The 144179-nt window shown below is 39.4% G+C and overlaps 1 protein-coding gene across 2 annotated transcripts; it reads right to left on the bottom strand.

The window, feature by feature from the left end:
• Positions 1–54933: 54933 nt before the first annotated feature.
• Positions 54934–141017, bottom strand: TMEM245 (transmembrane protein 245; the record flags this gene model as incomplete). Of its 2 annotated transcripts, XM_082330234.1 has the most annotated exons (18): positions 54934–55151; positions 56170–56364; positions 59178–59352; positions 61198–61298; positions 79405–79550; positions 86136–86258; positions 95159–95290; positions 98610–98708; positions 99544–99634; positions 101731–101813; positions 103108–103212; positions 109771–109794; positions 114811–114980; positions 119257–119469; positions 125166–125273; positions 126223–126324; positions 127554–127671; positions 140388–141017. In XM_082330234.1, 18 exons carry the CDS (start codon positions 141015–141017, stop codon positions 55106–55108), a joined length of 2661 nt encoding a protein of 886 aa, XP_082186360.1. In that variant the 3' UTR covers positions 54934–55105. The 2 variants fall into 2 exon arrangements, with proteins under 2 accessions (XP_082186360.1, XP_082186359.1); XM_082330233.1 differs by lacking the exon at positions 109771–109794.
• Positions 141018–144179: the final 3162 nt, after the last annotated feature.

The raw sequence follows: 144179 nt of genomic DNA, 5'->3' as shown, positions 1-144179 counted from the left end.
CTAAAGTCATACCACAAATCTGTGCACAGTCCCCATGGCACCTAGCCGGTGCTCTGTCTAGTGGCTCTCCTGATGTTCTCTAAAAGGAAAGTCACTCTGGGAACTCAATCTGACTAGTAGTGAGAGCTTGAAATCCCAGTCAAAGGATCAACAGAAAAAATAGACTCTAAATTGGATGTGTTTTAGGAGGAACACCTTGAAAAACTTACAATAGCTCTGTTTTTTTTTCCCCCATCACCTACAGGCCTTGTTACCAACTTATAACACTGCCTTTTCAAGGTGCTATACCACACACTGAAGTAGTTTTACAACACGATGAAGAGCACGCACAACAGTTTTGCTTACAGGCACCTAGATCAATTTATAATTGCTACGTCAAAGAACATACATCAGGACACCACAACTATTGCGGCTATATCCATGCAAAACAAAAAAATTGAAAAAGCTAAAGCAAATTAAGCATACTGTTGTGAAGTTGTCACACTAATAGCGAATGCTCACACTTACAAGAATCTATGAGAACTGACTGACTGCTTTTCCTCAACAGTTCCCCTCTCCTCTCTGTTTTCTTTCTCCATTGCCTGCAATAAGAACTTTTAAAAAAATCAACCAACAGACCGACGGTATTCTCCAACAACTGACTATTAACTATGCATTTCTACAGTGATGCAAAAGCACTTTGTCCTGAGAGTGCTATGTTTAAATAGCTAAACGTAGAAATATGAAAACAGATCTTCGTACTCCCAGGTCTTCCTTTTACTTCCATTGCAATAGTGACCAGCAAGCACTGCCTATATAAAATGCCTCTGAGAGCCACTACCTTTTGAGAGGCAGAGTGAAGGCCCATGAAAGCTGGAAAGAGGCACAAAGATCTAAAGATGAGACTGTGTTTTGAGCAGTATGTCCCAGCATTAGTAAGAGATGTTCTTCACAGCTGTAAGCAGCCAAGCTCATTCAGTGTAAGAATTTTAAAATTCTGCAACTCACTGGAATTGTAGTTGCCACCGGTTACATGGTCACTTAAGCAGCATTTTGCAGTTGTGGTGCCATAAAAATCCCCAGTGACCCCCTGCTCTGGCAACAGAGAAAATTGCATTTCCCGTGTCTTTATTTGATCTCTGAATCCTTTTTTTTTTTTTTTTTTTAGTGAAGTGAAAGGACAGGCCATACAACACATCTACAAGAGATGACAGCCTACCTGTTATGAAGTAGGAACAAAAGCTTAGAAATGCCAACCATTCATGGTGCAATTTTGCATAGACTGCCACTGCACAAAACCCTGTCTGCCAAAACAGCAGTTTATGTACAAGAGAGTAGGAATCAACCTCTCCCTTCAAGCAAGGATTATTGCTACTGGCCGATACTCACTGACAGCAGAAGAGAGCTTCATTAGGTCCTGGCATTCCAAAGCAATTGTATAATAAAAACATAAGGTAGACCCTTTCAAATATTCAGGTTCCATAAAACATATATAGAGATCGTGTTTTTTAAAACTAACTTGCTAAATTCTGCAGATCTCTCTGTAATGCAGTAAAGTTCCTGGAATACTTAACTGGCCCAGAAGCCCTAGAGCTTTAAAACATGCGTGTAGCAGATTTAGGTTGAAAATGGCTATTTGTTGTAATGACTTTGACAATAACTGTACTGTCAAAACAGCTACTGAAACCAGGCAACATTAGTCCCCAACACACAACATCAGTATTATCCTTTCATAAACTCAAAAAAGCTAGGGGTTTAGGGACTAGGAAATGAAATTCAGTCTCCTACCATCACTTTATTAAATGGCTTCTGAAGTGGTCAATGGAACAAGGCAAATAAAAACAATTAACCACACCACTATTTCTGAAAAAGCAACTGATAGAACTGGAGATAGTGCTCTCAGCACTTAGAAATTTTCCCTCAACACAAGGACTGGCATCAAATAAGGTTGTCGAGGGCAACGTCCTCCATGTTACTGCACACAACAATAAAGCATTTCCAGAAATTATGCAGTGTATTTGAGTGAAAATGTCAGAGGTATCAAGCTGCTAAAAAAAGTCACTCAAAACATGGCTCCTTCTAAAACATCATGAATATTTTGGCTTTGAAATCAATCCACATTGAGTGAAGCCCCTTTAAATACCCTGGTTGAACCTACATAAACTCTAAACAGCCAAACTGATCCAAGACGACTGCAGCCCCAGAAGCAGCAGCCCTGTCCTACGCCAGATCGATGCACATGCCCCCAACAGTCTAGCACCAGCGCTTCAGTTTTCAGGGTCTGTGGCCAGAGGCTGACCTGACTGAAAATTAGCATTTTTTTGTTTGTTTATTTTCAGTAGGGCTATTTTTTCAGCAGCATCACTTTGTATCTATGAGAGAAACAACTCTCTTTAGCAGGCACTATTGCTGCCGGCTAATTTTCACTGACAGCCAGACAGGAAACTCCGTCGGGTTCCAGAGCAACCACATAAGAAGGATGTTACCCATACCTGTTAAAAACTTCACGACTGCTAAGGAAGAGGGTGGGAATACGCACATACCTTCGACTGAGATGAATTTCACCCTAGAAATTGCCTTTTATTTCCATTTGCTATTAGAAGAGGTGAAAGCCAGCAGCTTAAACATACATGTTTAACTTTGAAAACCCGCTTTCCCTAGGTTGGCAAACGAACAGACAATGGGGTGGTATGTCTCCTTTCTCAGAGTATTCTGCTTTGTTCTGCTTCCCAGTTACACTTCAAATACTTTTGTGTTGGATCTATCTGTCCCCATCTTTTTTAGGTGCCCACACTGAGCAGAAGTTAAACATGTGACCAATTAAAATTTAGATGTGCAAGTTTAAGCTGTTCACTCTCACTTCCTTTTACAGCAAATGGAAAGTCTTCACAAAGAGAAAAAAAACTCAAAATGTATTCAAGCAACAGCATGTTTCTTAAATCAAAGGTTGCCATAATGCAAAAATGCCCAAGAAACAAAGAAAGATCAAAGTGCCAGGTGCTACTTGGTTCTGATACATAGGAACCAAAAGCCCTATCTAGAGAGGCTGGGAAGGAAACTGCGGATGTGAATTGTGGTGCAGGCAATTTTTTTTTTTTTGGTGGGATAGATATAAAAGAGAAAACATTTAATAGACTGAGTGACACATTAACATTAAAATAATGAATGTTTGCAGCAGAAATACTCCCCCTAGCTATGGAAAGTAAAATAAAACTGAATCTGGTAGCCAAACAATGACTGAGCAAGGTCAGATAAAAACAAGCCAGGTTGAACGGAGTGGTGGATTTGCACAGCCTAAACACAGGTCAGGCACCTAGAACAGCTGGAAATTATCAGTAAAAATTTCAAAAGCACTTTTGCAGCAGATGCAGGTGCTTCAGTCATTTGCATGCTCTCATGGCCTGAATACGAAGCAGCAACTTTAGCTAGAGACAGGAGAAGCACAAACCAAAGATTTTGCCACATCAGGTATAATAAAGGCAATACATAAGCCAGTCTACTTTTTCTTTAGAGTAGGCAGATTTTTGAGATGTGCTTGAGGAATTGCTGTAGGACCTGAATTAACCTGGTACTAGAGAGTTTTCAATCAATGTACCCTCTCTGAGTCTTCCAAAGCAAACCGCAGGGACTCTTTTTAATGTGTTCTTCAGATGTGCCAAAAGGAAAGAAAAGTCCCAGAGAACTTAAACTGAGCAAATGTGAGGCTGCACAAGCCAGGGAAATAAATCAGAAAATCTCCTCCTAAAACTTGGAAAATCTCTGCAAAACCAAATTGCTGATGACTAGAAATGAGACCAAGACAGTAATTGTGAGTCTGTGAGCAAAGACACAGAAACATTGCAAGACAAAGGGATTCCCAGGGGCCTGAGCAACACCGCGGCATTTACAGTGCTCGAGCAGCACAGCACACCTTTGGAGACTCAGAGGCACAGTAACATCTCTGATCAAATTTACCCTCAGCTGACCATGATTAGATTCTCCATCAGAGTGCTGGCTGAGGCAGATATTGACAAGGAGAAAAACATTTTGGAACCTAAGACAGAAAAGCTATACACATCAATAGTCCGAGGGCTGGATCTGATAAAGGGTTCGGGTGTGCATGGACTAGAGGTTGCAATCTCTAACTTCTAGTGCCTGGCTCCCAAAGTGGGAATGAGAGCAGGATGCAGTTCGACAATGGACTTACAGCAATCTAAGATCACAGTGCTGCAAAATGGGCTGCCCCTCTACCACCCATCCAGAGCATCTCCTCTACACAGTCATGCGTCCACTCTTCCCACCCTGTCTCACAAAAGAATTAATAACCCTGTGACCACAGTCACACAAAAATGCATACCCACCACCATCTCTCATTTGATTTCCAGTGCTGCTCCCCACACATCAATATCTCTAACTACACTGATAGAAGAGAGGAAGCAAAAACTTACCAAAACAGAAGTGTCGGGGAGCAGCAAGGGCTGACTGCTCTCTGATCCAAGAGCGACCCCAGCGCAGGCAGCATCCTCACCAAGCAGGGCCACAGTCAGACAGCATCTGAACGCAGCAGGCAGAGCCAGGTTCTGGTAACAGGCTCCACTGACAGCCCCAGACACAGCGAGGGAGCAAACCAGGTACAAGGTCTATCTACAGGTCCAGCCAAAAACAAAAGACAAGGCAGAGACAGGTCTGCAGCCAGGTACACCTATGACATAGCTCAGGACAAGAGTGAAAGCCCAGGCCTGAGCTTAAACAGAGCTCTTGGGTAGAGGTCCCAGGTGAGGCTGGTCAGGGTAATTAATGCCTAGTGGTGCCCTGAAGGCCCTGACTAGGACTTCTACATAATCCGAACACCTGTGTGGTATATAGGTGGCAAGATTTTGGCAGATGGGGGGCTGCAGGGGTGGTGGCCTCTATATGGCTGAACACCGCCAGCTCTGCCATGGCCTCGACGCTGGCTAAAGCTGAGCCCATCAGCCACATCTGTGGTGGTTCCACCTATGTGGAAAACATATTTAAGGAAAGGCAGAAAACACCAGAGAGACAGGCAGGACAGGAAAAAAATAAGAGTGAGAAACAACAGGGGGAACACCAAGGTCAGAGAAGGAGGGGGAAGAGGTGCTCCATGGTGCTGGAGCAGATACCACGGTGGTCTGTGGAGGAGACCCCACCAGAGCAGATGTCCACACTGCAGCCTGCAGAGGACCCCATGTTGGAGCAGTTGGATACTTCCTGAAGGAACTAACACCTGTGGAGAGCCCACGCTGAGGCAGATTTTTCCTGAAGGGGACTGCAGCCCATGGAAAGACGAATGCTGGAGCCAGGGACCAGCGTGAGGAGGAAGGAGCAGCAGAGACAGTGTTATGCATTGAATGTAACCCCCCCCCCCCGCCCTCATCCCCCCCTGCGCTGCTCAGGGTGGACAGTCGAGGAGTCAGAAATGAATGACTGAAGTTAAGCCCATGAAAAGGGGGAGAAGGTGTTATTTTAATGTTTGGGTTTTGTTTTTCACTCCCCAAATCTGTTTTAATTGGAATAAAGTAATTTATTAGCTTTCTCATCCTATTTTCTCTTCCAATCTGCTGAGAAGGGGCAATGAGTGAGCAGCTGGGTGGGCATTTGGCTGCCAGCGAACGCTAACCCACCACAACACCAAAAATCAATTGCCTCCTCACCCCCAAATGCTTTCCAAATTTACTAGCCCTCTTCCCCAAATCCTACAGTTTGTGCAAAGAGCTAAAGAGAGCTAGTTTACACTCAATGATGAGCAATGACTCCCTTGGGAAATGGAAATTAAATAAAATAAAATGTATTAATTGAATGTAATTAATTGAAAGCATTAGTTAATATAATTTAATGTATTAATTAGAATAAAATTAAGCAACAGGATTAAGTGCTGTGAGGAAGCATCTCTCTCCTCAATCTAAAGTCCCAAATCCTCTCCTGCAAATAAGATATAGAATCATAGTTGAGGAAAAAAAAAAAAAGAACACTGAGCAAGGCTCGCTGTGTTCCTTGGAGAAACAAGAGAGAAAGGTGTCACAGTGGGCTACCTTTAATCACCTCCTTCTTAAAACAGTAAGCCAGCAAATAGGAGACCTGAGGTCAATGCTTAACTGAGCCTGACAGGATTCAAATATATTTTCTGCCTCCTCAAGGCATACCTTACCCACTTGCTAAGTATGGCTAAATGGGGGAAACTTTCTGGGCACTCTAGGCCACAGTGCAGAGGAGAATGCCATCATCAGCCCTTTAAGTCTTGCTGGTGATCTGCTTCCTCCTCCTGTAAAGTCACTGAAGCAAACAGAAGCATAGTCCAAAACACAGAGTTTAGGATTTTTCTCCCAGCTGAATGCCCCTGTCACTACTGTAACACTCCCCTTGTGCTCTCTTTTGATCAGACTCTTGCATTCTCAGTCGTATACTAGCCCTGTTTAAGGGAAGGCAGCCTGATGCAGGCTGGGAAAACAACTTCCACTCAGCTCTTCCTCTACTCTGGTAGGAGTAACAAAAGTTAAAACTCCTTCAGACTGAGGGAGGAATTTATCCTGGTCGCACATTCTCTCAGTATGTGTTCTAGCCAATTAGGCTGTAATACAAAAGATGTGTAGGTGGACTGTCACACCACTCTCCCAGCTTTGGAAAGGATGTGGCCAAATCTGCTTCTTGTGAAAGATTCTCTGTAAGCAGGCATTAACTGAAATCTATTTGATCTGATTAAGCTCCTGAAAGTTGGAAGAATGACTGTCCATTTTCTGAACCTTTATTACACTCAGGGGACCTTGGTGCTAACAGATGCAACTTGGGGAAAGCAAAGTTCAAAAGCAACTCTAGGTCCCTGAAACTGCCACAACAATGGGGAGCTACCCGTAGGGAAAGATGCTTAAACTCCTACCTCTGATGGGCTGGGCTTTTGAAAAGGAATTGACCCTTATGATCCATGCTTCTGCAGCACTGAACTGGATGATCCTGTTCGGTTTTCAAGTTGAAAAAACACAGTTTAACTTCTTTGACTCGTTTATCAAACAACTTGCTTGCAGCTTTATCCAAGTATAGTGATTGTTTATCAGCTTTCTTGTCTGTCATGTACAAACTTTTCTGCCAGGCAGTTTGACTTCCAAAGTTGTTTAAAAAATGCATAGTCATCTTCAGAAATTAAATTACACCATGTGGGCATTCATGATAAGCAGTATGTCCACTTGCATGCAAAAAATCCCAGGGTTAAACAAACAGCTCTTTTATTCAAAGGAAAGAGCGAACAACGAAAACTTGGAACGTCCAAATAATGAATCAGATACTTCAGCAGCAGGCCTGACCCTAGCCTTTCCCTCAAAATCTGCAAGTTGCTGCTAGGCCAGCATTAGCAGTTCATTAAAAGACCTCTCTCCTAATTATACCCCATTGACCAGGCCTGAAAGAGTCTAATTGCAGGCAGGCCTGGCCCTTGACACATAGGAAGCCCACACTTTTTAAGTATTCTACTACGTATCCCAGCAGAAGCAATCACAGCTCTGACACTGAGCAAGAAGGCCTTTGTCTGCAGGATGTTCTTAATGATGCCAGCATAGGCAGCAGGCTCAAGGTCTTCACAGTAATACCAGTCTCCCCATGCCACCCTCCACCTTAATCAAAGCCCTTTCACTTTAATTTATCAATCAACCATAAAAACACCTTCTTTAGAGACTCAGGTTTTTAGGCATGCAGAATTGCCAGTGACTTTTAAATGATTGTCCCTAAATTGTGGGAAAGGTGCATTCCTTTTGTATTTCCAGCAAATTTTGCCTTCCACAGCTGCATTCTCTGCCCATATCCACATAGCACATCAGGATGGGACCAGGATGCGCATCCTTCCTTCCTGCTCCCTGGTATCCCTTGAAGAAACTCAGTAGCATAAGCAAGGAAGGAGCCACGTGCACTCCAGGATCTCTCCCCTGATCCCGCACAGGGTGTTTAGGGATCGGTGTTCAACCATACTCACACTGCAGAAGACAGTCCAGGACAGTACGTCTAACACTCCTACTGGCTTTCAAAGCAACTTCATCCCACCACTTCAGCCTGTGGCAGAAGGGGAGAGCTCTCCACTTAGGTATGTAAGGAAATCCCAGACTTGTACCAACCTCAACTTCTAAATCAAATAAAGTTTTAACAAGAGTATCCCAACTATTTAGATCTACCAGAATCCTAAAGGGCACCTGGCACACTCCCTCTGCTCCCCAAGCTGCTCCTTCATCTATGTTCATCTGGAAATCTCACTTATTCTTGTCCATACTCACCATCAAATCTCAACATTGAGTTCCCCATATTTTTTCCACCTATGTTTTAAAGGAATGTCACAGCCAAGTCAAAGTTTGCTGAGGCTCTGTTGTCTATGTATTTGTCACGATTTTACTTGGAATGGCTGCTGTTCTCTGCATAAGAATTTTGTTTAAACTACCCAGTAGGGTCACATGTGTCCATGGTCTAACATATGAAGGCCAAGTTGCTTGTGAACTAAACTGCCAATTCACAATCAGAACTGGGATGAATGTTTCTAGTTTTGCCTCACTTCAATTAAGGTTATCTTTTCATGCAACTGCAGTCTACCATGCATCAATTCAGGAACCGGTATATGGATATCAAAGATAGCAAAAATACCTGGAGAGCCTGGGTACTGTAAAACATGCTGCAGGCACTACAGTGGCTGTACAAAAGGCCAGCTTGGGTTCAGCAGAGTTTGGCGGTTTGAGCTCTGCACTGACCCTCTCAGACCTGGACTATCTCCACAAACCACAGTGTTGTCTCTACCCCAGGCTACTTAGCTTCTCTACTTTCTATCAAGACCCATTATCTTATACATGGTGCTGGATGAGGCCTTTAGCTAACATGCAAACCAGACAACCCATGCAGAAAGAATGAAGAGCTCCCTTTTAAGCTAGTAGGCAAGCAATTATGGTAACTAAACAGTTAACCTGGACAGTAACTCACTAAAATTTTAGGTTGCTTCCAGACAGCTAAAGAGGAATATCTCAGCTTTTTGCTTTTTTCCTGGGCTTTCTCTTTTTAATAAATAACTCACTGCTGGACAGTATTCAGCAGAAATTAATCTTTAATTAAAATTTAACAAAATATATTCCTTATGCTGGCTAGCTGGACTTCCCTAAACAGTGTCATTATCCTTCCTTGACGGAGTAAACAGCACAGCTACAATTTTCAGGAGCAATTTAATATTTTTGCTTTTACTACTAAAGGCACCTTCGCGTTCATTTCCTACCTTGGAATCGATGCCTGCACCACGAAGACAATGCAACTTTCCTGTAATAAGGTTAGTTGTGCCTGTGATGAATTACTTTGGGGTCTTAACGACTCTCAGCATGGCATTTCTTTTCCTCCTGCTTCACTGCTTGGAACATTTGATTTTTTTTTTTTTTCCTTTTCAACTGATGTCAAATATCACTGCTTTGGATCTTAATTAAAGCACTTAATTGTTGAGCTGATTTTGTTCCTTGCTAAGGTGGGACAAGATACTTTTATCCTGTTATTATTTCTTGCTTTTTCTTTTTTTTTCTATATCTTGTGCCTTTTAAGAAAGAACTTTCTCACTGCAGACATTTTACTAGGGCTTTTTCCTACTAGGGGTGGGTTTCTCTTTTTATCACATGTTCTTTTCAGTCATTTCAAATATATTGTCTCTAATCTACTATCTGGCATGCCTCAATCCTCTGTTCAAATCACTTCAAAAAGGATTCCAAGCAGAATATTCAATTAGAATGACATGACTGAAAAATAAAAATGAAAGTTTAATGATCTAGTTATAGCCCATGGCTACCTCAGCTAGGTTATCTTCAGTTCTGCTTTCATGAGCCCAACTGTATTCAATCATTTGGGCCACAAACTGTTCTTTCTGTCATCTCTTCATTAGTTTAAAAAAAAAAAATAAACTAAAAAGAAAGAAGAGGAGGGAAAATAAAAAGCAAGATGTCTGATCATTGATCTAGAAGAAGCCGTCCTATAGAAGCTGCACATCCAGTCATAAGAAATGACAATGACGTGGGGAAGGGGACTTCACATTGATCAGTGTTTATGAGACAAATGAGAGTTAATTCCTCACTTTTCACTATCCTGGCTCTTTTAAATTATCACAAGTGAATCGCTCAATAGTCCCTATCCTAGCACACGGCACGAGTCACTGCATGGATTCTAGCTACACTTAAGAATACAGAGAACTGAAACACTGCTCGCCAAAACTGAAACAGATGGGCCCCATCTCACAAATCATTTCCTTTTTGTAACCAGCAGCCTCAGAAGACATAGCACACAGGCACCCTGACCTGCTTATCGTACAGACAGTTGACTTTCATCTTGCAAGGTGGTTATGATTATCTGCCAGATTATACTCTGGCAAGAAATTGGAATGCAGAGCTGTACACCTACAGGGCTTCTGGCAACAGTTTGCAATGGGATCACCAAGGAGAATAAAAGCACACAGAAATGGAAAAAGAGGACTTTCTCCCATGACTAACTACACATCTTACAAATATCCAGCTATCATTAGAAGCTATAAATATGACTACTCAAAACAAAAGTAGAAAAGTTCAAGGCAAACAAGAAAAACCTTTGTTCAATGTGTTGGTAGTTAGAGGACAGACCAAATCACAAAAATTAAATATGGGGGTAAGGAAGAATTCATTAAATGCCTGAGACAGGCGAGTCATCAAGTCTGTGCTATGCTTCTGAGGTTTTGTGAACAAGGTGGAAAAAATCTCAGCTGAAATAAAGTACCACTGGGGCCTCCCGCCAAATATAACAAACAGTGAAGGCAACAGCGGGAAAATCACTCCTCAACAACAGGATACGTGCAAAATGTCCAGGGCATGATACCAAAAAAGCTGTGTGTGACCAGGAAAACCACAGGAAGTAAAACAATCTACCTTGCTAGGAGATGTTAAAATGTCGGCCTTGACAGAAACTGAAGGAGAACAATTATCATTACGGACACAAAAAATTGCCTGACACCACCTTTTCCACAGTACAAGGAAATCACCTAGCCTAGCTTGTTTCTGCATTTTATTCACACTGGTTATTCACAGCAAACTGGTTAAAACGTTATTTAAGGCATTGCAAGGATAAGGGTTAAAAAGATACAACATGGGTACATATGCCAAGTCCAAAAAAGTATGTCCAAAAGTCCAAAATGGTATCGCCAGAAGGGGCGTGGGACCACAGTGAGGAGCACTGTGTGTAGGTAGTGAGAAAGTACAAGGGTATGCCATATCTATTACCAGCTCTCACTACATGTAGGCTCACATGGGGTCCCAAAGAGTTTACATCAAGGAGACAAAATTCAGCACTGAAGGAGGAATTAGGCAATCAGGCTATGGTAAGCAAGGGCTTCCTGGAAGTCTTTGATTTTAGCACTACAATGGCAGAACGTATTATACATGGCAGAATCAGTTCATAAGCTTAGGAACTTAATGGGATGAAAGTAAGAAGAACCTGCAACAAAATAAACTCCAAAACATTATTTTGCCGAGGTGGTAGTGGTGCGATGGACTTTTTTTAAAAACAAACAAACAAGCAAACAAACAAAACCTTATTTAAATGTTGTATGATTTTTCCAGAAGTTTGTGTACATGGACATAGGACAGCTACATCACTGAAGTGGAAGAGAGGAAATAAGAAAGAATTTGAAGGCTCTGGCACTCATGAAAGAAGTCATTTGGGATCAACTACATGTTTCTGCCGGAATACTACCCATGTTGCAGACAATATAGAAATTTATACCATCAGATTCAACAACCAGACACTGACTGGGGCAATTCACCGGCAGTTTCAGGCTGCAGCATGTAACAGTGTTTAGTAGGTATTTGTCTTCTTTTGCTCTACAGATTTTGTCCATTTGGGTTTTTTAACCCAAAAAGTGCTATTTAGAAGAGGAGGGCAAAATAGTTTTAGAGAGCTCCTGCTGAATATGGGAAATAGTTTTGGCAGGGAGAGCGGAAGAAGTACATTCTGAGCTCAGTTTCCGTAGCAACTTTGAGAAATCACAGCACAGACAAAAACTTGTTCAGAATGGTTCTAGTTTTGCCTCCCAGCAAGGTTTTGTGCTTTCCACATTACTGACACTCTGAAATCAGTCATGCCTTCAGAGATGAGCCTGTAACATGTTAAGATCTAAGCTACTTCTGTTTCTGCTAACATATAGGATTTGAAATATACATTTTACTTTCCTGGCCATAAATTCTGTTCTTGGCATCTTTTTCCATATTGCTGCAGAGCATGGAAAGCTCTCAGACAGCCTGAGTGGCTAAATACCTCTGATTTCTCTAATCCTTGCATTCAGAGGGGAGAGGTCACACTGTAATGATAAAAACGTGCTGACACGTAGGAAGCCAGCTATGCTAGAATTAAATTAGAACTCATGCTCATCCTCTCTGGAACAACCTGATGGCTTCTCTTCTCCTTTATTAGCAGAAAGAGGCTGAGAAGGGAATGTAAAAGTATGCAATGGTATAATTTAAACAGCAAATTTGAAGAGGAAGGAATGTGATAAACACAAGTAACCATTATAAAAGGTGACTATACAGAAAATGCCAGCATACAGTCATTTCACTTTCATACATTTCCCTTAAGGAAAACAATATAAAATTTAGATGTTCAAAGAATTTGCGGTTACAGAAAAAAAATGCCTCTTGGAGTAGTCACTCTGAACATGTACCACACAACAGCAAAAGTATTCCGGCATTAGCTTTTAAATTTTACACTGTCTGCACCTAAGGGAAACCTGGAAAAATAACAGTAGACTTCTTCCTGTCTAAATCACCTACTTAGAAACGAAGACATACAGCAAGGGATGTCTAGGGAACACAACCACACACAATATTTATGCCATCTACCTAATGAGAACCTATCCATAAGGAAAAGGGCATATTTCTAGATTATATTTTACTGTGAACTTTGGGCATCTCTGATCCCTTTCAGCGTATGACAGGTTGTTTGCTGGGAATACAGAAGATATTGCTTTCAAATGGAGAAAAATGAGTTTGCACACAGATCTGAACATAAAATGGTGAAGCCCAACAAGGAACATATACCCTGAAGAAATTCTTGGGAGTCCATTAAGAAGAAAACGCGCCTGGCCTCTTCAAAACCTTCTCCTTCTCCTTGATCTCTATAGGGAACTCAGATGTCTGCTGGCAAATACCTCTGAAGGCCATACTGCCAAGTCTCACAGTTGGCAGCTGTGGGGTACCTCCAGGGCCATTAGAATTTGACTCCAAGCTTGCTAAGTGCTGCACAAAAGGCCATAAGCTGTCTGACCAGCATATGGGTCACGGCGGCTTCTCATTTTGGGAAGAGAAGAATAAAATTAAATTTGAAAATGTGATCTGCCACAAGGTTTTCAAGGAAACAGCTTCCCTGATGTGCAAATCAGAACTAAAGGTCCTTCTCCTGTTGCATTTGTTCACTGAGAGGACGGATGTGTATCCAGTCAAAGGAACAGGGAGAGCTTTGTAAAGTAATATCAGTATATTCCCATCTGTCACTAGTTTTCAACACCAGTGGTCCAGACTAACCAAGGGGATGAGCTACTTAATAATAAGGGAGATTTACATACACTTTTAGGTATGAGTATGCATCATTTCCACTGGAAGGATGGCTGCTTCCTTCAGAAATGTCATGGATGCAGTGAATTGAAACCTCTCAAGTAAGAGTTGAATAGCCCTGCTGCTCTGTCTCTCTCTATATACACACATACATATATATATATGCACTATATACATGCTATATATGTTTTTATAACATATATATATATATGTTGCTTTGTTGTTGAATAGCTACCATTGCTTTAGCTCCATAGTACTTCTTGGACAACAGACAGGATCATTATCTGTATTTCACAGGCAAGGAGATATAGATAAGCATCTGCCCAAGATCATGCACAAAGTCTGTGGCAGGGCTGAGAACTGAACTCTGGGCATAAAAATTATTTTTTGTCTGTTGAGGAAAAACCCAGAACGTTCATTTTTCTCTTAGTGAAGAACAGGTGTTTCTCTGAGGTAGGTTTGATAGACCAATCTATACCAGGAATTACAATAAGATTCAGATCCAGGCCAGGACAAATCATGTCCTGTCTACAGTTGTCAAGGTAACGGCAGCCATAGGCATCTAGCTACAGAGGAGCTTTGGTAACTCCAAATTCTTCCCGTCAGGAAGTACTTCTTGGCTGGTTTATGGTCACACTGTGATATACTCACTGATTCTGCTCTGAAGACCCTAAGTATGTTCAAAGAACGGCAGCAGTGTTGGAAAATAGTTCGCAGAACCTATAACATAGCTCAAATATCCTACACACTGAAGCCAAGAGTTACGTGTGTATTTGAGCAGCAATATGAGGGAGTGCATTTCTTGATAGGAAAGCCTCTAGTTCCTTCCTATCTATGCAACGCCAAGGAAGGATCATGAAGCTGACAGAAAAGTTACAAGGCTAGTCCCCTCCGTAGTCAAGGAACAGAGACAGCTTTCTTTAGAGTATCATTTGGAGATGGACACAGACACTGATGAAATGGAGAAATGAAACAAAGTGTAGCAGCACCAAGATACCAAGAGCAGCAATCCCTTGCAGTAACAGATCTAGTACCATTACCAAATCTCTCAGCTCTTTGAAACAGAAAACCACAGCCTTGAGGTCTTTCAAAGCTTTATTCACCTAACAGACATGGGACAATTTGCTAGGGGAAGAGACCCTCAAGTAAGTGTGAGGTCGCAAGATGGTAGAAGGTGGTGGTGGTGACTAAGGCACATAATGTAACCTCAGAGGATTTCCTTGAGCCTGGATCTTGGAGTGGAGAGACCTCTCCCTAGTCCTAGTGCTGCCCTGTGGTCGATTCCTCATCCCGTGACCAGGCACAGCTGCTCAGCAGAACATAGATCAAACAGCAACTAGCACAGAGCTGGGCTACAGCACCACTGTTGGCCTTGCAGCAGGATAAAACAAGCCAGGACTGACTGTGGGATGATGATGCTCATGCACAGCATCTGGCTCATGCAAACCACGTGCAGTATGGGAGAGGTCTACACCACTGATTGATAAGACAGTTCATAGGAAACAGGTTTTTATTCATAAGCCGCTGTATCCCACATTCCCTGACACCCATAGAGTGAGACAGGACTGTGATACTACTGCTGAGTAGCAGTGGTGTTCAAGGCTTGTTACTCTCCAAAAGGGAATATTTTATTATTCTTTTTTTTTTTTTCTTAAACTAACTGCATTTCTTTTAGCACAGACACAGAAAATTAATTTCAGTTCTGTTTATACTTACTGTCAACATCGGGTCAAGTCCTTTGTGCTTTGAGATTTGGGTTTTCACACAGTCCAGGGAAATGCCTGCATGTTTTGTTTATTTTAAAATGAGAAGATTTTTTTTTTTTTTTCCCCCTATCAGGCTTAGTATTTTTACAGCTTATTTATACAAGATGTTAATGATGGGTGAGATTTAAGCTGACAATGTCTCCTTAAGTTAAGGCTAGTTAATTCTACAGTCTAATAAACTTCAACATTCCTATAAATATATGAACTTCTCCATCATGCCAGGACTAGCTTGACTTTGGCAGTCTTTGAGAGACGGTCACCGAGTCCCTTTACAAAGCTGATACAGGAATGGAGAGCCATCCAAAAGCTGGACCACACTTTGAAGGGTATCTCGCTAATACGATGAAAAGGAGCTGCTTTCCAGCTAGCATCAGTATGAATGTCTCCTCCTCTCTTGCCAATACAATGGCGGTAATACTAGTAATATCATTCTTTAAATGGAGATAGTTCAGCAGGTCAACAGGGCAACAATGCTAAAAAGAAAAAAAAAAGTGGCTTAAGAGCTAGAGAGAATATGACTGATTAGGCAGAGCAAGTTACTAAGATACAGCTGCTGTTTAAATATGCCTGAATAGCAACTTTCTGGAGGGTACCTTTATGCTGCTTTAATGTTAACAGACTCTTTTAGTCTACTGCCATCATCACTAGCAACGGTATTGTTGCATTCATCCTTCATCCATGGATCTTTCACAGAGGAAGAAACTGAGACAGATGGGTCATGCAAGGTCAGCATCAGCAATGTAAACAACCTAAGCACCTTGTGTCCTCACTCTGTTCTCCATCTGGCTGGTACACTCCATGCCTCAGGTAAGAACAAAGAGGGGCCTGAACTGGTTACAGCGGGTATCGCCTTTCTTTGCATCCAGTCACACAGAGCAGAAAGGCTACCATTGCCTGTTACTTCTTGTCAGGTAAATATTGAGATGCTATCCTCAGTTATTTGGGCATAAAGTGTTCAGGTGATGGGACCCTTTGGCCGAGTCCTAATGTTTTTGCACTCAAACCTGTCATTCCAATCTAAATCTTATGTACAGCTGCCTACAGAATGAGCGGTCTATTTTAACTTTCCAAAAATAAGTATTCACATCCTTTAAAAACATCCAAGCTGTTTGCACTGCCAAGGTCTTTCCCTGTCTCCTTGACATCTCTTCCTGCACTGGGATGCAGGATGAAATCCTCTGCTCCTTAGAAGGGACTGGAAAGAGCTAAAATGCAAGGAGAGGAAGGGGAGTTGTGTCTTGCTGCTTTAAAAGAGCGTCCCGCAAGTGTCTGTAATTTGTCCTCGGATCTGTCCTTGCTCTTTGCTTCCAGTCCCCTCTGGCTTTAGCAGAGCTCTGCTGGAGAGCTTCCAGTCATTTACAGGAATGAAAAGTTTAAAAATAAACCAGGAGCTTTGATCAAGAAAGAAGTTCAGCTAGGAAGGAAAAGGGGAAACACAAGCACTGACAACTCAGGCGGAAAGCAAGGCAAAAAGCAGGTTCATTATGAGCTGACAGGCATTTCTATGCCTGCTTGCAAAGCCAAAACCCTCCCTGCTGCTCATTCTTCTTCAAAATGTTCTGCATCAACAGTGAAAATTATGTTTTGTTTTCACCTCTGGCTTTCCTCCGTGTGCCAGCATTCTTTGCTTTTTCAATTGCGAAACGTTATTATGCAGGAGCTTTCCACTGTACTAAACTCTGTGTGTGCGTGTATACACACATGCACATACAAGAATCAGTTCTTCAATTTGTGTTTATTCATAGCCAATTCTCCCTCCCTCTGCTCCGTGTTTTTATGTCTTAGTTTGTGATACCCATGCCAGCTGCTGCTAATGGAGAGATCTCTTCACTATTTTTCTATTATAAAGGAGCTAACAAAGCCAACGTGAAAAGTTAGACTACCAGCCTCCTCCCAGATTTTTCATGATACACACAACCTAGCACATTTTGGATGACATATAATCACAAAATCCTCCCTCAAATTCTAAACATCCAAAGCAACCTCCGCGCAAGCACCTTTTTTGTGTTTGTGAAAAAGACTGAAAAAGCCTACTCCATACATGCAGTCTGCGTCATTCAGGACCCCCAAAAATATCCATGCACAGGGCACGCGCTAAAACGCAGACAGGGTGAAGAACAGAGCAGCTCTGGAGCGTGCACTTCCAGTAGTGGGGGTATTGATGCCGGATTCACTATGTGGGGGACAGGACAGCTGGCTGTTGGCGGGAAGGTGGCGAATGTCTGCAGAACAGGTCTGACAGAGAAACCTTTGGGAAACAGGTAAAGGCACTCCGATGAGTTTATATTATTAACAACAAAAATAGAACCAAGGTTATTGTCATTCTAATCTTCATATTTTCTTAGCTTAAACCATAAATCTGCAAATGAACTCTGACCGTCCCATCTTGAGCCCTTAAATTTTTAAAAAAGACCAACACAATAAAATCGATGCCACATCAATTAAAAGCACAAGTGAATCAGAGGAAGATTTCCCTCAAAGTCATAAAACTACTGGGCTCATGTGACTAATTCTTTTGTTTATTACACTTTCAGATTGTGTATTGAAAGGAAAAAAACACACATAATCCAGAATGAACACACTGCCCTTCAGAGTCCCAGTCTTGAGACACTGGAAGGGTCCCTGGAAGGATGCCCTTTCTTCAAATTCAAATACATTATTTGACCTGTGATTTTTTTTTTTTGCTTGTTTTTTGTTTTTTTACATTATCACGAGAAGCCTAAGTTACAAGAAAGCAAAATTACTGCAAAAATATCAATGAATGCAACTACAGATGCTGGATACACAGGTGTTTTTGAGAAATACCACGCTTTCATTTTGACAATTACCTTTTTACCCCAAAGTGAATATTTTTTACTCCATATGTAAATTAAATCAATAAAAATTGCATGTGTCAGCTCTGTACTATGTATTTTGGAAAAACGTTAATTCTTGTGGAAGTATAATCTACTCACATGGCCCAATATTTACTATTTTAAAATTACTGCATGCATACATATGGATAAAGGGACCTGCTATGTGCATAGAGCTCTGTGTTTTAAAACCAGAAATGACTACTAGATCATTTACTTCAATCTGCTATACAATAAAAGCCTGTCAAGCTTGCTTCAACATGACAACTTATATTTTGCTATGGTACATCTTGCAGCAAGGCATCGCATTCTTTCTTGAAAACTTCAAGAGCCTGTCAGTTTATCCTAGTAGTTAATCACTCTCCCTGTTAAAAGCACATGCACTGTTTCTGAAACTCAACTGCTTCTCTCAGAGTTTGTCTAGCTTTGACTTCCAGCCTTCAGCCTTTGCTTCTTGTTATGCTTCTCTCTGCAAGATTAAAGGGCCTTTTAAGAAGCCGGCATTTTCTTCTTATAAAAGTACTTGTGAAATTCACTCATCTAGTCACCTCTCCATTCAATAAAGCTAAACAAATGGAGTTCTGGAAGTCCTTCGCTGGAAGATGTATCTTACAGTTTTCCAGTCATGTTTTGCAACCCTTTCTCCACTTTTTCAATGTCATTCTTGAAGTGTACGCAGAGGAACCAAGCATGCCATTACAATCATCTGAGTATGAAGCCATTATAATCTTCCAAATGTCAGTAAACTCCCACCTATTTTAAAAGTGACAAAACCGAGGCACTGAACAGGATTGGCCCAGCTCTTCAAAGAGCAAGTATTAGAATCAGGATACAAATACAAGAATAATCTGCTCACAAACCTAATTCTCATGCCTTATATATACCTAAAACTCATGCCCCTACTACAGCAGCTACCAGGTAATCTGGTACAGTGATTCTTTCCAGCATTTGATAGGTCTGTGTTATGGACAGCAGCAAAGAAATCATGGAACTAGAGAGTGAGTGACTTTCCCTCCTCCTTGCTACGCTGCCCAACAGCAAAGTGCCTGCTATTACTGACAGACCAGGTGCCTTAGGCTGGAGTTCAGGAGCGGTTAAGACAGGTGGTTAGAAATAAGAGCAGCTCGTTCCAACACCTCCAGCAGGTCCTACTCCCCAGCCTTCCCCCTCTTGTGCACTGCAGTTCCCATCTCCTCAGCACCTCCACCTTCCTGCCCTACAAAGCAGCATGACGCACACCACCCTGTCACATTCATCTTCATGCCTAGATCCCACCAGTTTCAGTCATCTATATCTAATCAAGAGACAACCTCAAAATACAATGAGAGCAGACCATTTTCAAGTAGATTTAAATGGCAATCATTCAAACGTCACCCTTATCTGGATTTACACACAGTACAGAGGAAGTTTTCCTAATAAAAGCAACCAGCTAAACGACTTCAGATTCAAATACCAGAAAAATACCAAGTAGGAGGGAGGAAATTGTGAATGGGAAACTCCAGCCTAACTAATTATCCATTATAAATAAAAGCGAGGTAGTCATAAAACGCCTCATCAACTCTCATTAGACACAACTTGAGATGAAGGTAACAAGGAAGTTGCACATGGGTAGACGGTCGTATGCAATCCTGTTTCCTGCCTGTATGGGACCATCCAAGGCCTGGTTACATTCACGTACCATTTCTGTTTGGATCAGGTGGCCGCCACAGGAGGCTGGAGAGCTGCTAGAGGAAGGTCTCACAGCTGAGGGACACCACCCAGCTCCTGCACAGAGTTACAGAGGGTCACAAATGCAGCACTTCAGATTTCTCAGGCAATCAGTTTTGATTTTTCATGTCTTCCCTTCAGCAGAAAATGATACTGGAACGTAACAGTGCCCTGGTACAGGTATAGCCAGTACATCTACCCACAGCACTGTTGCTCTCCAGTTTTCCAACAGAAATTCTCACACTGAACAGAAATTAGTTAGCAGCTAAGTATGCGCATGCCAGATATAATGTGTTAATTCCTCAAGGTGAGCAGCTCTAATACCAGGGGTTTTGTTCGGTGTTTGTTTTTAAACAAAACAAAACAAAAACTTGGTCAAGTTCTCATCCCATAACCAGCAAAGCAAGAATGTACATAATATTCTCACTACCTTTTTGCTACAGGCGCTCACAGCTTGCATTGGTATTTGTGGCTGTAGTCCAGAAATTGCTCCTACTGCTTAACAACCATCCAACTCCACAGAGGGCTGATATTCAATTTTCTTTCAGCCCACCCTGTTGGATTCTTTACTCATAGCTATGGTAATTGCTGTGCAAAATCTAGAACGGGTCATTGCTTCCCTAGACATCTACTCTACTCTACCCTCCCCCATCTCTCTGGCACACAGAGAACATGGTTGAATCCTGCAATTTAGAAAAGGTTTGATGTGTTGCAGGGATTTCTTTGTGGAAGTGCATCTAAGTGGTGGAAAGACATTTAGAAAATCATTAGCTTTCTCTTCCTTTTAGAAGTCACAGGGTCATAGCAAACAATCTTGGGAGTTCACTACTTGCAAACCAGAGATGGGACCAGCACTCCAGGACAATGATACAAGTCTTCATAAGGCAGGATGAGCCACGGGAATTCAGCCTTCTGCCAAACAATACATGAGAAATATTTTCTTACGGGGGTTCAGAGAGGAAAATAAAGCACAGAGAAGAACGTGTCACTGCAATATGCTATTCAGCCTCTGAGAAGCAAAAGACAACCAGTTAAAAGATAATGTCATGACAATAATGACACGCTGAAGGGCCTCCCTTTCAGTTCAAAGGTCCCCATTAAGACCTCACCCTGGATATTCTGACCGCGTTTCTACTTGTTTACAGGGTTCAGTAGTCATAAAGCGTGATGGAAGAAAACAACACTTTTCAGGTTTATGTTTGAAATTATCATCTCCCCAAATAACTTCCTCCAGCTTAGGGAGGAAGCCATGTATTCTTACTCAGTGTACACTACGGACTTGTATAAAGGCCTCTGCACAGCTCATTGCACTTACACCAATGAGGGCTTGTATCTCCCTCTCCAACGGTGTCTCACTGATTTTCCCACTCAGACAAGTGAGGTGTTGCCTAAAGGCACTCCAGGCATACTGGAAACAGAAATAAGACTCAAATCTAATTACTTTTGCCATATTACTTTCAGAACAAACAGGCCAAGCCTACAGACCTGCATACATTGCAAGTCTGTGTGTAAGCACTGCTCCGGCCACCACACTACACCTTGCCAGAAAGTGAAGCTACTATTTATGATACAGTGTTCAAAAACATGCTGGCTACCAGAATCCCTAAACTTAGAGCTAAAGTTTAGAGATACATCCTCTACAGGCACCCCACACATGAGAGAGAAACCCTGATCTGCTACCATAGTTATGTTAGCTCAAGTGATAGAAGCCTAGTACAGCTATGTGGAAAACACGGTATGTTCTCCTAAAACTAAGGGCTGTGACTGTGCAAGCTGATCCGTGTTTGAATAAGGGTAACACAAGTAACCTGTCCTCTTGCATTCACAGTGTTCAACCACACAATCTCAGTGTTCTCTGAAAAGTTACTGGTAGTGTCACAAGGGCACAGATAATCACCTTAGAGCCAGCTGTCTGTGCTTTACCTGTGGGTCAGGACTAAATTCTATTTCCATTTAGGCCGGGTGTTGGCATATGGATGCAATACATTTTCTCTCCCTCAAAACTAGCTCATTGTTGCATTTTCCAGTAATGAGCAGACTGAGCAGAAGAGACCAGACCTATACAGACCATGGAGATTAAACTAATTCCTACTCCTAAGAAAATTCCTTAAACTTCCCCCTCCAAAAAGGCATGCTTGCACATTTATGTATGAGTGTCACTTTTTCTTGTTAATATTCTTCCACAGCCCTGCCAAGAGGATATCTCTTACCAGCATTACATCCACACTGTTAAATAAAAAGGGATGGGTGGTAGTGTGTGTGAAAATTATCATTAGTGGAAGAAGGGTATGATCTTCCAATTGTTATACTGTTTCACATACAGATCTGCACAGTAGCTGGCAGCCAAATTACTCCAGGAGTATTTTTCTGGAACCTGCAATTAAATAAAGAGGTCCCAAAGAGTTCTGGAGGTCTCCCCAAGCAGCTTCAGAGAAGTTCTGATGAGATCTGATCAGCCGGAACCAAAAGAGAGAGGCCACAAGAGGATACAACAGTCAGAAAATACGTCACCTACTGAAGATATATGCTGGTGCTGCAGGTTCACCTTACCTGTAAAATCACTGCAGACAGCTTTTTAAAGAATAAAGTTTAGCCACAAAAAAAGCCTGGCCCATGTCAGGCTTTGTTTCTTCCATAAGATCAACAAAAGACAGGTCACAGCATTGTAAATATATTAACCTTTCTCTTCAGAAATTTATATGTAATTAAAAAAAAAAAAAAAAAAAGAAACTGTAGATTGTAAAGAAAATTTCTAAGAACTGCCACATTTTAACCTAATTTATTCCTATGGTCCCTAACCATAAGTTAGACTATCTATCTGCCATCCCACCAGTGATCTTTATTCAGCCTGAAATACTCCAAAGCCTCCAGGAATATATGTTTGTTGTTTTGCATTTAGTTTTTAATCTATCATTTAAACTGTAAGGTGGCTGTGAAAACAGAGAAGTTAGTTACATTTCTACTTACAGGTACAAATTGCTTAAAGATGTCGCAACACTTCCAGTACATTCATAACTGCTCTCAGGTAGACATGATTTAGAAGTTATAGGAAGTTCATTCTCTCACTTCCCTTCAAATAAAAGTAAGTGTGTGAGAAAAATTAGTGTGTCTCAATGGATGACTGGTGAGTGGTTCGCTAAGGGTTGCTGTAGTTGCAAAAGCTCAGACTTTACTCAAATTTACACATGATAATTGAGAAAGTAAACAATATTGATTTTAGCTCAGTATCTTCTTTCCATCAAGGACAGAGAGAAGTGAGACTTGAAACATTCTGACCAAATCAATTTAATGTAATTAGCCTTGAAACATCTCTTTGTCATCGTGATTGTATCACCACAGTGGGAAAAGAAGACTGCAAACCCAGAGCATATTATAGAAAAAGATGGTCATGCAATACAGGTATTTCCATCACAACTAGACACAGCACTCATGTACACGCTTTTTAACTGCCACATAGTTGATCTCATCAGCCTGTCAGTCCTCTCCAGAAGTGTCACAAATACCTTTAGAAATAGTACAAAAATATCTATAGAGAGCGTTTCTGAAAATTGATGCCTCACCTGTCAAATTTGCCAAGTCTCAGAAATAAATACTTTTGCACACCTCTTTAAATATATATAAGACAATAATCCATGTCCCTCATTCTGACCCTGGGAGGAAGCCAGTAGTTTCATAGAGCATTATTTTTATGGCAGTTAAGCCTTACATAAATGTGTGTAAGCAACTTTCTTGTTGAGCAAGTTTTTTCTTTTTTTAAAAGGAAAAAAACAGAACACTTAAGTTGAACTTCTCAGAGAAAGTCAAAACAAAATCTTCCCTGATCATGCCAAAATTTTTGTCTAAATAAAATACTTTCCTAATTCAAATAAAGTGTGAAAAACTGAATAAACAGCTTCTGAGTTATCCGACACGTAACAAAATACACAAGAGTGATGTTTCTGAAGGTGACATCGAGAAGAATTTATTTGGAGTTTCTGAAAGCTTTTGATAATGATCCTCACAGAAGCTTTATTTAGAAAAGTTAGTCAAGTCAAGCCTCCTCTCTTTAGCTCACAGTACGGGACAAAAGCAGGACAGTAACAGAAACCAACCAGATAAACAGCCAACTTCGTGAACTTGAGCAAAGTCAACAGCAAGGCACACCAGAATGGTTGCAGAGACAAGAGGTAGTTCATATACTTATTAGTGAATCACAACGAACATCAAATTAAGTTTTCGGATGACATCAATGTTTCCTAGTTGTTAAACACTGTAAGAAGCTTTGGAAAAAAACACATTGTATTAAAGAACTGAGCGGCAAAGTGGCAGAAAAATTGCTTTTTTATACATTTATAGTAATTAGAGCACTAGTAAAGAACAAGCACTCTTCTCACATGTCTTAATGCACTTGGAATTTTCCGACAATCTTCGGGACACGATTGTGATAGCAGTGGTAGGTCAATAAGAACATTTCAGTGAGAACTGTGGACAGCTTTGCAGCAGCAGACGAGCACAACTTTAGCCTGAAAGCAACTGGGATGCTAAAGTTGGATAACTGCACAATCAACACAGTGCCAGAAACAGTGACAAGAGAAATGAAAGGGACGTCACAAAACATGTTCATAGAGTTTGTAATAGTGAGCTAACCCTCACTAGAAGAGTGAGATAAAACATATGGGTAAATAGCAAAGGTGAACAAGTACTGTTTTTAACACTTCTAGACTTAGGGGATTAGAACACGTTCATACCTAGACGGTACGCACAGTGGAGTGGCAATGAATAAACGCATAAAGGAAAGAAGTCTGAGGAGATCTGTGATCAGAAAAAGCAGCCTCTGACTGAGCACAGTGCAGGTCTGAACAGCAGGACTGATGCTTGCATTGGGAGCTGCTGGCATTTTGTTCAACAGGAAATAAGAACGCCTGTGTTGCGAGACACACGTTAGGGCTCTACAAATATTTAAGACAAAAGAGACAAGCAAGAGAAAAGCAAGTCACTATAATTTGGACTCCCATGAGCTGCCACCAAGTCAGGTAAGTAATACTGAGCACAACTTGCAGAGGAAACAGCAGATATAAAAACAAGCCAAACAACTAGAATACCCTGTAAGGTTGTCATCAGAAAGGGACATGTCTGGAGAATCAGGTGACAACCCAAGATGAAAGATAAAGGGCCCTAAGACTCAAAAAGGTCTCAAATAAGCAACAGCCAGATCTTGTGAACTTGTAAACAAAGACAAGAAATGTTGCTGTTGCAGGAAAGCCTAACTGATCTGTGGAAAAGCATATGAGCTATATACAGATTGAAATATGCTGATTAATTTAAGGACTCTTAATTATAATTCCTGTATTTTATTAATTGTAATGTTGCTTGTAAATTCTCATTAATATCACTGTTTTCCTGGGAAAGGAAGACACACAGAACTGTGCTTGAAGATACTCTTTGTAGTCAACTGGAAGCAGCCATTATGTTATAATATTCCCCCTTGATATAGATCAAAAATGAAGGCAAAGGTAGATTTCATGGCATATTTACAAAGATACAGAGAGGAAACTCATCACCTAACACAGGTGCCTGAATTATCCAAATCCCTTTAATCACTGTTACAAATGTAAAGGGCGTTTACAATATGTTTTACCAAAAGCAGAGGGAGTTTTCGATACCAACAGGGATACAAGTCAGGCTACTTCTACACTTGTGGAAAAATTACAATCAATACTCATTCCATTTTCCCACTCACACCTACACTCCTTTTCATCAGTAGGTCATTAAGCACTCTAAAGCAAGATAAGTATTGTTATTCCCATTTTGCACATGGAAAAAAAAAAAAAAAAACCAAACAAAAAAACAAACCCTGCACATGAAATTGTTTCACCAGCATCACCTAGGAAGGCAATGGCAGATATGGAAATTAAATTCAAGTTGGAGGAATCTTAGTGAACCAACACAGTGGACACAAAGATGCATGCCACACTGCCAGCTTCAAGTGCTTTAAACATCATTAAGCTAATGTAGAATGGTTTTCCATTCCTTACCCCACAAAGCTGGATTCAGTCTACAACTAACTGCCACTATCTAGGTTCACTAGATGACTTTCAAGCATACTGTCAAACCATATTTTTTTTTCCTTTGAAAAGCAGTATCAAATGTCATCTCATAGCATTCCTTGAGGCATCCAAATCTTCCTCTTGTGCAGAAGTGGAAGAACGAGGCACTGATCATTCTCTGTTGCCAATACAATCCTGCAGGCAACGACTAACCTGAACTCACACCTCCTCTCCTTCTCCCTCTCCCATCAGCACCTCTTATGTATTCTGAGTCATAGGATACAGTAGTTCTTACATGGATTTACAACACCTTCCCTCCCCTCCTGTTTCCAGCAGCAACATAGCTGCACCCAGCCCTCTGTACTTACTGAAATACACTTAAATATTCTATTTGGTACTATAACACAAAGAGAGATCATGATTTATGACAATTTTTGCTTGGGGCTCAATATTGGTTCCAGAAAACTCAACATAGCCAAACATTCCTGATGGTCCTAACTCCTCTAGCCTGTAACAGAGAAAAATTATGTTCAGTGTATGCTGTTGCCAGAGATATGAGGCAGCTGCTCTCCTAATAAGATTGGCATATATGTCTATCCTAGATGCATCCTGTAAACTATTGATGTTTAACTCTTATTTGAAGTTTGTTGACATTTCTTCTTTCTCTCCCTCTTTAAAACATATCAAAGTATTTAACTGATTCTAAATATAGGGTCAATCTTCCCCTTTCCTCTTCCCTCACCCTGAAAAATTCAGAAACCTGGAAGTTTAGAGATTCACCACACTAAAACTTGCTGTATACAAAACCCGGATTTCGCTTTACTCAAAAAACACCTGCATGTCACATATATCTTAAAAAATTAAACATCTTATTCTGAAGGATATAAAATATCCCGCAAACTTTGCCTCTGTTCTTCAATTCTAAGGATAACACAAAAATGGTCTGGTATTACAAATCCACCCCTTTTCCATTTTTTCCACCTCTAAATTCTTTATTTGTCTTGTGCTCTGTATCTGCCTCCTCCTTTCCAATCTCCACACCTGGTCTGCTAGTCTCTCATCTGGCTGACATGCTGAAAATAATCACATACTCTTCCCTGCCACTGCTGCCACATAACTTTATCCCTTGAACTCCCTTATCAAAATGCCTTTGCAACATGCCCAGCCTTAACTACTCATTCAAGGCTCTCCAGTTACACCACAAGTGTACCAAAACTCATCTTCCAGAAATCTTCTTAACACTCCATTGCATTCACATTTTACTCACCCCTTTCAGTCACAACTCCATGAGGTCTCCTCTGCTGCTCCCTGGGGCAGTGCTCCCACCAAGCTTCAGTTCACCTTCCCTCAGATCTCACATACTCAGACTCTTTTAAGTCATCTTGATCTGAATAGGGGCCATCACAACACCTGGCAGATCAATAAGGCTGGAATGTAAAGCAAAGAGCGAGGAAAAGAAAAAAAATCAAACAAAAAAGCCCATGTTCAGACCACTGAGTAACAGTCAATGAGCAACACTGAAAGGGGGTGAAGCAAAGGAATGCTTCCTCCTGAGTTTACCTCTATCTCTAGTTTCAGTGACACCATCCTTACCCTCTGCAAATACATTATTGCCTTGTTCCAACAGCGCAAATCAGGCTGAAGAGGCCTCAGGGGCAGTGCTCATCTTGCATCTGAAAAATGTCAAGCAGATCTAGACTGCAATAGAAGGTGAGAAGTGACAGAAAAGGATGTATTTTTATGTAGCTGTAATTTAAGCATCTTAAAACCAAATTAACACACAAGTCCAAACACACATGCATGATAAACTAAGTCACTCTTCTCCATAAGAAAACCTGTCACTGATCACTTGTCTTCCCCTCCACTTGCTAATATCTCTCTCCTCAGCACACATTTCAAACATACTTGTCATCCCAGTATCCCAGCATAAATGCAGCATGCAAAGAACCTAATCCCGATGGCTGATGTGGCAGAAGCTAGGCTGCCGAAACAGGCAGTTGAAACTTGAGGCAAGGTCTGTCCACAATGATTCATATTTTTTGCCACACGCCTTCAGAACAGCAGCAGACCGGGTCTTCAGACTTGAAGGTCTGCGGGTGCTTGGAAGAACCTGGCACACAGCTCCTGCATTGGGCGTATTACTCTCTTGCTCGGTGCCCTCGCAGTCCCCACTCAGAGAGGCAGAGCCTTTCTGAAAAGCAGACATTACAGCCTTTGTGTTTATACATTGTGTTTATACACGGGCTAACATGTCCGGCCCATTTCTCCCAGCTGAGCTCATGAAGCTGAATTTGCAATCACACATGAACAGCAGCAGCCTTTCTCCTGTCAAGGGCAGAATCACCCTGATGACAGCAGTGCTTGCAGACTCCAAGGCAGGTACTCAAGCACTTCAGAGGCTGCAGCATAAAAAAAATTAGAAACACAGCTGATTAGAGATTGATGTTTGTTAAAGACCCTCTTTCTTCACATTCACGGCAGTGCAAAATCACTTCCCCTTGCCTTAAGCTCTTTTATCAAGTGTTTCCCTAAGGAAATATTTCTTATTACCCAAATCAATATCCACTGAAGTGGATTTAAGAATTTTAAAGGCCTCGGTGTTTGCTATTAACATCAACTTGGATAGCTACTCTGTTAAACATACATGCTTTCAGTGGTGATTCATTTGCAAGAGTCTGTGTGCCCTGGCTAGTGAATTTGTTTTCCATCAGAATGTTCTATACCAGCTTCTAGAAGGTGTCACTGGATTGCCACTGTTGTGGCAGAGAATTGTTTTATTAGTAACTAGGGTGCTTGAAAGCATCAGGCTTCTTCCACCTATCCTATACCGTCACCTGAGACTCCTATCTACTTTTGAGATGTTGGCATGAGCAAATCATCCCCACTGCCTGTTGGATCATCATGAAGCATTCAGAATAGAGAAGAAAGTCACAAACACTTTACATAAGGTAAACATCACATTTTCCACATTTCAAATGAAGAAATACCTCAGAGATTTATGAAAATCTACACTTATTTTCTTTGTAAGCTTCTGTTTACCTAACAAACTGGGTTTGTGCCTACATTTTCTCAAAAACTAAACAAAGTTTTATAAGAAGTTACAGTGCCTCTGCTCCCAAAATTAGGATGTATACTAACTATGCATACTTATGCTAATAATACACAATATGACTAGTACCTAACGCTTAAACGGTTTCACATTATATGCATGCTGTGTTCACACATTCGTGCGTCTGTCTTCATCAGTGAAAAGACCTAGCCACGGAGGGCTTGACCTCCTGAGTGCTAAACACTCCTGGCTGCTACTGAACTCCCACAGTTGCAGATGCTCAACATTTCACAGCACCGAGATCTACAGCTGTATAAAGGGTTTTAACAAAACAAATGCATGTGCAACAAGCCATCAAAGACTAGCTACGTACAGGCAAGCACACACTGAGGCCACTCTATAGCTAGGAAAACTGTATTAAACTATACACGTGAATACATACTTACTACTAAAACTAAAAGTATACATTAAGAGTTTCTCCATTTCTTGTGGCTCTGCTGCACCCTTTCTCCTACAAAGTCAAAAAAGCAGGCTGGGTGACAGGGCAGCCTGTTCGTTACAAAAGGGCCACCACACTGCATTTAGCTCACAGCCGTCTGCGTCACGTATCCTGGGCAAAGACGTTTCTGCAGGAAGCGGCTCACGACTGAACCAAGGGCAACCCAGCCTAACTCAAGAATGTACAAACAGATGGTCACCGGAGTTAGGTTCTTCTGAAGACTTTTAAAAATTTTGGTTCTTGAGGCTCACTTGACCAGGGAGAGACCACGTCTCAGCTGTTATATACATAAGTCTGAGGAAAAAAAAGTGGCTAACTTCGCAAAAAATACAATCAGTTAGGCCCAGAGTGTCAAAATACGCATGAAGGACTTAATTTACCCTTACAGACTCTCAGAAGTGTAGAAGGCTTGGGGTGTTTCTCTCTATATTTCTTAAATCTATGAGCTTTAATTGATTCCAAAGAAAATCTTTTCAAAATCAAATCTTATTTCTACCCTCATATATACCTCCTCCTTCACGATGTATAGAAAAATCAAGGCTTAAAGACAGTATAAATGCAACTAACCTATCTATTCAGGGACACTGAAGTTGTCTATCAAGCTCAACATATTTAAACTGATGGACTCCTATCTGGTTTTAATCTTTTAAAATTTGCTAAGTTGTTCTTAAACGGTAGATGAATTATTTACTTCAATCTTTATACAAATTTCTGTGTGACAAGTACTCGTGTAGAAAAAACTGAAGTTTTAAAATTAAGGAGTCTGATAATCCATTCCATATGAAAAATTCCAGCTGTGGAATGTGATCACCGTGTATCCCGGATGCTGCCACAACAGAGTTTCTAACTCAGCTAAAATTTGCAGAATTTCACATCCTTATGTTTTACGGTGGGGGTTTTGGTGGTTTTTGTTTGTTTGGGTTTTTTGGATTTTATTACATTATCACTTAAGTCACTTAAATCTCTCAAATTCTTCTAGCATATTTCCTTATTTAAATTTTACTGAAAGTTTTAAAAATGAAATCGTAATTGCATTGATTCTAATTAGGCAAAATGCACCAACATTTTTTACACTAAGAGAAAAAAATTCTTTAAATAATAAAATAGATCTAGTGTGTTTATTTACATAGCCTTAACTATACTTTGCACTTCTGTAAGAAACAATCTATAAAGAAAGTTTAACTCTTCATGACAAACATACTGAACAGTGATTTGGTTTTCTTCCACAGCACCTCATAAAAAATCCATTCAATCCATTCACAAAGGTGTAGCATGAAATGTTTTGGGATACTTTTTTTTTTTTGCTACAGTACTGCTTTTGCACAATTTTTCAGACAGAGCAAGAGGGAAGCCAAGATAAGTCCATTTGTGTGCCTCATGATTTACTGCACTTCATGGACTCAGAACCACAGTTTGCTAGCTTTATTTCCCTCATGAGCAAGGTTCATCTTAAGAAATGCATACCAGCTTCATCTCCCATGCTCCACAAGGCTTTGACTGGAGCATACTGCAGACAGCGTTTACACAGCAGCTAACCAGCACTGAATCTCTTTGCATTATGCAGTGATTACTCTTTGCATCACTAACCAAAAACTCCCTTAATTCATTGATTGCACCTTGGATTCCTCCCTCTCCTTAAAATTGAGACGCTGCTGACCCTCATTTTAGAAGGAAAGGAGTTTTTAAGTTCTGTTCTGACACAATGCTGGTAAATTACTGTGAAAGGATCACTTATATCACAGCTAGATGACAGGCAGCTTTGGACCCAACAGCTCATACTAATGGAAATTAAATCAGCTGGGGCAAGAGGAAAGACATTTAAGAGGTATACATGTAATAAAGTTTTGAAAATTTACAGCAGAGTGGAGAGGAAAAAAAAAAACCAAACACAAAAAAGTATAAATCAGGGGAATTTCTACCATTTTTCCTTTTTTATCAGTTCCATTATATAATCTCTAATGAAAAGATATTTGTAACTTACCCATAAAAATTTCTCAAAGCTAAAATCTTTACATAGAAAATCTCAACACAAATTTCATTATCTAGATGCAACTTCAGTAACTTAAAATCAGGAACAAATCATTCTTCTTCAAACGCATCGATCTACTACTTCATTTCAAATCCTGTTCTAAATGAAGAGTCAGGCTATCCAGTAAATAGGTTAATAACAAAGACCCTGACTGCAAAAACACAATTTCTTATACCAAAAGGGAAGGTCCCAAGGAAAGAGAAAAAAATTCTGAGGTGATTGTGGGATGATTCGCCCCCTCCCAGAGAAACAGCAGGACTGAAGTACCTTTTAGTTGACATTTCATCAGGCAGTGTGTAACTCGGTTAGTTCCACAACAGCAAATTGCATTCTTACAGTCTAAAAATCTAAGCTCTTCACTACACTGATTCAGAGGGATGATTACAAATAACCAGTTGTATGCACTAGCTGCATTCACCGAAATGGAAAAATTTGCAGATGTTTGATAAACACACAGATGTAATTATCACTTCAGATTTTTCAGCTAAAGCCGAAGAAATTCTTTACTCTGTCTGCAATGCAGGCACAAATACACAATAGCCGTGATATTCCTTGGACACTGCCCTCAAGCTGTTTGCTCATCCAGTACAAAAAATTACTTTAATTATTATTTTGGATAAACATACTTGATATTTTAAAAAATGTTTTCTTATTTATTTCACTGCAAAGAATGCAAAAAATCATCTGATCCCTGTTGTCCTTAGATCTCTTGCAGTAGCATAACAAGGCAAGAGGAAACCAAGACAAATCAACATATAATTCAATTGGTTTCCCCTTTCTTATGCACCTCAGAACACCCCTTTGCTGAAGTACAGGCTGAATTCTGTCTTTTCTGAAAGCATTACTGGGACCTCAAGATTATCATACACAAAGGATATGTTTTAGCAGCCACAAGTCAACTCTCACAGGGCATACCACACAATTTCTAAATAACAGCATTTACGCTTCAGGGGGAATATTGCAAACAGTATTTAGAAAAGTCAGAATTTTTGAACTTTTAAAATCTAACTATTACAAAGTAAATCCAGTGGTTTCTTAACTTTTCCCCTTTATTCCTGTTAAAACAGAAATTATAATGCAAAGTTATAGCATAAAACATTTATATTTCTGTGCTGCACAACACAGGCAAAATATATTTGTCCCCTATCTTTTCCAGAGGTGACACCTTAGGTCTCAGACATGCAACCAATTTACCATGGGTCCTATGAGCACTAAAAATAGCTGATGGGCATGCTCTAATACCAGGGAAAATGCAAGGTAAGGCAACTCTGCCGAAACACCCTTTATTAAAGCAACTTCCCTTGCATTTCCCCTGGGCTAAGAGCACACAGGGAGACGTGCAGAAATGTCTTAACTCAGTCCCATGTCTGAATGCTTGGCCCTGACAATGCGACTATCAGACAACTCCATGTTAACTAGAGTCAGAGACTGAGGAAAAAGGCAAGTATCTCTATCCTTGGCCTCCACTTAAAACCCAGTCATCAAACAGGCTGGGGTCTCTGTAGCTACAGCATTTCTCTGCTGCTTATATTAATTGTTAGAGACAAAAGCAGAAATCTGTAGCCAGTGTCTAAAGCAGAGAAGGACCACACTACCTACCTGCACAAGAACCTCTCCCCTACTGCTAGGCTCAAGCATAGGCTAGGACTCTGCTCAGGGTTAGGAAAACTAACGGTTGAAGACCACTCTTCCTTGTCTCAAGTGGATCTTGCTTCAAGGATACACATAAACACGCAGACAATGTTGTCTTTTATATCTCCCTGTTATAAATCCAACTAAGTCACATTTAGACATGTACAACCTTGCTCTGACTTATTTTCTGCACAGGGTCATCTATAGCCTCTGGATTCCTAACTTGCCTTCCTCGGGACACAGCTAAGATCTCCAAAGGTAACTGGATAGTAGATAACTCAAAATGAAACTTTCCTGTACCATTTCAAAACCACCTACCAAGCAGTTCGTGTCTTCTCTCCTTTGCATCTCTTCCTTTCTTTTGGCCAAAGACAAGACAGACAGTATAAAACAGAGCAGTAAGAAGGTACAGCAACACCTGAAAATCCAATGAAAATTTTAACACAGTTAAGTACCCTTTCTTTGACAGCCTTAAGAATGAAACTGGCAGCAGTGTCACATTTTCTATGCAAAATGTACAACTTGGGGTAGAAATGTTCAGCTGCCAAGGGAATATATGGGTCTATATGAAAAGTTGTATAAGAGGAGAGTGAACAGCTGCCAGCTCCATTATGTACATGAAAGCCAAAGTTTAGATTTTAAAAATATTTTTATTAAGACAGGAAATAAAAAAATGACTCAAATGCATTCCAGCATTATCTATTAAATGCTAAAGCTTTCAAGTGACCTTTACTTTCAGGCGTTAATTATGCATCAGAGAGCACAGCCTTCCAAGTTCCCGCTAAGACAAAGCAAATCAATATAGGTACTTTCTCCAAGAAATAACAGCCTCACTTTACAACAGCGTAAGTCTGTTGCCAGCACTGCATACTAAATTCTGAAATAATCCGCTGGAAGTAGCAGTTTCTCCAATACTGTTGGCTTAAGAGTTAGCCAGTAATTGCACCTGATGAGTACAGGATGCTCAGCTGTTCCCAGGATGAAACTATTGGCTGACACTGAAGATCATGAGATTATTATTATTTATCAAGTGTCAATGAGATAAAACTGTAATATATGCAAATACAACACATCTCTCCCAAGGTATTTACAGTACACATTAGAAAGATAATACAGTTTATCACACCTCAGTGAGTAATTAGATAAACTCACTTCAAATCAGGATCTTTTCCTTGGGAGTCACTATTTGTTCTAACGATGTAGAGAAACTTGTTTTGCAAACCAAATTTCTCCTGAACCAAAGGAACTACCTTTATTTTCTAAGGTCGCTGCTGAGTTGCCATTTTAAAAAAAGCTTTCAGATTAAAGAATTATAATAAAATATAGTAGACTTCAAAATTCCTAGCTTGGTAAACTACAAAAACAAACAGCGTATTCGCATCCATTTTTTCAAATCATCTATTTGTAAGCTAAGGATAGGATTGGTAGCAATGCCTTTATGCAAAAATACTTCTGTTTACAAAGTTCAAAGCCTGTTTCTTGATTTGCTGATCTAGTACCTTTTTGTTTCCAATGTGATGTTGGTTTCCCCAGCAGCACTGTTCTGTGAAGGAGAAAAATATACTGCAACTGCAAACTAAGGTAACCTTTGATTAATATTACCAGAAAGTGAGAATATTGACTGGCAGTAAGGACTGTGCATGTTAAACACAAGCCTTAAGTGAATTCTTACAACATCGCTTGTATCTGTTTTTATTCACTGAAGTCTGTGCATATTTCTCAAATACTCATTTCTATAACCAATCATATTACACTATTTTATATCAACCATTGCACTAATTATATTCTGTGCCTACAACTTTTGCTTACAAGTAACTCCACATAACACTCATAACTGTTCATATTTAATTTCTAGTTATTTTTTTTTAACAGTTTGCCTAAATACTTATTTTAGCTACTGTTCCAGACTGGTCTGAAAAGGAAGGTAGTCTTGAATTAATTTGTTAGTTCATAATAGGTAGGTATTCCTCCTTACCACTCACCACATGCCTGACTAGAATATTTTAACTCTTTCTTTACTTGACCACACAGTATTAGTCTAGGTCAAAATTATCAAGGTGGATTAAAGCAAGCGTAGAGTCTTGAAACTTCCTTCTTTCTTCAGTCTGCTTTAGACCATCATTTAAGCATGAAGATGTATGCAAAGCGTCTCTCCCATGGTCAACAGCCACTATAGCAATACACAGTAAAACTGCCTGGGACTGGCATTGCTACTGTTCCCTGGGCTTACAGGAACATTCCTCTAAGGGAGTCATCAAAGACACACAGAGTAGCCTGAAGATCAATAGACCCAGAATAATCCCTAGGATCTTCCTTATCAGAAAGGACTTTTCAGAGCAGAATCAATGAGGGTTTTGACTTTCTGCTTCATGAAACAAGCAGCCTACTAAGAAACATTCTTCCACGTCTTTTGTCTGTTGTTGAAGATGAGATGAAATTTATATTTTAATCTGGTGTGTCCCACAACATGCCAGCAATACATTTTTCTCTGCTGGACTTCTTTGGTAACTCTCCCATATCTTCTGAACCAATTCTATCTTCCTAAAAGGGACAGTGAAAAATTTTGTGTAGGTAATCCTTCTCTCAGAAGCTTCTTAACTGCATTTTTCCCACAGGAATGTGGCAATTCCAGCAAACATTTCAGATAACTGGTGAGGAATATTGAAGTGATAATTATGGGTTCAACACAAGTATTGCTTCAATATTCCGCTTGGAAAAAGTCATTCTGAGACTTGGTCAATGACAGGTGAAAGCAACTCTAAATTCAGTATTCAGGAAAAACCCCTTTTTAGTTTGCCATTCCTGGTGGGAAATTTTTTGCATTTTCATTTTGCGCCATTTTCTTAATGGTTTCACTTCCTGCTTTAATTAAAACCTCATTTTGAAATATCAAAATTCTTTGCAAGATTATTGTCTTTTCTAAAGAACTGCAGCTCCTAGAAAAAACATGGTCATCAGCACAGCTGCCAACAGCAATGTCAGAACCTGCTAAACATGAAGGTCTTGACAAGTTTCTGTTACGTAAGCTGCCAAGTAGATCTTCATTAGGAATTTAATTTTTAACTGTGCAGTCTCGCCACACTGTGAGATGGTTTATTCTTCCGTGAAAACAGATCTCGTGCTGAAAAGGGGGTATACCACACAACCAATGCTATAATGTTGTTGCTTTTCAGAGAAATGGATATTATTTGAAGAGCAGCATCTGCTTTTCATGATGTTCTAACCTGTTCAGAAACCTACTGAGTGGATGTTCTAAAAATGGCAAGTTAAATGGGCAGCCCCTACAGAATTCAGTCACACCCTCATACTTTTTTTCTTACATTCTCCTCCAACACAGACAGACATACTCTGAGATCTATCTACTTGACATTTATGCCAAGGTTATGTTCTACATCCATTTTCCCTGCTACTTAAGCAACCTTGCTTGACACCATTGGGGGAACACTCTTTGGCTTAGGACTAAAAGCTTGAGACCTTCTCCCAAAAGCACACTTCTGATGGAGACAAGCAGGTCTCTTTTCTTCTAAAGCAGCCCAAACAAAGAGAGTTGCATCCAGCCCCTTCTTACCCAACTGTTAAGTGTTTGAACACCTGCCTCAGAGGGTTCAATATTCTACCTAAACAGACTAAAAAATTACTCTTTCCTCCTCAATGCTTCTTCCACCTAGAGCTGGGAAGGCAGTTTCCTTTCTCAGCTGATGCTCTTCTGTTGCACACTGAATATTTAAATAGCAATTAAATCAGAGTGAGCAGCAGTCTCTAGCCTAGGTATAAAAATAAGTTCACTTACTTTATATGACATTGCCACCAGAGCAGCAGCATGGTATTAGGATCCTCTTCCACACAGGCTGCTCTCAGGAAGAAGAGTAAACTGAACTTGCATCCCTGATGAACACTTAAGCCACCAGGCTCATTTACAAGGGGAAAAAAACCCCATATATAATGCTGATATTGGCTGTGCTTTACAATACAATGGCAGTTACTTCTCTGTTGGGCCAAGAGCCCAAATTCAGACATACAGACAGGTCTACTGAGAGTATGTGCACTTGACAGAGGCAGAGGAACAACACCGAGTTACAGGTTTGGAAGAGCTCAGGTGCACATCTGTTACTGAGCTGCTCAGATCTGCCAAGATGATGGGCTTCTAAGCTCATCCAAGAACAGATTCTGAGGAACGTGGTAACAAAAACCAGTAATCCTACAAACTTTTAGCTGCCTTGAGGATTAAAATTAACTCAATAGTTTGTCCTAGCAATTGTGATATTGGGCATATACATCCGAGTTCCCTTTCCGGATCTGACCTTTAGCCTGTGCCTCTATTCTGTGTCTGTGCATGAACGTATACCAACACACAAGTAACAGCTTCCCTTGCTTGTCAGTATCTTATTACTTGTTGGCAAACAAAAGCAAAGGGTTGCCTGGAAAGAAAAAGAGGAATGAAACACAAAAGATAATTAACACCATCAGCAGTCAGAATGAGAGCCTGAACTTGCAAGCATCTGACAGAGCCTGAGGAAACCCTGATGCAGCAACACTGCCAGAACCATCAGCAGAGCCATGATTACTTTTTAGCCTTTCAGTGGGAAAAGGCAGCTGTAAATGCAATCATCTGCAGCAGGCAACATAGGACGTTCAGTAGTTTACAACTGCCGTGAACATTAAGCAAGCTCACAGAAGTTATGAGGGTGCCCCTTGTGCCAAAAAACAAATCCAGAACAGATCCAGAAGGGGGATGTCCACTTCCCGCAGGCTGCCCCCATTTCGCACAGCACCACACCACACCACACCACACCACACCACACCACACCACACCACACCACACCACACCACACCACACCACACCACACCACACCACACCACACCACACCACACCACACCTCAACAGGGAAGCAGCCAGCCAGGGAACACGAGGCATCTAATGGCCCCACGGAGGAGCCAGCTGCCAAAGCACTTGGGCTTGCTTCCACTGATTTTTTTAAAAAAGGAGGGGGGGGGGGCATTACACAAACCTGAAAAGGCTTTAATCAAAATAATCTAACTGAGAGCTAATTAGAAAATTAACTAGCCAATTAGTTCAGGCAGTGCAAGCAGCTGGGAAGGCAGTGAGTGCTCTGAGGTCTCACGCCCCTCTCGGAGCAGGAGGGCCTGGCTGGCGCGGGCCCGCCATGGGAAGGTGAGCCGGCCCTGTGCCACCTCTGGCCCCAGGGCCCGGAGAGGGGAGGAGAAGTGTGTCTCCTACCGCACGTCTCAGGGAGCCAGCAAACACCGTTTAGTGACTTGGGGGTGGCTGGGTGTGAGAAGGGATTGTTTCGGGAGGCTTTATCCAGTTACACTGGGAGCCTTCACCCCCTGTAACCTGTCTACCCACGTCACTCAGCTTCATCTTTACGCAAACCCACATTATCTGCTGGAGAGGCAACATCCCAGGGAAGGCTGTTTCAGATAAAGCAGCTTGGGTGGTAGAATGTACACACAGAGGTAGCAGACACACGATGTATCCTGTATACAGGTAGAGCACATAGGAAACCAAAATCCCTGATCCCTTCCACCACTGCGCCACTGGCTTCCTCCATCTTCAAAGCAAACCACGCAGGGTGGGGTTTTTCAAAATCGCTCAGTACGTTGGTTGGACTCTGATGCCACCGATTAAACTCCCGCTGTTTGTAGTGAAAGCACAGTTCTGTCATCAACACTGTTTATCCCACCCAGAATTTCCCACTACCTCATTTTATCTGTGAATAATAAACAATTATGAACAGTCTCCCACTTCTTAGTAGGCTGAGGTGTGCAGTTAACAAGTTACCCAAACATCCTCATCTGGAAAGAAGTAAAAGAAAAAGAACTGCCTGGCAGTAGGAATATCCATCTTTTTCCATGAAGGACTCCATGCATCAGCAAAAATGTTCTAATATTTTTTTTTTAGTAAAATACTTGGATTATAAGGGGAAAAAGGTTTTAAAGATACGAATTGAAGTCATGAGTCTTGCTCAAAACATATGCAAACAGTACATAAAGGGAGTCAGTCTCTTCACAAAAATAGCACCAATGCCTCAGTATCACTTAACCGTGATAAAGAGGCTGCAGCCAGCACCAGTTTACCCAGTTCCTCTTCTGAACTGGATTTCACAGGGAGGAAAAAACAAAGCCAGCAAAAAAACAGTTGGCGCCAGTAGGGCTTTCCTATACTTTTATCGACTTGGCAAAGCTACAGGGTCATTCTTGTGCACCCTAGAGCATTATGGATTAGATTGCTACTTCACTAAAGAGCAATTAATACTTAGAGGATAGGTGGACACTACATGTCACTCCAGAAAATGTACTGACTCTGGAAGAAAATGAAGCATCTAAGCAAGCCAGAAAACTTGACAGCATTTTCCAGCACCATGAGCAACAAATGTCACTGTTAAGAGAGATCAAGGGAAGGCATCATTTTTCTAAAAACAAGACAAAAAAAAGCAGAATGTTTTCTCACTCAACATCACAGAAACTTATTTGGAAAACATAAAAGTCAACAAGCTAACATCAAAGTAAAGCCACACAGAGCTGAAAAATTTATCTGGCTTCAGCATGACTCATGAACCTGTTTCCACTTCTAAATACCCAGTAAAATGCCTTTTTGCAACCACCATTTTTGTGTTACAATAAAAAGATACATTAAAGGACAAAGATCAGTAGAATGCAAGAAGCTATCATGAAATTTCAGGTGCTGATCTCGCAGCTGCCAAGACAGCAGGCCTTGCTTATCTTTGCAGACAACTACAAATGCTTTAAGTACATGAGGGGGTTTGACTGAATGAAACATTCCCTATTTTAAGCATTCACAGAATTTTGTGACAAAGGGATTGTTCTAGCCCCTGTTTTACATCATTTACAACAGAGGCCATAGGATTTTTTCATTCAGAAACTCAGTTGTCCTAGACAGTGTAATGAATGATTTTAAATCCTCAAGGATGATTAATACTTTCATCAGTGAGATTTTTCCACTGGTTAATTAGTGTTAAAATGTGTGCCTTAGCTCTAGTCCAAATTTGTTTAGAATCAACTTCCAGCCATCTAATATTGACATTTTTTCCTCCCTGAAAGGAGGACCCTTTGATTTTTAAATTTGTTTTTCCTTAGAGTTTGATCAATCCACCATCCATAACCCCTTTCTTGGCTAAACTCCAAAGATGGAGTTTCTTTAATCTCTCATTAGAAAGAATATTTGTCAGGCCTGAATCACCCTTTTCTCTTGTTTCAGAACTTTTTCTACAACCCAACATCCTTTTCAATACGTGAGCCTCAGGACTAGCCCAATTATTTTCTCAGTTCTCCTGTTAATGTCATAGACCTCTGCCTGGTGCTATCTTTTTTACACATCCAAAGATCATATTTGTTTTAACCATCATCCAACACGAGGAATTTTCATTGTCAGATACCTAAGCTGAACCATAAACACTTTAAGGAGGCATTGGCTTCCAAAATATAATCCTCATAACAGATGTATAATTCTGAATGCATCACCTCGCATTTGGCTCTATTAACATATACGTTGTTAAAATGAGACCAGTTTGACAAGTAACCAAGATTTCTCAGAAGGAATTTCTACCTGTCATTGCAAATGCTGAGAGTTATTACATTTAACCTTCAAATAATTACAATTTTTCTTTCTATCTTGATATACATCAACAATATTGTGATAGACCAAGAACAGTTTTTCACAGGAACCTACTGCAATGCTTTCTAGAACAAGTATTCTCATTTATGCTTTTTACAGTCACTTGACTAGTGTATAATACATCTAGTTTTCATGTGTGTTACCAATTTTTTAATCTTGATGTTATTTTGACATGGTGTTTGTCAACTCTCACAGGAATCTGCTAGGTCAACAAAATTCTTCATGGTCAATCAAAATGAAAGTATTTCCTTAGGCAAGACCTGCCATGTGCATGACTGCCCAGAAGACAGGAATCCCCTTTATCAAAGCATCATTTCAGTTTAGCCAAATAATTATTTTTCATATTTTATTTAATTAATATGAACACTCAGAGCACTTCTGCTTTGAACGATAGGACATAACTGTAGAAATAAGCTGCTGTACCTAGCAAGTCTTTGCTCCGTGACCATGGGTATGGTGGATTTTTCCCAGCTGGGAGAACTTAACCTCAGAATCATTTTCTGCACATATTTATTCCTGAGAGACAAAGAGTATTAACATTTGAAAGTGCACAGGAAATTCTGATGTTCTTGAACAGGTACTGTGAAATTTTCATTTAGCTACTTAGTAACTACCAGTGCAAGGTAGTTCATTCTGACAAGAAAATTAAAAATATTAGAAGTTTTTGTCACCACAGGCCATTCATTTACTCTCATAAGAGAGCAGCAGTGCTTTGAAGGCAAGCTTTTTAATGCTTGTAAAGCAGTGGTGATGGCAAGCAGAGAGTTCAAATGAATCGCCATCTCCATAGTTTTATTAGGAACACATAGGCATAAGGTTGACATTTTCTCAGATAAATATGGCTAGGAAAACATATAGGACTTCATCAGTTTGCAATAATTGGCAACACTCCAAAAGGAAAATGAAATTTATTTCATCCTTGAGACAAAAAAATCTTTAGTTTAAATCTCCACAAAGAAATTGGCTTTACAGTGTACAGGCAGCTTACGGTTTGTCAGGATGTACCGACAAATGGGAGCAGACTAACTACTGCTAGAATGATTGCAATAGTACAGCAGTGACAGTCTAGCTACAGCTATCTGCTAACTGTATTTCATAAAGCAAAGAAATAACTCATTACATGTCAGTTACAGACCACTGAGAATCATACAAGAAAATGTTTGACATTCCCAGTATATAAGCTTCTGAACTCCCTTGCCACTGTCTCAGTTCTTGAAAGTCTACAGCAAAAACAGCATTTGATGAAAGCCAGCTGCCTTGCTCTTGTAGATTATTAAAGAAAAAAAAAAATCTATCTAAAGATAATCTGACATTGCTGCCTCCTGATGGGGAGATATACTGGTTATAGGCTTTTACTCAGACATCTGAACAATCTGAGCTGTGATGTTTGCCTGGTTGAATTGAAATGAGTAGAACTGAACTGTCTTGACCAACAAAAAGTTTCAGAACATCTCAGGGGAAGATGATTTTTTTAGGACCTTTCTTTGACGGGGATCTAAGCAACTGTTTTCTTTGACAAAAATCAGATCTAGATTCCCTTTCTGAATTGCACAGACTGTTTTTTTGAAATGCATCACATTTAAGTAAAATCTTCTAACAGAAGCCCATGCCACATAGTCCTCTTGGAGCATCATACTGTTCTCACTGCAAGACCAATATCCCTGTTGTCACAAAATACTGCAGCAAACATAAAATAATGAAGTTACCCTGTAATTATCAATATCAATATTATTCAACTGTCTTGTCCTATTTTTGGAGATCTACAGACTTGTAACTTGTATGTGGACACTGTTCGGGAACTGCTATGCCTCAACACCCATGGGACACGTGACATTTAGCCTATAAAGCCTTCCTGTCATCAGTCCAATGCCAAAATCCCTGGGATGGTTCTGGCTGGCAGGGCTGCCATCTCCTAACTTTGCCGTCATTAATTTGAGTTCTAATGCTACTGAAGGTAGGTCTTTTCTTGAAAATCTCCCTAGTTCAATAAGCCTACCTGGATAAAGCCTCCTTTAGGTAGTACTTATAAGCATACACATCATTACAACTCATCGACTGTGGCATCTTAGAAAAGATGAATTATTTAAACTGCAGCGGGTAGTTGCCTCTGTTGGTAAAACACAGGAAGAGAATTATATGGAAATACTTCTTTGCTGCAATGCTTCTTGTTAATCTGGTGATCATTAGCCTGTTTGTTTAATTAACCATTAGTTACTCTTAATTTCCAAATCTCCATATCAAATGCTCTTAGCCTTCCAATCTGTAATCCCAGACTGGGGGCAGCAAGTTTAACTCTCCAGCGTAAGGGTGAATGCCCCAAGAAACTGCTACAGTTCAAACAAGCCAAAATTACCAAAGTATGCCTTTTCTAAACAAGCCCAATTACATTCGCAGCCCTGACAATGAAGAGAATTTTGTTTATTCGGAAACCTGAGAAACAAAGACTAAGATGCAAAACTTGCAGCCTAACCTCTCTCCAGTTCTTAGAGCAATCACAGCGTGGAGTCAGCACCAGCAGCGCTGTAAAAAGGATGGGCTCAGTAGGGTCACGCAAAGGTTTTCAATTAAACTTTTTTTTCTCCCATTAAAAAAACAAGAAGGCCTTAAGTCAGGCCAGCCAAGATTATGTGTGTTTCCCTAAAACTTGTCAGACAACTTCAGCTGAAAGATACTTACCAACAAATTATGAAAGCACCAAGGTTTCTTACCAGTTTTATCACAGTGGTCTTTTCTCTGCTGTTCGTCTTCTTAAGTAAACAAAAGCAGGTGTTTGCTCGAGATAATTTTGTTTTTATTTGTTATTAATAAAAAAGATCAGATTCTGGTAAGAAAGGCAAAATCGAAGCAAAGAGCCTGTTTTGGTTATCTAAGGCATAAGGATTTGATTCCACCTGTGAACGAAGCATGCAAGTGTGTGCACTGGTCTAGGTCTACAAGAAAAAAAACCAAACCAAACCCACCCCACACAGCTGTTGGTACATACTTGGACCCCAGCTTTCACCTGCATGCATTGCAAATGCCTTCAGTGTTTAAAACCGAGTTACACTGAAGGGAGAAAGATCTAGCTGAGGGAACGGATGGAGTTTTTTATAGTTATTACTACAACACAAAAAATCGTGTAGAAACAGTGGATGCATCTAGCGTGCTTCATTTTGGTTGTGCATTGCAGAGGGGACTGATGCAGTATTCCTGCCAGGCGGACCATCAGCTCTATTGCATGTGGTCATGAACAGAGTTTTGGACGGGGTGACAGTGAGGGCAATGTCTCCACAAACAGCTTTCCGTAACTGTTGCTGCTTCCAGGCTTTTCCAGATACACAGCCTGGTCTCAGTGCTACTCATGCGTATTCTTAGCTTCCCACTACACTTTGGTGCTGTGCTCCTATCCTACACACCTATGCTCAAGCTTATTCTAGTCTTAGCATTGGGGAATATGGCACAAATTAAGAAGATAAAATAAGGAGCCTGAGAGACCAGTAAGGGAATTTGGGAAACAAATAAATAAAAATTATATTCTTCCTTTGCTTCATGGCTCCCATCCTATCTCTTTCTCTACTTTTCTCTGCTCCAAGGCAGCAGAAACCTATGCAACACATTACAAGACAGAGCTCTGGAGGACCTAGAACAGTGCGGGGGTTGTTTGCTTAAGACAGACGGTTTCAGCCCTACATGAGGCTATGCACTCCGCTGCAGCCGCCAAATCAGTAACCCTTGTGGCAGGTTGTAAATTTCAGAAATACACCTCTCTTTAGTTGAGCAGAGCCATGAATTAGCTGTTTCCTAGCATTGCGCACCTGCTAAATGCATTTCTTGTCTCTTCCTTAAATCATCTTCCATCCACCAACTTGACCAAAATGCTTGCAAGTGTGCATGCTCAGAACTTCAGGGAAGTGGAACTGGATCCTCAAAGAAGTCATCAGGGCCCATCACAGTACAAATAATGGCAGCATTACTATCATTTCAAAGATTACCACATGTAAAGAAAAAAAAAAAAAAAGGAACTACTTGCTGTGATGTGAAACATGAACATCCTTATGAAAAGTAATTAGCACGGAGTAGTTTCTGATTTGGGATGGCAGAAGAAAGCTATTAATTGTTTGATACAAAGCTATATCAAAGGATTTAAACAGCCTTCAGTCAAAGGTAAGAATAAACAATGTTTCATATGGAAGCTAAATTCTTTTCACATTTGATATGTTAGGATTACATTATATATTTCAGTTGCAGCATGAAATTTTACACGGTAGCATGAGATACCATCTCAGTGTTTTCCTGAACTGCTTTCATTCTTCATGCTATCTTGTTATCATTCATTGTGTGTTTGGATTTATGTCACCCAGATGTACTTGAATGTCTAGGCATTTTTTTCTCAAAATGCCAATTGCTATTTTTATTAGTAGTAAAACCAAAAGACTGCAATTACCTTGTGAACAAGGGACTTCAATGTTCACAAGATTAAAAAAAAAAAAAAAAATCCTACCAACTATTACTTTTCAGTGCTGTTTAATTAAAAAGCAAAACTTAAGTGTATTACTACAGTCTTCTGAAGCAGTAAGAATAAAAGCAGTTGAAAGGAATCTTTGGAAAATTTACCAGGGTTCAGTGAAAGTTTCAATCTGATTTTTCAAATGGAAGGCATTGGCTGGGTCTATTCACTGTCTAGGAAAAGATACTCCAACCTTACAAAGCAAACATCTTCACAGCTAATTGTCCAGACCTGAAGCTTCATAAAACTGTCTCTTACCATCATCGATCCACTCAAAATAAATGTACCTGAACCATATTGCCTTGAGTGTACCAACACATAAATGTCCATGGTGTCGTGTCCCACCTAGGGAGGAGTAACTAAGATTCATAAATCCTCTCAGTGTGGATTAAGGTGGGCCAACACTCAAGGTCCGTACACAAACACCGGCTTCAGCAGAAAGCTTTTATAGAGACAGAGATGGAGTACAAATATTCGATACCCACCAACCCTCTCATGATTATACCTACCCCAGCTATGCGGCTAAGCTATGCGGCTTTATGGAAAATCGAGGTAGGCCGTGCAGTACTCCTAACTACAATTTATCAACTTTGATGACTTAATTACCTTAGAAGTGAAAAAGAGAGAGGGGGAGAGAGAGAGGGGGAAGAGGAGGAGAATCACCAGCCCTGGATCCAGCGCTGGACCTGCCAACGGGGGTATTCGGCGGGGAGAGCCCCCGAGAGAGAGCCAGAGTCCCTGTTTACAGATTTCAGTCTCTGGACTTCTGGAACCTTCTCTCGTCCCAGTTGCAGGAGCGGTAGAGATACCAGTCGAGTTAAGAGGGGCGACCAGTCAGACCAAGAGGAGCGATACCAGGACCCTCCCCCAGGCAGCAGGGGGGGTGGGGGGGAGGTATAAGGCTTCACAGCCCGCGGGGATGGGGCCGAGGCCAGGCCGCCCTGTCTCCACAGGCCTCCCTGCCCCTCACGCCAGGGCTCCCTCCGGCCCTGGGCGCTGCCGACCGCCGCTCTGCATTCCGGTTTTAGCACCCAGGCCGTTTGAGACATCTCCTTGTTTTGCACTAGCAGTTCTCTAGACGTGGACACACAGGAGCGGGCGTTTTGATACAGGCGGACGCGGCGTTTAGTACAGCAGTCGTTCGCTTTGGCCTCACTGAACAGGGAAAAGAAATTCATGTGTCACGCTCATCTTGAAATATTTTGAAAAATAGATTAAAAACCAACCTAAGATAAAATTTTGTTCCAATTTATAACACATACAACAATAATTATTTCAGAATGGATGAAAAAAATGCAATGTATGGTAAAGGCTGCTCTTCCAGTTTTAGTTCTCACCAGTCCCAAAAAACCAACAGATTTATCTCGCAAGTAGCAACCAGCTACTTGCCACAGATTTCTTCTCATATTTTAATTAAATGCTAACAGTTGAAACCATATGATGGAGGGGCTTTTACCCCAGCAATTAATTTTTAATGCTAAACAAATTGCAACAAGCAGAACTGAAGAGGGAATGGAGAAGGTGTAAGGCCTTCAGAGGCTTGCATATATTCAGTGCACGTCCTCCTCAAGAGCGACAGAGGCGTTGCAATGAACGGCTGTGGTCCCAAGCAGGCAAAGCTGACTGTTCTGAGGTTAAAAGACAGTTTTTGGTTGGGTTTTTTTTTGTGTGTGTGGTTTTTTTTTTTTTTTTTTTTAAATGGCCATCAGTATGAGAGAGAAATTAATCTCCAAGGAAATCTGCTACAGTATAAATTACTATACCAGAAAATCTTTGCTTAGATTAACAAGCCAATTGAATTCTCCAAAGAATAAATTTGTAGTTTGGAAGTGATGACGACTTCTTACAATAAAACAATTATCTTTTAAATTATATCTCTAGTCAAGCTCAACATACATAGGTAACATATTTCTTTCACCACATTTTTTGCCTATGTATCTTCCTGATAACTCTTTCATATTCTCTATCCTCCCACCCCCAAAATATTAATGAACTATATTGGATGTATACATCCTGAACTACTTGGAAGGAACAGTTGAGACTGAGCAAATAGGCTGCTTCACTGGTGCTACATGATTATAAAGCTTTATCTGCTATGGGTGCTGAACAGAACTATTTATTTTCTCTTAATAAAAACAAACATTGCATCAACCACTAAAAAACCCAGATGAGAGCTAAGGAGTTCTCACAGAAGTGCATGTGCTTTGGGCTGCCTGATTACACATGCATTTGTCTTGGTTCCAACTTAAAAGGAATTCTGAGCATCTTGGAAGACTTGCCCCAATTTTCAAAAAAATTGTTACTAGCATCAATCGCTAAAAACCCCCACCTTCTATGCACTAAACTAAACCAGGTCTGATCCCTTCAGAGAACTAAAGGGATACTAGCCAAAATTGTGCTCTATGAATTAGTTCAAGGCAATGAGTTTGGTCACAGAACAGTGACAGGGATGAAAAGCGGAACATCAGCCATATCTCTTTTTAAAAGGTGTGAGCAGTCATGCAGGGAGGATTTGATCACTTTTGCTTTATAGTCAATAGAGTGATCTAAAATTATGCTTAGACACTAAACAACCATTTCCATTTCAGAGAGTGAGCCATAATGGAAGTAACTTGAATTGCCTACAGCTGCTGAACGTAAGCTTTTGTAGGGCCTGGACGCGTGGTTGTGTTACTGCAGGCGGTGTAGCAAGTCACCAAATGTCAGCTGAACCATAGTTACTGTTGAGGCACATGTCCTTCCTTGCCCCGCCGAAAACGTGAAGAAAAAGTACGGTTTCTCTCAGTGAAATGCAGTTATGCTTAGGGACTGCAGATCCACTGCCATATTAGTACTTCGTCTCCAGTAAACCTGTTATTTCATCAGATTAACTGCCGCCTTTGTGGCTCATTCCAAAGATCCCATCATTCAAATCAAACTCAGTGTTCTTTACATGAACAGCATTTTATTTCAAAATATATTAACCATTCTGTGCTTACAAAGGACTGCAGTGTGGATACAATATTAAGTTAAAAGCTTCTTAAACCTGCTACAAAAAACTTTTTATTAGGAAGAGGACTGATGCATACAATCAAAATTATTTTGTTTAAATACCTCTGCAGTCTACACGAGTACTTCTCAATCTTAACTCACACGTTTTGTTCTGCCACAGATGGACACAGGGGTATATTTTCAATATTATACATGCAAAACCAGGTACTGTACCAAAACCAATTATGGTAACATTACTTTTGAACGTAGTTCCGTTCTGAGGATGTATCACATGTACATTTACAGACAAAATTTGTGTCAACAGACAATAGAAGTTATTGCTCCAAATCCCCACAGGTTCTGGGTAGGAATGCACGCTTTAGAACAACCCACGCTCTGTAATGCAAAAGATCTGCTGTTAGGTTTGAGTAGGGTCTAGCCAATCTTAGGACCCAATGTAAGAAGTTTCTTTGGATTTAGTTTGGTGGAATTTACCAAAGACAAAAAACCCAAACAACTTCCCTAGTCTTCCGACCAAAACATTAAACACTAGTTAACATATATATATATATATGTATATAGGTAAACACCTGACTATTAGTATAAGAAGTTGGTTTCCAACCATCAATGAAACATAGAAAACTTGTTTTTAAAGGTAACAATCTGAACAAATTGTATTCTTGCAGAATATACCAGTGATGACACTGGAAACGGAGAACATTGATATACAGAGCCAGTAAGTTATAAACAACACAAAAAATATTTTTTACTGATACTTCTTGAAAAAGCTTCAGTTTTGGGCTGAGACTGGCAGAAAGGAGGCTAAAAATCTGCATTTTGTTTTTTCCAACCTTATGGCCTGGATGTCAGTTCTTAAGCTTAATGAACTTTTGTTCTGTGGCTACTTTTTAGCTTTGTGATGCCTCTTACATTTAATCTACATCAATACTATGAAAAGTTACTCTGACTTTAGGTCCTCATTGGATCATTGTATACAACAGTCAAGTGGCAAAAAGTGAGGCTAGGGAAAGAAAGCAACATTTTTGCTTTAAAACCATCATGCTGAAAATTCTTCAGATATATACATGGATGCTAGAGCACTCACTGCCTTTATTAGCTTGCAAATGCATCCTGCTGCAAGCAAATATGCCCTGCTCTTAACTCAAACCTAGCTTTGGTATTGCTACATAGTGCTATATTCAAAGAATAATTTCTAATTCAATGCAACATGAATTATGTTTGTCCAAGTCCATCCATATGCAGAGCACATGAAGGATGTGTTTACTTGCCAATTAGCAATTCCTTCCTGAATTGGACATACTATTTCAATACGCACATTCAAAGCATGCCCTTCAGGTCCTGGAATCGATCCCAAAAGAGGATGAAGCAATACTCTCATGTACTAAACCAGATTCAAAACAAGGTACCAGATGAGGTGTGGAAGAGGTTAAGAGACAGGGGAACTGAAGACGTATTTCATGACCTATTAATTTTGGCAGATATTTAGTGGATGTGTGCAAATACTTCCAGGAACAGTAAACTCTTAGCAATGGATTACTAGATGGAAGAACAGCTTTTCCCAACTTTATATTAACTACAACAAAACAGTTCTAGTCACCCTACCAGTATTTGCTTGGCTCTTCCCTGACGTTTATCAAGTAAACATTAATTGTAGAAAATGTTGCTTGTTTTCACTATATACAGGCACTATTTTGTCCTCAGATATCTTAAAAAAAAAAAAAATAGGACAAAATTTCAGTTAAAGTCTGAACAGGACAGACACTGCTCATATTTATATAATGCTGCATATCAATATATACATTTACAAACCCAATGTAGAATCCCTGAATATGCTCATCACTTCTGGCATTTTTTCTGGTTTCAAAATACCAAGTTCATTTTCCACATTGCAAGTTGTTTTTGTTTTGGTTGGTTGGTTGTTTTTTTTTAATTTCCAATTTTATCACTTAAAAGCAATTTTAGAGAATTTCACCATTGAAGTATTTCCTAAAAGTGACAAATAAACAGCATTGGGTTAAAGATCAAGCCTCCCTAACGTTTGTTAAGAGTTTTAGGCAATTCTAGTTTTGTAGAAATAGAAATAAGAAGGGGAATGCCAAGTATGCTTCACCAAAAAGCGTAAGAAATAATAAGAAACCCTCTGAAATACAAGCCAAGACAGAGTTTATAAAGGTGATGCATCCATGGATTTCAGAGATGCCAGCTGTCACTCAGTAAAGATCATTTAATTGGGAAACTAACTTTCTCTTGTAAAATTGCAAACTTCAAGGCAAGCAACTGCATCTCTAGAAGAATGCTACCTCCATTATTAAATATAATGAGTACTAACTCCAATCCCAATAGCTTTCAGCACCTTCTGAAGCAAGCTGTAGCTGTTTCCAGAGTTACTATCCACAAAGGTGGCACTCTCTGCAGCGACGACCTTAAGCCAATATAATATGAACACAACGTTTGAATAAAGGTAATTGCAGGAGCATCTTCTACCACTGATGCAAAGCCATAGAGTCTCAGCAGAATAATGGTATTTGCCCATCCTTAGCATATCAGGTTTGTAGGAAAGGCAGCACTCTTTGCAGTATTCTGTAACCAGTACTAGGGATTAGCAACGTAGCAATCCTGCTGCTGCTTTTACTGGGGAACAATTTTATCCAGTTTTGTATTTTCAGGCTTTCTGAAAAGCAATATTTAACATTGCAGCCATACACCCATTTCAGAAGTTGCACTGATACCCACAATGTATAATACTGGAGACAGCATCCAATTTTCCCTACACAATGTTTTTTTCTTATTTTATTTAATTAAGCAGATTATGGATCTCCTAATCCAATAATCACTGACAAAATACACATATCTTCCTCCCCAAAGTCTTGAAGAGAAGCCACATAGTCCTTGAAATCAGAAAAGCCTAAACATGCCCTAGATGAGCTGCACATACATACCATTGCACGTGGAAATATCTGACTGCTATCTCCATTATTAGATAGGTGGGTATCAACTTAATTTCTGAAAAATGTGTATCGTATATATGACTATGATGTTAATTTTTTTTTTTTTTTTTTAAAGCAGTCTTTCAAAATAAGTCATTACTGCTCCCAGCTGGTCACGGTGCATCTGCGCTGAAAGTCACCATATTGTAGTAAGGCTGGCAAAATGAATGTGTGCCAGATTCTCGCCCACTGCAGTTTGTTGCTTCATGTACTCAATTAAGCCAGTATTTACAGTGACCTGAAGTTAACGTGCTGGGCTGTAAACCGGCACACACTCATTTCTGCTAGCTCTGCTACAGCACAGTAATGTTCGGCTAAGGTACAGGAAGGGGAGGAAGGGCTAACTTAGTGCAAAAAACCAGTTCCCACTAGCCCTTTGGCACTACGCTTATTTGCTAGAAGAGAATGATAAAAACCAGCACAGTTGTATTTTACAATATCATGAGACCACATTGTCTTGGTTTACTACAAGCATTCCCTTCTGAATTCTAAATTGTTTTTGTTCAAACAGAATACTAAATGTACTAAATACAAGTAAATACCTGCTCCTGGAATGACTGTTTACAGTAAAGCTAGAGACCATCAACTTCTTGCCTGTAAGCGTTATGAAAAAGATGGTGTCTCCTAAGAAAACTGTAGTTTAATGCCACTACAGAAAAGGGCGTGCGAGGAGTTTCCCCTCCCCTCCCCACCCACAAGCCATCCATAAGCTTGTCCCACGCGGCTGCTGCTTGCTTTTGCAGATGAGGCAACATAACCAGGAACCGGCACGTTACAATGCCCAGAAGTCAAAATGACCAGTTTGATTATTTTCACATTAATAAGAGATTGATCTAAACTAAACTGTTCTCAAAGAGGCTGGGTCTTTTCAGAAAAGAATATGGATTGTTAAATATGCAAGGACAAGTTTTTCTATTTCTACTGGTAATTAGACACTAAAGACAAACTTTAAATAATCAAGATATGCTTTTTCATAAGGTGGTGTTTTGTTTTGTTTTTCTTAAACATGGCAAAATTCAGTGAAATTTTCATATTCTAAGAAGGTATTATTGGAAGGTTTTTTTTGTTTGTTTCTTTTTGGCAGTATACTGTTACTGTACCACCTCTGAACCATACAACTGGTCCCTCAATCAGGCATGGCACATAGCATGAGCTCCTTAAGCTACATTTACTGAGAAAGACTGTACCAGGATGGTTCTTCATGGCAAGTCTCATTACGAAGCCTCATTTAAAAGCAGGGCCAACTAACACGACTACATCAGATATGAATTCTCTATACAAAATGATTTCATGTTGGCAAAGGAACATTTCAAAATAGCAACATATCTCCTCAGCTGATTTTACCTATTTGCTGTTATTGAAGATAACTGTGTCTGAAATACCATTTTAATCTTCACAGCAGAGACCCTTTGATCTCAGGAGGTCGGATGAAGGGGGAGGGAGAAGAGGAAAAGTTAAAAACAAATAAAAGAATGCTTTACAATGACTCTTTAAATTGACTACATGGAGTACCACAGGAATCTGAAAGATTGTCTCAGAAATAACTGGGATAGCAAATGTGGACAATAGAAATGTCTTGACCAGTGAGTAAAGAGGAGCAATGGAAAACTGGAAATACATTAAAGATGCGTATTTCTTGCTAGTAATCTTCTTTAAGTGCTGTCTACAAGAAGCTATAATGAGAACACAACATTTCAGTGCAAAATTCTGAATTAAAAAAAGTCATATAATGAAGAAGTTTCCCAAGTATCATGGTGGTCTCATTCAAGCTGGTCAGAGTGTTGGGGGAATACTTAGGGACAGCCTCAGGTTCTTTGTCATCCTCCACCCTAGCCAGCAACAATTACAAAAATGTGTTTCATTAAAGATGTTATGTGATCCACAAAACCAAGAAAATGGAAACACAGGACAGTTACTTAATTCAAGCAATACATCCTTCCTATTCATTTAGTTGGAACTGACATGTAGGTCTTTCAGAATGTAAAATATTTAAATGGGATATTTCCATATTTCCATGAACTTGAGTCAAACTACTGAATTAAGCCTGAGTCTGTCCTCCAAACACATACCTGCAAGTTGGCAAGTGCAAAACCAGCATGCTTGAACCTCCCCCATTTAAGCATAAAATTTAACCAGTAAAATTGCAGCAGCTAATTTCAAGAATCTGAGGAGTAGGCTAGTTGCGTCTTAATAGGCAATCTGTTTATTGCAAACCTATACCAGGACTTTCTTGCTAAGTATCAGAATACTTTCCAATCACTTTCTATGGCAATGTAGTTTTAGAAACAATGTAAAAATACATGCAACGTCATGAAAATAGGAGCCTTCCAAATCTATCAGCACTTCTGCAACTCAAGTAAAACAAACATCTAAGTTACCGAGAGCTGTTTGTACACAAATCTTAAATATCCTTATCCGCAGATAAGAACAGATTTTTGTTCCAACAGTTACATCACCATCAACAATAAATGCAAGGCGTGCCTGTGTTTTGTATAACTCATTATCAACGAAACTCTGAAATAAATTCAAGAGAAGTTACTAGAAACTGAAAGGTCGTTCTTTGGTTAAGCATGTGCATCTGCTACTTTGTACCTAGGGCCTCACCATATTTGTGGAAAAGCTGTTCAAGTATGAAATTTCTACCAAATCCCCCACTTCCTATTTATAAAAAGGACCCATTTATAAAGATCCACTGTGTGAAAATATTTCAACAATCAATACAAAAGGCCTTAATTGTCACCAAAACTGCAATTTAAACAAAATTGTGCATGGAACAAAAGCACTAGAGTAGTTTGATACTGTGACCTAGGCAACACACCATTTCAAGAACCTTAAGAACAATGTATTATTAAGATATCTCTTAATATATATCTTATATGTTATTAAGCTATTTGGCCAGAGGCTTACAGAGGGAAAAAACCAAACTAAAACAGATCTCTCCCTTTCCTCTTTGGAAATAAACTTAAATTTGTTTGAAAAGTTAACTGAACTAGCCACAGCATTTGAAAACCAACATTAAACAATCCCCGTTCAACTTCTTCCTATTACTGGAAGCAGACATTACAATCGTACATTACCTCTGCTTGAAAACACTTAAGGCCTTTGATTAAATTTGGTTGACAAGATGACTCCACTGGGATGGTGGGTAAACAGCAAAATACTATCAGATTTCACTGCACATGAGGGCAAGATTTAAACTATGAAAACAAGTCCTCCTATTCCAATATGAGGAAAGCCCACATTTAACAATTTGCATGCCTACTAATTTTAGGAAGATATTAGAAATACCAGTCTCCAACAACATTAAATTGTAGTGTGTATAAGAGGATAATATTTAGGTGTTATTGTAAGTTACAATGACGGTCAAAGCCTCTAAAGAAATACTTTGAGGAGCAGCAAAAAATTGTATTCTACTTTCACTTAACAATGAGTGGTTTACACCTTTTTTGCCACCAGATTAACTGAGAATAAATATTTTGGAATTAGCTTTCTTTAAAGCTATTACAATTTAATAACACAAATAACCCAATAAATAAAAGCCAAGTTAGTCATTTCAGCAGATAATGACTCCAGTGGATATACCTGTCCTCTTAACCATTCTTTTTATGAAGGCAGAAGGTCTTCAAAGTCTTCGAACAAGGCAGTTGAACTGTGTGTTATTATGCAAAGCCATGGGAAGTAGACAATCTCTTGAAGAGGCAAAGTGCACAATGATGTAAGGCCAGCAGTTGTTCGAGAAGTGGTTTCTCCTAAAAACCCAAGCTATGCTTCCCTGTGAGCTGTCCCTAGGCACAGCTGGAAAAGGACAGAAGGCCATGGCTGTTGTGAACTCAAGACAGAAGACAGCAATTCTCTCACGTTGAATAGGCGCAGCACAGCACCTTCATCACTCTGCAGCCATTTTCATCTCCTCAGGACTCTCTCTAGATGACCTGGGGGGCAAGAGGGGAAGAAAAAATAAAGTAAGACTCAAATCTGTTGAGTAATTACAGATATCTAGTTTTCTACAAACGAAACGGGAAACAAACACACATGCTAATTTGTGCGTGTACTGTGGGAAGCTCTACAGTGTCTACAGGAAGTCTTGGAACATACTACAAGTTAGAGACTACAGACAGGTCCAATTAATGGTTTTTCTCCTAAGTATCCATATGAAAGATGACAACATAATTCATGTGAATGAAGCAAAGGATTATTTCTGACAAGCACAGAATCCTCTTTAAGATATATGTATAATGAGCTAACCTATGTAATTGAGCAAGACACTAGAGACATTAAAATGGCTACTGTCATTAATAACTTCACAATATGATTTCCAACTCTAATTAAGTATTCAATTAGGCGTTTATTCATCCCATTCCTTAACTGTACAGTTTAAAGATACATTTCTATATTCCATGTTTGGTAACTTCAATAAAGAGATTAAACAAGATCATATTTGTAATGGAATAGTGGCATATAACGTTATCTCATTTTTGAATTTCAAGTATATTTATTTATATTTTGCAATATTGTAGGGTGACACATAAAAATGCAATATTTGCAGGCAGGCCTCTTAAGGACAATGAACACTGACTATTAGATATCCATGAATAATAGTTTTACAAAGCAAAAAGGATGTTCAAACATCTCCTAGCACAACGACAACATATAAATTATAGGATACAAAGGTACTATCAGTGAATTTTCTAGAAGAGCCTCCTGTAAGAAGCTGAGGAAATTAAACAAACATTTCAAGTTTACAAAGTTCCAGTAAGTATTTTACTTTACCAGAATTTTTTTTTCTAGAATTTTTTTTCTAGCTGAATCCTCTCCAAATACTTCAGTATGCATGTAGGTGTGTATGCACACTCATATATAAAACTCATGACCACATTCTCTATACCTATGCGTACATACACTGATCCATGTAAAAACATAATGCATACATGTAAGACATTTATAACTTACCGGTAAATCTGTAATGGCCATGCTGCTTGCGATGGAGTGGGCACTGAATTTGTTGGACTCACCAGCATGGCACTATATATGTTGGAAGCAACCACAAGTATACAAAGTAGAATTGGTCCTATGATGGCTCCTTCCAGTCCCAGGTAATATGCTCCACCAGCTACTGCAAGACCTGTCAGGTAAGGATGACCACCTCTGGAATTACAGCACAAGCAGAATAAAATTAAATTAAGAACAACACAACAATACTATCAATTATGAAATGTGATTTAATAATAAAGTTTTATTAAGCTTAGAAAATTACACCACTAGTTATAGATACCCATATTTATACTATAAACTGCTGTTTGAATGACTGCATAAATATTCCAAGCTGTATTCTGTGCTATATTTGCACAACAGATCAAACAACGCTTTATAGCATATAACACTGGTAATGTCCGCAATGGAGTAGCTACTTCAGAGACATCTGCTGAAGAATGTCTCAAGGAGTCAATGGCAAAACCATTTCCATTTTGAAAATGGAAAGATGATTGATTACAAAGAATGTTCATGCTTTATAGTCAAGAATTGTTAAATTTTAAGACAACTAGCAACATGTACTATGAGCGCCCCTTAGCAAGGACATTAATTCACATGATGATAGCAACTTGCATTGCATCTTTCAAAGAATAGTTAGCACATATTCTTTAAATAAACAGTCGTCTTCTCATTTAGTTACAAAACAACCTCTCAGACTGTTTGTTATCATTAGCTTTTAATGTTTTCAGATAAAAACAAAACCAGATTTTTATGAACATATTAATAATTACTGGAAAGTTGGGGTCCGTGGGGCTTTTGATAAGAGCTATTATGGCAGCAAGTAAGCCATGCTGTTGTTGTTTTCCATCTTTCAGTTCAGATGCACAACACGAATCTGATCAACACCATTTACACAAAGCCTGCTCATCACGCTTAATCTTTACAGCTAAAATAATGATGGTAATATGGAATTATATAAGAAAAGCTACAGTTGAAACTTAGCACCCAATTTTCAGGAAGTTGCTCTAAATTCTGAGTGTAGTGGAGTGAAAACATCAGCTAGTCAGTTTAGAGCTCTGGCAGTTTCTGCCTGGTTTCTACCATGGTCCTGACTTCTACCCAACTCCCACAGTGGCAGTCTTTGCCTTCATCACAACTGTGTGCGGCATGAGACCATGAAACATGACCTATTACATCATGCACACCTCAATCATGTCTTACCTAGGTCAAATTTAACCTACTGGTAGGGCCAGATTGTTTTTTGAGGGGATAGACTTGACCTTAAAGTTTTAAGTTTCTCCAACAGTAGACACATGATTCATTTCTAAATCTTTAAGAACTTCAACTAATTTTTTTCCACCATTTGCATCAGTTTAAATGTTCTTCTGGCTAGTTTGCCAAATTAAACAACAGATCACCTGATGAAATAGGACTACAGTATAAATTTAATGCATCTGGAAAACCCTGCATAACCTAATTATAGCTATTTCAAATAGATTTAATCTAATCTGCAAGACAGCATGATGCTTACTGTTCTATTTAACGAGAAAAATATAATTTTGCTCCACCGTCAGAAAATCTATTCCTGCCACATATATTTTCTGGACAGTAAACAGAGTCTGCATCCCCTACAGTCAAAAAATGTATTCTAATAAGTAGAAGAATTATTGGCTGGTTAAATAGCTACTAGCCTTAAATCTATCCATGATTCATTATTGGAAAAAAAACCACCATAATTTGATTATACTTCCCCTGTTAGCTTTAATTAATGCAAAATAACTAGTGCCACAGTCTATGAAAATTATTATTAATATTGCGCATATTATCATTAGGTTCTCTGTTCAGTGTAATTATATTTGGTGAACAAAAATATTAATTTTTAACTTAACACAAAACTGAAACACTTAATGTCCTTATTCTACATTAACTCCACTGTAATAAAAGTCAGCACAAATGAGGGACTAGTACCAGCATGTAACTAAGTCTGGGCCATGAAGGTCTGAATTCAAACAGTTTACTAGGATTGTTTCTGGTGATCAAGACTGAAGCAGTGACTAGAGGAGCACAACTTTATATGTGTCTTGTACAGGGTTGTGAACATGTCTTGCACATATGAAACTTGACAGTTCATCTCTTTGCCAGCTCTGTTAAACAGCACTGCTTTATCTTCTAATCTGAATTGCATAAGGGGATTCACTAGGTATTTCAGCAGCAGAAAATATCAGTGGACATTTCAGTTGCACTCCAGATACAACTACAGATGTTGACTTTGTCTCCAAAGTTTTGAGTTTGTTTCTCTGTGTACAAACTCAAAGCTGAAACCAGGAGACAGACATTTCAAGTCAACAGAGGCAGCCAAACACCTAGCAAGATTTTTCAAGAAATCTGTGCCTACCTCCCACAACAGGAGAACAGCACTGGCTACTGTCTCAGGAGGAGCCTATCTCCAGTTTCGCAATTTCATCTGTCTCAACACATTTAAAGATCAATCCATAATCGATAGATTTTTACACTGGGGTATGGTGACACAACACACAGGCTGGCTTCAAAAAAATCCTCAAAATTCTCACAATCCATTCTGAAAAAATTAAAGTATTTTTTTCAGGTCCCTAACTAGCTCATGGATTTCTTGTTTCTTCTGCAGCATCATCTGCCATTAGGTGATGTAAAGGAAAATGCTACATGTCTTTAGTCAATGATTAGATAAATAGCAAAGCTATTCTTAGAATTACTTTAGCAACCAAAACAGTTGATTTTGCTGACTCTGAGAATGAGTTCAAGACCTCTGAAGTGACAAAGTTCACAGAAAAGAATCTTGGGAAAGTAAAAGCAGCAAGACTTCTTACTATGAGGTGGTATCACTACACCTATTCCTATGCTTGAAGGTACCGTTCTGCATGCTTCAGAAAAGTAAGTTTAATTAAAGGTATTGATGATTGTCAACAATTTTCACAATACTAATTTTAGAAAGTCTTCAACGTACTTACCCTGATATGTCTGAATAAATTGCTGTATCTACAAAATAGGTTGGCAAGAGATGAAAAACCAAGAGCAAAATGGCTTTGCATCCCTGTCCTTGCACAAGCCACAAATCTAGGACTGCAGGGATGGCTGCCCAGTACGTCCCCAGAAACGGCACTGCTCCAAGGATTGCTGCTAACGCTAGAGCATGCAGAAGCAGAGGTGAGAAAAAGACCAGAGAAACATATGTCACAAATATATTTACAGTTAAATTCTGACACTTATGCCACACCGGTAGTCCCACTGCTATCAACTGTTGTAAATAAGACACTGAAGAAATGCCACATCAGGCTGTTGGTGTTTCATAGCTGTGGTTTAGGAAAAAAAGAAAATTACACTATTCCCCATACAGAAAAGCTTCACCAACTGTCAGTCATAAGGAGTTACTTCCAAAAGAGGTACCAAGTCAGAAAAATTTAAAGTTATACCAATCATGAACATTTCAAACTTTTACGTAACTACAAATTAGCAACTGTGTGCAAGAAAGTATACAAGCAGAAGTCTCATTGTAACGTATGGATCTCCTGCAGTCAACCATAATAATGTAGGTAGTACGGTGAGAAACCAGGCAAATATAAAATCCATTACTGGTGTATTTCTGTATGCACACATGTACACACAGGCGTACACCCTTCTGATTATACAAATACCCGTTGCAGTCTAAAGTGATGCAGTACTGCTGTCATTCTAATTTAATGCAACAGGAATGAACATAATACAAAAAATAATTAAGGTTTTTTTCTCTTTTTTGGTCTCATTAACCAGAAAGCAAAACCTTTTAAGATTTTGCACGTAGCTGAAAGAAAAAGAACGATTATCTTCTAAGTAGGTCTAATGACAACCAATGACTTTAAGGTAGTGCACTTTATAATACAGCCATTTCCTATTATATCGGGTTTTGTTGCTTTATAGCTTCCCCTTTTGTTCCCTCGTACATGAAGCTACAACATTTTTTTTAATTACTACTATCATCATTATTTTTAGGGGAAGAGAGGCAAAAGAGGAACAGGTGAGAAGATTTTTCTGTGAGAACTGTTCAGCCACTTTCGAAACTAAGATTAAAGAATAACAGAAAAACAGAGGCTGGTAAGAGTCAGGCAACAGTACTGAGAATAAGAAGCACGCCTCTATAGTGCATTTGCATGATAGCACATCTTCCTGCATCTTGAAAAATCAGTACCTGTCACCTATGAAGAAACAAAAGCCAAGGAAGGCAGATTGAAGTTAAAACCTGGAAAGACTTGGACTGAATAGAAGTGAGAAAGAATTACATCCAGCAAAAGAAACAGAAAGGAGAGGTAAAATAGCTGGCAGGGGATGTGCTGTAAAAACAGAAAAAGGCAAGGCTCAGAGGTCAGATAGCAATCGGGCACTTCTCTCCACCCTACCATGGCCATCCTGAAACACCCCTGGAATAAGTTTTCAGCAGTGCTACATACATTCACAGTTGGAACTAAAGATTTTTAAAATTAGAGCTACGTAAAGCTGTATTGTCTTCATAGAATAATTAGATCTATGGTAGTTTAATTTAAACTTGGAAGAATCAATCAATGCTAAGAAGTTCTTTGGAACACAACACGTATCACAAAAGTATTAAACTTGTCATAGTATTTTCATAGTGGGGTTTGAACAATAAACAGAACATAAAAGTGAGGTTACATATTGAACAGGGAATAAAGAAAAAAATTCTGAATAGCTGCTCATTAAGTTCATACCATATACTGAGTTCATCAATAGACTCAGGTGTTATGATAAAAATGTAGCCAATCCTGTAATTAGAAACTGTCTTACGACATTTGCACAAATCAACCATATTAAGGTTGCCTATGCAAGTCTAATTCCGATAGTTGCCAGCTTCTTTTTTAATGCTCTCTAAAAAGAACCTCAAGACTAATCTTACCAGCAACATTTAATCTTAGTAATCTTGTACAATAAATAATTATGTAATATTATCTATAAATAGATTGTAATTGTTCAAATTCTTACCAGATGGTATGAAGACTATGTTAATCCCAAATATAGTGTGAGTCAGCCAAGTGTAGAGTCCATAGAACCCAGCCATTTTGAGGGAAGCATCAAATACACCTCTAAAACAATCAAAGAAACTTTGATAAATTTTATTGGCAATAGGATTCTGGGAACTTATAAAGATATACACAAGGTGCTTTGAAAAACTGCAAAGCCATCAGTGCCACAAGTAACACAACTCAAAACATAACACTGAATCCTTTATGCGTTTGCTCCCTATGACAAGAATAAGCATCCATCACATCTGTCATTTAAGGTATTTAGACACAAAACCCCCAGACTGTTCTGTACTGTACAATGGGTTCCAGGGATAAACTCCTTGAAAGAAACTGCTTAAGCATCAGACCACATCCTCTATCAAAAATAACCTTTTATCTATGAGAAGCAGTATCATTCTACGTACGAACTACTTTTTCTTTGCCCTTTTCCACTTCTACCTGTTCGTTCATTTTCTTTATCTGCTGACATTTCTATACCCGCTCATTCTCATTGGATTAAAACCACTGGTCTGTGAAGTGAAATAGGCTGCTTAAACTCTTACTTTCCTACATACTTACATGGCTCTCTGGATGAAAATAACTGAGCACCTCATATTCATTACTGGATTTTAGCCTCGATATCTTTATATTCCTAGCTTTTAGGTTGCTTACTAGGTTACATTACTAAAAGCCAAATAGAAAATCTGGTAATCTAATTCAATCCTGCTGAATCTATGTCCAACATGCTGGACACAAAACAAAGTTCTCTCTTAAATGTGACCACAGCTTCATGAGACAGCAAACAAGCAGCTAAGTGCTGTATCATTTTTACAGCACTAGTGCACTTACACATGTGGAGTATCCTATAACTGAACTGAAAACCTGTGCCTTAGGACTACAGTCACAAAAATTATACTCTAAAACCGGTATATCTCACCATTGTGTTATGCCAGTTTTTCACCCTTATTTGAGAAAGGTATGAAGTTTCCTGAACCCACTCTTTTAGCTTGGATCTAAGTAACCAAACATCCTTGAGTTCCTCTAGTCAGAACAGCCCTAACAGTTACATTATCGCAGAAGTGATGGCACTCACACCCTCTTAGCAAAGATAAGTGCAAAGCTTGCTGATGTTAACTTCCCATTTTACATTTCATGCTTTTAGTTACACTGCTCATGTCTTCGCAGTTCTGGGAACTCTGGCAGGAGAGCAGAGGGGACAGGAAGAGGCAATGGAAATCATGGAGCCAGATGGTTAGTGGAAAGGTTTTCATTGCACGTAGAAGAGGAACACAGTCTGCACAGAAAATGGCCCTTTCTGGAACTAAAGCCTCTGAAAGCACAGCTTCTTTCCTCTGTTGAGTCGATAAAGCCTTCCAGAAAAGAAACCTTCTCTGCTATTAAACTACTAGGTACAATCTTCTCTTCTGAACTATCAGCAAGAATTCCAAGACTCCCGGTTTTTGCACCTCTGGGCGCTATCTTCATTATTATTTCCATGGGCAGTTTGCATATTTTTGCCCTCCTTTCCCAACTAAAGGCACGCATAGGTTCCCAAATGACTGCTGAATCAAAATTATCTTATTTAAAATTTACCCACTGGAAGTTATGAGTGCATAATAAATCTCACACATCAACACTGTTGTTCAAAATGTGAGATTCTCTTAACAGATTAACTAGCAATAGCTGTTGGCAGCCATTTTCCCCCCAAAAAGAGGGAAAGGGAAAATACGGAAAGAGCAAGCTTTAAAGAATGACCTGAAATAACAAATCCAGCCTTTGACAGACAAATATGTGCTGTGTGAAGAAGAGGAAGGCATATTTACAAATATGTGGTGGCCTCAGTGAAAAGAGCATGAATACTTCGCAGTTTAGATAAACTTCTATAATATTAAACTGGGAAATCACAGACCAAGCTATGCAGAATCTACAGACTTTGAAGAGTGAAATACTCACCTGTATTTTAGTTACAAGAAAAGTAAGCTGCTGGCATAAAAAAAAATTGGCAAGGAGGAGAGAAGACCCCAAAAACCAAAGCCACAGTAAGAATGCTAAATGTGAGTTCACATTAAAAACTCAAGAGGTTTTCATACCTCAGCTACTCAAGAGTCTTCATTTTCTGCATTTTCTGTGACATTTAATTGACATCTGCTCTTTCTGAGGATATCAAAGGAGCATAATATTTTTGCAACAAGAACCTGTTTATTAATTGAAACTGATTCTGTCAACCATCAAGTACACACAACATATAAAAAGGGGGGAAAAATAATCTATCAACATTTCATTTAAGGATACCTTACAAAAACAGACGGCTAAATACCACTTTAATCCATACGTGCAAGTTATCTGTGGTTGGATCTTAGGAGTTCAAAACATGAACAATTACAACAGGGTCTTTGGCAATGGAAGTCTCCAGGCAGCTGAAGAGATGAAGTGCTATCTGTAAGGCAGTGATCACGAGGGTGCAACAGAAAAACCTCATCACTTCTCCTGGTTGCACTAAAGATACATTTGTTCCCTTATGCTTTTGTCAAGCCAACTTCCTCAGCCTTCTTGGTCTCTTAAATCTTAGACCTATCCCACAAAAATCCCTTTGCACTATAAAGAAGGTATCTCACGATTTCTGAAACTCTTCACTGGTGACACAAAGTTTTCAACTTTTTTAATGCAATTTGCCAGCTCCTTCCAAAACAAAACCAAAAAGAAAAAAAACAAGCCAACATATCCAGAACAATTTGTTACAAGGAAGCATTAAATCTAAATATTCAATAGCATCTATGAGAACCCAGATTTCAACATGCTATAATTAAATCTTCGAGTAAATCTTTTTCCTATCAAACAGGAACTGTGGCACAAATACGTCTCGGTTGTCAAAAATATTTTAAGACTATCCTTGAAGTATCTCCTTATTTTTCCCATAAAGATGTTTTCTGTACTATAGTAAAATTAACAAGGTCTTAGCAACTTCTGTAAGTATGCCCCAAAACCACATTTCAATATACAGGAGGCAAGGCAGGCCTCTGGCTTGAGGCAGGTATCTGAAGTATCAACTTCACTTGAAATTAAAATATCCATCTACAAGTATAGGAAAGACTTCCTTTTTAAACAAGCAATCATTTTAGATTTTCCCAGAGACTACAAAAGAAAGAAAGAGTCTTATTATGGTAACCAAAAGAAAGACAACAAACCAGAAAAATTATTCCAACAGCTGGAATTAATTGCTGTGAATTTAATTATGTTAGGGAGCAACTGCAAAACTGTTTCTCATTCATAAGAAAGCATCCAGAACTGCCATTCTAATTTACACAGTTTTCACATTTCAGTTCAGACAAGCATAAATTTTATCCTAAGATTAATTTTATTCAAATTTAAATTCAACTTCTCCCATGTCTTTTGCTGATGTAGTCATACAGCTTATAAGAAAATTTTACACTGTGAAGTCCATTACTCATTAGAGATGCACTAGTAGAATAACAGAAAAGTTCATCATGGACCAGCAGGTATGTCCTGGTCTAATGTCATTCTGCAAGTTGATATGTAATTTATTTCAACAGCAAAATAGCGTATACCTCTAGAAGAGTGTAGAGCAGTACAGCATCTCTCTAGCTCCTTGCATCTAGCACACACAACTAATAAGCTGAAAGGAGAAGGCATCACAGAGTGCTGAGAAGCCATGAGGTGCCAGTGGTCAAGCAAGAAGCGAGAGGAGGCTATAGCTAATTTCATTCTCCTCCTCTCCTTCACCTTTCTTTGTGTCTTCCTCAACTAGTCAGAAAAAAAGCACAAGGCATCCTACTCTGTGGCGAGTGTGGCCCAGGAGAACTCTGAAGACTCATGTTTGTCACTTCTGTCAGAAAAACTAAGAATTGTATCTTAAAGTCTCCAGAAATTCATATCCATTTGACTTCATGGTTAAGGCAACTAAAAAAAAAATAATGCTGAAAACACTAACCAGCATCTTCATCAACAGTATGCTTCAGCTACTCTGCATCTGTGATACCAAATCTTAAAGATGATGTGGTATGCTAGTGCAAACGCTGAATGAATTTATTACCATCTGTAAAATGCAGACCTTCCCGGTGAAATTCTGGCAGTAAATTGGTTTCATCTCTTAATACTTTATTGGCATACATACAGCTTCCTTTTATATACAAGAGTAATTGTATGTTTCAGAAATCAGAAAATCCAATTGCTGCTCATGTCTCACTTTGGCACTGTATCTGGATGAACCACTTCACCTGCAAGAGCTGTCATCTGCAAATGTGTAATTTATGAGCACTTCAGGGCAATTTGGTGTAAGGCATACTTAGACACACATATTCCATTTTACTAAGCTTTGAAAAGCATGTAACATTAAAAAAAAAAAAAAAATCAGGGGACATGGGTCATACTTCACATTATTCAGATTAAAAATTAAGAAACTTCTGTCAAATTGTCAAATGTTTCTGCATAGCTGGACTAAATATTTTTTTGTTAAAGTTCTTTCTACTTCACTGAAAAGCTAAGGAATTTACTTGTAGACTTCACAAGGGAAAGTGCCACCTTTTCATTTTATGGGTTTTGTGGGTTTTAGTGGATTCTTTTTTCGCTCTTACTGATTTGCCATAAAAAGTCTACAGCTTCCCCTTTGCTTCTACTGAAATTTACCTTAAATGTATGTCCACCTGAATTCAGGTTCACTTCACAGAGCCTGCAGGTAAGGTCTGTTCACCATTAGCGACACAGTGAAATTTCAAAAATTTCAACCTAACGCTGCAACAACCCCAGTTCAAAGTAAAGAGGCAGCAAAGTGAAGACTCCTAGGATGCAGAACATACCTCCAGCTTCAACTCAGAGCATTTATTTTTTGACCTCAGAGTTAATTTGATTTTCTAGATCTCTCTGTTCCCAGAGCACTGGAGGAAAGAAGAGCATATGGACTGAAATTATGAGAACTGGAGTTTCCAGAAAGATTAGAGTAAGCACATAATAAGTTCAGAAGAGAGATTTACTGGTTACTATACTAAATTTATAATGAAGGCATATTGACCCTGACTGCTAAATGGGCATAGGAGTAAAAGCTAAACAAAAGTGACATTTGTCTTTGGAAACGTTTGCCAGAATTAGCATTTCCCTAAATACCTTACAAAACACTTTACAAGCCATACAGTGGTTTACAATCCAATTAAAATGCAATTTGGATAACAGGAACACCCTAAGCCAAAATACTCTTAGAAAAAGACAATTTCACTCTTTTGTCATCTTCTTTACACCACTGATGTTTGGTATTTTCCCATATTCTCAAAGTAGACATTACAAGGATTGTACTGTATCTTTGTTGCAAAAATCTTCCTGTATACAGAGCTGACTAATTCAAAACGATGCTTTAAGAAAATCCAGCTACGTGATTTCTTTTCAGAATACAACCTTTACATCTTATGAATAGAGGGTTCAAGGTCTAAAAGCAAATGCAATGCATTCCAAACTTCACAGCACAGTCTCACAGTTTATTTCAAATCAGGTTAACTCAGCACTGCCACAAAAAAAGCGCCCTCTCATTCCCCTGTTCTTAAGCATTCATTTCTGTCCCGGACCACCCTTCCTCTGTCTACCTGCCAGCACAGTCTCTTTTATGTGCCACAACAATTTTTACAATTAATTCAGCTAATAATTATTTTTTGCTGGGTTAGTTTTAACTAACTAGCTCAGCTCTCTACTCCCCATCCAACTCATAGAGCAGTGGCATAAATAGCTGTGCTCCCGCCAGGAAAGAAGCCAGCACACTCGCGGCTGGAGGGCAGGAACTCTGCTTTGCACAGTAGTGCTGCCTTATCCCAGCTGAAACTAAGGGCCGCTGACACCATAGCTTCAACACCAAATAACTCATTTTCTTCCTTCGGACACCAGCAAGATCCGTTGCAAAAGAGAAGCTATCGGTGACAATCAAAGGACAGCTATTATCTTAAAAAGGACTGATTCTTCTTCCACAGTGATCCCCCAAATTTCAAGTGACCACCAGGAGAACACTGAAGAATGAAATGACTCAAAGAAGTCCTCTTGCAAAAAAACTCTTAAGCTGTTCTTTGACTCTCTCTAAGGGTTCTGTTCTTTTAGGAATAAAACAGACCCTCATTATTTTTCAGTTTCAAATTAAACATAAAAATAAGCAAAGAGCACTAAGATATATTCCAGCTATGAATAAGCAGAAGTAGCAATAAGTGTTTCTTGACAGAGTGAGATCCTCTCAGGAGCAACATAAATATGCAAATGATTTCCAGAGATGACTCCATGACAAGATTTCAGCAGTTTTGCTGTTAAAATTAATTGCTCCTTAGGAACGATACAGCTGAACAAAGAGGTAACAGCTCCAACATATGGAGGCTAGTAATGACGCTAATCAGATAAAGTGATATAGTCTTGAACAAAGCATAGGTCCTTGAGATGGTGTAACTGATGCAAATATTACACCTCCCAAGGTGGGACAGGGCTCCAGTGACTGTATCAAAACTTCAGACTTTTAAATAGTGACAACTAGTCTGAAGGACACAGCAGCAAACAGACTCTCTTCTCCAATAGAGAAATGTCTACATTCTCTGAAAAAGAACAATGAACGTGTAGTTCAACCTGTAAGAACTTCTACATCTGATTATTTCTTTGCAATACTTCCGTATTTGTAATACTTGTAATTATTTTTTAATGACTATTTTGGCCTGTTTCAGTCACATATACCACATAGGCTTACAATTATTCTCCTGAGAAGCACATTTGAAAGCATTAGTTATTTCTGAATCAACTACTTCTAACATTTCCAGATTTTTATCATGAGCACACCACGTTGCTTACTAAGTGTAACACCTAACTATTCTTAAAATGGATCTTGGAACATAACATATAAAAGCCAAACGAGTTCAGATCAAAAGTCTGTCTAGCCAGCATCCCATCTCCAGTAGAGGCCAGAAGCAGATGCTAAGGGAACAAAATAAATAGGACAAACATATTTAACAATCCCCCCAAACATTTTTCCAGCCTCCATTTCCACCTCAGGAGATATCATGAGCCTGATGCAGGTTCACTGTCTATTTAATAATCATCAATTAATATCTATTCTTAGCCCTGTCCAATCCTGCGAGTTGCTGCACTCCAACACTGTTCGGCAAGACCTTCCCCATGTCTACTGTCTGTTGCATAAATCAACACACCTTTCTCATTTTTTGAAACTGCCTGCTTGCTTTTCAATGACCCCAAGATTTTATGTTGGAAGACAGACCATGAGCCGTCCAACCCCAGCCATCCTTTTCACACTGGTTCTGATTTTGCAAACCTCAATTGTGTAACGTCCTTTTTTTTCCCAGGCTGAAGAGTCCTAACCAGCTCAGTCATTCCTTATACAGCATACCTTCATTCCTCTAAACAGTCTTGTTGCCCTCCTAGCCTTCTGACATGCAGGAACCAGAATAGCACACAGTAATTCAGGGTATAGGCAAACCATAGATTCGTACAATGGGAGTAATATTCTGTGTTTCTGTTGTCTATGTCTGTTGTAACAAATCTTAATGTTTGATATGCTTGGCAGATGTCTTTAAGTATTACCACACACTGAGCTAGCATGCCTACCTGAAAATATAGCTCTGAAGTGCCAACCGTCAGCACCGAGGCCATCAGTTTATATGTGAAGTTAGGACTGGTTTTCACCTGCGTGCATCACTTTCATCTACGCAACGTTTCATCAGCTATTTTATTCCCCAGGCCCTGTTGTCTTCTAACTGAGTTTGTCTACGATCCTGCTGCAATTCCATCATCAGTCCTCATCCTTACTAGCTCAAATAGTTTTGCAGCATCAGTAAGCTGTCCTTCTCTACTTCTTTCCCAGGACAATTATGAATAGATGGGATAGTAAAGGTCCCTACCTCAATACCGTCATTTACTCCTGCCCTGTTTATCTTTTTAATTGACTATATATTCATGCAGAAACCTTCTCTATTATCTCATGGCTACTTAATTTCCTTGAAAGTCTTTGGAAAGAGATGCTGTAAAAAGCCTTTATGAAACTTCAGTAGAACATAGCAGCCAGATCAACTTATTAATGGCCTTGCTTGCTGACCATTTCAAAAAACATGAAGAGTAAGGCAGAACTTCTCTCTGTGAAAACTCCACTGATTCTCTGCAACTAAATCACATTCACCAGGTACTGGTATGTCCTTAACTTTAGTTCCTACTGAGCTGCACAGTACTGATGTCCAACTTACATGTCTGTGCTTCCTGTGTTCCCTGGAACTTTTTTTTTTTTTTTTTTTTTTAATTTTGTCCTTGAGTTTTCTTTGGCAAGTTAGTATCGCCCACTTCCAGCAATTTGCTATTACTATTTTGTCTGTTTCTTCTACAACCTCTTCTACAGTCACTGTAATTTCTGAGAGATTCTGCTGCAGCTCACCCATAAGAAGGGTTTTACAATGCGACTCCCTCCACTTACCTTCACAGCAACGAACAACACAGCATCAATTTACCTCCCCCCTGCACGAGCCTGCAGCAGCCTTGTTGTTGCTGAGTACTCCTCGTCTTCCCTCAGCCCCCCTGAGTGCTTCTTACTCCTGCTGCATATGAAAAATGGTATTTCGGTTTAATAGCATTTTGTGGAGCTTTGAGCAAATGAATCAAACTCCCTCCCCCCCCCTTTAGCCCTATTTCTATCTGCTAAAGTTTATGATCCTTTTGTTTCCTTCACTTAGCTAAACTTCAGCTTTTTAAAGGACAGTTTCTCATTTCTTGTAGCCTTTGTTACTTTGCTGTTTGGCTATGCAGTCTTCCCTTTAGCCTTACTCAAGCCTTTCTTAGCAGTTAGCATACACCGGCACTGTACATTGAACATTTATTATTCTCCAGACCACTTGTAAGGATGTAATTCTTTTAGATCCCCATTTCAGCTTGAAAAGTCCACGAATGACAGCAACGGCTAGCTGGACTCAATAGAGCTCAAAATCCACTGCAGTCTTATATTAAGAAACTCCCAGTCTGTTCAGATTATTACTATTATAAAATTATGAATCACAAGCATAGAGAAGAGGGTATTTTGATTGCTTATGCTGGTGGAGAGAATAAATAATGGATTGACATTGTAATTTGACCTAATATGACAAAAAAGCAAAAAGCTAAAGCTGTGATGTTAAATCTTTGAAATGTCAGGAAATCCTGAAGTTTTATATCAACCTTCGTGCTGTCTTCTTACATTACAATAAATCTGTATTTTAAATAGCAAAAATCTAACCAAGGTTATAATAATATATACTGCAAGCTGAAATACACACATAAAGAATAATTAAATATGCAAGTATAGGATCCTGCAATATATTACACTAAAAATAATTCTCATAGTATCCCTTTATTCTTAGAAATGCCTGATAGAAGATCTCTTCCCTATGTATTTAATAATTCTTTCAGCAACCCTTGTCTTTCCATCCTTCCCAGTCAGCTACTAGGCCTGCCTTAGAAGCAAAGAAAAAAACTAACTGGCTGAGCTGAACTCCAGATGCAAATAAGTGTCACTGTTTTTACTGATACAGTCTATGTCACATACCAACTAAACTTTCATTCAAATAAAGATTGTAATTTCTGACATACAAATACCTGTTTAAAAAAGTTGGTGTTGTAGAAAAAGCAGCGTATATATGTAATTGCATAAGTGCAATACATAATTTTTAAAATCATATGTACATAAAGCAATATACAGACAGCTGTGTTCAGTAAGTATTTTTGATATAAAAGAAAAAGGAAATACAGATAAAGAAAATCTTTTTTTTCCATATAGGAGAATATTTACGACTAAATCAGTGGTATGAGGAGACATATGGTTATTACTACTAAACCAATCAGCCGATAAATACTGCTATCTATCCCACTAGGATAATCAGGTTACAGTTACTGTCAGTTTGGTTCTGCAAATGTACTGAAACATTACAGCATCTCTTCTAGATTTACAGACTACATTCTATTTATTTTTTTTTCAGTAACTCAACTGAAGCTTTCCTTTCCTCCATGTAATTAAAAAAACAAAACAAAACAGTATTCCCAGTTTTAGACTAGGAAATTATTTCATTAAGACAGAATCATTTTCAATTCTATCCCCATCTCATAACATACACCATAAGTAGAGCTTATAAAATTTCACTAAGGTCCTGTTAAATGCATTCCTGTGACAAAAAGATTTCTGCAAGAGATACTCCTGCTCCTAAAGTACATACATTGCATGCAATAATTCAGTCAAACATAACCAGTTAACAGCTGTCTTTGAAAAATTAATCTGAAGGACATTATTAATGTTGCAGTAAAATAAACAAGATCACACATTTTGCTTTTTCTAAGCATTAGCTTAACATGCTGGAAGATTATTGTTTTCTGTGGGAATTGTATCACCATCTCATTTTCTCCATCATTACTGCTGGGATGCCACAGCAAACCAGCCAGATGTTTAAACAGCTGAGATTTTTTTGTTTATTTGTTTGTTGGCATGGTAGCTCATTTCAGATCTCTTTAAATTTAATAAATAAAAGTTGAAAAAACAGTAAGAACCTATTTCAGCCATCAAGGCACTATAGGTTTTCTTCATATCAAATCTCTCTTTGACTTTCTGGCAAATTTCAATTAAGGATATGATTACTATTTCCTCTTTAGAAACACCTAATATTTTAAGCAACTTTTATATAACCAATGAAAAATCTGATCAAAATTGAGGTGTAGTTGGCAAATGAAGAAAATGAAGCAAATAATGATAACCCTTCTCAAATTGAAAACAAACAGTACTCATCTTCCTGGCATTACAGAACAAACTTCCACTAACAGATGTTTCAAGGCATCACTCAAAATACTGATCTGGGTTTAAGACCATTTCACAATGTAATTAGGCCCCACCAAAATTGAAAGCCGCAGTGACTTTAAGCCACAGCCATACCCGTGTGCATGCACTCATGTGAAAGTATCGCACACACTAAATTGCACTGAGGCCGTGACAACATGCAACTTAGTAATGTGCAATATCTCCACCAGAGCAAGCAGAATGGGAGCTTCAGGGAAGAAGGGTATGGTGCATTCAGGAAGAGAACGACATGCTGCTCAGGGAAAGGAAGATGGTTCAGGCAAAGGTGTGCATGCTACTACTTTGGAGACCTGTGAATTGGAGAATTACTGCTTCATCCATTCAGGGGGTAAAAAAAAGAAAAACAAAACACCAAGATCCAGACAAGAGCACCACCTCCCTATTTCAGGGGTAAAGGACATAATTTTCCTACTTATGCAGTGAGGTGGGTGACTCATGAACTAACTAGACTTTACAGAACCTTTCTGAACAAAGCAAATGTCACACTGATATTGTACAGATAACGATTTCCCACCAACCCTCAAAATACTACATTATTAATATAATTATAATTACAATGAAGAATTTCACTAACTAGTATTGAGAACTAAAATTATCTAAATCCAGTAAACTGGTCCAAGTGCTTCTCACATTTCTAAAGCAAGTAATCTTCCTAACCCTGACCGAGAGTGCTGCCGAAAGAATTCCTGCACCTCAGCCTACTCTGGCATAACCCTTCTGCCACAGTTACCAGTCCCCTCCCTATTCCCATTTCTCCACTGGTTCCTGTAGCTGACTTTTAGTAGTTTTAGCAGAAGAAAATCATGTATTTACTATATTCACAGGCTACTAAACACCACTGCCAGTCAAGGGAGACTCTTGCACACAATGAAGGTGCAATATTACTTTCCTAATTCATCTCATTTTTGTGCTGATATCCACTTATGCAATATGGAAAACAGGAAAAAATAAAAATTAAAAAAGAAAAAAAAAAACAACCACCAAACAGACAGAATGGCAGGAGGAAAGAAAGGCAAAGGGCAAATGAAGCATTTATCAAGAAGAAGAAATAGTAACAAACTGTAGCCACACAAAGAAAGTTAAAATTGGAGTGAGAAAGACCTGAGATTGATTGCAAACTAAAGAAAAAGAGAAACAGATAAACCAACTGGGCACGAAAGACCAAAACTATTAGAGAACAGAAGCTATTTTGCTACTGAGGCATTAGCAGTATTCAGGATTATTAACATTTTCCTAAATTTTTATTTCCCGCCTCATCTGCAGGCAATAGCACATTCAATTCCAGCATGGAATTTGGCATTGTAATTTCGAATGAGTTGCCAATATTTGAAGTAGCACCAATACTTCATACATCAGTCAGAAAACCCCGTGGTCACACATGCCTTTGGTAGTGATCTTCTTCCCAGGCTTTTTACTGTTTTTTATGGAATCATCATGCAAATACTGATCTTCCCTCTCCTCCCGCAGATTAAATGCTGACTTCCCCAAGATGCAACCGACCAGGAGCAGCAAAGGCGGTATATGGCAACAAAGCACACACAAGTGCTCACTCTAAAATGATAGGAGCGTTTTCATCATTTAAGTTACTCAAAATTGGGAAAAATTATTTATGAACAGTTTGCAAAACTGCATTTGTTCTATAGTCCAAACACTGTCGGTCCCCTTCTGGAGGATTGCTTGGAGGCCAGCAGGACTTACCTGTGAGAACTGGGACAACTCCATCAAAGGCAGATATCTGGGGCAAAAGCAAATGCCCAGCTTACAAAAAGAATTACATTGGCAACATGGGGAAAGACCAAACCAGCAGCAGGCCATCCCTTGCATTTCCCTGTGCCTCCTTGTCCTGGGACAAGCCTAGAAAGACTGAATTATGCTCCCAGGCTGAGAAGCTCCACCCTTCTTGCATCCTTCCCTCTCCTCCGGGTGCCTGAAGTCTTAGAAGAGCAAGAACTTCTTGAAGATGAAGCCAGACACCCAGTGACAGTGCACAAAGAGTAGCAACAGATCAAGCAAAGACATTAGGAGATAGCTGTTCTTTTGGAAAAGCAGAAGACTACAGTTCTCTCAGGAAGAAGTGCTGGACTTAACCCTTAAGGTCCCTTCTAAGTGTTTTCTTAGGAGTTCTTTTCAAGACTGGGCAAAATAAACCATTAAAAAATGCCAAATAAGACAACAACAACAAAAACCCCAGTAAAAATGTCTCCTCTCTTTATTTGGCACTTTGGCAACTTCATCTGGACTCCTCTGTCCCGTCCTGGTCTCCACAGTTCAGGAAAGATTTGTTATGGGCCTAGTCCAAGCCCTTTAAGAGGGTGAGGGGCACACAAGGGCAGGAGGGAACTGCCTCTGGTCTGCACCAAGAAGAGAAGGCTCAGGGGTGGCCTGACTGGTGACTACAGCTGACTCCAGTGTGAACTCGAGTCAAAGGGACTGTGACCTGTGGATGAGTCCACGTGGGAGCAGGACACCCTGAAGCGTCTGTGGATGTGGATAAGCCCATGCCAGAGCAGGTATGTCTCGAAGCATCTGTGGCCGTGCTTATGTCTGTGCCGCAGCAGGTATGCCTCTGAACGGATTGTGGCCCAAGGATAAGTCCACACTGGAGAAGGTACACCTCAAAGCATCTGTGACTGTGGTTAAGTCCATGCTGCAGCAGGTACACCTTGAAGCATCAGTGACTGCGCATGAGGTCATGCTGGAGCACCTCAAAGCATGTGGCCATGGGTAAGGCCATGCTGGAGCAAGTTTACTTCTGAAGAGACTGTGGCTGTGGGCAAGGCCACGCTGGAGCAGGTATATCTCTGAAGGCATTGTGGCTCATGGAGAAGGCCACGCTGGAACAGGTGCACCTCTAAGTGACTGTGGCTGTGGATAAGTCTATGCCGCAGCAGGTATAGCCCTGGAGAGACTGTGGCTCACAGATAAGGCTCCATTTGGAGCAGGTACACCCCTAAGGGACTGCAGTCCATGGATAAGTCCAAGCCAGAGCAGGGGCAAGGGGAGAAGTTCATTGCAATATTAAACCCTATAACCTGGCCCAAAGGGACCGGGGTGGAGATTGTAATGGAAATACCTTTAAATTGTAACCCGGGATTTGAGTTGCATGTTATAGGAATTACCATAGCAGGAACCACCTGAACCAATGGAGGACAAGCCTTACAAGAAGCTGTGCAAGTGCAGCAGTGACCCGACCTGAGCTGGCTTTGGTGCCCAATAACTCCACACAACAAACCACCTCTCCTGTCCTGAGCAACCACCATCACAGATGGAGCCCAAAGTCATGTGCTAAATGAACTCAGTGAACATTTTGTGGACATTTGTGGATGTTTGTGGACATTTTATAGACATTTCACAGAGGCGGTCCATAGACTGAGGGAATGATACCTGTATATTGTATCAAAGGATGGGTAGGGGGTGGTGGTTAATGAGGATGTATTGGATAATGTGGGACCTGAGCATGAAGTAAATGGTATGGAATAAGGGGTGGATACTGTCCTGGTTTCAGCTGGGATAGAGTTAGTTTTCTTCTAAGTAGCTGGTATAGTGCTGTGTTTTGGATTTAGGATGGGAATAACGTTGGTAACACACTGATGTTTTAGTTGTTGCTGAGTAGTGCTTACACTGGTCAAGGACTTTTCAGCTTCCCATGCTCTGCCAGGTGCACAAGAAGCTGGGAAGGGGCACAGCCAGGGGGGCTGACCCAGACTGGCCAAGGGGCTGTGCCGTACCGTATGACATCATGCTCAGTATATAAGCTGGGGGAAGAAGGAGGAAGGGGGGGAACGTTCGGAGTGATGGTGTTTGTCTTCCCAAGTAACCGTTACGTGTGATGGAGCCCTGCTTTCCTGAGGATGGCTGAACACCTGCCTGCCCATGGGAAGCAGTGAATGAATTCCTTGTTTTGCTTTGCTTGCGTGCGCAGCTTTTGCTTTACCTGTTAAACTGTCTTCATCTCAACCCATGAGTTTTCTCACTTTTACTCTTCCGATTCTCTCCCCCATCCCACCGGGGGGGAGTGACCGAGTGGCTGTGTGGTGCTTAGTTGCTGGCTGGGCTTAATCCTGCTAGGACAGTCACCTCCTCAAAGCAAGGCTCATGCTGGTCCCAGCACAACTTGTCCTTGGGATGCTGTACTGTGTGTTCCCTGATGTCATCTTGTCCTTCACGTGTCTCCAGGTTATCTTCTGTCATTCACCACTCTGCCCTTGTACCACTAGGCTAGACAAGCAAGCTCTCAGGTCATGACTTGCTCTTAGCAAATCCCTGCTGGTTCCCACCACCTGATATGTGCTGCTGGCATTTTGCCTCCCTTCCATCCTGGACAAACAGATTTCCTATCAAAGGCCAGGAGAACGTTTCATCCCATGGCTTGCAGCAGGTAAGTCTTGGACTCCCTTCAACTTCTTTAAAACTCCTGCAGTGTCACCACAGCTGCATCTTTTTTTCTCCCACTACTTCAGTGCAAACTTAACATCCAAGATATTGTGACAGAAACAGTCAGATTCAACGCTTGGTCAAAATAGGCTGGAAAGCTATTCTTACTTCAATACAGCTCACAAATCAATCTGCATGAACAGAGAACTATCTCTGCCTTTGCAAACTCATCACCATGGGAATTAGAAAAATATTTTACAAAACCTATAGCTACTTATAGTCAGGACAATAAAAATCACACCACAGCTCCGATGAGAGAAACTGCAATGGGGAAAGGTCTTGGCTTGATTAGGTGCCTGCTGGATAACAGCTTCAAGTTAAAGGATTTCTTGAGCTACAGAAACCATTTGCTGATTGCCCTCCCTTCCCCCTTGCTCTTCTCCTCACAAATAAATGGCAGAAGACACAAAGGAACAGACTTCTCTGACTGTATCCAAGTTCCCTAGTGCTTTGCATGAACACATTTTAAGTAAAAGAGCAACAGAAGTGACTGACAACATGGAAAAAGAGTACTTTCATGTCATTTGGTCCATGAGCACCAGAGATGTAACTGCATCTCTTGCCAGGAGGATCCCTGCCCGCCGGACAGGACTAGTTAGATGCACTCTCAGCTCTGTGCACGTGCTACGTCCTGATGAAGAGTGATGGGAGCTGGAACACAGCTGGTGACTTTTGGTCAACTTGAATGCATGAGTATTTTGAGTTTGAATCCATGTTGTGTAACGCTGTCACAGTCTAATGATGAAAGTGACTACGGAAGTTTCATCATTTGATAATTCATAATAGAAACGGAGCCTCTTCCTCCTATCCTACCACCAAGCATTAACATCCATTTTGCGTGCCTTTTATAGATGAGGTGAACAAGCCATTTGTAGGTTCCTACTCATCTACCAACAACTCATCTTCAAAACCAAAGCATAGCTGCTACTTTGTGACAGAAGAAATCGCGTGCAGTGGCAATTGTTTTTCATACGGCAACAAATTGGCCATTTGTTAATATACTCTCCATATTTATATACCTAAGATCACAGTGAGTACTGAGTGGAATGCAAGCTAATGTAGAAGCATTATGAAAAATCCTTAGGTACAACTGAGCAAGAAAGAAGAACTTCTGAAAATCTCAGAAGCAGCATGCCAAGAATTTTTAGTAAGGCACCAAAGTACAGGCTACTCCCAACAAACAAATATGAATGACTGATTCAGGCTACCCTAGCAAACACACAGACTGAGCTCCCTTGCATCTGACAAGCAGCTTCACATTCCATATTCCCCAGACACTGGCTTTTTCTCATTGTATTTGCAGTTACTGATGCATGCTGGCTCTTTCCTACTCTTTTTCCTGAGGCTTCTATAACATTATTTTCTTTCTTTCCACCATTTTAAACTCTGACAAATATCTTGGGTCACCTGTGTCACAGACCTTCCTATAAACTTAAAACTGCTTTTAATACAATTCTCCTTGCAGAGTATCCATTATCCATGCCCAGAGAAGCCATATCCTATTTTTTGACACTGTTGCCCTCTACCAAGGGCTAACAAGAACAATTTGTGAGACAAGTTTCAGCTTCTAAATCTGCTTGCATTCTTCAGAAAAGGAAGAACTGAGGTATTAACCGTATGATCAATGAAAACTCAACAGCAGTCACTCAAGAGAAGGGCTATTAACTTTTGGCAGAATTCCGAATTTGTTGCTTTCTACCTGGATTGCCCCTTCATTTCAAATGACTACAGCAGTTATCACTGTTGTTCAAGATCTAAAGCGGTATGATATAACCTTCTCATTCTTAAAATGTACCCAGACACAGCTTAATTCCAGTAACAGATAACAACACTCCTTTGTAAAGTACACCTCAGAACAATGGCAAACATTTGGCAACGAGTTTTGAAAGCAGTTTTAATACATTGCCGGTTTAAAGTCTAATCATGTTTTGTACGTATGCACAAGACGACACAGAAAGCAGTGGTGTAAGAGACAATGGCTACAGAATTTAGCATGGAGTCTGTTGACTTTGCCCAGTCCATCAACTTTTTCAAAAAAGTGAGCTACGACTTAAATACCTTATTTAAAATCCATTTATTATGTTACCAATGTGTTAGCATTTCAAGCTGCTAACAGGTGAAAGCTGACAGTTTCATTCATCTGTGATGAATGAAACACATTCCTGTACTACCCCAAAAATTGCTTTATTGTGAGATCTCAGTAAACCATATTTAAAAAACACAAAAAATCCTCCTTCAATTACTGTAGTAGTTTAGAGGTGAAACATTAGAATGGTAATTAAGCATGAAGCACTGTGGATGCACTCTGGAGGTGCAGTACAGTAGTGTTTGAAGTGGGATTAGGAGAGCGCTCCCCTGTTGTTCCCTTTGATGTAATTTGGTTCATGGAGATCATGAACTAGATTCCTCTCAGATGAAACTGAACTGGAAAATGCACTCCAGGAGCACATCTAATACAATCCAGCTGCAAATGGGTACTTAATCCCCAAGATTAGACTAAAAATAGTTCAAAACTAAGTAACTCTGAAATGTGTAGAGCACAGATGTCAGGTCCTCCATTTCAATTGTTTTGCTGCATGAATCTGCTCCTACTGAGCTGCGTTAGCTGCTAATGCCAACATAGCTGCAAACACTGCTTCCTGATGGGTTAGGGATGTGATGGGTATATCAGTTTTATAAAATACTAGTATTCACTACAGCACAGACCTCTGAAATTTTTTTGAGGCAAGTCCAATCAAATTGCTCTTTTAACCATCAAGGAGGAAAAATCATCAATGCTAGGTTCGTGAAAATCTTTGAGATTTGCAACTCATCTTTGAAACACGAGCCGTTGCAATTGCTAAGTATTTGTAGTTGAACATCAAATTTAAAAAGTAATTTTCCAGAAAGGGCAGGAAATCAACAACATACCTTATTGCTTCCTCCACAGATTGGCCAACTATATTTGAGGAGGGACCTGGCTGAGACAAAGGTGTCAAGCTTATCACCCACTTTACTGGCTTGTAGTACTCATCACTGGAACTCAATAGGTAGAACAGCGTGGTCAGAAAAATCACCTGCAAAACAAATTGGAGTTTTAAATTAAAAGACAATAAATACTTTCCAGAACTACACTATGCAGCTATGCTTCAGATATTGAACTTCATTGGAAAGGCACACAATACCATTCCACAAGCTTGGATTCAGAGAAACACAGAGCTAGAAGAATAATTTTCTCCCCTACTCCACAAAGGACTTAACAGTTACAGCTAAACGTTATAAAACTTTTAGCCCTGTTCAGCCTCTTCCCAAAGTCACATCTAGATCAAACAACTAGAATGTTGATCTAGATCAACATCAACATTCTACTTTTTTTTTTGTTGGTTTTTTTTTTTTTTTTTTCCAGCATATTTGGCAGATCAAAGAATTGTTGAATAGTAACAACTATTCTTAAAAAACAAACAAACAAACCCCCAAATAAATACGAGTTGTCTCAAGAGTCATTATGCAGCTAGATATCAGATATGAATTAAACAAAAACTCACAAACAGAAAATTTATAATATTTATTAGACTGGCAATCCTGACTGAACACTACTTCTGTGAGTTTGAAGATGAGTCTCAGCAGAAGTGATGGCAGTTCCATTGTTTCGATTTAAAGATCAAAAAAATACAATCAGATTGTATTAGCTTCCTGTGTGTTGCAGTCCACTATGTTTCCCTTCTTTTCCTGTTAGCTTGGGCTAAGCGTACATCACAGAAATGTGTTCAGCTTGATACAGAATACCTCAAACAAGGAAAATTCATTCTATATGCTCCAGTGGTAAACAATGGCTTATTTTTGCTTCATCTGCAAGCCTTAGATCTTTTTTGTTTCTTCCCAAGATTAAAAAGAACTCTTTCACTTTCCTTGTTTCCAACCTACTCATACACTAGAATAAACCACATCTTAATCTTTTGATAAGCCCAATAGTCTGACCTCCGTAAGTCTCTTACTTTCAAGGATTCCATCCAGTCTGCAGACACCTCATGCCCTTTTCCTGTATTCTCTCTGAACATGGTCAGGAAAAAAAAAAAAAATAAAAAATGCAGATAGCACAACATGCAGTGTTCCATTACCAGTCTCAAGAATGCCATCCATTTGTCTCTGTTCCTAATTCCTTTCTACTCAGTGACATGTTACTACTACTTCCCCCCACCTTCCCAGCCTTTAACTTGGAAGTCACACTCAGCTGTTCACCTACTGTGACCCCTTTCCAAAATGTCATATATAGGTGTAGGCTGTATTCCATATTCCCAGATGTGTAACTTCTGCCTTGGGTGATAAACCAATCTATCAACTAAAAGAAGTCATTACATCAGCACATTTAAACAGCATACTCTCAACATTCATTTTGAGATCATAAAAAAAAAAAAAAAAAAAAACAAACAAAAAAACCCACAACCTGAATTAGGCCTTGGTTTAACAGGAAATAATCCAGTGCCAGTAGCCATATCAGCTATGTTTTGTTACAAGTTCAAATGAGTAAATCTTAAAAACTGAATCAGGTTTTAGCATCCTCTGTAATGCTGCAGGTATGGTTTTCTCCTTCATAGGGCCTGCCATTTCTCCTAAGCTACTGTAATATTTCCCGATTTCGCTGCAAAACTCCCTGTACTGAAACAGGCATCCAGGTGGTGTTTTGTCTTCCTTCCACTGGGATCCAGCTACAGATCCTTCTTGCAGTGCAGTTTTCAACACAGAAAGCAGCATATTGTCTAAGTACAATACCGTTCATCCTGACGCTTAGAAAAAACAAAGTGAAAAACAGCTCAGCTCCAGTGGATCTTGTTTTATTAGGACAGCCTCAGTTAACTTCTGAAGATGTTGCCCTTCGAAAAGAATACGGCAGCCAGGGAACAAGCAAATTAACTGCAGCAAACAGGCAAAGCTTGATTCCCTGTGGTATGAGAAACATACAGGGCTGACTTGAGGCAGGCTATGAATAAGAGCTGGGGCAAGTGGCAACACCGACAGCACCTGTACTGACTGGAAAAGCTGTTCTTCCCCAGTGTTTACAGAAAAATCATGCTTTCTTAAGGAGTAACTGTGCACCAACACACACATACCCATGTAAACTGTAAAAGCCAAAGCGACAGCTGGGGATGAACAGCAATGGAATAAAATGGTGTTAAACTGAACCACAAGCTAGGAAAAGATACAAACCTAACTCAATTCCTGTGAAGACAAGATGCCTGTAACCACAGCACCATACAAAATCAACTGAATTTTAGATTATCAGCATTTTGGGAAATTAACATATTTGCTTCAACTCAATAGATACAGAAATGCAAAAAGAAGCAGCAGTCACAGAATATAATAAGTTCTTATCAAGTGTCTTGCTGACTCTTCAAACAAGTAGAACAGCCTCAATGGTACATTCAGCAGCAAAAAGGTATTTCCTACCCTATATCAACTAGAGTTCGAAAATTTTCAGACCTCTTTTACAGGATATCTGAGATTTCAGACATTAACTAAATTGTTCCCTAAGCAACAATTAAAGATTCTGCCGATGACTATGAGGAGGAATTCATCAAAGATAAAATAATAAGATCCTTCCATTGTTAAACAATTGATGGATTACTATTCCTTGCTATAGAATTTGTTCTGTAGCCCAAAGTGTTAAATACTCTAATTTGAGGGGGGACAGACTGAATTCAAGGAGAAAGCTATGGGTAAACACTCTATACTAAAATGGTAATTCAGCATTTTCACATATATCAAGAAACACATGACTTAATTGCTTGTGCGTCAGGTCCGTAGACTTGGGAAGTATTTTTGTATCTGCCTTTCATACTCAGTTTTCTGCCCAAAAGCTTTGTTCTTGGCTCGCCCCCCCTCAAAAATTTGCCTGTTCCCCACAGGGCCATAGATGCCCATCAGGCAAATGGAGCTTTTCTCCTCCCATCTTTGTAACAGAGTATGAGCAGAGTGCGTGTGTGTGTGCATATGTGAGCATACATGTGTGCATATACACACACACAGAGGCATATATATACACATCCATGTGCATGTGTATGCAGATAGGAACTTGTTTTCAGAAGTGAAATAGAAGTGGCACTCTTGTAACTAAGGATCAGTTTTCAAACGTCTGTTGAGGATCCGAATACAGTCTTACTGGACCAAGGATGGATATGCTACACAGATTACTTCCTACTGAATGTTTTGATCGAAGATGTATTTTTCAAAATGGAGGTTCTGAACAAAGTGTGCATTACTTATGTTTTAAAGCACAATTTTTTAAACCATTTATCAAAATAAAATTCACTATTTTAATTTTTATTCAAGATGACTAAAACTGGACTGAAATGTAATCAGTTGAAAAGCTAACCACTTCAGAAATTATCTTGCTGGAAAATTTAAATTAGTGTATACCACTTCAAACTAGTAAAAACTCTTCTATAGCAACTAAGAATCCCACAAAATGAAAAAATAAGAGTACAGTTAAAACTGGAGTAGTGCTTTCTTTTAAACACAGTTCTACCTAGACATAATTTAAAAGAATTCCTTCTGTTTCACATTTAGAAAAAAAACTTCCTGCAGTAGCCCATTAAATATATCTTATGTCAAAACACAGACATGGCATTTTGAAGAGAGTCAGCTTTTTCAGCTGACGCTGCTGGCTGGATGACAGCAACACACAAAATGTGCTCAAATGCTGCCTACCTAGCTTTAGGGCTCAGTCCATTCAAAATGTAAAAATTCCATTTCAAAACTGCATTAAAAAAAGGGAGATGGAGGAAGGATATTGGGCCAGGTAGCAGTCAAAGATGCAGCAACTAAACTAGAACAATCAAAACCTCTGAAACTATCTGCCTTCACATTCAAAATCAGCTTAATACAAAAGCTCTTTCTCCTTACTGGAGAATAGTGAGAGTTTTCCCAGGAAACAGTGAACTTCTTAATTCAAGACTTTCTAAAAGAGAGCAGAAAACAGCTCATACTAAATCTCAGCTTAAAGAAAAACTAAATTGTTACAGATATCCACCCTTGGAAAGCAAGTTATTGGGGAAAAAAAAAAAACCAAAACAACTCGCTACAGCAAAAGATGCAAGTATGCCTTGAGACCCCAGAAGAACAAGAACTGTTAAAGCCACTTCTGGTCATCATCTCCTCCTCACTTGGAGGGTGTTTTCCTTTAGCTCTGAAGGAAGATACGTGAACAGCAGGCAAATCTAACAATGACATAATACCAAATGGGATTCAGTAACAATGCACATCACAAAAGTTAAGAAAGCTGCAGTGATTTATCCCAGGGTCACATCAAAATTAAGAAGCAGTTATATTATTCCTACGTGGACTCCATGACAGTTCAGTTAAGTTATCCTAAAAAGTACTCTAAGGCTGAACTGAATTCTCACAACAACTAGCATTTTCATTTACTTATTGCCCCAAATAATGGACTGTATTAATCTTTATTTAGTGCAGGCTATTTACTGAATAGCCTAAATTTAAGTCCTTTCTCTTTCAGTCATAAGCTGTTAACAAACCCACACTAAACACTGTTAAAACAGGTTCTATTAATTTACCTTTCTGTGTTTTAAGAAAATCTGTTTAGTTTTTGTACCAAGAACCTTTGCAAAAGACTTTCATAAAGATGAGAAACCATGCCTCTGAATAGACACAACGGCCTATGAATGTACAGTGCAAACAAGACTAAGTTATAGCAGTCTCTGACAGCATTTAGCAGCATTAGTAACTACTCTTCAGGTAGACATACAAATTTTAAATGCCTTCAAAAGAGGTAGTTCATACAGTTACAAGAACATCAACACTTACACATGACATCTGTGCATAGAAATGGAGGCAAGCATATCCCTCTACACTGGCATATTTAAAGTACAGTTAACAGGACAAAGTTGTTCAGTGATTTTTTGCCTTATGTCTTAAAAGTTAAAGTATTTCTAATTTGTAAGTTCTGCTGTTCGCATTTCAAAGGCTACCATTATCAAGAATCTACAGTAAGAACCTATACATGTATTAAAACAGATCTTTCCTATACATATAAGATCACTAGGAGTGCAAAATGGAAGCTCATGGTCAAATCCAAGAAACCAAGAGTGCAGGACAGATGTGTTTTGGTGGGGAAAGCTTTACATGACCATTTTAAGTAACATGTTCAACCTACAACAGAAGTGGAGGGAACAGAGTAGCCTTTATGGCATCTAATCTTTAAAAGAATTCCAACACAGCAATATCCCAACTAGCTCTGCTAAACCAGCTCACTGCACAGTGTCTCAGCAAGTGGCAGGACTCTGCTGACAGACAAAAAGGCAGCATCATGAATCACAGCAACAGCACGTAATGAACTTGGTATAAGCCATCAGGCATCTAGAGCTAAATTTTGTGTCTGAGCAATGAGTGCATTGAAATAGTCTGCAATTATTATCCAAACTTGTCATTTTTAAGTGTACTAACTTCTCAGACACTGTTTTCAATGTGTCATCAAGGGTGAAGTTGTGAACTAAGGAAGAAAAGAAACGAAATATTCCTATACGATCTTTTCTTTACTAACTGAAAGATAACTAGAGAACAACAAAATTAAGTGTCAGTGATTTTCTTCAGTTCAAGACAGCCATTCCATTAAGTCTTATTGTGATCTGCTCATTTTCAAATATTGAAGAAAATCCATGCAGCTGCCTTGAAATGCTGTTAAACATTATTTCAATTTTGCAGCTTTGTTTACAGACTTCCCTCCTGAGCAAGCATCAATGAAGGCAATGAAGTTAAACTGGCAAAACACTTTGTTTTCTAACAAATGTTTTTGAATCCTGAACTAAAAACCAGGACATGGATTTCAGTCAAGCTTCCAAGATCAGTATTTGTTTAGTTAAAACAGGAAAAAGTCCCAGGCCAGTGTTTTAGGAGATTTTTATTTTTAAGTAACAGCTGTCACAGCAGCTGACAAGAAAGAAGTTACCTCTACCATTATAAATTACTCCACACAGCTGTGGCATTTAGAAACAAAAGACACTATAAACATCTAGCTCGCATAATACACCAAAAAGTAGTACATCCTTTAAAGATAATACCTTCAATAAAAAGGTTTCTGAGAATACTACTCAGCATGGGCAATAACATTAATAAGAATTAACTGTGTGTAGGAAGCATTCTGCAATTAAGAGCTCATAGAGGTTAAAAACAATGCAACAACCCCCTCCCACAGATTTGCTGAAGACACTTCATTAAAAAAGGGAATATAAGGTAATCCTTGTGAAATAACTACTTTTGCTGACATCTCCTTGTAACCATTTTTTCCCCTTTTCCGAGAGCACTGGCTTGTTTAAGGATATGCTTATGAGGACATGCCATAAGACTTCAGTAGTTATGCGGGATATCACAAGTTATAGCTCAGTATTTTCAAGGCCAGAAACAAGAGTTTTCCATGAATAGAATGTTAGGAAGACTGCCAGCTCCTTAATATGGAGGTTACACAAATCTTGCCCTTTGCCTAGAATGCCCAAACAAGAGATTTGGAAGTTGCAAAATCTTAAAGAATTTTGGTATTAGGTAAGGTTAGAAGACGTTTTCAATGCTTTAGGTTTGATTTTTCATTGTTACAACATGTGCAATCAGGTTCCTTCAGTAAAACGGACCACATAAACCTATGATATACTACTTACCACTGAAAGCACAAAGTTGAGAAGAGCTGTTCCACTATGGAAGAGGATTGTCACTAATGTTGTAACTGTAGTAAACAAGAGGCTCACATTGCGACTCATCACTATCCACAGAGACTCCAGGATCTGCAAAAGGAGGGGGAAGCGAAGACAAAGTCAAGCACCGGATGGTATTAGCTAGGACAGAGAACTGCTTACAGAGTGATTCATCTCCATCAAGCCATACAAAGAAGATATTTTTAAAAAAAATCATCTTCCTTCACTCCTAAATTACAGCAGATAGTATCAAGTGAAAATGTCTACTTTACCAAAGACAAGTTTCTAGGACAAGGTTTTAGAATTTTTCTCCCAATGCTCAAAGTTATTTCATTATGCAAAATTGCAAAAAATCTAGATGCAGTGACACTTGTTTATTGCGATTAACATCACCATCAGTTGAAAAAAGATCTTGTCTTGGGAGAGAAAAGTCATCTTTTCAAAAGCAGAAATGCTAAAACATGAAGAACAAGGAGTAACATCACAAGGTAGAAACAAATCTGAAGACAGCTTCAAATCAAATAATAGATTTACTACTTTAATAAATTTGTTTTTAAAATATTTTATGGTAATGAGATACATAATCTTTTTAAAGTCTGCAGACAACTACACAAGTTGTGATTTTGAGTAGGGATGCATCACTTAGTCAAGCAATTATGGAAAATAAATCAAACAATGCTAGACAATCTATTAAATTTTGTACCGGCTTGGGGAACTGACTGCTTATTAGTTACAGATAGTAAAGAGCAGTTTTGAGACATGCCTTTAAACACAGAATACCCACTACAGCCAAATAAGTTTATGTATGGATGCAGACACATCAATCTGAATAGAGCAGCAACTTCATGAGACATTAAGGACATAAAGGCATGGCACGGCATGGCACATGGCGGCATCCTAAACGCAATGCACAGTCATTTCATTACAAATATTTCATTCAGAAGGAATACAGAAAGAATGTATTAGCCAAAGTGATTCAAACATATAAAAGAAGCAAGGTTACAAACAAAAAGCCATACCTTCTTTCAGACTAACTAATATAACTGGAAAAACTGTGAAAGCTCTGACACAAAAGCCCTTCTCCAGGTTCAAAGATGTAAGTGAAGGCTTCAAAACTAGCAACAGTTACACTTGGTTTAATGAATAACTTAATCAATTAGACTGAATTAAAACTAAAAACAAAAAACCCAAATCCCAAAACAACAACAATAAAAAAGTAGTTGGCATTTGTAGAGCAGACAAAGGAGCGTGAGCCATGTGATCACCTCTCCTTTGGAAACGAGTGAAACATACAGAAGATAATTTATTAAGCATAAACTTGGGAGGAAATAAGTGCTGGGGGGGAAGTGACAAGGAATTATAAAACATAGTAAAACCGGAAAGATCTACTTAGTCCATGCTTCTTACTATTTAATGGGAATTACGAATTTTAAGGCTCATCTTTTGAACAGATTTTATTAGTCTCTCATAACCTCTTAACGAGGTTAGAAGTCAAGAAGACGTTCTGCTGAAAAATGTTCTCCCACTGCTAGCTGTCCCTTTCCTTCTTCTATGGATTAAGGATTCATTGTGGGGGTGCAGCAGCGGTATAAATTCATGCAGCCGCCAGGTAACTTATTAAATCTACATTACACTATGAGGACTGTAAACACAAAGGACACCGATTCTTGAGGGAACAGTCTGTAGCTAAAGCAGAGGCCTTTCAGTTAGTATTCAGTAAAAATAGGACTGCCATTGCTAATAACAGGCTGCAAGTTGTATGCTAACTGTGCAAGGCTCCAGTCCCAGATGTTTAAGCCTGTTACTAGAACCTGGCATGGGACCAGGAGCTTAGTGCCACAGGTCTCCTGTTATGATGTGGAGTTTAATCACAGAACAGCAGCAAAGGCCTTGAAAATAGGGACACAGGTTGAAAACAAAGGCCCCTGAAACACAAGCAGTTCGTTGAGGAAGAAGGCATTGAAGACACACAACCTTACGAGCTAGGAAAAGACTGCTTTTGCTTCAAGAAAATGCAGTAGCAACTAAGGAAGGGGGAAAAAAACCCAAACAGGCAAGCAACAGGATAAGGCACCTGCCAGGACCTGGAAAAGTAATGCTTCTCCAAGCATCACACAGCATATAGTCCAGGGCAGAGGTCATGGGGCAGGAGCTGTCCAGAAACAAAAACACCTTATAAAAGGACAAGGTCCTTAATTTGAGGGAAGATGATGTTCATTTCAGCTCCAGCTTTCCTTATTTAAGAGCTCTTGAGCCTGCTCACTTTGACTTCTGTGACTCAGACCATCAAGGATACTGGCTATTGGTGCCAACTACACAGCGTCACCACGACGGTATTCTATCCTCACAGCTCATGTAGGATATGACTGTTAAGGACTGACCACTTTGAATACATAATGATAACAATTAGTAGATTGTAAAACAAACCATTAGCAGATTGTAAAACAAACCATTAGCATGAAGTGTGTTGTTAATGAAAGTTGGTCTAGTAAAGTTTTGTTTTAAAGATTAAAACTAGCCTGATTGATCAGTCTTCTAAATGCTAATCACAGCGATCGTTCATTCCCTCCCTCGCACACCATCACTCGCAACACATCAGCTGAGCTGATATTGGTGAGCAGTTCACAAGGAGGGGGGCTTGGTCCATCTACTACAAGGGAGCGTACATCTGGTGGGGGCTGGGAAAGTTTCCTTCAAAATACTATGTTCCTCCAGTATAGGTTGTATTTGTTTAACACTTTCCCTAGATGCTTTAGCCTATGGAGCTGAAAACCGCAGTTAGTTTGAATGCAGTTATCAGGTGGTTCAATCAATATCGGGAATGGTTCTCCTAGAAGAACATCCTTGTTAGGTAAAGTCATTGATCAGAACTGTTGAACTAGTTATCACTAGCATTTGCTTTAGAGTAAGCACGGACAGTGCTTTTTTTTCAGCTTCAGTATGTCTTATGAAAGCAACTGCATCTTTTAGGACTTGTCTCTAGCTATAGAGTAAGTTCCTCTTTATGTATATGTACTATTAAAATTTCAAGACATGCGCTTTTCGTCGCTGCTTCTCATCACTAGGATGGGAAGACAGACATAGCAGACATTAATCATTCCTAAATACAGTATCAGAAAGTGCCGAAATACTTCACTAACAGTCACAAAATCAAAATACATGTACGTGCACCCGAGAGTTCATAATGCTGGTTGATTCCCAGAGCATACTGCAGTTGAGTTAATGAGCTCAGTTACTATGCATAAACAATTTCTAACACCTTGCCAGCTGAGACCAGTTCTCCAAAACACAACTAATTGTGAATATTCATGCAATAATGATACTTTTACTATTACTGTTATTAAATAACTGGAAAACACACATCTTTCCCCAAAATACTACTTTGTAAGTAGCCTGAAGAGATCTGTGTTGAAATGAGCTATGAAGGTGTACAGAATTCAAGACTCCCTTATGCATCGCACCATGATGTGTCACTGTCAGCATCGGTTGCTGTGCCCTTCCAATCTGTAACAGGCAAGAAATCAAAATTGCACTTAATGTTCTTAGCCATCTAAGGTGTCCTATTGGCCACTTAAACTGGCCAATACCTGAAAAGAAGGTTCAAAAGGCACTTGACCAAAACAAGTCATTTGCTGAGAACTCCATGTCAACAAACTTCTGGAAGTCAGGTAAATTCATGTACCTAATTTGATTATAGGTATCATTAACAGGTTTATAAAGGGAATAAAACTGGACACACAGAGGTATTAGAAAAAAACTTTGTCCTTCTGTATACTTTTCTTTTTTTTTTTTCCTGTTCAGAAAGATGTATCATCCTTACAACTCAAAAATGACAGCAACAGAACAAGTCAATAAACCTTTAAGGTAAAAGACAAGCAATGAACTTTATGAAGAATAGTACAGTATGCACAAGATCAAAGACTTCCTGCTCCCATTAAAAGCTGATTTCCAAATAAATGTTTACCCATAAAGTTCTGGGCTAACCCTTCAGGGCTCAACAGCTTATTTTTGAAAAAACATCTTTGCTTGACCTTTAAATGAAATGGAGACAAAACAGCAAGAGAAAAAGGACTATCCTCCATCATGGCTTTGACTTTCTGATTTGAGCAAAGAAATCAACTCCTCTAAAAGTATAGATCAGGTTGAATTCCACCTACCCTAAAATAAACAATACCCATCAGGAAGAAGAGAACACCAAACCTCTGAATGCTTACTTTACTATATATATAAAAAAAAAAAAATGCATGGTGGTTGAATTATTATTGAAGAATGGACTGTATTAGCTATGAATTTAGGAGAATACTTGAAGAAATTCTCAGGGCCAGAGAAAACATTAGGATATGTGGTATCTCAGTGAAATATTTGAGAAACTGACTTGATTTGGAACACACAGATCAGTCATGCTAAAGGCACGGGTAGAGAAACTTAACTGAGCTGAAGCTTGCTGTGTACATCTTAATGGAAGGTCTTCTGTCTTCCTGTCTGGGAAATCTCTGAATGAGATACTGGCTGCTGGTGGAATGATGAATATTCTTGTGCAAGAAGCAAAAAGATCAATTTAAGGAGACATTAGCAATGTCTCATATACCATCAAGGGAGTTCTGAGTGATCATTCACAGATTTAGCCATCAGCAATTTACTTTTTCAAGGTTTCAGGCCTTCAAGAAATGGAGGAAAAGGGTATGAGTGGAAAAGCAGGTGAGTGGGGAAGGAATGAGGCTTTTTTATTTTTCAGCAATCAAACCTTAACAGCCCAGCTATGTATTGCATATTTTATTCACCCGAAAAACTACCTTATAACAGAGCATGGGGTGCAAAATTCGAGGCATAAGTGAGGATCCACTCTAGTTCTTTCCCCAGACGAAGAACAGGATGAAATAAACCCCACTTCAGAAACACGTCACTGGATAAACTGGTTCATAACACTACTGCTTCTAAAGAATACAGGAAAAATCTGAAGATGAAAGGCAGCAGTGCTGCTAACACTAAAGCTTTAGAAAAAAGCAAACTGGTGATTTGGAAAAGCTTATCTTCATATTAAATCTTCAGGCAATTTACATGTTTATATAGTGAATTACTTTAAAATAATTAAGGTCTGTCTACATCAAACTAGAGCTAAGTGCTATAATGAACAGCACATTTTGAGGGGGATACAGAAGTCTTCTGTGCTTTATCTTGATACTCATAGTGAAAGTACTGAATTGATGCATATTGTTACAAATTAAATGAATGACAGTAATTCCGCAGCACAGCTATACCAGTGATTTAATTATATGCTTTCAATTCTAATATGAAAGTTTCTTCCACTATGGGAAAAGCCTGAAGGGAAACACTTGCACCTGTCGTCTTTTAACATTCTTCTTACAGCAAATGCTCCTTCTCTTACTAAAGAGGATGAACACTTCCTATGATTTCCATCAATGGAAAAGAGCTTATCTGCTTGTGATTACAGTATGACACTGTCAAACTGCTGTATTTTCAGAGAATACCGAGTCATCTGCACCCAAAGGGTGGTGGTAAATAGCTCTTTTTCAAACTGGCAACCCGTCACAAGCGGGGTCCCCCAGGGATCGATATTGGGCCCAACGCTATTCAATATCTTCATAAGCAATCTGGATAACGGGATCAAGTATAGCCTGATGAAGTTTGCAGATGACATCAAATTGAGTGGGGAAGTAGACAGTGGGGAAGGGAGAGCCACCCTGCAGGAAGATCTGGATAGGCTGGAAAAGTGGGCTAACAAGAACTTTATGAAGTTTAACTAGGACAAGTGTAAGGTCTTGCACCTGGGAAAACATAATCCAGGAGTGCAGCTCAGACTGGGACCCACCTGGCTGCAGAGCAGCTCCGTGGAAAGGGACCTGGGGGTCCTGGTGGACAGGAAGCTCAATATGAGTGAACAGTGTGCTGCTGTGGCCAAGAAGGCCAACAGGATGCTGGGTTGCATCAGCAATGGCATCACCACCAGGGATAAAGAAGTCATTATCCCACTCTACTCAGCACTTGTCAGGCCACACCTGGAATACTGTGTACAGTTCTGGTCCCCGTTATACAAAAAAGATGTGGACAGGCTGGAGGGGGTCCAGGGAAGGGCCACCAAGATGATCAAGGGTCTGGGAAGCCTGCCGTAGGGGGATAGGCTGAGAGAACTGGGCTTGTTCAGCCTTGAGAAAAGGAGGCTTAGAGGGGATCTCATCACCATGCACCAGTACTTAAAGGGTAGTTACAAAGAAGATGGTGACTCCCTTTTTACAAGGAGTCACATGGTGAGGACAAGGGGCAATGGGTACAAGTTACTCCCAGGCAGATTCCGACTGGACACGAGAGGTAAATTTTTCACAGTGAGAACAGTCAATCATTGGAATAATCTCCCCAGGGAAGTGGTTGACTCTGCTACACTGGACACTTTTGAGACTCAACTGGACAGGGTGCTGGGCCATCTCGTCTAGACTGTGCTCTTGCCTAGAAAGGTTGGACCAGATGATCCTTGAGGTCCCTTCCAACCTGGTATTTTATGATTCTATGATTCCGACATATTTCAGAAAGCCAAGGGGCTAGCAAGACAGTTATTCTATGGTAAACTCTAGCCTCAATATATGCATAAGTATTTATTATGTGCAAGTAGTGTACTCGTCTTTTCCAAAGGTGGAGGAAGTCTCACTATAGCTGCATATTTGCACACACTTCTTTACAGTTATCTCATTGTTTAAAAAAAAAAAAAAAAAAATTGTCAAAGCAGATTTGGGTCTGTACTGTGTCTTGCTATATTCTTAAGAATTGCAGGTTAGCGTTGATTTCAAGTGTCCAAATGCAGAAATATCTTACAGTCTGAATTATAGCTAACCTATTTAAACCCCTCCCAAAATCCCCCACCTTACACAACACAAAAAATTAAAAAAAAAAAAATCCTATCCAAAGTCCCACAAAACACAAAAAAGTAAACAAAGCCAAAAAAACCCAAACCAGAACACAAAATCCATCAAAAAGAAAAAAAAAAAAAAAAAAAAAAAAACCAAAAAAACAAGCCTCCTCAAAAGCACCCGCCTAATTTAAAATATTGATCCTTCCCAATTCAGTATGCCATTCTAATAACTCATTGTTCCTCTTCAAAATACCAAGATTTTTATTCTCTGATAAAAACATAAATCCCAAATACAGTAAGCTTCCATTGCATCCTAGGGTAGGTAAGCTACTTGCTTAGGAAAAGCAGACTTAAGTCAAAACTATTCTTATTTTCATTGTCTCCAAGTTTTAATGACCTAGACAGGCAGAGAAATCAGATTTTCATCAATTTTAATATGAAATATCAGTGTGAATAATATTTATGCAATGCATTGTGGATGAGCAAGCCAGCAAAGAAAATGCTGCCCAGTAAGGATGTGAAATCAGGATTTAGAGCTATATACTATGCTGACTGGTTTACAGTCTGTCATTAAGGACATGAGTGTGTGGAGAAAAAGGACAGGTGTTTCCCCACAGCGGATGAGTAATGATTTCATGGAAATAAACAGGAAAGCAAGCAACTGCTGGCTCTTTTTTTCCCTGAACTTCTAAACCAGATTTTAGAAGTAAAGCAAAGCATGCTAGCTAGATGAAAATTTTAATATTAATGTATTTCAGTCTTAAATATTTATTCTCTTTACACTATTTCCTGCATTATTGTAGCCTATTTAGATTACTGAAGTACACTTATCATCATGGTTTCCAACTACTGTGCAGCAATGTTGTAAATGACACAGCTAGCACCTATTGTGTACTTTCTTCTCCTTCTCTCCCTCTTGCCTAGAAGGAAACTCCATATTGATTTTAAATGAGGATGTGTTGTGCATTTTTATAACTCTGCCTCAAGCATGCATGGTCAACTTTGACAAAGAATTAAGCAAATTTCACTATTAACTGAAAAAAGGTTCACTACAATAAAAAGTTTCTCTCAACTTTTTCTTGACTCACATCTTCTTCTATGATAGAAACTGTAACCATTTGAGCAGCAGTTGAGGGAGGACAGAAAAAGCACACGTGTCCATCACTCTAAACCAAGAACTGCCTTGAGGCAAATACTAGATTAAATTGCATCCACAGAAATGTTATGTTGTGAGTTAGGTATAAATAATATTCTTCCAAAATGGATAAATAGTAACCTGAAGATACTTCTAGTTTATGACAACAGCTCAAGTCAGAGATGAATCATATCAGGGATTGACTCTGTATATTAATCATTTCAGACTTAACATCATTTTTTAGAGATACGTAGTTGCTTCAGTTTCAATTGCTTTCAATGTTTTTTCTTTTTCGTGTCATAAGGTGAAAGGTCCAGTGCATTAATTCAGGAATTTACACAGTGCAAAATATTAACTTCATTCTCCCCAGAACTTTCATAAAAGAAGAGAGAAATAAGCTGCTTTCAGCCCAATGAATAATAATTTGAGGAAAAAAGGTACAACTACAAAAAATTGTTTTCACAACCCCTTGGGTCAATAGTTTCCTCAATTATAACCTAAACAAATTGGTCTCTTTTTTAAAGGGAAAAGCCACTAATCCCACATTTGCCATACATTTTACGGAAAAGCAAGGCTGAAGCAAATTAATATTTAGTAAATACCACAATTTCTAGAACACACAGATGAAATAAGAAAAATTCCAAACAAATGACCTCCAAGAGTAGACTATATAATATGAAGCATTTAAAACCAGCTTGCAAGTGACACAGGTAATCCTACAGTAACAATCTCTCTCAGGAATAAGTCTCGCAAGCTAGTATTAATGAAGATGCTGAAAACAGGAGGGCTTTTTCATCACAACCAGTTATGTTTGTAGTATGGTTATATCCTAAGTAGGCTTACTTACAATTACCTAAGCAATTATGGTAACACTAACAGTGTTTCCATAATTTTCCATGTACTTAAATTCCATAACCTTAGTGGTAGCCCAAGGAAACATTATTATCAGTTAAAAATAAGACCAATTTGCTAATGAGGGCAAAAAATACATACCGAAAGAAATGTTTCAATGTTATCATGAACAAATGATGCAACATCTTGCCAGTCCAGAATATCACCAAGCCAGCTGTTTTGACGGTTTATGTGCCATTTGTGTCCTTTGTGTCTTCCAGAATGTGTTACATTCTTAAAAAGAGAGACAAAGACGTAAAGAAACCAGACATTTGAATAACTTACAGAAATGAGAAAGCCAAAGACTAATTTTTTTCTTAATGAGGAACAGATCCAACATGCACCCAAATACTTAGAGCTGCTTTAATTAGCATCCTCAAAAATACATGGAAGTACTCTGTTCACTGGAAAAATTAAAATCTGACAGAAAACTGCAGTTAATTATCCCATATAATTAACAGTTCTGTATATTGTACTGATTCACCTCAGTTAAACATTAGCTTTATTGCTTGACTGATACAATGGTATCTATCTTGCTCTGCATGAAAGCACATAAGAAAGAGGTAATGATTTCAGTTACTGCCTACATAGTTTACTGTTTGCAACATATAACTCTTCCCAGTACAATCAACAAAGGAAAATACAAGCAGAAACCAAAACAACTAGTTTTCTCACAATTAGTGTCTACTAATCCACTGGAAATGTTCAGTCATGCAAAAGCTAAAAGCTGAACTGGAAGCACGGAGGATTTCTTCTGACTACACAGCTTTGTAACTGCAACACAGCAAGACAACAGGAAACGGCCATAACCACAACCGCCAGTTCCTTCCGTGGCTTCACCCTAATGATGAAGTTGCCTATTGTCCAACTGAATCACACCTGATCACTGCCTAGCATGAGACTATTAGACTCAGTCTGGGACTGTGACAAGTGTTTCAGAGAAGGATGTCAAAATTCTATTGTAAGCAAGTCTAAGCAAACCCGTTGACTACAACAGATCTCATCCTAATCTTTAATAGCAAGAGACTTCTCAAGTTCTCAGCTCTGATATTTATGTAAGCGTTCCACTACTTCTGTTAGAATTTTCCAAAAACTTTTAACCTTACCAGCCTGCATTCAAAATGACAGTATCTTTTTTGGCATACATGGCAAGTAGTATTCCAAGTGAAGTCCCTGCACTGATTTATCTAAGAGCATTGCATTTTCTGCTTATTACTAATTCTCCCTAGATGCATTGTTACACTTTATGATGCACAATTAGCAACGTTCTTTAACAGTCCACAGCAACACAGAGATCTTTCTTCTGAGCTGGCAGTTTATTTAGAGCAGAAACATGAGTAGTCAAAAATCTCCCTCCAATAGCCCTTTCATATTTGTAAACTGTATCAAGAACCTATTTTCTGTTAATATAGGTCTATTTTCAAAGACAGCCCTTGCCATTAACTAGCAGAATTAAGTATCATTCGCAAATTTTGTAACAGTTATTCATACACATTTCAAGGTCATTGTTATTCAGCAACTACACTGTTGTAGCACCTAAGGCCTCAGGTAGTTATAAAGAACGGATTCAAAGAACTTGTCAACTGTTTCCTCTAAAACAAGGTCACTAGATCTTAAAAACAAAACCCCACACCTGAATGGACTAGAAAGAGGAGGTTCTTGTCCTTGAAAAAGACACCTTGATTGCAGAGTTATGCCATCATCTTCCAAGCAGTTTATTGTTCTGTTACTATTTTTCTTCGTTGGGTACATAGGCGCAATGGTAACTGTTCTATCACAATGTCTCTAGAACCTTTTAAAATATACACCATTTGCTACCTACTGTTCTTCTCAGAAAGTAGCAGTTAATGGTTGAATCCACATTTCGTCAGCAATTCTTCCTCAATTCTACAGCTTTCATGGAAGAGTATCACCTGAGCCTGGGTTCTTCAGGCACCTACAGACTAGAGCAACACTATCCACGCCTCAAAATGAAGTGTAATTATTATGCTCATACAACTGAAATAGTGGGGAGCTTGAAAGCTGTACTGAGAGAGTTAGGTATGGTACAGATGTCCTCCACACTGCACTATCATCTAGTTTACCAGTTTTCAGATATACTCAAGGACCACACAAGGCTATTGTAATATTACAGAAGGACATAGCCAGGTGGAAAGAACTCAGATGAGACATTTACGTGGACACGGAGTGCAACAGAAGGGGCAAGATTAGAAATAGACTCTGGAGGAGTTACCTGCAGCCCGCAGATAATTGGTTGCAGCCCAGCATGCCAATGGTAACATAGAGCGTCTAGTACGCAAACAGCAGCCAGGGGAACAGACTTCAAGATTGCGGGCAGCGAGCAGCAGTATGTTCCTGAAGCTCTTTCTGCCGTTTTGATTGCTAGGAAAGCTGTTTCTTACCCTACCAGAAGAGCATCTACAAGAAGGAAGCCTCGCAGTACTCCCTCAAATAGCAACTGCAGGAAAGAAATCACAAAACGCAACAAACACAGACGCAACCTGTGCTGCATACTGCAGCAACAAAGTACTGCTACAGCACATGTAGTGACACAGAGCCCTACTGAATGGTACAGTGCTACGGACCATCTGGCACGCAGGTTATATTACTATAAGCAACAGGTTTATCAGTATAACTGTATCAAAAGTAGGTGCTTTTCTTGGTCAAGCATTTAACACTGAATACTCCCAAGTGCTTAAGGCCAGCAAAATCTATTGTAGATACAGCTTTAATTTCTCACTGGTCCCATATTCCTCAACAGTGTTATCTCCACATGCTCTTCTATAGCATTATCTTCTCAGAAAAAGAAACTGATTCTTTCCCCTTCTATTCTGACTACTGTACTGAAACTCTTTACTTCTTTTGATACAGAGATCATCTTGGAACTTTAGAGTTACTTTAAAAACCACTGTAGAAAGGAAAGTGTTACTATACTATAATTGCAATTATTTAAATATATAGAAGTATTTCAGGGGTATGACTTTTGCATTTTGATATTTCGATCGCACCATGGCTAATGAATTGCTTTTTCCTTTAAAAGGCAAACAGCATTGGCAGCATGAAAATTATTTAAGTCTTAGGAACTTTTCAAGATTCAGTGTGCAGGACCCATTATAGGAAGGCTAGTACAGTTGGCAAAAATGCGTTGTAAGAAACTTAGTGAAAGGACAATTTCTTTCTCAGAATTTCAGATTAATAAAAGTTGCACAAATACCAGTTTCCTTTTCCCAACTCCTCAAGATCACAAATATTCAACAGAAAGCTCTAAACTATGAAATACTAAATATAAAAAGTGAGCAAAGCATAAATTAATGGCATACATAAAAAACACACATAACTACTCAGGTGAAGGACAAAGCCCTGGCTATACTCAAACTGTGCCTGCAGAATGATCTTACACAGTTGAAATTTTTACCAACTTTTTATTATTATGACCTTTACTCAGCATTCCAACTTTTTGCTAATCTCTTTCCCAGAAATGCATACTTAGCATAAATTATCTCAAAGCACTAAGTGACAGTTTATATAAATACCATTTAAATAAGTTACCCACCTTCACAAACCAAGAGTGATAAAGCCTGTCCCAGAGCTCTAGCACTTGTTTTTCAATCACAGCGGTGTTATTCACTTTTTCTCCTAAAATCTTATGGAGCTAAAACATATAGAAATCTTTTATTATACAGGGCAGAATGAAGGTGGCATCTACTGATGAACTCCAAGCTAGATGAATCACATAAGACTGTTAGTAAAGGCATGGCTCAAACCCAAATGATTAGAAAAGCTGAGTATCAGTATGGAATACACACTTCAGACAATATGGTTCACAACATTTTGTCTGTAAAAAAAAAAAAAAAAAAAAAACAAAAAAACCCCCAAAAAACCCACAACATTCTGCTGCACTAAGCTGAGGACTTCTTTCTGCACTGAAAAGCCAATGCTGTCTCTAAAATGCTTAATCCAAAATCCTTGGTCATCTTTAGAGTAAATATTTCAAATAATTTGAGATGTGTGCTAGGTATCAAAATGTATAATTAAGAATCTTGTCAGATTTTCCTGAGAAGTTAACTTAAATAAATAAATAAATAAATAAATAAATAATTTTTTTAAAAAAATCCAATCTACCACACCCAGCCCACATAGAAATTAGAATACTGGGGGGCAGGAGAGTCTACATTGTCTACAATTGGACAGCTAAAGCCAAATAAAAAAAACCTACTCATCTTTACTTAATGCATTTTCACTGGCAATCTTATTAAAATGGTGACAGATTTTTCAGCTCTTAAATATTCCTCTGAGCAGAAAAGACTACTGAAATCACTCCCACCCTTCGTTCAACTCACAAACTAGAGAGTGGAAAGAATAGATCTGTCAACAAAATGGTTAACCACACAGAAAAGAATCACTGACAAAAATCTTTTTATTTCTTTTTACTTTTATGAAATACAAGAAATGAAAACATTAAAAAAGGCGGGGGAGCTCACTCTTACCTTATGTGTAATCCATTCTCGGCCATATTGGTATACATTATTAGCTGCTGAATTGAGTGCCTTCTGAATAACCTGGGCTTCTGGGAGCCAGCTAGTTTTTTTTTAAAGAAGGAAAACAATGTTAACTGCTATGTATTTTACCCATTTCATTACACCCAAAACACATTACAAATTAACACTTTGAAACAACAGTTAAGGCTAAATAGATAGAAACTTACTACAACTAGAATATTTCCTTCTACATATCAAGGAACAGACTTGCTGTTAAGCAAAGCACAATTAAATCTAGGGTGCATCATTGCATTTGGAATTATCCAAGGTTCCCGAAACTTTAGTTAAATTGTTATCTCAACTTTTTCAAAAGAGATCTGCTCTTCAATCTGTATGCATGCTATTCCACTACATTCTTAGAAATTTTCCTAGTGTTCTAGTTTTCTGAAAATACTATATGAAGCAGTCTCGCCTAGCTGCAAAGACAACCTTCTGAATTACGAGTGGAACGTAAATCGTTAACGTAGTTTCCCTGAAAAAGCGACCAGATGAAGCAACAGGTTTGGGCACCAGTTATTTCTAAGTCCCCACCAAACCATCTGCTTATGAATTTCTTCAGGAAGTCATGTCACTTTCAAGCAATGGACCTACTGAGTTGCCAGCATTTCAGCACTTGTGAATACAGGGCACACATTCTCTGCTTTGACTTTCTTTCTATATCTTGATTCAATGGCACATGTTGGAGCCCTTCCAAAACAAGAAAGCATTCAGGAAATAAAACTGCTGCATTTGCTCACCTGACTTTAGATCAAACCCTTCAGAAATGTTCTGCATTGGACAGTTTCAAGACATTTCAGTCACCTACCTCTAAACATAATGTGAGCATCAAGCTCCGAAAGCTGTTGAAGTCTGATGGATTTGGCAAGTGGTATACTTACTCCTAATGAATTAAAAGATAGTGTTTTGGATGTTTCCAATTTGGATGCAAACACTGGAAGTAAAAATTTTAGCTAAAATTCTGCTAATTACTCAACTAGTACTCCAGTATTTTCATTATGTGAATAAGCTATTTTCATTTCATTTTCCGTAGTCCTACTTATTTCCATCTTACGGCAAAATGGAAAGGCCAAACAACACAAGAGATGCCATGAAGGAATAAACAAACACATTTTTAAGTGCTTTCTGTTCTCTTGATTGCGACTACTTAAGTATTGCTAAAGCACATATTCCTGTAGCATTTATTAACTATATCATTTTAGTTCTGTTTTTGAAAATTTCTGTCGCTCTTATAATACAGCATACACTTTCTTTCAATCCTGTTAAAAATAAAATGTCAACAGTTCTTGTCCAGGAGGCAATTCTTTTTGCCTGGTAAGTGCCTGGACTCACCTTTACTCAACGTCTGTTTAGCTGAAGCAGAACAAAAGCAAACTGGAACATCCCCTCCTCAAAATCACACTCTTCAGTCTTACCTATTCCCCCTCTGCTGTTCATGCAATCACTCCTTTGCTCACCAGTGTGCCCTTGTTTTTCTCTACATGCATTTCTCTCAAAATCTTCTCTCTCCCTTAATATTTGCCTCAGTGTTTTCTTTAATCATTACATAGACCATACTTTACAAAATTCCCACTGCGTACACTCTACACATCCACTCTGAATAGGAACAGCCCTTCCCAACCGATTCATACCAAACTCTCCCCATCCACCATTCTTTCCACCCTCAAACTCTTCTTCAGTTCACTCCAAAAACACTTCAACTCCTGTTCCCTCAAAGGCATTCTGCAGCCAGCTCTCCACATTGAAAAAATAATTCTGCTCTCATCTCACAACCTTCTACAGAGAGCATTCTTTGCTGTTACTTTTCTTTCGCAGGTAAAAGGGAAAAGAATATTGACCTCTTCATTCTCTGCACTGTGCAAGTTTTTCTCCAAAACTCTAACTAGAGAATTTTATAAAGCTGTCCTTCTCCACCGAAGTCCAACCAGCCCTCAAATGAGATACCACACTGACAGTCCTCCAGACTAATGCATAAACACTACTGCCGTCTGAGAGTTTAGCATTTACATCTGCCTGCAACAGTCGCTCCCATTTCTGTCCACCTAGGGGATTTTTTTTTTAAATTAAAAACTATGCGTAAGAGCACTTGGAAACTCATTCATCCACCCTATACTATTTGCTTAACTTAAGCATTCTTACTTTGCCCATTCTGGGTGACTGGCTACTGTCTCATTGATCAAGCTGCTTGTGACTTGAATCATGTGAACACTCTCTTGATGTACCTAAATTAAATATAGAGAGGAGAAATGTTAGTAATGCAAACTACAACTCTTCCTACATTCAGAGAGGCTTTGTCTAATTTTTTTTTGGGGGGGCGCAGAGGGGGGAGTGGGGCAAGGCACCAGTTTGTACATTTAAAGAAGAATTCTTCCAATGCAGACAACCCATTATGAAGAAGGAAGTGCCATTAACCCAATAAAGCAGTCAATACAATAATCATCAGTCTGTTCTGACGATTTTAGTCACAGACTGTGTGACTAGTAATAGCAAATGGAAATTTAAACCTTATCTCATCAGTAGAAAAAATTCTAACAATACAGCAGTGCTGTCAAGGGAAGTACTAAAATACAAAGCACAGTTTCAGATATACCTTTTTAAGCCATGGATCAAAGAAGTGTAAAAATTAATGAATGCTCAGCTCTAATGTGACCAACCATGCTACGAAGTGCCTCACCAAATTAATTCTTCAATCAGAATGATAAAAGACACCTTTTATAAATATCTTTATGTTCCTTTTATGAATATAAGGAAGCTTTAGGCAGGAATGTTTGCACAACTTTTAAAGCTTTCAATTTTAAGTACTCAACATTATACAAGCCTACATTTTGGAAAAAAAGAGATGGACATCAGAGCCCACTGATTTTTGTTCCGTAACTGTATTCAAGTCAAACATTCAATCTCTATTGACTGTTTCAAGCATGAATACAGCTCCATTAAAAAAAAAAAAAAAAAAAGTACATGAGTGACCTCTTCTGGTGAGCAAAAAAAAACCCCCAACAACAAATCAAAAATCAATTTCAGGGAACATGTGATCATGAATCTCAGCACATTTAAACTCAGAACAGGATTCCATTAGGTCATTACAGGCAATTACACAAACAAATTGACAAATGCACCTTAAGCATTTTGCAAATATGTTTCTGATGTAAGGTAAATTAAAAAGAAAAAATTCTAAGTGGCTCTGTCGTTGACAAGAAAAGTGTAACAGGATGCAAACCAAATCTGTTTCTGTAATATATAAGCTAGTAATTCTTTTACTAGAATAAATTTCGTATTTCCAAATGTCTATATATTAGTTTTGTCATATGTAAATAAACATATAAATACTAATACATATAAATATATAAATTTTTATATATAAGTAGTCTTGGAATGGTAACAAGTTCAACTACAGGGCACTTAGTTGCTAAATTTTTCAAAAAATTCTTTAAATTAGACAGTTTTGCATAAATATCAGTAACCTTCATTCAGCATGTAAAAATGAGCTCTATGAATACATTCCTTAGCACACTGTACCTTTGCAGTAAGGAGCAGGGCTAGCAGAAGGGTTCCTATCACTAGCAAAAATATTATGAAAATGCTGATTATTTTATCTAGCATTTTCTCCAACCACACGATCATCTGTGCAGAAAAAAGAAAAAACAAATCAGAGCATCTAAATCAATCTTTAATGAAAGCAATGCTATATGCTATATGACAGTATTGTTACCTTTATGTACAATCAGAGTGCAAAATGAGGCTCTAATCAAACAGCATTTATGCCCAAGCTTGGAGATGAACAATTAACAAGCGATGTTAGCAGGATTAAGGTCATGGTATGACATGTGATTTTGCAAACGACATTTACACATTACCACAAGACACAGCAAGCTCTCTGCAAAGCAAGCAATAATTCAACATTTATTCACTAGACCTAAAGAAGCTGGCGTTCATGTCAGCTATGAACTGATATTTGTCTTTGTTTCCTGTCCTTCAGCAACTTGGAAACTTACAGACACTATCTGCCCAGGACTTGGAAGCTATCAAGGTATACTGTAAAGTACAACCATGACTTTCAAATCTGAATAGCTAATAGCCATCTAAATGACAAATGAGGTACTTCTGCAAGTAACCAAATTTTTAAAGCTGCTCATCACCTTCTGAACTGAAATGGGGCTAGAGGTTTTCTACCTTATTGAACATCTGGCCAGCACTTATTCAGCACTGACTATTTCTATCCACTTTCAATCTTGAAAGGATGCTTAGCATTAAACATGCATCAGCTAAACCTACTGATACAGGAAACAGGCATGGATGTTGTTCTGTTGGTTTATGGCAAGGCCTATTCTGTATGTGTCCACAAACAAGGATACCACTTAAGATTAGAGAAATTCTGAGAATGTCATTCAAAACAATAAAACTGCTCAGCCACGCAACTATGCAGAGTGTTCTAAAATTGTGCAAGCTGAGCTTCATCTCATACACAAATTGACTGTTTACATAAAAAGCTGTGAAAGCCCATGCAAGTATGACCAAATAAATTTTTCTAGCTTCTATAGTTCAAATATCAAGGCTATTTCTACTCCATCTGGCATTACTGCAGGAAAAAGTAGAAGAAATACAGCTGTAAAATTTGTGCTTTAAGAGAACTGAGGTCAAAGCTATTGTGCAGCAGAGGAAAGTACTTCCAAGTGAGTACAAGTTATATATTCAGTGATTAGGCTGGTAACTTTTAGTTTGAGATCTTACAGAACTAGTAATATGCTTGCTGATGGTTTACATTAGTTCTTTCTTCATTATTTACCCTATCCCTACACGTGAAATTGGCCCTGGAAAAACTAACTTCTACAGACTGCAGTGTGATGACTGAATTGGTTAACACTGGAGCTATATCTCCTATTTGAAAAAAAAGTAAGGATTTTTTTTTTGGTGCTCATCCTGTAGCATCTGAGCAGGTAATGTACATTAGGCAATTATTTTTAAACTTCAAGTTCTTTTACAACCAGCTCCTTGTTTGATCTAAATTAACACAAGGATTATATTCAGCATTTTGGAACTGTTGTTCAAAATGATGAAGAAAACTGGAGGAAAGCAAAATCCTTTTAAAAGGAACAAGTGTTGAGCCAGCAAGGTTTTGTAATAAAATGTGCACTATACTACGACCTGCAGAAAGGAATTCAGAGAACCTAAAAGAATCTGCAAAATCTTTTGTCTTAGATATTTTTAACATTTCTCAGCATTGCTGAAATAGTTCAGCCATCAGAAATGCCCTGCCAGTGCTGGAGGGAGGTTACCTGCCTGCAGCAGTACTACAGCTTTCTGAAAAATTCTGAGTGGCATCTACATGGGGCTGTTACCTCTTTGGAAATAAGACTGCAAACAGGATTTGCTGTGCCCTTCCAAGCCTCACATACATCTGAGGATTATGCAAGAGAAGCAAGAAATAATAGTCCCTTTTTTAAAGGTCAGAAATCAAAAATATCACTGAAAAACACTGGATGGCCAGGGGATGGAAATTTTATAGCATGGGCTTCAAAATGAAGATATTAAAAATTAAAGCTGCCCTTGTTATTTCTTAGTTAACAAAGTTCAAACTAATTGCTGTTTACTTTCTAAGTTAGAGCTAAAAGAAATCTGCTAGTCAGTCTTACATATAGCAACTTAATCAGACTCACTGAATCCAAGAAATCGGAGGTACTGTCAGCGATTTCCACAAATGCTAGCCTTAATGATTGTGTGAGTGGTATCCAACAGATAAAATCTGAGTGCAGCTGAACCTGGATGCTTCAGGTGTTTCACCGTGGTAGCAACTACTAGAAGATCAAGCTCCGAAAGATAAGGATGAGGACTTTCTCTGAAAGAGAGGATCTTTTCTTGACACTCCTTACTGTGGGTTGAAGTATGCCTACACTGCCATTGAGGTGCAGCTGCAGCACATGCAAAGCCTGAATTACCTTTAATCTACCTAGTAAAGTAATGGCAGTACTGATGGTGTACCAGCACAGGCAGCAGCCTCAGCCATCCAAGCCCACCTTGTGTTTATTCACCTGGGCAGGTAGCCCAAGCAAGATATATGAAAGCCAAGTCTGGTATGCCTACAGGTACTGCAATTACATCTCTCACCACAGTCTTAAAGAGATCCAAGTTATACAACTGGTACAGACAAATCACGGGAGAAGACTGAATTGGACCGAGTACTGTAGAAGTACAGAGATGCACAACATTCGTTTAGGGGCTATATTTACTCCCTCTCCTTTAATTTGCTTGCTATTAAACCTCCCTTCCTTCCTCTACATTTACCCACAATACTTCCTTAGGAAGCACTCACCTTTGCACACTCATGCTAAATAATGCATTGGTGCTATGTTACTGCAGGTAAACTAGACTGTTAAATCCCTGTGTGCTTGTACTTACCACTGAATCAGGTCCAGATTTCGTTCTTACCCCAACCCTCTGAGACCTCCCTTTACATCCTTCCTGTAAACCATGGCCATGCACACAAAGACAAACATATACTGACTAAACACTAGTCATTAGCCAGAGATCATGAAGTTTTAAATCCAGTTCCAAGCTTCTAATCTAAAGATTAGTCAACAGCAGGAAGCTGATGCTGCCACAAAATCCAAAATTATGCAAGGGTAAAGGCAAGCCAGGCTCCTAAGCTACAGAAGGTCACACTTGTAAAACCAGACTGAAATGGTACGGATTTGTGGTAGACTTCACAAAAAAACCTATCCTTAATTGTCACAGTTTTGAAGGGAAAGGTATCAACTTTTTTTTAATTTTAAAAATTCAGCTCACTGTAGAAAAAAGTTTTTAAGATGAGTTGCATTCTGTTAAAATGCTTCTCAATTATTTGCAAGTATTCCCTGCTTTCAACTTTTGGCTGGTGATACAAACCATATTACACTGAGCTGTAATAGAACTACAGCTCGTGCTTAACAATCAGGAATCCTACTATCTGGACAGGTTCTCCATGTTATGCAGTAAGATACATCATCTATGAACTCATATTTTCATATGTTTCATACTGCATAGCCATCAGAACACTAGTTTTTCTGGTATGTTTTATCTACTGCATTACCCACGCAGTGAAGCATACCCAGACATCTACTTCATTTTCAATTAAATCTACATGAAATTACCAAAAAGGATTGTTTGGTTGTTTGTTTGTTTTTTTTTTTTTTCTTCCCCCCTTTAAAGAGTTTCACTATCTGTCAGGGTTTTTTCCAAGACATTCCTTAGACTTGTTGACATTTCCCTTTAGTTCAATTAATGTTTGAGGGTATCATCTTATTAATATCATCTGATGAGAACAAGGGGAAGCCTGTAAGCAGGACACATCCCAGAGTTACGCTGAAATGAGTCAGGTAAGTAGTTAAGTTAGAAGAGACGGAGAACAGTCCATGTGAGGTCTCAAAGTCTACTCACACCAGTGTCCCCCCAACATCAACAGCATACTTTAGCAATTCTTTCCTAAGACTCCTGCCGTAGACAATGTTATAAAGAAGAAATCATGCTAGCCCAACTGAACCTATTCTATATTTTGGGCTACATATACCACGCAAAACTATGTGATTATATAGTATTCTTGTTTGTGGGGGAGGGGCGGCAGCGGCAGGGGGGAAGAGTTTCAAGCAGCTCTTTGACAGAAGGTCTTAGAACAGGAAGAAAAAAAACCTAAGGTTTATCACTAGCAGCCATAATCAACCATCATTTCAAACTCTGCCATCTCTAGGTGGCGTATTTTTAGTTTCTTGGTGGATTATCAGAAATTTACCTGGATGTTCTCACAAGTACTTCCCTTCCAAGACAGGCAAAAAGGAGAAAGGTGCAAAGGAAGCAACCTTTCAGCTGCATCCAGTGTTCTGTATTACAAACCTCCTCCTTCCTTTGCCTCTGGTAGAGTATGATTTTTTTTTAAATGTAATTATTAAAAAAACAAAAAAACAAACAAAAAAAAAAAAAAAAACCAACCCAACAAAACAAACACACAAGAACCTGATACAGTTTGCATAGTATGTTTTTTACTCTTTATTTTTAATCTTGATTATAGTATTATTACTACTTGCTCGTGCACAGGAGTCAGCACTGCATGTAACATTATTGGACTTTCAAGATCTCTTCCTATGAAACTGTAAAGTAAAACAGTAGTTTTCAAAAATAGCTCCTAGGAACTAAAAAAACAAACAAAAAAAAAAACAAAAAAAAACCAAACCTCTGTTAAAAAACTACATCCACAGGGTTTTGCCCCAATAATGCAAATGTCTAAACTAAAAATAAAATCCAGACATTTTAGAGTTCAAAGTCATTACAATGAAATTATTTTTGCAACCTATCAATATGAAGAGGGGGAAAAAAAAAATCTACATACATGAATTTTTAAACAAGAAAGTGACAAACTCAGAGACAGAAAAAAATAGTTGAGACCAAACTTTCACCTGTGGCTCACTGGACTCAGCTCTTCACCTAAACTGTGCTAACAAATGAATACCTAACAAAAAAATTTTTTTATGAAGGGTTATGGTTGCACATATTTACTAATCATAAGTCACTCACATAACACAAACATTTCAAAGTCAGGAAATACAAAAATGTAATTTTAAAACAACCAAACTATATTCAAGGGCAAAAGAACATTCAAAATTTGCCTTCTTAGTGGACAATTATAACTGAATCATAAGGCAAGCAACTCTACCCTCTTGTTCAGAAACACAGAAAGCCCCCCATCATATAGCCCTGAGTTCACTGATTAAATACTGAAGATCAAACTTTCTAAACGCATTATAGCTGCTCAGCCTGGACACTACGTGCAGCATTACTCCCCATCCGCCACCCACAGCAGATACCGGCTGTGCGGCCCCATTTCATCGTTTACAAGAACCTTTCAGAGAGTTGTGCCAGTGCCCCCGCGGCCTCCAGGCTCTACTCTGTTCTGCTTGTTTCCAACAGCATTCAGAACGACAGCATTTCAGGTGTCTTTCACAACACGCAAGGCAGATCTATGGCTTCTATTGTAATAGCTACTCATAGAAAGGATGGGTTGTTGTTCATAAAACCACAGTAATCATTCTGACTCTCCCGCTAATACCGAAGTGGTAAGTGAGGATAAAAGTTACTGCTGGAAGCATAACCCATTTCCAGATATTGTATTTGATTTTTTTCCTCTTTCACTTAATTACTTGGTTTTCATATATTTTATCACGTACTAGATTTTCACCTTTAAAACTCTGAGGTCCTACAGATGTACACATGCTACAGGCATCCCTCTGTGGCTCTGTGCTTGCCTGAAGCTATGACACTGCCCAAGTCCCAGAGAGATATCACTGCATTGAGGAGTTGTCCAGATTTCAGTCACACATGAGGCCAAACACGGACTGAATCAGTTTTAACTTCTCTTGGGATGACAGCTCCCCAAAGAACAACAGGTAACCCTAGTTGATCAAGATGAACCATGGGAACTGAGAGGCACATTTCTTATAAAACACATCACACACTTGTAAAAGAAGAAAGAAAGGAACACGGAAGAAAAACATATTTTAGCTATCCCAACTGCTTTAATTATATTTTTAAATTTTTTTTAACTAGCCCTCACTTCACTTAAGACCGTCGTTAGATTCAGCAGTTCTGAGACCATGAGTATTCTCATTTCACTCCTGCTACACCGAGTACCACTGAGTATACAGGCCAGCTTGACACTTCAAAAGTAACAGCACTGACTGAAGCCAGTCAATGCACTATTTGCAAGCACCTACATTCCTAGCGTTACAACTGTCCTTCACCCTCACCACTGCCATGTTAATTCAGTTAACTGATGCTTTCTCTGAGCAGAGAACATCTCTCCAGTCCGGGAGAGAACTGGTTTTGTTACACATACAAGGGGGGACCAGGTGGAGATCAACTGCTCTTAAATGGAAGTGCCACTAAATCAAACTACCACTTGAAAGGCTAATGCAATATTCTGCTGTACAAAACATTTAAGTATATGCATTCATTTTAGTAGAAGACAAGAGATCAGGTAGAATTTTATGACCTTCAGTAGCTTATATCAAGAGCTGGAAGAGAGACACTTGGTAGAGAAAACTAAGAAGCAAGGCATGTTAAGGAATGTTCATGCTGGAAAAAAAAAAAAACAAAACAAAAACCTCCCCAAAACCACAGAATCCATTAGTTGGAATCACAATTTTTCTGTTTATTTACCTTCTTATTAAGCCAGTGCCACAGCTTGTCAGTGGCAGGGGGAGATGGAAGAAAAGGGAAAAAAAGACAAGAACACAGTGGAAAATTATTGAAAAATGCAGTAATAGAGAGGGGGGAAAAAAGCAATGAGAGGCAGGCAAAGTCATCCACAGAATGAAAATGAAATTGTTCCAGACACAAAGGTAAATTGCAATAGGAAGAAAAGATCACAACAACTTATAATGCAAGAATCTAGATTTTACTATTAACATGCACTTTTTGAAACAATGAAGGATATAACAAATAAGAACAACTTTAATGATATTAACAGAGCTATCAGCATAATCTAAGCAATTCCAGTTTAATTATACTGAGAGCTAACATTTCAGATTTCAGTGCAGGACTTGTAAAAGTACTCTGAGAAGGGCACTTTACTGAAATACCAAAACTTAACATGTTTACTTGTTTATTGCATTAATACTCCCATTCAGGCAGTTTCCTATATATTTCAGAACACTCCTATTATGTCAACTACTGCTAAACAAATTTTATGTTTTTTTAGTACCACATTCATATTACGACATTCACATTCAATGGCACAACATCAAATATGTAATTAAATCTGATATACACAACAGCAAATTGTAGATCAAATAAATGTATGGATTTCATGTAATTCTATTGGTTATGCAGAATGCTCTTTGCACTTCTCAACAGTCAATTCTCCTTTTGTACTATAATTATTTTTCCTTACTAATTCTCACCCATACTGCTCAAGTACACCCATTTTAGGATCTAGTTTATGTAGGACTATACTAATATAAGGACTTATAATATAAGGACTTATAATATAGTCCTTATATAATATAAGTCTTTATATTATAAGGACTATACTAATTCTAGCCATTAGTAATCAGTTAGCAGCATAATCACGACAGTGAAAAGCTTTAATGTTATTATTCATCTGTGTTAGAGGTTAAGATCAAGTACGTGAAGTTTGTTTCTCCCTGAAAACAGGATCACTGAATGCTCAATAAATCTAGTGTTTCCACCAGTTGCCAGAAATTATATTAGCTCCCAATGAAAACAAAACGTAAAAACATTTCAAATTTAAAAAAATCTCAGAACGTTAATTAAGTTATATCAGAAGCAAAAAGCAGATTTACAAAGAAACATGAACATCAGGAAACATGAAAATAAAATATGTCACAAAGCACCCACTTTTACTACTCATGGAAAGAATCACAGTAATGGAAAGCAATGACAAAGCTTCAAAAGCCTCAAATTGACACTGTAGAATTTGCTTCTATTTTACCTCTTAACCTATGGAATAATTTATCAGTGAAAAAAGGTAAAGTTGTTTACTGATTCAACAACATACCTTTGCCTTTAACTTTATTTCCACGTATTAAAGTCCACTATACATTACGTTCAGTTTGGAAAAATCATAGATCTCATGGCTGTATTTCTCCACTTTGCAACTCCAATACAACAAAAGCTAGAGCTCTATTGTTAGCCTGAGACTTTAGCAGAATGTGAAAGGAAGTCTTTGGTACTTTTCTGTAATTTCAGCCTCCTGGAATTTGATGATAAATACAATAACTAGAAAATAACATTATTTGCCAAAGGTAACAATCATTTTTTTATCAATGTTTAAGACAGTATCTGGGAGGCTCTACCTGCCTACCACCTTACCAATACTGATGTTTAAGTAGTTCTACAAATGTAATCAATCTACATTTAAAAATAGGCTACAGCTTAATTCTAATCTTTAAGTCATGCAAAATAAGTAAGCTACAGCCACTCTTCCAGTATTTTATTGGAAAACTATTTATATAAGATCTTACGTGTCTATGGAATTATTTCCTAGAATAATATATGCACTGGTAAAGACTCTGCCTGTTTTCTGTGTTTGCTTTAACTATGCGCTAAACTTGGTACCACGAGAACCAAACCCTGACTTTACCCAAAGTCCAAACAATCTATTACATTCCTCCATATATAAAATTCTAGTTATACCTAGAAAAAGCATACAATAACTACATGATTCACTGAAGTCTACCAGAAAGCATGCATGCAAAATACTAGCACATTCTAATTAATAAGTCTAGTGCATGCAGCTGAACAACTGCCTATGCTGCTGAACTCCCTAACAAACTCTAATCAAAATAAAACTAGAGTCACCATATTAAAAGATAAGTCTTCTTTTAAAAAATAAAAAAAATTATCAGTGAAGCAAATTATTAGTTCTTGACTGTTGATAAGAACATGCATGATGCCATATCCATTAAGACGACCTTGATGGATGACAACAGAAACCTCCCTACTCTTTCTTCCAGGAAGTCTCTCATATCTGAACTGCTGTGTCTGTTGGCTCCATGGGGCAAATGCACAACCAGGGACTAAAGAATACAGTAAGGACATCCTATTTCCATGGTCCATATTTAAAGCAGGCCTGCACATACAGGCACAGCCTGACCTACTGTTTATAAAGAAAATGAAGAGCAATGCCCTACTTTCTTTCCTCTTGATCAGAACTTCTCTTCAGTTCAAATTTGTCTGCATTTCCAAGATAACCAGAGGCTGATGAGCAGTGGGAAAGAAGAAGAGCCATTCTTTTCTTACTGCTTTTTTTTAAGGAACAGACATAATCAGTAAAACCTAAAGATTTGCATGCATGAGCAGTACTCTCCCATAATTTCCCGCGATGGGTTATTTTCTGGACCAGCTACACTAGCCTCCTAATCTTTGTTTGGGAAAAAAAGACATGCCACTCTAAGATGTCTTCCTCATCCTCACTACCTTTTACTCAAAACTGGAACTATTTCCTAATCAGGCATACCACTTTAGGAAGACCAAGTAGTATCACTGGATACTTGTGTGAAACAGACCTTGTCAATGGCTTGTTGTACTTAGCTAAGAGCCCCAATACGTCCTGATGCGGAGATTCAGCCTCCAATTAACTCGGTATACAAAAAATAAAAACAAAAACAAACAAACAAAAATCACTAAGCAGCTTCAGCTCCCAGGAAAAGAAAGTACAAATAAAATATTAAAAAATTAAACATCTAATTGCAAAGGAAACGGTCCTTCAATCTTGGCTTCTCACACAAACACAAAAGGTAAACTGTAACAATTTCCTCCATGAATTTCTATTTTGTGTTTGCATATTTTTACTTCCTCTTCAACAGCGCCTACTGAAGCCAAAATATTTGGTAATCCAACTTAAATACAGCTCATCCATTCTTTCTAAAAAAACTTGCAAGGATGTCATTTTCATTCCTCTCCTTTCCCTGTCCCCACAAAAATCAGTTACCCAATATCCTATGGCATTGCTTCCCAAATTCTCAGAGAGAAGATGCATCTACGATCCTACAATGCACAGAATAAGCATATCCAGTAGGACTTAAAAGATATGAAAGCATTAGTGTGATAAGCATTGGAAGACCACATATAATTCCAGCCACCCATGATAAAGCCAGGTGAACTGTAATTAGAATAGGCACAAATGAGGACAACAGAATCATGCAGAGTATCAAGTGTCCTTCTTATAAGGGCTAAAAGAGCTTGAATTGCTTTAATACACACAGCACAGACTCAGAAGGAATAACTGTCATCTAAAAAAATGGGAGGTAGAGCGGAGATGAAGAAATGAGTTGTGCCAACACTGTTCTTTTGCTTAGACAAGAACAACATTAATATAAACTGACCTTAAATACATTTAAGCTGAAGAGTGGGAAGTTCTGCTGCACATTACAACAAAAGCCCTACCTTCTTTAAGGAGAAAAGACTTAGTGGAATTAGGAAGGATACTATATCATATAGTTATGCAATACAAGGATACTAAACTTGACAACTCATGAAATACAATACATATGATGTCGTGTCTAGAGTCTTCTCACTTACAAAACAAAAGCTTTTAATGAAAAGCTTTGTATAATGTAAGCTTTTTTCCTAACATGTTAATACTTTCCACTGCCTTTGGAAACCCCCTTGATCTTGTTCATAGCTGTGTTCCAAAAGGCTTTTCCTTTTTCAAATTCTTCCCCAATGAACTCTGTGAAATCGTTACTTATTTCCTACAGCCATTTTAATGCTTTTGTTGACCTTCTGACATCCATTTACCCATTAGATCTGGGCTTAAGCTCTTCCTTTTCCTGTAGGAATTCAAAGCTATAAACTGCAGACGGATCTGCCAAGGTACAGATGCTCTGAGAAATGTACTTACAGGGTTCAGCTCTTCAGTTATAGAAACTCTGAGGTAACGGCTTTTTCTAAAGCAGAGAATACTTCAACAACACAGTTACAGAAAGCACATTATTACACACTGGCATAGCTATTACAAACAAAATAATCTATCAGGTTAAGTCAAAACTTCACAATCCTGAATGGAGGAGCCTTCATAAATTTTATGGATCTTTCCAACTCTGCAATTTACAATGCAAATGTGGGTGCATTTTGAGTGGGGGAGAAGGGAGAGGAGCACAGAAGCCTTATTCTATGGCACTTCCCAAATACCTTATCCCACATATTTCTTCTCTTACAGAGGGAAGCCTTCCTTCTGTACCACCATGCCCCTGTGTTCAACAACTATACTTCCATACAGTATAAACAAATGTGTTCGAACTAGCTCAGGCCCTACTTACGGAATAAAATTAGTTGCTCTTTAAATTAAGTTTTCACAACAGAAGTAGGAACGTCTCATCCTTCAGATTAAAGCTCATTACGTTTAACTTCAAAATCTTTCTAATCAGGTAAGGTGACTGAATCATGAGAAGTTTGCCTTACTCAGATAAGGAATCTTCTAAAGCTAACTCAACATTTAAAAAGTGACTTCTGTCAAGCTTTGCATGTCACCATTTAACAAAATTTAAATGTGTACTTCAGTGTGAATAGTGACAGAAGAGACATGGTTTAAAATACACCATAAAACAGATATAGTTTTACATGAGACATGTCCATTAGTGACAGACATTCATTTTAGAATTAAAGCGTCTCGGCATACAGTGAACAGAGAGTAAAACAAACTTTCAGGTTGCTTAAGGAAATAAGTAGAAATACCTTACTGTCAAGCTTTAGCATGACTCTTCCGAGCCCTCTGATGGGCCGTGGAGCAAGAGCTTCCTGACGTTCCTTCACAAAATTTTCAACAAGTTGCCACCAACTTTTGCAATGCTTTGCCATGAAGTTCAAAACTCCAAAATGAACCACGAGTTTTTTAAGTGCCCAAACTGTAACCATAAGAAGGAAATTAAGTATTAAAGATTTCAGAGGAGCACCACAAGACTACGCATCTATTCCATTCTGAAAGACCTATGAAAAAGAAAGAAAAAGGTTCTTGAGTTTTATTTCCCATTAGAAACCACTTTCAGAATTTTCAAGTGGTTTTAGCACTAATCTCCTCACTCGCTTTACACCCATGCTTATCCACATGGAATTTAGATGGCAGCAGAAGAAAGGGGCCTGTGCACTACCTGATTATGCAGCTAACGAACTTGAGCAAGGCCTGGGATAAGCAGATGTCATTCCATGATTCCAGTACAATGGATTTATCACATCTTCACACATACACCACGCCAGATGACTACACATAAAATACTGCATTCAGAACTTAACAGTACGTTACACATAAAAGAAAGTTTTCAGCCTCAATTCGTAAGTTTTAGGCCTTCTATACTGTTAAAGCTGTATCTTTCCTTTAAGAACTGACAGCACATCATGCGTAATTTCACAGTAAAGAAGTGTTCATTTAAACCTTGCAACCGAAATACAATTACTGATTAATTTTCCTTTTAAACATCAAAAACATTGAGATCAGCCTTTTATCTTGGCTTGAAGATGATCACACAAAGCTTCAGAAAAATCCATACTGCTCCTCAAAAGCAGACAACAGAAGAAATATTTACAAATAGATCAAAAAAATTAGTCAGTGTTAAAAATTCTACTTACACAGTAAAATAACTTTCTGTGAAAATGCTAGCAGTGCTCCTCCAATTATATAGTATTTATAGCAACATTTGATACTTAAGTCCTCATCATTACATTCAAGTCTACTTTTAATAGAGTTTTTTTATTATGAAAGACTATTCACCAAACTACATTCATTACTTACTGCCATACATCAACACCACAATAATTCCCTCATCCTCAAAAATTCACATCATGCTTCTACTTGGAGACGTGTAAAATGACATACATAGCCGAAAAGCTTAACTTTTAATAGCCAGAGGGCATTTATCAAAGTTCCACAAGAGCCCATTATCTGTAAGCCACTTGTGTAACAGTTTACGTTCTTGTTCATGGAAAGCTCATTCGACGATTTGCTGACATTTGGTTTTCTTACCCTCTGGCACCACCATGTGGCAAATACAGGATTTATTCTCTTGAAAAAAATAGAATAATCTAATATTCATGTAGGAAACATACAAAAAAGAAGAAAATACAGTGCGAGTGCCAGCACCTAACTTACAGGTTGAAGTTTTGTATGACAAAATGCAACTCATGGTAAATACACAAACTGCTGCTCAGCAAAACAGGGCAAGCTTGCATTTTACAAGGTGAACAACATACCTGAAATGGCATTGTAACCTTCTGCTATTATTTAAAAATAAGTGTTTAAATAATATCTTCTAAAATAGCTGAGTGTACGCTCATTGCAAAGGTGATGTCAGGAGGTGCTACAGTCAATCACACAGCTGTAATTATATTAGGTTAAAAAGAGGCAAGAGAGAAAAAGCTAAAGAAGGACTGTTACTAGAAAGTTGTCAGCAAAGGAAGAGAAAGGTTGCATAAAAAGAAATTCCAAACATCTCCAGGAAGCAGAAAATGACCTCAAGAGAAAAACAAAATTAAAAAAAAGGATGCAACAGAACAAGCAAGGAAGTAAATGAAAGATCTTAAAAAGAGACAATACCAGGATTCCCAGGCTCACATCACTGATTGCTTAGCTTTTGAATTCAAAAGTCATTTTTTCACCTTTTCATTTTATGGTATAGTTATGGTATAATTTTTCCACTCTCTACATTAAGCAATTTTAAAAGAGCTTCTCATTCTACTGAAGTACAAATGCCTTCAAGGAAAAGTGTTAATGGTACCAAGATATTTCTAATAATCTAAATGCTACTTCATGTAAATCCTGTCTACCAATATAAGGAACTCTGGTGAAATTAACACCTTTCTAGTTAACGTTTTGTGAGGTTACTTTATTTTTTTTACATACTAGAAGCATTCTCCTTAAGGTCTCAGAAGTGCTTGAAGTTATTAGTCTCCTTAAACTTTAAGAGTTGCAAGAAAACTTGCTTTATAAGCCTTCCTATTTTCCACTACCAAATATTTTTAATACCACCTCTCTCTTAACAATCCAGGTTATCACCATTCACCTTCTAACATTTAATGTGGTCCACTGTTCTAAATTTTGCTCTGTTCATCATTATACTGCCTTTTAATAATATGTTTATGGTGACCTAGTTGTATTCAGTTATATGTCAAGAAAACGCACTTAATTGCCCAGTGTCACTGCTAAGGCAACAAGTCACAAATATTCTCAAAATTAATTTCTATTTTGGCATGAGTTTACTGTTCAGGTAGCTATTTTACACCTAATGACTCGAGCAGCTGTATTCATCCATTTCAGTTATAGATGTGCACTTCAATCTAAATTTGTCTGGCTCAAGCTTAAAACCATTCATTGTTGTCTGCCTAACTGCAAAACTATTGCATCCATTTTTCCTCCCACCCAAGTAGGTATTTCTAAATAGTGGTTAAGTCACAGTAAATTAAGCCACTTGAAGCTCTGCTTCTAGTAAGTCTAAAATATATTTTCTAATCCCTTTATCATTTTTATGATTTATTTATGAGCTACATCCAACCTGCCATTGCCATTTCCCATAATGCCCAGACACCAAAACTGGGCAGTTTCTTCTGTAGCAACTACACTGGAATGAAACAAAGATCAAACCCCTCTCTCCTCTTACCCTGTATTCAGCTATTTCTATGCCTAACCATCACATTACCCTTCAGCTGCTGCTGCAGTGCCACAGCCAAATGTGCAACTCTTCCTTTCACCATGCCTCTCAGAGTTCCCAGCCCCTTGAACCCGTAAGCATGGCCCCACAGTCATCATTTCCTGTTGCACAACTAGAGGGTTTATAATGGCTTTGTGTATTGGGTGTAAATCGCAAGATTTTGGTAGCAGGGTGGCCACTGGGGTGGCCTCCATGGGGAGAAACCAGGGGCTGCCTTGTGCCAGACACAGTTGGTTCCAGGTGGCTCCACAATGGACTCACCACAAGCCAAAGCTGAACCCATCAGGCATGGGTGCGGTTCCTCTGTGAAAATATATTTAAAAAATGGCAGAAAACACTAGCGAGGGAAAAGAGGAGGGAACACAAAGAGAACACGTGACTGGAGAGGAAGAAGGAACAGAGGGGTGAACACAGGGAATAAAAAGGCCAGGGGAGTAGAAGTGCTCCACGGTGGAGCAGGCACACCACTCAGAGGGACCGTGGCCTATGGAGGACCCATGCCAGAGCAGGTACACCTCCCGAAGGGACTGTGGCCTAGGGATGAGGAGATGCCCGAGCTGGTACCTCCCCAAGGGACTGCAGCTCATGGATGAGCCCACTGAGCCTCGAAGACAGGAAAAGTTATTGGCTCTGTGGGTACTTGGCCACTAGCTGGGGCCAACCCACCACACTTGGTAAAAGGGAAAATAGCTACATTTAAGTAGTAAATACATTTAAAAGTGCTGAAAATTAGCTTTTTAACTGAAGTTTAGAGAAAATCCAAGCAAATTAGGAAACTCACTCTGTTTACAGTAGGGGGATGGGACAAAACGTCTTCAGATTCATAGCAGCTCATGCATATTTCCAGAGTTCCCATCTTCTCCATTCACCCCCCAAAAGAGTATTGGAAAAAGTGGCACTCAGTTTTAAAATAACCTTTTTAGATAGCTATCATAACTACTCCATTCTTGCTTGATATTTAAGAGAACAGATGCATGTAGATATGAAGCAACAAAGCTAATTAACCTCAGAGCCAGAATTAGAATCAAATTTATCTTGTGACTTGTCCACAGAGCCTAGCAACCCATTTTTAATAGAAATTAAAAGTTAGCATGAGCTGTGCTTCACCACTGAATAACAGCTAAAATATTCTTTACCTATAGGTACACAAACATGAAAGACATGACATCAAGAGGAAGAAAAACAAAGTATTCTAAACCAGAAGTATTCTTACAATGTAAGGTATGGCACTAAATTATTCCAGGTAACTGCAACAGCCAGACAAAGGAATTTTACAGAGTTGTCCACTACATGGTACCAGACAGTGCACATCAATCTTCCTATCTGAAGCTACAATTCATCTTGTCTTAACAAAAAGTCTTGAAAGTTTTAAATTAAAACTCATACAAGCCTACAAGCTTTTCCTTCTATTTTATTTAAACACAAAGCCTAAGGCTATCCAAAGTCATCATTTAATATACATTTTTAATGACTGGATTATTACCTGCAAAAGGCACCGGTAAAAGCTGCACAATCCAGAAATTTAGCCAGATCTGGACAATGACAATGGCCCACACAAGTGTAACAAAGTAAATATCACTAGTTTTCTTTTTTCTAAGAAAAGATCCAATCTCAGGTCTTTGTCTGCTCCCAGAAGAGGATGAAGAGGAGGAGAAAGATGATGAAGCATGTGGAGGCTGATCACCTTCTGTTGCTCCTAAAACAAACAAATGCAAACAAAGAAGTGAAAATTATCACATTAATGTTCACCACAACAGAATATGCTCCCTAGTCCCAAATCAACCTTTTTTTTTCAGTTGGGCTTTTTTTGGTTTGGTTTGTTTTGGGGTTTTTTTTTGTTTGGTTTTTTTTGTTTGTTTGTTTGTTTTTTTTTTTTTTGTAATTTCTCTAAAAGACAGAGATAGCCTTGGCACTGATCTGAATTTTGAAAAGTTAGAATAGGGCTGTATAAGCTCTCTGGCATCATGCAACACCATGCCTAGCAGCGCTGGGAGGAGGAGAGAAGAAAACATGCTACAGCCTCTAAGAGGCCTCCTGTCACTGCAGGTAAATTACAAGCCAAATATATTTCATCAAAGAACTGTAAAACCCTGAAAAACACAAAGCGTAATTCACTTCTAAAAGAAATCTAAAGTCTTAAAAGAAATCTTTGATTTCTCTTTACTTCAAGTACTCAAAAAGAAATCTTAGATTTGCTGAAAGCTCATTTAAATTAAACAAAAAAAATACAGTATAGGTTGAAGAGAAAGCTTGTGTATCTTACAGATTTCTTACTACACTACTTCTTTTCCTGAACACTCACATTACAAACATAGCACTCATACTGTGACCCTAAATTACTTGTTTGTGTAATATATTTTAGTAACAACAGCAAGCATAAATCAGTGGGTAAAAAAATGTTGTCATTCTCTCATTTATAAGTTATTAAACATGAAATTCAATTTAAAAATGTGAACTGATGTTTTAAAGGCACTTATAAATAAACAGTGAATAGTCATTTCAGGCAAAAATATTATGTCCAAATTAAAATTCTTGTATAGAGAACACAGTAATTTATTTATTCATTTAACTTTTTAGTTGGTAGATCTGCCTAGTATGTGCGACACCAAATCCCCCTTCAGCTGCTATATGTAGAATCTCTGCCTGAGAACACCAGTATTAACTTTTACTGAGGCCCCATGCTGGTGGCAAAATGCACACACTTCCCACACAGCATTACTTGAGAAAAATTTGCAGCCATGGTGGAAGAACACACACACAAGAAAACCTGAAAAGTTACTCTATGCTGAAGAATAAAAGGCAATTTGTTATGTTGGTACATACTACAGCAGGTAAGTAATGAACACAACTCTTTCACTGGACTTGTGTCACATCAATACCAACCACTCTCCTCACATGAAGAAAAACTGCTGTAAAAACTGTATTATAATACACTACATGCATATCAGTCAAACAACTCATGTTCCACACATGCGGTTTTAGCTGCAATGTGTCACTAAAGTCATTCCTAGCCTAAAGCGTAACAGCTAGAACGTACAAAAAGACAAGACAGATTTGTCATACGTGTACAGTAGTGGTAAGTGACAAATTCTGCAGCCTCACACACTGGATGAACACTCTTCTTTTGTTGTAGAAGTCTGCACTGGTGTTCTACAAGTAAGGGGAACTATTTTTAGAGCTTATAAACACTTCCCCACCTCACTAATACAATATCTATTGATTCTCCCCGTTGATAGACACTGGGACGATGACAGAAACGTCAGCTGGTTGCTGGTAACATATCTGGTGGAACTTCGGAATATTCCCGAAGGAGTTACAACGTGTAACCTAAAAGAAGGAACTCTGCAAGCAGCCTAAACACAGCAGAAGCTTCAGGTGGAGTACTTCTTGGCAAATCAGTTCATGTCTCAAAAGGATGAAGGCCAACCCTATCATACACAAACTACACTTTGGAGAAAAAGACACAAGTCAATTTTTCATAAGGGGAGAAACAGTTACCTGTAAACAGAAACTTTCCTAGAAAGACAAAGTGTTTTTGTCAGAAGAAATAACTATCATTCCCCTGTACTTCTCAGTCTATTTTTAACGAAGCAGAAGAGTACTAATAGAAACAAATGGATCCAGCTTACGATGCACTAAAGGAACACAAATCTGAAAGCAGTATATCCATAATTGAGAAATCTCCCCTATCAATTCAACTTATTCAACATTTTTCTTTTTACTTTTTTTGCTCCAAAATTAATATAATAAACATAAGAAATAATATGACAACAAGCAGAAACTCAAATATTTATCAAAGGGAAGGAAGTGCTAAAAGCCAAAATAGAAAAAACAAAGGAATTTAATATGCTGAAGTCTATGCCTCAAGATTAAAGTTATCTGACACTTTTTGCCCCAAAAGCCCTTAGCAGAGTCACTTTTATGAAAGAAAAAAGAATATTGCTTCTTTTGGTAATGAAAAATTTGATCAACATATTTTTGCAATGAAGAAAATCTTAATTAAATAACAGCAATGGTGATGTTAAGAGTAGTACCAACTAAACTGCCTCATTCTCTTACAGTTTCCCTATTAACTTGAGCAGACTGTACACAGAATGCAAAACACAGATGGGAAAGAACTGACAAATGGGAAAAAAAAAAAATTTAAAAAAAAAGGGAAAGAAAAAAAAAGAAGACTAAAACTTCCTAGGGGATCCCAAGACAAGAAAGCAGAATGAATGCAGTTCCGCAGCACTTCAAGCCAAACTAAACTGGCGCTGCCAATGACCCAGTATTCTCACCATGACAAACACACAGATTCCTTAGCATCAGAACTGCCATTCAGATGACTATCGTAAGTCAGTTCACAAAGTTGATCCACCCAAAAAACCCACCAAACTTTGCAAATGAAAAAAGTCACATTTTGTTGGCAAGATATGCTCTGCAAACCAAGGCATGAATGCCTTTTCAACACAAATAGGAAAAAAAGGACTATCAGAAAACTGATTGAGAGTAACTTCAGGTTCTGTAAAGCCCCATTTAGTGTGCTTCATGATATTTTTAGAGATGAAACCTGAAAACCACCTTTCTATCTTCCAGCTAATGAAAGGATGACAGTCTTTCCCAGATGGCTAACATAATACCCAGTAAAGAATTCTAGCAAAATCAGAATGTATGGTACTTATTTTAATATAATAAGAACAACAAAAAAGTCCATTTTCCAGGCTGTCTTAAGACATGTTCTTTTCTTTACACAATATGTACTCTATCAAGTCAACTTCTTGCTGGCATAGCATTTTGAATTATTCTCCTCCCCTTCCTTAAATAAAAGGAAAAGGAATAGCAGCACAAACAGGAAGGCAAGCGCCTGTATCTCTATGGAGCAGAATATCAGAATAAAATCTTCAGTTAGATGAAACAGTGATTTTATTATTATTAATGAAAAAGTCTTTCAGAACACCAGGATGAAGGTACCCTTTCATGAATAACCACATCTTTCTGTAATTTCAAGAGAAAAAGGTTTAAGGAGTTTTTTTAAGAAAACAAAGTGCGGGGTAAGGGACGGTAAGAGGCATGACTACATTTAAGGATTTTGGTTATCCATCATATTCAAAACCAACAAGACAACAGAATCCTGCCTGCAAGGCAGCTAACAAAATACTGTAGTGGTATCTGCTTCTTAAGTTGCAGACTTCTCATTTGCTGTATACTCTGGAAATTCCTGGGACACTAGCAAGGACAAGTTAGACCACTTTCACTGGTATCATTAAATTCCTCACCCCCAAACACTAAATACCAGTATTCAACCACAAAATAAGGAAAAACATGAATGTTCAGAAAAAAACTATAAAATCAATACAGCTTATTTCCCCTCCTGTTTTTTTCATGAACAAATTGAAGTGTAAGGAGAACAGTAAAAACATGAAGCATTGATTGTTCTATAATTGCTTTAATACAGTATAAGCATTATTATCGCTACTGACAATTAATCAACCTTGACAAACACTGACATATTTAGAATAGATATAAGGAAGATTTCCTCCAGAAGTCTGCTACCCACCTGGCTGAAGATGTGCAAACTTTCAAAATCTTAAACTTCTCATAAAATAGATGTGTGTTGCATTACAAGTTCCAAAGCAAGACAACAAAACATCCAAAAATCACTGCAGACGAAAACCAAAAGAGTTGCAATTTCTTAACCCTGCAGGTAAACCTTTTGCTGTACAAGAATAATGTTTCATCACCATTCACACAGACGATCCAAACCAAAGATGACCAAAAGGACGCTTAACGTACCACAGAACAGAACACTAATTCCCAACAGACTTTTGGAAAACTATTTGAACTATTGCTAGGAGTAAACAGGAAACTCCATATTTGTTCTTTTCTTGCTGTGAAGAACAACAACAGAACTCGCAAGACAAAAAAGATCTGGCTAACTGTCTCAAGAAAATAAGTCAAAAAAACATTCACTATGAAAGACACCTTTGTAAAACCACTCCAGTTTTCTTTTGGCCAAAAGATGTTACAACTTGAAAACAGAAAAAAACCTGTATTAAAGAAGAGAAAATAGTCAAAAGTGGTGTGTAAGTTAAAAAAAAACAAACAAAGAAAGAAAAATAACACAACAAACAAGAACACAACCACTTACATAGCACATTTGTGGGAGACTGTTGCTTGACCAGATGTTCAAAATTCAGCTAAAAAAAATAATCTCGTTTCCAAAATTAAGGATTAGAGACAGCAATATAAAAGAACTGTCACCATGATGCTCCATTCTCAAATTTCAGGACATACGTCCATAGGGTTCTATATTTATTTTGATGATAGTCATGTAAAATGTAGAAACAAAGATAAGAAAAAATGAAGCATGTTTGCAAGTGCAGCTTACATTGACATACTTAAAATTAGGAAGCATGTTTACATTTCATCAAAAGATTCCTGAAGAGCTTGTTCTACACCGTTTCACCTGGTGGCTGAAGTAACTTTTTAGTTTCATGAATGGTGGCATTTAGACAGAAGTTTTTAACACCACATGCTCAAAGCATTCTCTCCTGCACAATCACCATGCTTCCTCCTCTGTAGCATGATTTACACATTACAGACAATATTAAGAACATACTGTCTTGAAGTAGACAACTCTTAGACACAGCCAATTTCAAAATGAAGTTATAGAAGTTCATATTCTGTCAAGTTGAATGACCTGTTCTGTCTACCTGCGGGAAATGCATGAAACCTTTCAATTTCCAGTGATCTCCATAATAGCTTATTTTTCTAGTATCACATTCCATCAAAGGCCTACCTGGAAAAATGATGGTAAGGTTCAAAACCAGTGATGGACATCTAAACATCTTTGCAACTCTTTCAAGCCATTTCTTACAGATTTCTAGTTGTGTTATTGCAAGTGAAAGTATTGTCACTCAAGCTACAATGTCAAGTAAACTCACTACAGTGAAGACTTTGAGCATGCCATAGTTAAACAGAAAACAAAAGTTTTTTTGTCACTGTGAGGTATACGAAAATTATTCTAGTCCGTCTGTACCTGGTCCAGAAATCCAGTTATATCTCATAACCTCCAACAAATCAAAAGAAGGCTAGGGAAAATAAAAAAATAATAATAAAGAATGGGAAAAAACCCACACCCTCATTCTGAAAAAAAAAAAAATTCTTCTAGTCAGGCCTTCTAAATGTACAGCCAGCCATGTAAATTATCATTTGAAAGATAGCTTTTGTATTATTGTCATCTTAACGTTTTTAAAAACAGATAAAACTGTTTCACAAGGTTAAGTATAAAAGTGCTATTTTGGACAGGATTAAGGAGGATAGGGACTATTTTGAAATTTCTTCTTAATTCCCTCCAATTTCATGCCTTTAGAGCAAATTCAAATGTTTTCTTACAGAGTATTCAGTCACCTGAGGGTTGTGAGGAACGTTCATTATTGGACTCATCTTCTGTCATTGAAATTGCCATGGCAATTGTTGAAGCAGCAATGGAAATCATCTGACCAGGAAGCTCTGCTCCTGTAAAATATACATGTGTATGTAAATAAAGAAAAGATTAAGTCTTAAAATGTTTTATTTGTTGCTTAATATCCACCAAAGCTGTCAAGCAACAGAAATTATATGGACAGACACTGTTAGTTTTTAATATGTATTATCAATATGATCGAACAGGAATGAGTGCTGTGAATTTTAGTATTACAATATGCAAGGTGGCAAAACACAAAACCAGTTACTTGCTTAGCACTTTCCTTGCTAATTAACTGTTACTGACCAAGTCACTCGCAGCTGCTGGCAGTCTGATTAATCTAAAAACCTCTATACCAGATAATCAATTTTACTAACCAAGATTATGACAACTTTCAAGAATACTAAACCAGCAAGACAGGAAAAATGTTTCCCAAAATAATCATACAACGAGTACTAGAAAGGAACACCTGACATTTGCTTTTATGCAAAATTGACTCACAACAGGCAAAACCTATTTTTCTCGAAGTCTAAACACAAACCATAGTTTTAAGAAACTGGTATTTTAAAAACAGATGATGGGATGTAAGAAACTTGCTGGATGCAGTTGTCTCAGTTTCTCTCATACTCAATATTATAGGAGCCACTAAACCCATATTGCTCATTTCTTTCAAAATTAGCTGATTTCAAATTTCCTAGGCCTTCTTTATGCTTGAAACTACATACAAGATTTTCTAAACTTAAGCAATCGGGCTTGATAATGAGAGTCACTACTTTGCTATGGAAAACAAAACATCAGTCTGTTGAAAAGATTTTCTGTAAAGAATCAAAGATTTACTTCAGCATGCGTAAACGACTTTGAAACAAGCATACTAAAAATCTTATGGCAAATTCTTGCAATCCATATGATATTGAATTTACAGTAATACGGTCCAGATTCTTTCACTTGACTTTACAAAACTTTTGCCTCCAACAATAAAAGAAGCAGTGACTCGTTTCTTACCAGAAGACTCCTTTCCATTCTGCTGTTCATGCAACATGCCTACAGTCATCAGAACAACTATAACCAGAAACAGGGGAATTCTCCAGGAACCTGCCACAGAAGCTGAAAGATACAGGGGGTTTTTTTACAAGAAAAATTACGCCATTAATAAACTCTACATTCGGCAAAACTAAGAAAGGCACCACATCAACCAAGAATAATCTGGGCAGAAACTAAGAAGTGTCATAAAGCAAACGAGTTTTCTACATTCACAGAATGGAAGAACAGAAAAACCAGGTGAACAAGTTTCTCAATGAATAAACCAAGCTGTTACTGTTCCTAACTTCAGTAACTTTAAACTATGCCGATACACTTTAGAGAACAATTTTAAAAACAACATGCAAAATTACTTGAAAATGCAGACAAAATAAAAACATTTTAGATATCAAAGGCAAATCAAGTTCCTCCCAAAAATCTGTATTTATGTTAGATCTCCACAGAGTGGCATCAAGCAGTGCCTTCCTGGGTTTTGGCTTTTCAGCTAGTACTTCCAACAAATACAAGACTGTCAAAATGTAAGCAAATGCAAAGCCATTATGTGTAGCTTAAAACCTCAGGAAAGTGTCCCCGCATGGTCAGACAACCCTTGAAACCTGCTGCTAACGCAAACTGAATCATGAAGTAAGCTGTGAAAACTTCCATCATGATAGTCTATTATTTGCATGATACTTCCACCATAAACTCTGATATGATAAAATCAATATAACCTGATAGCATGTTATATTAAATATGTAAAATAGAACTAATACTAACAGATTACTATAATCTTATATTTGTATTAACAGATTATACAGATTACTAGAAAACTTATTTGATATCATTGATATCTCATTGACATGCTTGTTGACTGATAGAATTTTTTTTTTTTTTTTGCTTCTCTTACTACTATTAAATGCATTTTACAGCTTCAGCCTTGATTAATGGTAGGCTGTCGAGAAAATAATAATATTAAAAATCATCAGAAGAGAAAGTCCACCCACGTGACCCCAGCCCTTGCCCACTGTCAGGGAGTCAGTACCAGGTCTGTGAGCCAAGTAAGGGAAAACCATGGGAAGCACAAACTGGGCAGGAGCGGAAGACACATGTTGCTCAGCATCTTGATGCCTTCCCATTCCCTACTCCAACACACCCTGCTGGCCATATGGAGCCAGAATTACCAAGCAGAGAAAACAGCCTGCATCTCAACTAAGACTCCATTATAAAGATTTAGCAGAAGAGTAAGCGAATAGCTTTGCTTGCAAGACAACAGAATCCCAGCGGACACATTAGGATAATAATTTCTTGTTACTCACCTAAGTGAAAGAGCAGCATAATCCAGACAGGGACAGAGATTGCTTTTAAGTAACGTTCAGTGCTTATATTCCACTTGAATGAAACCATCAGCAGGTAACCAACCACCAACGTCCATATCTTTAAGAAAGAGATACACACAGGTATGTATACATACACAAGTACAATACAACTATATTTTGATGCGTACGTATACATACACATGCTCGCACCCCTAACTGCCATATCAAGAGAACTGAAGTCAGGTTCTAATTCTTTAAGAAGCCTACATTTCAGAACCGTCAATTAATTACAGGAGTTGCACTGGTGAGGCCGCACCTCGAGTACTGTGTTCAGTTTTGGGCCCCTCACTACAAGAAGGACATTGAGGTGTTGAAGCGTGTCCAGAGAAGGGCAACGAAGCTGGTGAAGGGTCTAGAGCACAAGTCTTGTGAGGAGCAGCTGAGGGAGCTGGGGTTGTTTAGCCTGGAGAAGAGGAGGCTGAGGGGAGACCTTATTGCTCTCTACAACTACCTGAAAGGAGGTTGTAGCGAGGTGGGGGTCGGTCTCTTCTCCCTAGTAACAAGCAATAGGACGAGAGGAAATGGCCTCAAGCTGCACCAAGGGAGCCTTAGATTGGGTATTAGGAAAAGCTTCTTCACCGAAAGGGTAGTCAGGCATTGGAACAGGCTGCCCAGGGAAGTGGTCGAGTCTCCATCCCCGGAGGTATTTAAAAGAAGGGTAGATGTGGTGCTCGAGGGCATGGATTAGTGGTGGACTTGGCAGTGATAGGTTAACAGTTGGACTCGATGATCTTAAGGGTCTTTTCCAACCTTAACGATTCTATGATTCTATGAGTTTCTGCTTCATGTAAGAGAAGCGTAAAGTTTGTGCTAAGTATAAGAACAGGCTAGACATGCCTTCGGCTTGCCTTCAGTATGGCTCTAATGTGAGGGGGTATACACGCTTTGCTGGACACCAACCCTGAAGGAAGTTTATTTTTGCAGCTGAGAACAAGCAATTACTCTGGAACTACTATTTAAAGGTGAGAATCTAAATGAAACAGGGCCACCAGCGGCACCAGTGGGGCCACAGGCAGAGAGCCAGGAGAGCACCACTCATTCCAGCACGGAGCAGCTTGCCAGCTCCTGTGTTCCACTCCACAGAGACAAAGGTGGTTTTAAACCAAAGGTTTTAAACCATAGCCATTAGGGAAGCATAACAAAAACTGCTGTTCCTCAGCAGCGCTAGTCCACAAAACAGTCATGCCTTTAAATGACTTGTGACATGTAATTTTATCAAATATTTAACTAAAAACACTAAAAAGACAGAAAAATGTCTGTGACAACGTATCAAGAGGCAGATGTGGTCACTTGGTTTTGCTGCTTCTAACTGCCTTCTACAACTCTGCTCATCAGATAAATCACAGTAGAGAATTCTAATTAAGAATCTTGAGATGAAGAATTTGAGCTTGAAAATGCTGAGAAGAAGAAGGCAGAAACCAGAAGAGGCAACAGGAGGTAAAAAGCTGCTACTCGGCAGAATATGTGAAATAAAAGAGATATGAAAACCTATAAAAATAAAAACTCAGTGTTACATTCTTAAAAAAGAAAATAATCTGACATTTCTGGCCCAAAGTCAACAAACATTCCCTATCCATAACCAGTTAAGGACACCTTCAAATTTACACTTATAAATCCATAAATCCCAATGAAATTCAAACAGAACTTCTATGAATAGCATTTGCTGAATCAGACGTCACTGTAAGAAGTAAGAATGCACTGGCAGAGACACAAAACAAGCAATTAGACAGAACACACCGCAAAAGCTTTCACCTCTTTACTCTGCAGTAAATGACTCGCGCTGAAGAGGCAACGGTCCCTGCGAAAAGCAGGTTTATGTGACTACTCCCATGTCTGGCATAGAGGAAATCTTAATTGTACTGAATTCAGCAGACAAGCAGTGATGGACCCCGTTAACACTCATACGCACAAGATAATTTAAAAATGCTTTAAAAATGTGAACATATACCCTTTTCATACTAATCTTTCTCATCAAAGCTGACCAGTCCAACTTTTCATGGCTGTCTCTAGTTTTGCATCAACAGAGCTGCGTAATGCTTATAGCCAAATGTGGACTCAAGACAAATGTCTTAAAACTAACACAACTCTTGGACATTAAGACTAAAGTCATAAACAAAACAAAAAAATTTGATCTGAAATGCATGGCAGCACTCCTTTAACAGCATAGGTTCATAACAAATTCACAAGGCTTATTACAGCACAACTGTAATTACAAGAGAGAACTCAGCATGAAGATGGTATCCTACTCCCTAGCATCAGCCACGCAGCATCTTTGTATGATAAATTTGCCTTGATGCTGGAAATTTCTCTTTAGCTTTTAAATTTAATGATAAATTACAAATAGGAGACTCAGTAAGTTCAGTGAATTAAACTTGCTGATTAAAAATATGCCAAAAGTAAGAGGCTAACAGGGCATAAGTCTATGTTTAACAGCCAACAAAGCAAAACACGTTGTGCTGCTTTTAGCCATGCATGTAGCTGAACTAAAAGCTAGCATTTCAGGGTTTAGGATTCAACAATTTTTTGTGTTGTAAGTTACAATAATTCATCAACTCTCATTTCCAAAGGCTTTGCAAATGACCCAAGCAAAAGAATTTCTTATTTCTCGAGAGTAATAGCTTTTTTAAAAATAAACAAGTCATCTTGTTTTAGAGATCAAACAATAACAATTCTGAAGCCCTGTAAAAAACCTACGTAGCCAACTGACTGGTGCAAGAGGTTTAATTTCAGCGACACCATGGAGTAATCTGTTCCTTATCAGTTAATGTTACAGCCATGCACTTCCCTACACTGCGAGAAATATACTGCATGGGAACCAGAGCAGCCTACTTCTGTAACTTGGGTAGCCTACTTCCAACAATTCATAGCTGAAAGCAACTGACAAAGCAAATTAAATTAAAATGACATGGACTAGGATTTCATCCCATACTAACTTGGCAACAGCCTATTTTTTTTTTCCTTAACCCTTTAAATATGTGTTATATAACCTTTCCCACTGTTTTTCTGAATGGTCTCCAAAGGTTTTGGCTACAAGAGCGTGAGAATATTAATAACCTCTTTACTATTACGTGTCCATCTCAACAACTGACACTATGGCAATGACGCATAAAAAATACTGCCTACTTTCATTAAAATTAAGCTACTGTAATTATCGCACTGAAACTAGAATGGATACAAATTTCATGCTAAACCAAAATGCCTATAAATTTGATTTATAAGAGTATACAGCTAACCAGCTAACTCATACACACGCTTCAGATCTTGCAGAATGCATTAGCTACCATAAACTATTTACCAAGCTGAAGTCAGCTGCAGATGCCTAACTTTCACCATGTACTCTGAGATTTTAAATGCCTAGTCAATCACAATTAATATTTACAGACATGCACAACTCCCATATATCAGAATTTTAGGCTGGTTTAATCCTGTAAGCTTTCCTTCTTCCTTCTCTCACTTACCTCCATTACCTGAACAGACAGCAAAGATCTAATTTCTCACATCTCCTTTGCATTTTGTAGCACCCCTCACAAACTGAACAAAACGTTGTTTTGCCTTTAGAAATAAAAAGTAAAACTGCCTGCTTCCCAGAATAAATACCTGTAAGACTGCAGTGCAACTTCTTGGATTTCAGCATCCAATTCTGACTTAGAGTGGTAAAATGGCTAGATTTAGAGACGTCTAGGCAAGTCTGAAGGGCTTCAGTTCTCTTTAAATTGCCAGCTGAAGGCAAAATTACACCATAGAAAGATGCAGCTTTTATGTTAAGCTCAAGTATCTGCTTCAGCATTTTGATTTTTCCTTTAAATTTCAGTGTTGGAAAGTCTAGTATTTATCAGCATGACCGTATCACCAATGTTACTGAAAGCCTGTTTCCAGTTCCAGTTAAAGTTGAAAGAATTTGAAAATCTGAGACACCCTCTTGGTTTTGGCATCATTTTTCAATGAAAACAAACTCTTTCTTACAACTCAGCTCTTGACAACATTTATATTGATTTATATTGAAGAGTAAAATTCTTTATTTACACAGTTCACTCCCTTTTTTTCCTATCAGCAAGTTAATCTCTAAGGGAGAGGTTTTACAGATGAGCTCATTTAATAGCTCACCGCTACTGAAAGCGGCAGTTCATCCTCTCCCACTGCCAGTCATGCAGTCCCACCCCTGCTGCACACCAGCTTCGACGTTCAGCCAGCCAGCTCAAGCTCCCTAAGCTGATAAAAAACTACCTGGGAAAAAAAAAGCCGAGAGTTCATAATCTAATTCAGTTATAGCTGAACAGGCTCCCAGAGCGAAGACAGGCACTGACAACAGGGCAACTGAAGCGTATGTCAGAAGTGGGATAAGCAAGAGCAGCTCCTCACTGGTGGCACTGGTGGCACAGCTGTGGGAAGGGAACTTCCTCGGAACACTGCCTTCCTTGGAACACTGCCCCAGCAACCCAAGGTCCAGCAGGGAACACATTTCCCACCCGCTTCACGTAAACCACCCCACGCTAAACACAACCGTGAAGACTGAGTAGTATAACCAACACTTACTTCTTTTGATATATGCCCTGCCAACCTGCCAAAAGTTTCCTGGTTTTAACAGGCCAGGATCTACCAAATGGTGCATTTCAGCTCTTTCATTTTCTACTTGTAGCACTACCCTCTCCCTTTGCCACTTCAAAGTGCTGTTTTTTTCCAGGCTGCTCTTTTCCACTTGGAAATCATATGGCAAAGTTTTTTAGGGTGTGTTTTGTTTTTTTGTCGGTTTTTTTTTGTGTGTGTGTGTGTGTGTGTGTGTGTGGTTTTTTTTAATTGAGATTTAAATGCAAAGCTGTTTGATAAAACTATGGATCCAATTCAAACAGTTTCCTATTTTCCAGTTTGTTTCAGGGTTAGGACAAAAAAAAAAAAATCCTAACTATCTCACCACTTCCCTTTAGCATTTAAAAATAAAATTTCCATTTGGAAATAGAGATTTGCATTAGTTTTTCTTAAAATAGGAAATCCTTAAAAACATTGACCAAACATCCACATGGCACTTTTGCAAACTTTTAAAACAGTGTTGCACTGAGTGAAGCTACTTGAAGAAGTGATCTTATGACAGCAGTTCATTATTTCCACCTCTTCGTCCTCAGTGGCGATGCAGGCTGGCGAAGGAAAATGAACCTGCCACAAAAGCTGAGCGGAAGAGCATTGGACTTGAAAAATGAAGTGACGCAAGGCATGAAATGCATTGCTGAAAGCCAAACTGTATTTGCCATTATGAACATCACAGCATTTTCTTTATCTGTCTGTTCATTTGAAAATGAACAAATTTTCTAAACAATTTTCTAAACAATAAAAAAGAAAATAAGGAGGCAGGTGAGGAATTACGAAAATGCACTTTTGATTCCAGTTTTCAGAACCAAAATTAATTCCATGTGGCTTTACTGTATATTCCACAGTACACTGTGTACTGTATATTCCACAGTACACAAGAGGAAATATCCCACAATGTGCAGACTTTGGCAGAATGAAAAAAGTGTAACTGCCCTTCATTTAGCATGGAGACAGTCTTTGTCAAACGGATACAAAACCAAAATAACCCAAACCCTACTAATCACACATATAATACTATCGCACACCTCAGAGCAAACTCAACCACCTCTTCCCTTCACTAAGGAAGCTGTCATTTACCTACTTAGGTAAATGACATCCTGATTTTTTTCCCTAAGTGAACACAAGTAAACATAAACCTGACAGACTGGGTTATTCCTTGTCCTAAGCCCAAAGGACCAGAACACCAGAACACCAGAAGACCGTTTCTTCTAGAAGACCCAACTGTGACATGTATCCATGTAGATATGTTCGGCATTAACACACACAGACTGCTAAACCACATGAAACAGAAGCCTGGCATTTAGCGAGACTAACCCTTTTTGAAGAGACAAAATTATGAACTTATAACCAGAATCCTGGGGCAGGGGGGAACTGACCATCAAAATCAACACTGCCACATGCGGGTTAAAAGTATTTTCAATGTGTCCTGCAACATTTCCTATACTGTGAATTTAAGGAAATCCATTACATCCAAGATATCCAGAAGACTGCAGCTATGGATGTTGAAATTGCTCCTCCTTTAGTTCACTTTTCCTCTCTTTAATACGGAAGTTATTCATGAGAAACTCCGTCAATAAACATTATTCAGAAATCAAACTTTTCAAGATTCACTTGTGAAAAGAGGTTTTTCAGAGCACGTCAAATTCCCTGCAGACAGAGCACCACTCCTCTGACACACTTCATGATGACACTTTCACAAGAGATGGCTCCTCAACATACACAACTTCTCCACCTTCTTGCTTTATTATAGACAGCACAGTTAAAATTTTGCTGGACAGTTCCACAACAATCATTCCTTTCAGAGGAGGCAGAAAAAGAAATATCATTGTGTTCAAATAATACATATAAATACCAGAAAATAACTAACTTCATGTAGCATATATCCTTAGGCTCAAGCCTAGCATCAGCTTAGTGCCTGGGGCTGCAGTTCACGCATATAAATCTAAACAAGCTCCTAAGCCTTTTTAAGAAAGGCACCTCACAGCAGGTTCTCCCAAAACCGAGGGTGGGTGTGGAAGGGAAAAACAAAGGTGGAAGCATCTCAGTCTTTCCCTGCCCCTCCCCATCCTGTTTTTAAATAGGCCACATGTGGTCTCTACACAGTTGATCTCTACCAAGTTGTGAAAACAAACTAAAAACGGTGGTTTTGGTAAGATGTGGTTACAGTCATTACCTGGCTGTATGATTTATAAGTCACGATACCAAATAATGAAAGGATTATTATAAACAGCAGAAAGAATACTTAAGGGCTTTTTCAGGTGTGCGGGTTTGTTGTTTTTTTTTATGCTGGACAAGTTTTAGAAACCTGCAAGCCTGCTCTAAGAAGAAAGGGAAGAAAGAAAACCCACCTACCGGAAACACTCAGAAAATACGAATTATATGCAACTCAAATATCAGAACTGTGTTTTTCTCATTTACGGTTATTCCAACATTATAGTCAAACTTAACCCTTTCCTTTGGTAGAAGAGAAATTGCCCCATCAGGTGAACTTGATAAAATGTAGATGCTTTTTCACCTCCACAGCCGATATTCAACAACACTATGGAAGCCAAGCATCTTGGAAGCTGTGACCCAAAACATTTGCCAAGAAGCATGTTTGAGAATTTCAGTCTGCAAGGGTTACTTTAGGGGCTGCTGACATCTAGTGCCAACATAAATGGAGGTTTCCCTGCTGGATGTCTTTGATAACTTCCCTGACAGGGAGCAGACAGTCAACTGGCCAAAGCAGACACCACCTACTTTGACAATATTCCAACACAGTGGTCATGGCAAACAGTGTTCCCAGATTTGCCCAGCACCATAGTGAGGAAAGGATTGATTGGGTCCTCTAACCGCATGCTAACCACTAGAAAAACATGAGTTGTACTAGTACAGTCGGAGATACAAAAATACACTGACACACACACGTATGAGTACATGGTTCTGACCCTGATCAATAACTTGTGACAAATCAAGGAAGAAGGACTGGCCATCAGAGAAAGATTTTGACAGTCCTGTAACCAAGTTCACTGCAGAGAATTCTGCCAGGTATGATTATACCAGGTTTAGTTTACTAAGATGTACTTCAGAGTCAATGTACAGCAGCTGTATAATTCATTTCATCTGCCGGGATCTACAAACTATTTTCTAAATAAATCTGAGCATGTGAACCCTGTTAAAAACAAAATAACGTACAACCAATAGCTGGCATTTCCTGTACATTACTGTAAGTGTAAAATGTCAGGCTAAAGTAGGTTGAACTCCAGCCACAAGGCAGAAGAATTTCCCGTACCTTAGATACAGTGCTGGACACAAGCATACTTCCTACAAAACTAGGACAACAAGGCAGTCCAAGATTAGTCTTCACAAGCTATGCTAACTGCAAGGGTAACCGTGCTGAAATTGCCAGAGCATATAAATGTGTAAGGGTATATTCTGTCCACTATGGGACAAACTCCCCTCCTTTGCACAAAAGAAAAAAAAAAAAAAAAAAAAAAAAAAACAGAAAAACATTCCCCTTCCCTATTATATGTAACCAAAGTTCAGGTAGAGTACATGTTCTCTACATAAGATTTCTGCAAACATCCCATAGAGAAGCATTTATAACCAGCTCCTAGCTTTAAGACCCAGCAGCCTACTACATTTCTTGAGAAAGCTTCTTCAAAGATGATGCAAGAACTGTAAAGCACCAAGGGAAAGAGAAGGAGAAGGTGGGAACAAGATGCTTGTAGACTAGCCTAAGGTCTTGGACTTGTTCTTCCAATGCAGTGTTTTGCAATCACCTATCAAGCAGTCCTATCATGGAGGTATCTAGGATTCTCAATTCCTAAATTGCAGGTGTGACTTAAAAACTACAGACAGGAATACAGCCATTTCCAAATCTTCATTTCTCAACACCACAAATGGCTTTCCCAGATCTGAGGACAACAGTACAAGAAAGCTCTGTAACATACTGGTGCCAAGATACAGTTTACTATGTCATTAGGCTGGATCGATGGGCTGAGGCCAATTGTATGAGGTTCAACAAGGCCAAGTGCCGGGTCCTGCACTTCGGTCACAACAACGCCATGCAATGCTACAGGCTGGGGGAGGAGTGGCTGGAGAGCTGTCTGGCGGAAAAGGACCCGGGGGTGTTGGCTGACAGCCACCTCAACGTGAGCCAGCAGTGTGCTCAGGTGGCCAAGAGGGCCAATGGCATCCTGGCCTGTATCAAGAACAGTGTGGCCAGCAGGAGCAGGGAGGTGATAGTGCCCCTGTACTGGGCACTGGTGAGGCCGCACCTCGAGCGCTGTGTTCAGTTTTGAGCCCCTCACTACAAGAAGGACATCGAGGTGCTGGAGCGTGGCCAGAGAAGGGCAACGAAGCTGGTGAAGGGTCTAGAGCACAAGTCTTATGAGGAGCGGCTGAGGGAACTGGGGTTGTTTAGTCTGGAGAAGAGGAGGCTGAGGGGAGACCTTATTGCTCTCTACAACTACCTGAAAGGAGGTTGTAGCGAGGTGGGGGTCGGTCTCTCCTTTTGTCCTATGACTTGTTATTTGGGAGAAAACAGCCTCAAGCTGTGCCAGGGGAAGTTTAGGTTGGATATTAGGAAAAGCTTCTTCACTGAAAGGGTAGTCAGGCACTGGAATAGGCTGCCCAGGGAGGTGGTTGAGTCCCCAACCCTGGAGATATTTAAAAGATGGGTAGACATGGTGCCCGAGGACATGGTTTAGTGGTGGTCTTGGCAGCGCTAGGTTAACAGTTGGACTCGATGATCTTGAAGGTCTTTTCCAACCTAGATGATCCTATGACTCTAGGATTATCACATGCAACTGCGCCATTTGGAGAACATTTTTTTCTGGAACTGGAAAGAATTTCTGTCTCTGTATCATGGCCTAGTAGATACCATAAAAATACCTTTAGTTAGAGAACATCAAATTGGTATCCCAAAAACCCATAATTGTTCTCAGTCAAATTCCAATGACAGGCATCTTCTCACTTCTCTAGTATAGCAGAGGGAATCAGAAAAGGAGAAGACAACCATGCATGTTCTTCCTCCCTGTAAGCCGCAGTGCCATCCAGGTGGGGCAAAGCTCCAAATAAGAATACACTGTACACCTTTGCAGCCCCAGGCAGAATCATTGGTGGCTGAAGCACAGACATTCACAGTTCACAAGATTAAAATTACCATAAACAAATGTACTACACTAGTCAGATACTGGTCTCACGCTTAAAACAAGCCATGCTTGCTCGTCTCTTTTATCCTTTTAATGAATGATTTATACATCCCATTCTTGGCAAGAACGTATTCCTTGCTGTCTAAGTGGAAAAATTACTTACGTTAATTAAGTTATTCCCTATCAAAATATTTCAAAACACAGAAATCTAGATTGGCTTAGTGGGCTGCTAAAAGACAGTGCAAGAAATGAAATTACCATTACTTTTGCTTATCACATAGAGTATCAACAAACAAAAAGAGTTGTAATCTTCATGCAAGATAACATACAGAAGGAACCATGGAGGATTCAGATCCCAGAGAAGAACAGTACAACGGAGCAAACTGACTCATAATATCCAAAATTCCTGTGCAGCTAACAAGCAGAATGTACACACGCAAACAGAGCCCTGCAATATAACGTGGCAATTAAATGGCTTTAAAATGCTTAACTGAAGTTAAAGCAGATACTATTAACTGATCCAGCTCAAGGCTCCTCAGCAGCAGGGGTAAAATGAAGTTATCTTGCTACAGCTCTGACATAACACAAATCAGGTGACAGCAAAATTCAAAAAACTTGAATAGAAAAACACTGTAAAGTGTACAGATAATACCAGGCTGAGTTGAGGTTATTTACAAAGGGAAGCCCCACAGTTTCTTTCTCTTATAGGAGCCCAGAAAGCGACATAGGCAGCTTGCTCAGAAAGCTATGGCACCTGGTTTGCTTAAGGAAGTCAGTCATTTTGACATGAACCCAAAATCTTCCCAGGGAACTCAAGTCAGGAGAGCTCTGGGAGCTTACTGTCTTTTGCCCAGTTAAAATCTTACAGCCCTTCAATGAACACAAGTGTCCTACCAGAAACACCGGTGCAAAATGAAAGCATCAGACACTGCTCAACAAAATTGGACTGAGCACGCACAGACATCCAGCAATGCATTGCAACCATAGTTATGAGGTTAAATCGGTGCAACTTCCTTTAATACCCTTATACTTACCCAGTGTAAGTATAGCTTAATTAACCAAGTTTGAATAAAGGACTGGACTTAGCCAAGTTAGTTAGTGTAGCAATAGCGCTAATTTGTTAAAAATAGAACAGCTACGCCAATGTGATGGAAAATCTTAAGCTTATCAAGTAAATTGCGTGGCAACTAATCAAAACTTCCCATCAGTACCAAGTCACGCTTAGATTCTTCCACCACTTGGCTGACAGTAATGATGGTTGTATCTTGCCTCTTCATAAAAACTGAGAAAGAGTGTCTCTGTCTGTCTATCTGCTCAGTCTTAATTATACTTCTGAGGACAAAACAGATCAGACACACATCTCCCCTGACATCTTCCAGCATATGACAACACTTCAGAACAGAAAGCCAAGAAAATCTCTTCTTTCAGTGTTTACCTTCAAGAGACAAAACACATTCTCCAGTCCATCCTATTCATACTAGGAATAGCTCAAAATATCCTTCGTCAGTACATTCAGGAGAACTATTACTGTCGTCTTTCTGGTAAAAACCTCCAAAGTTGTGTTTCGAGATATCAGCATGCACCAGCTCCACCAAAGCAATAAAACTAATATTCAAAGAACATGTGTAATTCAAAATCAGAAGCCTGGACAAGCTTGTTAGAGTATTTTTTTTTTCTCGACAGTTTCTCTCTCTTATCCACATAAGATGATCAGTTTTAGGAAGTTCTTCAGTTTTATCTCTAGATATATCTCCATTAAACCAACTGTGTATGTCATTTTCCACCCAAGGGGGGGAGGTGTTCTTTTGGGGTTTTGGGGGGTTTTTTTGTTTGGTTGGTTGGTTGGTTTTTTGTTTGTTTGTTTGTTTTTTTTAAATAGAGCAGCTTAAAAGAAGTCTTTGACACTAAGCAATCTGAACATGCCAGTCGTACATCAGTATTTAATAGAAGTACAACTTCCTGATGTTCTGTGCTTTCACATAGCCATTTACTTTAGGCACGTAGTATTTTTTGCACTTTCAGTTCAATGCTTGTAACTAACGAAGTGAAAATGAGTTCTGCCAGGTTTTAACTAGCCTGCCTACTGAAGACAACACAGGGAAAAGTAGTCTCCCAGAATCTTTATTACCATAAGTAAAATTTGCAAGTTAAACAGCTTTACTTTTTAACGTTCAAACTGAGTTTGCTCCGTTTGATATTTTAAGGAGGGGAAAAAAAAAAAAAAAAAAATCAGTACACTGAGAAACAAGCCTTACGATGCCTTCTCCCCCCCCCACCAAGTCACTTGCAGGGCTGAACTCGTATTTCACAACACTTAATACACATCTTACAGCTCAACAGAGTCGATGTTTTGCCCAAGACCTCACTTGAATTACCTTTGACTTAGCAGCATCTCAAAACTGGGGCGTGACTAGACTACGGACATCAAACACCGGCAAGAGAAAACCTATCTGCTTCTGCTGCACCCCTTGATTATACAGAGCGCTTCTCCACGCCGTGGGTTGTAACTTTTTTAAAGCTATTTTACGGCTTTTACAGCGAAGGCTGTGTTCTCCCTACACCACCGCGACGCCGTGACAGCCGGTGGTTCGCCCCAGCACCCCGGAGGCTGCTGTGCCCCCCCCCCCCGCCCCGAGCATCGCCCTGCGCCCCGCAACGCCGCGCCCAAAGCCACACCCGCCCGCTGTGAGGGGAGCTTCTGCGCCCTTTGGCGTAAAAATAAATAAAATACATTTTAAAAGGCTGCGGCGACTTCAAACAGGCGCCTCGCGAGTTTAAACCTTCCCCGCCGCCGCGCCCGCAACAAGTGAGATGGCGGCCGGCGCCGCGCCCCAGCCCGCGCGCCGCAACCGCCCCCGGGGGCAGCCCAACGGCCGCCGCCGGCGGGCGGGCAAGCGGGCAGGCGGGCAGGGCGAGCGCGGCGGCCCGCCGGAGGCGGGAGGCCAGGGCCACGTCCCACCCCCGCCCGGCGGGGACCCGGCGGGGACCAGGCACCCGCCGCGCCCCCGGGGAACTCGGCCGCCCCCGAAGCCCCTTCCCGCCCGAGGCGGGCACTCACCCACTGGCTGCTGAAGTAGTCCAGCCCCTGGCAGATGAGGCGGGCGGCTTGGGCCAGCAGCACCTGCACGCCCAGGGAGCTGCCCAGGCAGTACAGCCCGTAGAGCAGCGGTCCCCCGGCGCCCAGGAGCAGCAGGAGCCGCCGCCGCCGCAGCACCTGCTCGCCCAGCGCCTCCACGCCGTAGTTGGCGAAGCAGATGGGCAGGAGGAGGGCGGCCAGCAGGACGGGCGTGCGGGAGCGGTGCAGGCGGCCGAGCCAGCGGCGGCCCAGCGCCGTCAGGGAGCTCTTGAAGGGGTGGAGGAAGGTGCCGCAGAGCACAGCCCAGAGCAGCGGCCGCAGGAAGGCCTCCAGGATGAAGTAGACGAGGACGGCGGCGCCGCAGCACAGCCCCGCGAACAGCAGCGCCCCGGTGTTGTAGAAGGCCTGCTTGATCGGCTTCTCCAGCCGCGGCAGCGACATCCCCGTTGCCCCGCCCGGGCCGCCCAGCGGCAGCCGCGGCATGGCCGCCGCCGCCGCGCCCTCCGCGCCGGCGGCACCCGCGCTGGGGGAGCCGCCCGGCCGCCGCCTCTCCGCCGGCGAGCCCGGGGGGGCCGCGGCCGGGGCCGCCGGGGGCTCTCCGCTGTCAGCCATGGCGCCCGCCCCCTCCCGCGCAGCGCCGGGCACGGCCGGGGCTCCGGCCGCCGCTGCCGCCACAGGCGAGGGCGCGGAGAGGCGGCCGGGGCTGTCGGGGGCTGTAGTGCCGCCGTGCGGCTCCGGGCACGGGCGTGCGCCCAGCCCGGCGGGGAAGGGGAGTTGCCAGGCGGGGAAGGGTGCTGGGAAATGTAGTTCTGCGCCGGGAGGGCCGGCGGCCGCGCTCTGCCCCGCGGCAGGGCCTGCCCGAGCGGCGAGGGGGCGGCCCGCAGGTCCCCGGTCCCCGCCTTCCCGCCTGGGCGAGCGCCGAGCGCGGGCCGAGAGCCCCCGGCGCCTTGGTGACTCCTGCTGCAGCGGGGCGCCGAGGGCCGGAGCTCGGCGGAGCCCGGCAGCACGCTTCACACCCGCGCCCCGTCCCAGCAGCGCAGCCCCCTGAAGCCCTCTCCCGTCCCTGCTGCTGCTGCTTCAGTCCCTGGAAGCCGAAAATATTCGGAAATTTGCAGCGTCATTGTGAGGTGGAGAGCAGACTGGTTAGACCAGCCGGAGAATTTGGTCTTGTCTGAACCTGCTCTGGCATCAGATTATTTAATAAGGAAGCATCTGCACTTTTACTGGGAATTAGGCCCACTGAAAAAGTAGTTCTTTTGCCTGTTTTTTTTAGACCTGGCATTTGTGACATTATGTTGCATCAAATGTTTTTTGCAAATAATCTAGGGAGGAGCTAATTTCCTGCATCTGGCGTACACCAGACCTCTGCGTTCATACATGAAGGTGACAGCTAAGATTTTACAGGTGGTCTAAATGCCTCTGTAATAAATACGCTTGGTTTGAGCGAGTTTTCTGAGGGCTGGAATCCACGACATTTGAACTAGCTTAGTGCTGGCACTGTGCTACTCAAACAGTTCCCCTTTCACAGCTTAACACAACCTTTCATCGGGTACTAAAGCTATTGGTAACACTAACATAAAACTCCCAGAGGGATCTTCCTCTTTCTTCTGAGTGAGAGGTGCAGCATATCCTCTACAACATATTACAGAGGTTTTATACCTCTGAACATGTGAAAAGTACATAGATATGGGAATTTATTTTTTTTTTCCTTTTTAGGATCTACAGGCAAGTTTAATATTATGTAACTTCACGGTAGATTTGTGTCCACCAGGACTTCGATGGAGCATTTCTTGCACAATGCAGATGTCTAAAAGCTGCAATTACCCTCAGCACAGTTGTTTTTAACTTGTAAAATGGGAATACAACTGCTGATAGCCCAGCTTTTCAAGGCAGAGCAATACAAAGACAAGAGACTGTAGCCGAGATCTGTCCCTATCATCATCCCCAGCAGCAAAGGCGGAGGTTTTTCCCACACGCTTCCTGTAACCGTGTTGCATCCGACAGCGGTACCCGGGGCTGGGCCCTGCCAGTTTCCTGGAGCTTTTTGCATTGCGGTCCTGACTTTTCCATGCTGCAAAGCCTTTCCTGCCAGTTACACGCCCGTTCGTGCTTATAGAGTTCCCTCTTGGCTCCTGCAGCTCCTTGTTTTCCATTGCTGAACGGATCACGTGTAGGTTCAGCAAAGTGCTTTAATTTCATGCAGCGGAGGCATTTATAGAGCTACAGGTACCTCGTTTGATCGCGACGGTGATGAGGCATTACGAGCAGTTTTGCCTATGAGAAGCTTCTGTTGCACCTTAAACCGATACTGTCAGTCACCGCTCTTTGATCAGGTAGATCTGCCTCCTGGCAGGGTGTTGACATAGGTAACAAGTATGCATCGCTACCTGAACCTTTTCTCTTTAGCTCCTGCAGAGTGGAGGAAGCATGCCAAAAAGAGACTCTAATGGCTCATTATAATACATTTATTGCATTAAAGTTCAATTAGCAAGTGCCAATTAAGATTTACACAGGGGGTAGTTGAGAGTACAAATCCATCTGTTAGATAAACAGAGATGCCAGCAAATCATACCTTCATAGGCACATCCTTATTCCTTTGATTTTTCTTAACAGACTCAGGCAGTCGTGTTCTTCAGGAATAGAAATTAGTGTCACCTCTTTGACTTGAGTGAAGCTATAAATACTGATTTACATAAGCTGAGGATTTGGTCCCTACTGAGAAAACCTTTCCTTTCCAATTCTGTGTTTCACTATTCATTATAAACAACTAAACGTAATCAGAAATAAAACTAAAAAAACACAAACCCATAATGCAATAAAATAAAGATTTCTAACTCATGTATTACCACGACATGAACACTTAGGAACAGGGACGTGACCATAAACATCAGAAAACAATCTCTGAGGTGACAGCTGAGGGAGGATGCGTGATCTTCACAGACACACCTCAAGCTCTGCGAAGTTAATTCCACAACAGATTTCAAACGGCGACTGCAGCCTTAACAGCTGGATTTGTTTAAGATTTGAAATGTTATGTGATTTTTAGATTAGATGCCCGTTATAGGTATAAATTGCACTGATACATTGCGGTGTAGGCATTTTTACGGCCATAGACAAGTAATGCACCTCAGGGTCGTGTACTACCACAAGTTCTCCAACAGCCCCTTTGGATGTATTTTTACTATTAGTAATTGTTGAAGGCTGAAGCAGGCAGCAAAGGAATGCTTTTGTGTCAATGTAGAAAACATGTATGTGCCTAAAAGCACGCATGTGGTAAGCGTTGCTAGTCCTCGGTGCTCTCTTGTGTAGAGGGAAAGATAAAATGAGGTATTAACTAGTAAGAGAGAAGCTTGTAACTACTGTCTGCTGCTGCACTAGCACCCGTGATTTTGTGCCTTGAACTGAAGCTTTTTGAGTCCCCTTCAAGAGATCCCGGTCACCCATAGCTCTTATTCACTCGATGTGCAGTCAGCACAGCCCAAGTTACGAGCTGTCTTACCCGTGATACCAAAATACAGGGTACTGAGGTGGCCATGAAGCAGAGGAGACAGACAACGCTGGCAACAGCAAGTTAATCATGATTTATACCTGAAATAACCACACGAAACTATGAAATAACTCTGTAACAAAGCCACAAGGTGTCAGCACTGGCCTGCGTATTTAGAAAATAACAGGGGTTTTTCTCCCCTGCTTAAGAGACTTTTTGTTTTTTTTTTGTTTTTTTTTTTTTTTTTTTTTTTTTTTTGACCTGTGTTACTGAACACTTGTGAACAT

The sequence above is a fragment of the Platalea leucorodia genome, assembly GCF_965183815.1.
Source record: "Platalea leucorodia genome assembly, chromosome: 1".
In the NCBI taxonomy this organism is placed as follows: Eukaryota; Metazoa; Chordata; class Aves; order Pelecaniformes; family Threskiornithidae; genus Platalea; species Platalea leucorodia.
Note: the sequence above shows the minus strand (reverse complement) of the source record. Positions and strands in the feature narration are given on the sequence as shown.